This window comes from Neodiprion fabricii, chromosome 2 (assembly GCF_021155785.1).
Source record: "Neodiprion fabricii isolate iyNeoFabr1 chromosome 2, iyNeoFabr1.1, whole genome shotgun sequence".
NCBI classification, from domain to species: domain Eukaryota; kingdom Metazoa; phylum Arthropoda; class Insecta; order Hymenoptera; family Diprionidae; genus Neodiprion; species Neodiprion fabricii.
In genome coordinates, this window is record NC_060240.1 from 10,485,307 (window position 1) to 10,609,847 (window position 124,541).

The 124,541-nt window shown below is 38.2% G+C and overlaps 4 protein-coding genes and 6 long non-coding RNA genes across 15 annotated transcripts; 4 read left to right on the plus strand and 6 right to left on the minus strand.

The window, feature by feature from the left end:
* Positions 1-3,336: 3,336 nt before the first annotated feature.
* LOC124176696 lies at positions 3,337-5,014 on the minus strand. Its single transcript, XM_046558287.1, has 2 exons — positions 4,444-5,014; positions 3,337-3,790 (listed from the first exon to the last, which is right to left on the minus strand). The coding sequence occupies exons 1-2, from the start codon at positions 4,986-4,988 to the stop codon at positions 3,718-3,720; spliced, it is 618 nt and encodes a 205-aa protein (XP_046414243.1). The 5' UTR covers positions 4,989-5,014; the 3' UTR covers positions 3,337-3,717.
* Positions 5,015-19,099: 14,085 nt separating this feature from the next.
* On the minus strand, positions 19,100-23,197 carry LOC124176698. Its single transcript, XR_006869441.1, has 3 exons — positions 23,185-23,197; positions 19,649-19,829; positions 19,100-19,284 (listed from the first exon to the last, which is right to left on the minus strand). It is a non-coding gene; the product is annotated as an uncharacterized LOC124176698 (long non-coding RNA).
* A 1,943-nt stretch (positions 23,198-25,140) lies between these two features.
* LOC124176697 lies at positions 25,141-26,345 on the minus strand. Its single transcript, XM_046558289.1, has 2 exons — positions 25,701-26,345; positions 25,141-25,320 (listed from the first exon to the last, which is right to left on the minus strand). The coding sequence occupies exons 1-2, from the start codon at positions 26,288-26,290 to the stop codon at positions 25,317-25,319; spliced, it is 594 nt and encodes a 197-aa protein (XP_046414245.1). The 5' UTR covers positions 26,291-26,345; the 3' UTR covers positions 25,141-25,316.
* On the plus strand, positions 26,335-33,530 carry LOC124176702. The gene is made up of 3 exons (XR_006869445.1): positions 26,335-26,669; positions 32,924-32,935; positions 33,517-33,530. It is a non-coding gene; the product is annotated as an uncharacterized LOC124176702 (long non-coding RNA).
* LOC124176701 lies at positions 26,677-27,425 on the minus strand. Its single transcript, XR_006869444.1, has 3 exons — positions 27,348-27,425; positions 26,945-27,244; positions 26,677-26,859 (listed from the first exon to the last, which is right to left on the minus strand). It is a non-coding gene; the product is annotated as an uncharacterized LOC124176701 (long non-coding RNA).
* A 25,667-nt stretch (positions 33,531-59,197) lies between the features above and the next one.
* On the plus strand, positions 59,198-61,132 carry LOC124176693. The gene is made up of 5 exons (XM_046558283.1): positions 59,198-59,593; positions 59,657-59,808; positions 59,895-60,071; positions 60,449-60,637; positions 60,725-61,132. Exons 2-5 carry the CDS (start codon positions 59,785-59,787, stop codon positions 61,103-61,105), a joined length of 771 nt encoding a protein of 256 aa, XP_046414239.1. The 5' UTR covers positions 59,198-59,593; positions 59,657-59,784; the 3' UTR covers positions 61,106-61,132.
* LOC124176694 lies at positions 60,745-90,070 on the minus strand. 5 transcript variants are annotated; one of them, XR_006869439.1, is made up of 6 exons: positions 62,887-63,618; positions 62,577-62,799; positions 62,285-62,482; positions 62,100-62,209; positions 61,245-62,015; positions 60,745-60,865 (listed from the first exon to the last, which is right to left on the minus strand). XR_006869439.1 is itself a non-coding variant. In XM_046558286.1 (5 exons), coding segments are annotated over exons 1-5 (603 nt in total). In that variant the 5' UTR covers positions 89,843-90,070; the 3' UTR covers positions 60,745-62,014. The 5 variants fall into 5 exon arrangements, 3 of the variants coding, with proteins under 3 accessions (XP_046414242.1, XP_046414241.1, XP_046414240.1); XR_006869440.1 differs by having other exon boundaries at positions 60,745-60,890; XM_046558286.1 differs by lacking the exon at positions 62,887-63,618 and adding an exon at positions 89,772-90,070 and having other exon boundaries at positions 60,745-62,015.
* LOC124176699 lies at positions 69,361-71,684 on the plus strand. The gene is made up of 2 exons (XR_006869442.1): positions 69,361-69,483; positions 70,171-71,684. It is a non-coding gene; the product is annotated as an uncharacterized LOC124176699 (long non-coding RNA).
* A 4,311-nt stretch (positions 90,071-94,381) lies between the features above and the next one.
* LOC124175759 lies at positions 94,382-105,016 on the minus strand. The gene is made up of 3 exons (XR_006869230.1): positions 104,863-105,016; positions 95,626-95,697; positions 94,382-95,522 (listed from the first exon to the last, which is right to left on the minus strand). It is a non-coding gene; the product is annotated as an uncharacterized LOC124175759 (long non-coding RNA).
* Positions 105,017-111,141: 6,125 nt separating this feature from the next.
* LOC124175874 lies at positions 111,142-116,105 on the plus strand. Of its 2 annotated transcripts, XR_006869259.1 has the most exons (4): positions 111,142-111,522; positions 111,680-111,751; positions 114,269-114,381; positions 115,901-116,105. It is a non-coding gene; the product is annotated as an uncharacterized LOC124175874 (long non-coding RNA). The 2 variants fall into 2 exon arrangements; XR_006869260.1 differs by lacking the exons at positions 114,269-114,381; positions 115,901-116,105 and adding an exon at positions 113,164-113,436.
* Positions 116,106-124,541: the final 8,436 nt, after the last annotated feature.

Below are 124,541 nucleotides of genomic sequence, written 5' to 3' on the forward strand. Positions count from 1 at the left end.
ATTAGCGTGAAAGTTTTTTTGTCACTTTGTTGAGTTCTGACTTTTGATTAATAACGGTCTTCGAGTCGTGAATATTTTTTAAGAACAGATCGATTCGCTGTTTTAATTCTGCTTTGTTTGAAGTTCTCCGCATGAGAGCTGAAAATGCAAGACTATCTTTCTGACCTGAAATTCAGACTTTTACAGCCGTATTCCTCCCACACAGAATCCTTGAAAAACTTCTAGAAGCTACCGAAATGATGTGTCTTCGATTGTGTGGGTAACATCAGATGTGTACGGTTCGGTTTCTTTCTTACTCCTCGTTAATCTGACGACACTCGATAAAATCGGCTTTGCGTTCATCGTCATCTGGTTCGAGGTCCGATAATATTGCAATCACTTCGTTTTGCCATTTTTGAAAAGTCAGGATTACCGTTTTGTCCTGAAAATATATCCTGTGTAGTCTGTGCGGTTGCACACGAGCTCTCCGGACACGCTCAACGAGCCACCGAAGATCTTGTAGCGAAAACTCTGACGTCGCGTTGCAAAGGGGGGGGTAAGGTTAATTCGGTGAAAAAAAAGCATGTTTTTAAGATTTTTTTTTGGCAATACAGATAGTGTTAATTTATTCAGGCAATCCATACATGATAATGTATCATTTGAACAATATTTCCCTAAATTTTCATTGCAAAATATCAAAAATTGAGCGATTGACGGTGAATCTCCGGAGGCGCCTCGAGAAAAAGTTATTTTGCGGTGCCCATCATAACTCGCAACCAAATCATCTGAAACGAAAAAATCAAAATGCATTTGTTAAAGGAGATGTTTGTCGAGGTATTCACGAGAGGATTTTTTTTTTTTTTCGATTTTTCGATTTTTCGTAGCACTTGGAAGCCAAAAACCAGATTTTCGCTAAAAAAAACGTCTAATTTGTTGTTGTAAGATTGATAATTATTGAAAAAAAAAGCTCTCGACAATACCTGGTGAATAATGTGAAAAAACACTGTGCAAAATTTCAAAACGATTGGTCCAGTAGATTTTTAGTTATGGTGGGCACGGACTCCAAAAATGACAAGTCTCAGAAAAACGCTTTAAAGTTTTGCGTACTGAAAAATTCAACATAAAATTCGATAATTTTTTTATACTCACACAGAGTCGTCGATGCCAGGTCCGTAGAGCAAAAGGCTTCCATCAAGATGGTCTAGAGCATCTTTTTGCATTTGTCTACGCAAAACTCTTTCTTCTTTACTGTCACGCGCTGCTTGCTCCTCTGCTTTACTAATTCCCAACTCGTCAGCTTGTCGTGCCCATTCGTGAGAACTTGGCCCTTCGGGATGTGCATCTCTTGCATAAAGGCCAGCAAGGCAAAAAAACCTTCATTGAAAGTACATGCAGCTACATGAGCTGCAATTTCAACGATTGTAGCGGTGCCACTGACAGACTTTGGAGAGATTTTCCAAATGAGCTGGTTGAGACTCTCATTATTATTTTGCGTAAAACCTCCAAGACATCGCTGCAACAGTTCGTCCTTGCTCAAGTCGTGAGAAATGGGCCTGATGGCTTCCAGAATGTCAGTAGGAAGAGCTGTGTAGCTGTGTTTGAATGATCCTAGAGCATCTGCAGCTGCAGCTCTCTGCCATTCGCACCAGGAGTCTTCGCCGCTCGGGCATTTCTCGTGCTGAGGGTTCTCGTCGGTTGAACTGTAGTGATGATAAGTTGCCCAGATAGCGTTCTTCATATTTTTTACGGAATCAGAGTGACGTCTGATAGCCAACCCGTATAATTTTGGCCGTAAGCTTCCCTTTGCCAGACAGACTCTTTCTTTTGATTTTCTTTCCGCCCTTAGTTTCGGTATCTACAACGGTCTTTTTGACTATTTCACGTAGACGAGTGCCCATTCTTTTTTGAACATGTCCTACACATTCTTTTTTTGCTATTGAAAAACCATCACCATAAGGTTTAGAATTCACTAACCCGGAGTAAGCTTTGGAGTCACCGTCGCCGATATAGTTGCGATATCGTACACCATTCTTTACCGAGCGTTGAAACATTGTTTTTATCGCTTCGACCTCCATATTTCCAGCTGCACCAGTATGATTTGCCCGACAGTTTCCAGTATCTACATGAGCTTCATGCCACTCTTCGTATTCGGCAGAGTTTAATTTGTGTTCCCAAGTTTTACATTCGTGGCAGTATGAACTTTTGACGTGAATGTCAAGAACTTTACCTGTAAAGTGACCGATTAGCGAGGTGACGCCGAATAAAGATGAGTAGCCTCTTTTTTTCCATGTTCCGTCGCCTGAGACACTGAGTTCGTCGGCATCTTCAGTTTTTTTTTCTTCGGCTGTTGCTGCTCTTTCTTCTTTTGTAGCAGATAAAAAAAATCGATTCGCTACTTCTCTTATAGTCGAGCACATTTTGTTCACGTAATTATTGTACGCCGGTCTTGATAAAAATGAACTGGACAAATCCATCAAGTCGCAGAACTTTTCACAGCCAACTAATCCAAGGCCTAATATCCTCATCACGAAGGCAAACCGATAATTCACTTCGTAAATACCAGAGTTTATTCGTGCACTAGACGGAACGTTTGTAATTGGTTTACAACTTTCGCACGACACTATGATGTGAAATCCAAGACCTTCTTTCTTAGTGGAATGAAAATTTATTTTTCCATCACACTTCACACACTTCACTAGCATAGCAATTGTTGCAAAGACCAATAAAAAATCAATTACCCTATAATGTCTTTCAAGATCCTCCGTAATTTGATTTTCAACGGTCATTTTTATTTTTTTAGCTGACGCGCTTCTTGTCGTAATGTCTTCGCTTTTCCGTTTGTGGGGAGGTAAAATTTTTTTGGGTCGATGTAATCTCGAACTAGCTGATTGTCTATCAGATCTTCGAATTTTTTTTGGCATTTTTGTAATAATTTAAAAACAAAAATTGATGAAAGCGGAGCTGAAATTATGCGAAAATAAGAACGCGTGGATACGTCTGCTCGATAGGATATTTCCTGCTGACTGAATTTTGTACGCCACACTGACAAAGTATACAGACCAGGTATAAACACGTTTGTCCTTGCTTTGAAATTTCGATAGATGGAACTGGGAGGTAAGGTACTACATAGAGAGCGAAATATCCGCCGGGTAACAATAGCGCGCTCGGGTCGGTTCGGGTATAGGTACAAAAATCCGGCAGGTATAAAAATACTCATAACTTCGTCAATTTTGCTCCAATTGACTTGAAATTTTGACACAATATTCTTCAGATATTACGGATTCAATTTCAAAAATAAAAAAAAATGCAAGAAAAAAAAAATTAAATACCTTATCCCCCCCCTTATCGAAGGATTTAAAAAAATATCCATTTTCCACAAAATGGCGGACAGTCAAAGTTAATGGTTCGATTTTAACGAAAAAAATCGAACGATTAATTTATTTTACTGAAAAGCTCATACACCTGCTGTGTTGTAATTGACGACTTCGTGACAGCCTAACTTGTACTATAATAGGAAACATATTGGTTCAGAATTGCTTTATTGCGCAAAGTGAATGAAGTGAAAATATTAATGTATCCATTTATTCGAATTAATTTGCCATTTGTTCAGCTTGCGAGGCCAGGTGTAACAATATATAATTATATAAACTGCTTTAACACTAAACTTGAAGATATTTCTACTGTGAACAATGTCATGACGACCACTGGCACAAACATATTCACAATCAGTGCTGTAAATCACTGTGACATTTCTCGGACGCGTGGGTGTGAGCGGCTCGCCCGGAACATCTGTTCCCCATCTCGGAAGTAAATTGCAGCTCCCAAAATAACATTCAAGCTTGAGATGCGATTTTCAATGTGTGACCCGCCTTTACCCAAAAGCTTGATCGAAGGCTCCAAGACGCCCGACAACCAGTAATTCACATGCTGAAAGCAGAAGTGATGGAAGTGGCCGGCTGCACATGCGTTGTCTGGAGACGGTTCAAACTTTGCAGCGGTCTCAGGGTCGACATCCAAATGGCAGGGACAGGAGGCGTATCGTTGGTCGTTACATTTGTTCAAATGAACGTACGTCTCCACGAAACTGACGAGCTTCTCCACGTCCACGAAGGTTTCCGTGCCTGGAGTTAACAATCTACCAAACACCGGCAACAAAGTGTTTACGTTGATGCGAATCCGCTCTTCATCTATCCCGGTGCGTTCGAAATTGTACTCTACTTCCAGATGCTTGCCATTTATAAATTCAATGCGCAACCGGTGGGTAGACTTCTTCCGCAATTTATGCGGAGTCGATGCGTTTTCGTCATGGTTAGGCCCCAAGCCTCGTATGGAGCTTGCAGAATCTTCGGACTCCATGAAGTTACCGAGGTAGATTATTAGGTCGACAGGTAACTCCTAGATGCAGCATCGGGTGAGAACAGGAATTTCGACGTTGCAGTGTCAACCTGACGCATTGGGAAGTAAATTGCAGCTCCCAAAATAACATTCAAGCTTGAGATGCGATTTCTAATGTGTGACCCGCCTTTACCCAAAAGCTTGATCGAAGGCTCCAAGACGCCCGACAACCAGTAATTCACATGCTGAAAGCAGAAGTGATGGAAGTGGCCGGCTGCACATGCGTTGTCTGGAGACGGTTCAAACTTTGCAGCGGTCTCAGGGTCGACATCCAAATGGCAGGGACAGGAGGCGTATCGTTGGTCGTTACATTTGTTCAAATGAACGTACGTCTCCACGAAACTGACGAGCTTCTCCACGTCCACGAAGGTTTCCGTGCCTGGAGTTAACAATCTACCAAACACCGGCAACAAAGTGTTTACGTTGATGCGAATCCGCTCTTCATCTATCCCGGTGCGTTCGAAATTGTACTCTACTTCCAGATGCTTGCCATTTATAAATTCAATGCGCAACCGGTGGGTAGACTTCTTCCGCAATTTATGCGGAGTCGATGCGTTTTCGTCATGGTTAGGCCCCAAGCCTCGTATGGAGCTTGCAGAATCTTCGGACTCCATGAAGTTACCGAGGTAGATTATTAGGTCGACAGGTAACTCCTAGATGCAGCATCGGGTGAGAACAGGAATTTCGACGTTGCAGTGTCAACCTGACGCATTGGGAAGTAAATTGCAGCTCCCAAAATAACATTCAAGCTTGAGATGCGATTTCTAATGTGTGACCCGCCTTTACCCAAAAGCTTGATCGAAGGCTCCAAGACGCCCGACAACCAGTAATTCACATGCTGAAAGCAGAAGTGATGGAAGTGGCCGGCTGCACATGCGTTGTCTGGAGACGGTTCAAACTTTGCAGCGGTCTCAGGGTCGACATCCAAATGGCAGGGACAGGAGGCGTATCGTTGGTCGTTACATTTGTTCAAATGAACGTACGTCTCCACGAAACTGATGAGCTTCTCCACGTCCACGAAGGTTTCCGTGCCTGGAGTTAACAATCTACCAAACACCGGCAACAAAGTGTTTACGTTGATGCGAATCCGCTCTTCATCTATCCCGGTGCGTTCGAAATTGTACTCTACTTCCAGATGCTTGCCATTTATAAATTCAATGCGCAACCGGTGGGTAGACTTCTTCCGCAATTTATGCGGAGTCGATGCGTTTTCGTCATGGTTAGGCCCCAAGCCTCGTATGGAGCTTGCAGAATCTTCGGACTCCATGAAGTTACCGAGGTAGATTATTAGGTCGACAGGTAACTCCTAGATGCAGCATCGGGTGAGAACAGGAATTTCGACGTTGCAGTGTCAACCTGACGCATTGGGAAGTAAATTGCAGCTCCCAAAATAACATTCAAGCTTGAGATGCGATTTCTAATGTGTGACCCGCCTTTACCCAAAAGCTTGATCGAAGGCTCCAAGACGCCCGACAACCAGTAATTCACATGCTGAAAGCAGAAGTGATGGAAGTGGCCGGCTGCACATGCGTTGTCTGGAGACGGTTCAAACTTTGCAGCGGTCTCAGGGTCGACATCCAAATGGCAGGGACAGGAGGCGTATCGTTGGTCGTTACATTTGTTCAAATGAACGTACGTCTCCACGAAACTGACGAGCTTCTCCACGTCCACGAAGGTTTCCGTGCCTGGAGTTAACAATCTACCAAACACCGGCAACAAAGTGTTTACGTTGATGCGAATCCGCTCTTCATCTATCCCGGTGCGTTCGAAATTGTACTCTACTTCCAGATGCTTGCCATTTATAAATTCAATGCGCAACCGGTGGGTAGACTTCTTCCGCAATTTATGCGGAGTCGATGCGTTTTCGTCATGGTTAGGCCCCAAGCCTCGTATGGAGCTTGCAGAATCTTCGGACTCCATGAAGTTACCGAGGTAGATTATTAGGTCGACAGGTAACTCCTAGATGCAGCATCGGGTGAGAACAGGAATTTCGACGTTGCAGTGTCAACCTGACGCATTGGGAAGTAAATTGCAGCTCCCAAAATAACATTCAAGCTTGAGATGCGATTTCTAATGTGTGACCCGCCTTTACCCAAAAGCTTGATCGAAGGCTCCAAGACGCCCGACAACCAGTAATTCACATGCTGAAAGCAGAAGTGATGGAAGTGGCCGGCTGCACATGCGTTGTCTGGAGACGGTTCAAACTTTGCAGCGGTCTCAGGGTCGACATCCAAATGGCAGGGACAGGAGGCGTATCGTTGGTCGTTACATTTGTTCAAATGAACGTACGTCTCCACGAAACTGATGAGCTTCTCCACGTCCACGAAGGTTTCCGTGCCTGGAGTTAACAATCTACCAAACACCGGCAACAAAGTGTTTACGTTGATGCGAATCCGCTCTTCATCTATCCCGGTGCGTTCGAAATTGTACTCTACTTCCAGATGCTTGCCATTTATAAATTCAATGCGCAACCGGTGGGTAGACTTCTTCCGCAATTTATGCGGAGTCGATGCGTTTTCGTCATGGTTAGGCCCCAAGCCTCGTATGGAGCTTGCAGAATCTTCGGACTCCATGAAGTTACCGAGGTAGATTATTAGGTCGACAGGTAACTCCTAGATGCAGCATCGGGTGAGAACAGGAATTTCGACGTTGCAGTGTCAACCTGACGCATTGGGAAGTAAATTGCAGCTCCCAAAATAACATTCAAGCTTGAGATGCGATTTCTAATGTGTGACCCGCCTTTACCCAAAAGCTTGATCGAAGGCTCCAAGACGCCCGACAACCAGTAATTCACATGCTGAAAGCAGAAGTGATGGAAGTGGCCGGCTGCACATGCGTTGTCTGGAGACGGTTCAAACTTTGCAGCGGTCTCAGGGTCGACATCCAAATGGCAGGGACAGGAGGCGTATCGTTGGTCGTTACATTTGTTCAAATGAACGTACGTCTCCACGAAACTGACGAGCTTCTCCACGTCCACGAAGGTTTCCGTGCCTGGAGTTAACAATCTACCAAACACCGGCAACAAAGTGTTTACGTTGATGCGAATCCGCTCTTCATCTATCCCGGTGCGTTCGAAATTGTACTCTACTTCCAGATGCTTGCCATTTATAAATTCAATGCGCAACCGGTGGGTAGACTTCTTCCGCAATTTATGCGGAGTCGATGCGTTTTCGTCATGGTTAGGCCCCAAGCCTCGTATGGAGCTTGCAGAATCTTCGGACTCCATGAAGTTACCGAGGTAGATTATTAGGTCGACAGGTAACTCCTAGATGCAGCATCGGGTGAGAACAGGAATTTCGACGTTGCAGTGTCAACCTGACGCATTGGGAAGTAAATTGCAGCTCCCAAAATAACATTCAAGCTTGAGATGCGATTTCTAATGTGTGACCCGCCTTTACCCAAAAGCTTGATCGAAGGCTCCAAGACGCCCGACAACCAGTAATTCACATGCTGAAAGCAGAAGTGATGGAAGTGGCCGGCTGCACATGCGTTGTCTGGAGACGGTTCAAACTTTGCAGCGGTCTCAGGGTCGACATCCAAATGGCAGGGACAGGAGGCGTATCGTTGGTCGTTACACTTGTTCAAATGAACGTACGTCTCCACGAAAGTGACGAGCTTCTCCACGTCCACGAAGGTTTCCGTGCCTGGAGTTAACAATCTACCAAACACCGGCAACAAAGTGTTTACGTTGATGCGAATCCGCTCTTCATCTATCCCGGTGCGTTCGAAATTGTACTCTACTTCCAGATGCTTGCCATTCATAAATTCAATGCGCAACCGGTGGGTAGACTTCTTCCGCAATTTATGCGGAGTCGATGCGTTTTCGTCATGGTTAGGCCCCAAGCCTCGTATGGAGCTTGCAGAATCTTCGGACTCCATGAAGTTACCGAGGTAGATTATTAGGTCGACAGGTAACACTTCCTTTTTCAGAAAATACGGCAGCTCCCATGGGCCCGCTGATTTTACGTGTTCTTTTGGATTCACTACGATTTTAGTCTCAGGAGTGAGAATCTCTGCTATCGGCTGTAGCTTTGATTCAGAAGATCGGGAAGACAGGAGACGCGCTCATATACTCCATAACCAGCGCGATGCTGACGCGTACAAGGAAAACGTGTAGTGATTTCAGTAAATGTCAGGAACGTTTCAAGATAAAGTAATGTGTGTAGCAGAGGTCTGAGAGCAGGTGAGCCTGGCTCAGGTATGGTAGATTGTTGACGTTGACACTAGCCTTAGGATCGACTTCACGTTACTAGAAGTCAAAGTTTTGCGCCACGGGGTTCGTTAGCTCTACAGCATTCGTCTTCCTATCTTTCTGCAACACCTGAGTGTCTCATTTTGCAGAGATTCATGCCTAGACCTTATCCAGAAGCGTACCAGGAGGCTGTCGACCGTCGTTGGTGGTAAAAAAATTCAACTGCATTCTGAGCTGAATGCATCTCAATGCATCAGGTTGACATTGCAATGTTGAAATTCCTATTCTCACCTGATGCCTCATTCAGGAATTATGCGCCGTACGTTATTGTGTTCCAGACTGTATATGGATACAGAAAAATCGCGAAAGAAACGAGCACTCACCTTTGCTAAATGCAAGGTGGAACCATCCTCCAAGAGAGTAAAGAATGTTGATGGTCAACCTGCTCCTGCTGCTGGTTACCCTACACTCCAAAACCCTGATGACATTATGTCTGAAGTCCATGATTTAGACGCGTTGCGAGCTGGTATGACATCAATTTGCAAAAGCGTAACGCGGTAAAGGGCGGAACAGAAGTAATGGTAGTTGATTTGCCGTATTTGAAGACGAGCAAACTTCGAGGTAAGATAACGGACGATGAAACCAATAGCCCTGGTGGATACAGGAAGAATAATACCCTTCGGAGATCCAATAATTTGAATACTTGACATGGCACTAATTATATCTTCAAAACCTATAAGTAATTGACCGTAAATGGCCTTTTTGTAATATCCCTCATCGTCAGCTCTGCTGAAGTTTCCCAATTGTTCGCGGATGCGATAAACAGCATATGCATATGAGATAGGATTAGCTTGGACCAAATCAGTACAACGTACATTTTCAACTCTGTTAGAAACGAGTTGTGTCTGGAGTCCATTGGCATCGTAATCTATCTCTCCTACGTGAACGTACTTTGGATATTTTCTGCCTATGAGCTCTGTTGAATCCATCAGGACATTCAAGTCCTCATGCAGATTATGTAAATCATAATCTGGTGGCATAATCTCGTTAGGATTACGCAGTAATGGAAATTGCTCATCTATAGCAGGTGCGCCTTCAACCACTCTTTTGCGAGGTGGACAGTTCCAAATCGCGTTAGGAAGAGGGTTGTGGTCATAGAAGTATTGTCTTATGGGCTGTGGAGTCAACGGGCTTATAAGCGTCAACAGACTCTGATGTAGTAAGTTCTATGAGATTTGCTTCTAATGCGAGCACCTTTACATGCATGCTGAAGAGTTTCTCAACTACCACTGCAGCCACTCTTGGAACAAATGGGGATGTAGTATGCTACACTATCATCGAATTGGAATATTTCATCTGAAACTGATCACATTTTTTGAGTAAAGTTGTTTCATCCATGCCGAGCAAATTTTTTGGAGTCAGAAAGTCGAACGTTTTATAAACTGCATTCGTACCATTAAAACGCGCCTCTAATTGAGTAATTATTATGTCGACTACATTGTTGAAAATAGTAATTTTAAAGATTTCTTCCCGGTTGTGAAACCGGTGGTCAGAAGCCAATTCACAAAATGCTTTTTAGTTTCTCTTTGTCGCTTTTCTGGTAAAGTAGAAACAATATCGTATTTTTTCGGCGTTTCACTGGCCTTGCATTTAAACCGTTGTATCTTCGTTATTTCTGCTCCGTTTCATCTCAAATCTTCACACAATATTCTTGAACGGTTCTCCATTCAGAAAATCAAATAAAAAAAATGCAAAAAACGTTTACTCAGCTTTGGGAAAATAAAATAATAGAAATCATAGTTCAGAACAATCAAATACTAACACAATGTGAATACTTTGATAGTCGGACAGAATTCCGAGTATATAGTTTTCCACAATAACATCGTTATAGTTCAAAACTTGGGCGATAAGGTGATATGCGTAAAAATAATAGAGGAAGGTCTGCACAAAGTAAGGTAGTATATTATAACAGGGGGTACTATAACTCCAGGACTCGACGACGATAAAAGTGATCCGTTCAATTAATTAACTCATTTTGTGAAGAGTGACCTTCCTAATCGTTTTTATCGATAACAGCAAATTTTTATTAAAATTCTGTGTCAAAAAAGAAAATCTTCCATATCATTTAGTGATGGATGAAAGAGTCTCGCGGTATAACAAATCAATTTCTATAAGGATAATGGTTAAAAATATAATCTCTTAATTTTATTCCATCATATAACTGGTGTAGAGGCCAACAGTTGAAATTCGATTATTAAAAGACAGGGACGTTATAATTATAACCAAGTTAAGATAATACTCAAAGATGCTGTTATATTCACCATAGAAATACTAGGATTGAAATACACTAACTCAAAAGCAATAAACTTACATTATTGTTACAACATTATATCATCATTTAATGATTCAGAAACACGTTGAGTAAACTAGCGTATATTTTGTAGAAACTAAAATCAATTACGTGCGTGTACAACATACCTGATCCATTGTTCGTGTTCAATTCATTCAGAAATTGGATGTTGTGTCAGATGTTTAGTACGACAGATAAGTCTATGCAAATTGGTCATTTATTTTTATTACATTACAATTATGAATGGGAAAATGTCAAGAATGTTGATTATCTATTGCAACGCAATAATTTTAAAACTTATACAAATAGTTCAGTTCAAAGACGGGGTGACGATTCTGGGTGGGTGGGTGCAACTCAACTGCCGAAGAAGAACTTGGCCAAAGTGGCTCGAAAATGCCAACTAAACAAAGTGCATCATGAAAGTTCCGTCAAATGTCTCTTTATACAGTGATTTTACGTGCTGCCACATTCGCTTATCACATGTCTAAAATCATAACAATAAAATGATCGAGGTTTGACACTTATCACGACCCATCAACTTCTTATGCAACACGAAGTTACAAAGTACCTCAAGTTCACACACCAAATTGTATTCCAAGCTGGAATAAGTTGCGATTTCAAGAGTAGCAGTTGCATCGACGAGTGAGAGAAAAATACATTCTGGATTGTGTACTACTTTCCACGCGAAGAAGGAAGATCTACCCAAATTGATAGCAACTACGAACCACACGACGAGTTATTTGATGTCTCCTCTGTATTTACGGAGAAAGGACAACGGCTGAGTGATTACAACCTGATCAACACTGAGTTGCCGAAGTTACCGATCTTCGTTGAGCCCAAGGAAAATGCATTCTCTCTCACGAATGTTATTTCAACCGCGAACTAGAAGACGCAGACGATAACTTCGTATTGTGATACTTTAAACACAGAAAGGTTAACCCGAACATAAAGTCGCGAGGAATATACTGACAATGGTTCTAGACGATTCAGTTGAAGCCCACAAATTTGATTCTCATCTGATGAAAGAGCCAGGTTACGACGAAGTGCCATTCGGAAAAGTAATCCATGTTATTAAATGTGGTAAAGTAAAAAATGAAGAAATATGTAACCAAGGAGTTGTCATGTCGAAGAAAAACGTCAAGAAGTTATCGTATCGGAGATGCGTGTTACTGAAAACTGGAATACGAATAAAGTGTATAACTCTGTGACACGATCAACATATCAACCGAATGAAAAAGAGCATAAATTGCTACCTCAATTGATCTTTGCGGAAAAATCGGCAACTATATAACTTTCAAAATTCCTCACGTGAAATTAACAATTGCTCTAAGAGATCTAGCAACAATTGAAATTTGGCCTGGGCCAAATAGTTCTAGGAGTGGATTGGGGGAGGGACTTCCGCTCCTTCCACTTCTTAGACCTGTCAGTCTGACGAGGTCGTTGTTTTGGTCCTGAAGAACTTGCTTGGTTCTTGGGTCCCCATGCGGGGTCCCAGTCTTCAGACCACTCGGATGGAGCAGGGGATTGTTCATATTTAGATATATTATATGCTTGCATCCTGCGTTGATCCCGAGTCATAGGGGGTGCTCCGCCCTGTACTGATTGAAAACTTGGAGCACATGATTCTATGGAGAACATGACATCATTTTCGACATCAAGTTCCTCTTCGATGCGATGATACGCACCTAATTGTAAACATTGAAGAACGGTTGCGGATGCACCTTGCGCATCTCAGTAAGCTGTATGAGATCATCCAATCAATCTACATCCGAAACTTCTTTCACTCAACGAAGCTCGATGGCGACATTGGGAAGAGTCTGCACAACCAATGGAAACACCACCACCACTCACCGCCCAGAATATATTTTGGAACGATCAACAAGCAAACCCATTATTATAGTCCACATTAAAAATATATATAGAAATCGATCGTTCATGTTTAGTTCTAACGCTGATGTTTAAGATGTGTCTACTCTAAATGTAGTACCTAGGGAAAATCAGAAGCTAATTTTTTACCATAGTATTAGCATAAACAACTATCGTAGAATGGAAAAATAAATTAGCAATATACTCGCTATTCTTCCACGAGTAGAGAGATGTAACACAATCGGAATTCCAATGTTTTTTACTTTTTATTACTTTCAGATATTGTAGAGACCAATCACATTCAAATCAATTACGAGAATTTTGTAATAACACAAGAGTTCGGACACATTGTCAGACCATACTAATCTAACTATGTATGTGGTAGCTTTTTGCCGAGAACCAAATTGACGTGGATGTGATTGGATCATCTCACAATATCTTGACGTTAGATATTACGTCATATGTATAGGTATACACAGTATTCATACGTTAATATATGATTTAGCAAAAACAAAACAAAAAAATGATTTAGCAGTCGAGGTTTCAATTATACGAATGTAGGAAGTTGACTTGTTACGAAGCCTCGAAAACGCGACCTGGAAGACTTCTTGAGAGTATCAAGTGGATTTTGTTTTGTATAGTGAAAACACCTTGGCTCACACAGGCAAGTCTCGACGGTGAAGCAATAGATCGCGTAATAGAAAAGCATTAGTAATTAAGTTCAAGTCAGAATTTTATTTTAGATTAGGATCAATATGCATAATATACCAATCGCATTTTGATACTTCATGATTCAATATAAGTGGCCGCTCAACTTCCAGGACCTCATTGCTAGTTATTCCGCATGGGGCATCTAGCATAAAAAATCGCTCCTAGAAGATAATAAAAATGACAATACGTCATGGATATAAGAATATTTTGCTAAGCCTCTTAGGATGCTATCGAGAACAACTTATGACTATGTATTTTTTGTATCCAATTACCGGGTGTTACGCTTATTGCAGGAATAATTCTCAGAGGTGTAGGAAAGTCACATCTTGTTAAGGCGTCAAAATTTCGTTTCAGGATAATTTTAACCTATGTAACCCAATGAATTTTACGCGTGGCATTACATTATTATTATTATTAATAATTTCGTAGCAAAGCATAGTACGTGAGTACTTGAATTAAGAAACGAACAATATATTTTCTCCGTAATTGGGAATATATATATATCTTTCTCATTTCATTACGAAGGCATTTTGGTAGGCTATATCGAGTATGCAAGTCCGAAGCTCGGAGCGAAGTTTAATAAAAATTTGCTGTTTTTACCAAGTACGCTTATCGTGATCATAACCATACATTGTTATTGTCGAATAGCTCAAGGCGTTTTCACTTGATATAATATCTATGGTTGTTCGGGTCGATGTTTTCTTAAATTAAATAATACTTCTTCGAGCAAAGAATCATTTAGGGGGGATCCAGAATTGGACGGTTCGAAAATCGATGTTGTGGGGAATTTTTTAAAGGTAAAAAAAGCAAGTCTAGCGAAATTTTTAGATTATTTTATTACATGTCTGAACATGGGAAAACAATTTTTTTTTATGAAAAATATCCACAGGCAACCGATTTCATGCACATTCGTGCCACTGCTGTTTCCAATCGGCGGGACAGATGGAGCTCGTCATTTTCATCAGAAACAAAAAAACCAAAAAGCATTTTAATTGTAACATATTTTTCTTCTATATGAACTAAGAAAAATTAAAAAAATTATGAAATTCGAATGGTTTCTCGGGTTTGAAACAGAAAATGTGCTTCTTGTGAAAAAAAAATCATTTCAACTTGCTAAAAAAGTTGTTAAGAATTTTGTTTTCGACAATGTTTTTAGTTTAAATAGAAAAGAAATCAATACTGAAGCTAACAAGCTTTGGTTTGTTATGATTGGTCGTCTAGTTTTTTGGCAATCGCGCCCGCCAATTTAGAAAAATCGTAAAAACGAAAACTCGAGAAAACGGGCTTTAAAGTTTTCGGTCAAGAAAAATGTTATTTTTCGGCTACTTACGGTTATAATATGCTAATCAGCTATCCCTGCGCCATAAAGTAAACCTTCTTCTTCCTCAAAAAACTCGTTTTGATGGAGTTGCTTGAGTCTACGGGCCGTGCGAACTTCCTTGCTGGAAAAGGACGTACGCCGATTTTCCCTCTCGATTCGTTGTGCGTCGATGTTATCCGCAAACATCTTGCAAATTTAGCCAATTTTTAAATCTGGCAGCTGCATAATATTTAAAATTGCAGAATATCCTTCGTTGAACATTCCTGCAGCCATATATGCAGCAATTTCAACGATTTTTTCGCCAGTATTGAGATGTTTCGGGTTTATCCAAGGCCTCAGAGAGAATGTGGTGACATTTTACAATAATTATATAAAAATGTTGCTATGTCTGCTGTAAAAATCTACAAAAAGAGCAAACCGAAGTAGACAAAGATGATGTTTCTGCAGCCGGCATTTATACACTTGACACATCTTTAACCTGAAAGAAAGTTTTCACCTATGTAAATCACGGATACAGAGAACCCCCACAACCGCTACATCCTCAACGCCCACTCCCCATCACCATCACTCTCAGCATCCTCCCCATCCGCTGATGATGATGATTCGAGGAGATACTCTCGCGTCATATTATGTGCAGTCGCAGAATCGATAATAACTGTATATTCATCATTGTCGCTCTCCCCATCGTGAAAATGCTGTTCCTGATCGATAGTCAACGAATCATCGTCGTTGTCGATCCCCCCCTCCTCGTCCTCCTCCCCGTGCAACCGTTTGAATGTCGATGACGTCGGTGGTGAAGGAGGTGGGGAGTTTAACGATCCTCTTTTTAATCCATTCACATTTTGAATATGATTCTAAAATTTCTCCCTAATTTTTATTGATACCACCTGGAGGTGTGAAATGTTCCGCAGAAAAAGTGCGAATCTTTACAATCCTCATAGAGCTCTACAGTATAGTCTAAAGCTATCTCCAGGATGTAACCGATCGTTGAATCGTCCGGGTGGGTTGATATATCGATGTGATTATGCTCCCACTCGAACGAGCCGATTGGTAAATGCACGCTCATAGCTGCACCGTACAGGTTATTCACGTCAAAATACATGAGATACGATTCCGCTTTGTTTGGATCAAAATCTTTTCCCATAAATCTATTATTGGCCCGAGCGTGTCGATTGGAACATTGCGCTACGCCGCCTCGAATGGCTCTTTCAATAAATAACACCATTTCAGGGTTGTCTAAAAGTTGCAAATTTACATTAGTATGCTTAAGCATCGCGTCAAAAGCAAGTCCTGGTGCAGTGTAGTAGTGCAACGGATCTAAATCGTATGTTTTGAAGCAGCTGGCTCGGAATTTTGAAAAATGTCGGCAAGCAAGAGAACATCAGACTTTAAATATAAATCTGAATAGTCCCCCAATGACTCCAAATGGAATTCCCCCCAAACATTTTTAGCGTATTCGTAATCGGCGTCTGAAATATTTGCATCACAGAGGTGTGAGTAGAAATGCTTCTTTGCAGGTTATAATCGCGATTCATCGAGTTTCCCACAACAATCGACGTATTCATAGGGATAAACGTCTTTCCGGGTCATCAAACCAAACTGTGTGGGATTATTATAAAATTTACGCGTTGTGTGTTTATCTGCATCATCCAAATATGACGAAAGTTTATCGATGCTGCTAGTCATAAAAATCGAAACGAATCGATGAATCTCAAGTGCATCATTGTCCCATCAACACGTTTCGTGAAGGATATATATTTTTCTTTATTTATGGGTAGCAGTGTAGTTTTACCAGGAAAAGTTGACGCTAGGGATTTTAATAAAAAGTGCGAATCGTAACCGGACAAATTGTGAAAAACTATTGGAATTGTGAATCGTGTTGATGTTTATAACGGCCAGGAATATGGATATTTTCACATACGTTAATTCTAAATTAATCAAACTCAATACCCACTTCCCGTACATTCACCTCCACTCACTCGTCATCACCATCACCGCCATTCCAAACACCCTCCTCCTCCTCCTCATTCTCCGCATCAGTCGACGATGATGATAATTCTAGATGATGCTCGGCAGCCAAATTATGTTCAAACTCGCGATCATCATCACGAAGACTATCGTCAATACATCGCTCGGAGTCGATAATTAGCGTATCAGCATCACTATCAGTCAATCCTCCTCATCATAAGCCGCCCCTCTGCACACCCGCTTATATGTCGGCGATCGTGGCGGTGAATGGGGTGGGGAGTCTGACGGTCCTCTTTTCCATCGCTTCATATTTTTTCGATATGATTCTAAAATTTTTCCAGAATTTTTATGGATATGATGATAGGAAATACAGAAAAGTTAAAACAAATCGAAAACTTTGTTAACTAATTCGCGCAGGCGAGTGCCCATGCGCTTCTGGACATGACCGACGCATTCTTTTTTGTTTATAACAAAATCATCACTTTTCCAATCGCATTTACGATCGAACTAATTTGATCGGGTAACACAATTACGGCTTTTGCTGCTTGTAGCCACTCTTCATTGAAGGTATTATGTTTGTAATCATCCTCATTGTTTTGGATGGTTGAGATGCCGCGCTGAACGAATTGCACTTTGGCTTCTAATACTGCCAAAGACACACGGTACAGTTGGTAAATCGATCCTCTTATCGGAACGTTATTGAATTCGAATAGGCACGAGAAAATGTGTAGTGTGCCCATTCCGATGGCTCGAGTCGTTATTGTTAATGTAATAGCTTTCGACGTATTGTATGCCTCTAGCCTATCCATAGCGCTCATATCGTCTTTGACTCCCGGGTAAAGCTTCTTCTTCAATTCATCGCTCAATAAATTTGAAGTTTCAGTATTCTTTTGACCGATCACCAAGACTCTATAATAGATTACATACGAGGTCGAGAATTCTTATTCATCATTCACTTGAAATTGTTGGAATTTGTTCCATTCTGACCGTCTCTTGATGTTCTTCCATATTTATGAAGAATTTGTAAGATGTTTCAAATTTTAACCTAACTTTTGAATAAGATGTTAAATCACTCTAGTTAGATTGGTAAGATAAGCGAGTGTACGCTTTAACAGCGCATTGAAGATGTCATTTTTTCAAAATTGATTCGCGATGAAAAATCTGTAAAAGGAACAAACAGAAATAGAAAAGTTGATGCTGCTGCACTCATCATTTATATACGAGGGGGGACCCAAAAAAAACGGGAATTTCGTTATTACATCTTTATTTATTAATATTTTTACACCAAGTTTTGATCACCTTCAAAGTATTCTCCTTCGACCGCAACGCACTTCTGCAAACGATGCTTCCATTGTTCAAAACACTTTTTAAATTCATTTATCGGGATGTTCTTCAGGCCTTCCAGCGATTTTTGTTTGACTTCCTCCACAGTGATAAAACGCTTTCCTCTCATGTCCTTTTTAAGTCTGGGGAATAAAAAGAAATCACAGGGGGCCAGATTCGGTGAGTAGGGGGGGTGAACGATTGGTGTCATGCCGTTTTTGGTCAAAAACTGCTTTACGGAGAGAGCGGTGTGGGCCGGCGCGTTGTCATGATGGAAGAACCATTCGCCTGCGCGCCAAAGATCTGCCCTTTTCCTACGGATGCTTTCCCTTAATCTTTTCAATACTGCCAAATAAAACTTCTGGTTAACAGTTTCACCCGGGGGAACGAACTCCGCGTGCACAACACCTCTGCAATCGAAGAAACAAATGAGCATTGTCTTGATATTCGACTTCACTTGGCGCGCCTTTTTGCAGCGAGGAGAGCCAGGTGACTTCCACTGGCTTGATTGCTGCTTTGTTTCGGGGTCATATCCATAACACCACGATTCATCACCAGTAATCACCTTGGAAAAAAAATCAGGGTCTTCTTTGAGCTGATTTTGAAGCTCCAAACATGATTGAACTCGACGCTCCTTTTGCTCACCTGTGAGAAGGCGAGGGACAAATTTGGCTGCAACTCTATTCATCTGCAAATCTTCGGATAAAATCCTCTGAATTGAACTCCATGATATTCCACTCATGTCACAGAGTTGATCAATGGTTCGGCGACGGTCTTCACGTACGAGAGCATTGATTTTGTCGACATTTTTGTCACTTCTTGACGTTACGGGGCGTCCTGAACGGGGTTGGTCTTCAACTGACATTTCACCATTTTTAAAACGTGAAAACCACTCGTAGACTCTAGTTTTACTTAGGGCAGCATCCCCATAAGCAGACTTAAGGGGTTATACGCAGTTGCGAGGCTCAAAAATAAGGTTTTTTTACGATTTTTTTGTGGACACAGCTTTTATTTACTAAGTACAAGTAATAGTAATTCTGAAAGAGCACACTTTGAAGAATATAATTTTGTATTACTCGTGTCAAAATATTGATGTGCACCGCCTCTGCAGATGATGTCCTGAACGACCTCCAAAAAAAGGCGCTCGGCGGTGAGCACGATTTTGTCGGTTTGGATTATCTGAAATAAAAAAAAAAGGTGAATTCTTTTAAAGGATAGATAAATGCAGGTATTGAACGAAGGAATAAACAAAATTTTCATTTTTAACAAAATGGCGGCTATTTGAAAAAAATTTTTAGTTTTCGATGAAAATGTTCGCTTTAAATTGTCCAAAAAAAATAGTAAAAAATTTTGTACATCTTATTCCTTCGTTCAATACCTGAAGAATGTATCTAAAAAGATTGTGTCAAAATTTCAGCCCGATTAGTTGAGCCATCTCTGAGAAATCTTGCTCACCGACTCTGAAATGACAGTTTTGAGATAAACGCGTTTAAAGTTTCAGAAGTAGTTTACACATAGGTAAATTTTTTTTTTTTAAACTTACATGGTATCATCGATTCCAGGGCCATAAGAGGGACCTTGTGCAGGATTCCTAGCTTCCAGTAAGTCCAGCTGGTGTTGTCGTCGAGCCATTCTTTCTTCGCGCGTGCTCCCTAGCGCTCTCGCGTTGGAGATCATCACACGCTCTGCGTCCTCTTTCTCAGCATAATTATGAGCTGAGGTGCCTAATGAAAGCCCTAATGCACTCATCATGTGTAACAATGATGTTGTACCTTCATTATATGTTGCAGCTGCAATGTAAGCCGCTATTTCAACAACTTTAGAGCCACATGGAATAATTTTCGGACTTATTTTCCAGATTAACTGATTGTAACTTTCATTGTTATTTTGTGTGAATCCACCTACACACCTTTCCAATAAATTTTCGTTGCTAAGGTTTTCATAAATTGGATATATAGCTTTGGCAACATCAGCTGGTAAAGCTGGATAATCATGGGTGTAAGAAGATAATGTATCTGTTGCTAGGGCTTGCTGCCAAGTACACCATGAACCTTCTCCACCTGGGCACATTTCGTGTTGAAGATTCTCATCGGTCGAACAATAGTGATAATAAGTTCCCCAAATTGCATTATACATACTGTTCACAGAATCACAATTTCTTCTTATTGCCAAACCGTAATAAACTGTCAGCTTATCTATTAGCTTAGCTGTGAGCTTACCTTTCCCAGAAAGTACTTTTTTATTAATTGTTTTTCCGTCTTTTTCTATTGATTCAGTCTTGTTTTTCACTAGGTCGCGGAGTCGTGAGCCCATCCTCTTTTGAACATGCCCGATACATTCTTTTTTAACAATTTCATAGTCATTATAAGGAGCAGCTTTCAGTAACCCAGAATATGTTTTTGAATCGCCATCACCTATATAGTTTTTATAACGAACTTGGAATTTTTCGATTGAACGCTTGAACATTTCAATAACAGAATCGACTTCCATTTTACCTGAAGAGCCATTGTGATTCGCAGCACAAGTTTTTTTATGTTCATCGTGCCACTCAGTATACTCTTCAGTACCTTTTTTAGGTTGCCAAACCTCACACTGCTTACAGTAAGAACTTTTCACTACTATATCAATGATTTTTCCAGTGTAATATCCAATCAGTGATGTCACTCCATATAAAGAAGAATACCCTCGCTTCTTCCAGGTTCCGTCACCCGAAACTGTTAGTTCTCTATCACTTTGGTCACCTTGGTCATTTTGGTCACCTTGGTTTCCAGCAGTCGCTTCTTTTTCCTCAGTACAGGCTTTTTCAAACAGTTTTTCAGCTGCTATTTTCACACAAGAATGAATGTTCTCAATAATCAAGTCATAAGTGTCTTGTGTTAAAAAAGCAGGCATATCCATCAAGCCACAAAATTTAGCTGCGCCTTTTAATCCTAGTCCCAGAATTCTCATCACAAATATAAATCTTCTGTTTATTTCGTAAGAATGCTTGACAAAAGGGCTGGAGTTTATCACACGATTCTCACAGTTATCACACAGTACAACGATTTTAAAACCAAGTCCACGGGTAGAAGCAGTTTCAAATTTTATGTTTCCCTTACAAGACTTACATTGCACATATTCACTTATCGCAGCAAATACTGTAATGAAGTTTAGAATTCTATATTCAATCGAAGGATCACGTGAAACTAAAATCTCTTTCTGCATTTTAAATTTTTTCGCAGACGCACTAAAACTACTTTCATCCGTTTCAGTAGTCTTTGGATTAAAAGTCTGTGTTCTCTTTTTTCTTCTAGATAATTGGACATTTTCGGTACTTCTGCGAGATCTCGAACATTTACGAGGCATTTTTTTAATGTTTAAATAAAATTCACTAGTAAGTTTATACTGAACGCACGACTTTACCACTTAGCAGTACAATTTAGACTGACGAAACACTTTTTTTAGGTTATAATATAACTGCACGTGACCTTCAAGTCTTTAGTATATCTGACTATTATACTCGTATTCTACAAGAAAACAATAGAATAAAGGGTCTCAGGTAGCGCGCCTCATGCATGCAGCTGCTCGTCCAGTTCTTACTGACCCTACTTTCTAACGCTCTGACGTGGCCTTACAAATTCAGGTAAATCTCCGAAAATATTTATCGGATTGACTTCAAATTATCAGAGAATATACTCAAATATATGTACATTCCGAAAAGGAAAAAAAAAAACGATTTTTTGAAAATTCTAACTGCGTATAACCCCTTAAACCTTCTCCTAATTCCAAAAGTCCACAAAATAAATTTATTCCGTTTAGTCCTACGCCGAGTAAACGAAATATAAAAACAAGCCGGCGATTAATTTCGTAACCATTCCCGAACACCGGGCTCGAATCAATAGACTTATCTTCACATTTGTTACATCTAAGAAGCAGTTTGAAACCAAAACCTTTTTGATCATATTTGCCAAATGTCACATTGCCGTTACACACTTTACACTTTACAAATTGTTATAGAACAATTTAGGATAGTTCATAGAACAAATAGGATAGTTCATGTAGAACATCCTGCGTTGTTGGACAGGTGTGTCCTCACGCGCTAGAGCTTCAACTGTATTACGTAAGTTGGATAATACCACTTGTTCGCTTTGTGGAACAAATCTTCCATCGTGGAAGTTATCTCTAGCCAATTTTGGAACGTATGTAGTGTCGTATACGCTTACTTTTCCTATAGAGCTGCAAACACTGTGAAAAATTGAAGGATGCTGTAGCTTGTATTCGCCCTCTCGGGTACAGCAAAACTGGTATCATTCGAGTCCTTTAGTTTTTTTGCTGACGCACTCGTATTAAGTTTTGGTTGACCTGTAGCACCAAAACCCTTTCGTTTTTTCGGCTTACTTCCCGGACGCCTCCAACTTGATGTTTGATGTTTAATTTTCTGATCCATGATGCACAGAAAAAATATTGAAACCACTTTCACAGAGATGCTGCTCTTTCGAGTTTACAAACACGACTGCTGTTGCTACTCCGATTTTAAACTGAGAGCAACGCTTCTAGATCTTTTCACAGAACGAAAATGTGAACTGTAGCTTAGGATTATATATCTTATATATCTTATATACACGGAAGTAGTATTAGTACAATAATAGTACGTCCGTGATCTCATACAATAGCAGGTATACGCTTGTATTGTTTGAGCGCGCGGAGCATAGGTATTAGAGGGGTCGAGCGCGCTAAGGTACCTGAGTTCAAGGTACGTTAAAGTAATGTTACAGTGCTCCGATTGCTTTCAAATTTTTAGACTATATTCTTAAATATATTTACTTTCAAAATCTGCAAAAAAAAAATTTCGATTTTTCAAAAATTGTTAGAGGAACTCCCCCCTTAAATTACCAAAGGTTTTGGTGTCTCCATCTCCGACGTAGTTCTTGATTTTCGCACCGTATTTTTCTTCGGAGCGGTGGAACATCTCGATCACAGCACCAACTTCCATATTCCCGGAAGGTCCTGTATGGTTTGCTTGGCAATTTCCTTCTTCTACATGCGTTTGGTGCCATTCTTTGAATTCTTCTGTTTTTAATTTTGAGTTCCAGAGTTTACAAAGTTGACAGTGTAAACTGCTAACAAAAATATCAATTACTTTGCCTGTCCAGTAACCGATCAAACTTGTAACACCAAACAATGAAGAATAGCCTTGCTTCATCCAAGTACCGTCCCCAGAAGCTGTTAAATCTTCAGAATTGGTGTTTTGTAAAGTTTCTTTCTTTTCTTTTGTAGCAGCAGCCAACAAAAATTGTTCACCAGTAGATTTGACGGATGCACATATTTTTTTCATACTGTCAAGATAACAGGTTTTGCTGAGAAAGTTGCTCGTGATATCCATCAATCCGCAGAACTTTTGACATCCGTCATAACCCAAGCCTAGTATGCGCATAATAAAAACAAGTCGAGTGTTTACTTCGTAAGTCCGACGAATTCTTTCGCTTGATGGAACGTAACGCGGTTCACATTTTGCACACTTCACTTGAATTTGGAATCCAAGACCTTCTTTATCACAGCACTTGAAATCAATTTTTCCATCACATTTTACACATTTGACTAATGTCGAAATTGTTGCAAAAACAAGGAGAAAATCAATAATCCGATAATGCTTCTCAGTATCTTCCGGCACTTTCCTGATTGTATTGACATTGATTTTTTTGGACGATGTACTTCTCGTACTCAAATCATCATTTTTTTTCTTGAAAGGATTTTGTACCTTTTTTGTTTTGTTTAATTGTCTCTTAGTATTTTCACGATCCAATCGAGAAACTTTAGACAATCTAGGCATGTTGATTAAAATTCACTTTGCACGATCACTGAAAACAAAATAGCAGCACGGCAACTGCTTGGTTGAGCGTGCAACAACGGACTGATGCTTCCTTCTCTCTTTCGAATACATGTACGTAAACTGTATATTCTATGCTACAGATGTTTCTTTTGAATGTAACAGAAACTTCTAGAATCATAACAACAGAGCGGAAAGGATTTTTTCCATCCTCTTTTTCGACCGTTTCCACTTTCTTTTTCACACAATTTCGGAGTCGCGTTCCCATTCTCTTCTGTACGTGTCCAATACATTCCTTCTTCACGACTTCTTGATCACCGCATGGGGCAGCTTTCAAAATCCCGGAGTACGTTTTAAAATCACCGTCTCCAATGTAATTTCTGTACTGCACTCCGAATTTTTCCACTGAACGCTTGAATAGGTCGATCACTGCATCAACTTCCATTTTTCCAGAAGAACCTGAATGATTACAACTGCAATCATCTTGATGGTTTTCATACCATTGTTGATATTCTTCACTATCAAGTTTGCTTTTCCAAGTTTCGCATTGTTTGCAATAGGCACTTTTCACGAGGATATCAATTACTTTCCCAGAATAATATCCGATCAATGATGTCACTCCATACAAGGAAGTATATCCTCGCTTTTTCCAAGTTCCATCGCCGGACACGGTAAGCTTTGCAGATTTTTCGTCACCTTGGTGTTCAGCAGTCAAGTCTTTTTCTTCATGGCAAGCATGCTGAAAAAGTTTGTCGGTTGCTGTTTTCACACAGGAATGTATATTCTTCATAATTAAATCGTAGGTGGGCTGTGTTAGGAAAGCGGGCATGTCCATTAATCCACAAAATTTTGCAGCAACTTTTAACCCTAATCCAAGAACTCTCATGACAAATAAAAAACGCCGATTTATCTCATAAGAATGCTCGATAAAAGGACTAGAATTTATGCTACGAGATGGACACTGATCGCACGACAAAACAATTTTAAACCCGAGTCCTCGTTCAGAAGCAGTTTCAAATTTCGCATTTCCGTTACAGGTTTTGCACTGCACAAATTCGGAGATGGCCGCGAAAACAGTAATAAAATTCAAAATTCGGTACTCAACGGACGGATCACGCGGCACCAAGATTTCCTCCTGCATTCTCATTTTTTTTGCAGAGGCACTGCAGGGGGGGGGGGGGTAGGGTTTTGAAGGCAGAAAAAAGCAGGTTTTTACAGATTTTTTTTTGGGCGTACGGTGAAAGTAAATTTATTTCTGATTATTGTACATTAAAGAGTAGTAATTGAACTATATTCTGTGAAATATTGGTTGAAAAATATTGAAAATTGACCGAATGGCAGCAATTCTTCGCAGGCGCCTCAGAAAAAATACATTTTGCGGTGCACGTCATACCTCAGCACTGGATCATCTGAAATGAAATAACCAAAGTTTTTCCTTTAATTTTTATGTCCCTCTAGGTATCTCTGTCGAGTTTTTCCATTTTTTTTTAATTTTTGAACTTTTTACAAGACTTGAAAGTGAAAATACCGATTTTTGGCCTAAATTCATGACTATTGTTGTTAATAATAAAAAAATAAAATCAAAAACGAAAAAATCTCAACAGGGTTACCTCATAAATTATGTAAGGAAATACTGTAAAAAATTTGAGAACGATCGGTTGAATAGATTTTGAGATACAGAGGGCACCGACTCAAAAAACATCGATTTGAGAAAAACGCGTTTAAAGTTTTTCGTAGCGAAAAGACCCTGATAAAACTTAGTAAGCTATTTATTTTTTATTTTACTCACATAGAATCATCAATGCCGGGACCATAGAGTATAGAACTTTCGTCAAGAATGTCCAAAGCATCTTTTTGATCAAGTCTGCGGCGAATTCTATCATTTTTAGCGGTTTTAGCTGCTCGCTCATCTGCTCTGTTCATTCGAATATTGTCGGTTAGAAGCGCCCATCCATGACAACTTGGACCAGTACTGATTCGCATCTCTTCTAGGAAGGTTAAATAAGCTTCACAGCCTTCATTGAAAACACAAGCAGCCACTGAAGATGCAAATTCGACGATAATTGCTGAACCACTCTCAACTTTCGGCGCAATCTTCCAAATAAGCTGGTTCAAACTCTCATTATTATTTTGTGTGAATCCGCCAATACATCGCTCTAGGAGAGCATCTTTGCTTAAATCTTCATAAATTGGCTTGATTCCTTGTAAAACATCAGTTGGTAGAGCAGAATATGAGTGTTTGAAATTATTCAGCTTGTTTGAAGCTGCAGCTTTCTGCCATTCACACCATGAGCCTTCTCCGCTAGGACAGTTTTCGTGTTGTGGTTTTGCATCGGTTGAGGCATAATGATAGTAAGTAGCCCAAATGGCTTTTTTCATTTCTTCTACAGAATTAGAATTGAAACGAATTGCACGACGAATTGTACTGGGTGAGCTTATCAATCATTTTTGCAGTCAGTTTCCCTTTACCTGAGAGAGTTTTTTTGTTGATTTTTTTCCAGTTTTGGTTTCACTATCAGTCACAGTTTTTTTGACTAAATTACGCAAACGAGTTCCCATCCTTTTTTGGACGTGTCCAACACATTCTTTTTTATTGATTAGAAAATTTTCACCATAAGGTTTAGCATTGATAACACCACTATATGTTTTCGAGTCACCATCTCCAATATAGTTGCGAATCTTCACGTTATTCTCTTGCGATCTTTTGAACATTATGACAATTGCGTCGACTTCCATGTTACCGGATGCTCCTTTGTCTGTATCAACCATTTCGTGAGTAAAAATTTTTTTGAAAGTCTCACTAATTGACAACGTTTCCGTACTGCGATGAGGCCCACTCCGCTGGCGTACAACATTATGAGCTGCGGTCTGATGCTGAGTTGGTGGAGTTTTGTTCCACACTGTCTTATCTTTCGCAATAAAACTTCCAGATGGTTCTTGAGCTCGTCCTAAAATAATAATAACAACATAAATTAATTATTTAAGAAAAAAAATTAGTATTCCAATCATTGTTAAAAACGAATATTTTATTACCTTCAGGCTCAGCAGTTTCTACTTCATTGTCGTCATCCTCACTCTCGCTATTCTCATCCTCACTCTCGCTATTCCTCAACCTCTTCTTCTACTGCTGAATTCCCTTCAGCGATTTCTCCTGTATCTTCAGAATCTTCTGATTCGTCATGCCCTGAATTAGCTTTTTGATTTAAAATTTGACGTCTAGCTATATTTGCTGGAATCCAGTCTTCGTCATCACTGTCAGAAACCCCGCTCGAATCACTGTCATGTTCTCCAAGTAGTTTTTTCAAATATTCATTTCTTTCGGTTGCACTTAATCTAATAAATTAAATATTATATGATATAAGTCGTAAATAATTTTATTACACAAAATTGTAATTAAAATATTTACAAATGTTAAGTATATGTAACGTTTATTTACCTAGCATATTCAGCTCTCGATAGTTGTTCAACAACTTTATTTTTCACTGTGAAGAGAACACCATAAATAAAACACGTCTGATCTCACCAAAAATCTGTTGCGTACTAAAAAATGCTCGAATCTAGTGCGCGATAGAAAACGAAGAAATAACCTTGAGTTTTTCTCTCTCTCCAACGGCATCTGCTCGGCTCCGAACAATAAAAACCGGCCGACTACCTGGAGTGCCCCAAATACGTTTCAGATGTCATTCACAACTCTACGTTGTTATTATTTTTTTTTTTTTTTTGTTTACATTGTCACTTACTATTAATATTTCAAGAAAAAAATATTTTGGAAAAAAATTTTTTAATAAAATAAACAAAATTTTTAATACTCAGAATTGTGGGTACCCGGGTACCCGGTTGCTAAAAGACGTCGGTAAAGTTGGTTACTAACATAAGGGTTAAAAAATCTTCGCCATAAGGTTTCGCATTAACAACGCCGCTGCACGTCTTTGAGTCACCGTCTCCGATGTAGTTACGAAATTTCACTCCAAGATTTTCCACCGATCGTTGGAACATTTCTATAACTGCTGATACCTCCATGTTTCCAGCGGGTCCGTCGTGGTTGGCTTTGCAATTGCCACTATCAACATGCTCTTCGTACCACGCTTCGTATTCGGCAGAATCCAATTTGTTTGTCCAAGTCTTACAATCGTGGCAGTAACTGCTTTTCACAAGAATGTCTAATACCTTTCCGGTATAATATCCAATTAGCGAAGTAACGCCAAACAACGAAGAGAACCCTCTTTTTTTCCATGTGCCATCGCCAGACACGGTCAATTCTGACGGTTTTTCTGCATCATTCGCTTCACACATTGCTTCTTTCTCTTCTCGTACAGCCGATGCGAAGAACTTCTTGGCAACATTTTTTATCGATTCACAATTTTTGTCAATATATGAATGATAGGTTGGTTTCGATAAGAAAGTACTAGCCAAATCCATTAGTCGGCAAAACTTATTGCATCCGGATAAACCTAAGCCTAACACTCGCATTACGAAAGCGAATCGATAATTGACATCGTACGCACCAGCATTAATGCTTTCACTAGATGGAATGTAATTCGACTGTTTACACTTTCCACATGTGACCTTGATTTTGAAACCAAGACCCTCTCTTTTGCACGTTGGGAATGTAATTTTTCCATCACACTTCACACATTTGACCAAAGTAGCAATAGTCGAAAAAACAAGAACAAAATCTACGATTCTGTAATGTTTTTGGACATCTTCTTCTACTTCTACTACAGGATTATTTTTAATTTTTTTCGCTGACGCGCTATTAGCTTCCACTTCGTCGCTTCCACGCTTTTGTGGATGCAGTTTTTTTTTAGGTCGGTATAACCTCTCATTAGTGTTCCTACGATCTTCTCTGCTAATTTTTCGGGGCATTTTTCGATGTACGAACACGAACGATAACAAAGTCAAACTTTCGAGGTATGAACACGAAGATTTTTCGAGGTACGAACACGAACGAAAACGAAGTAACACTTTCGATGTACGAATTGAAGGAAAACAGAGTCAAAATTTTAGCGTCACTTGTTACTGCTCAGCACGGCATACAGTGTTTAACTCATGTATATACCATGCCTCGAATATTCTTGACTCTACCTGAACAGACCCGTTTGGTTTTGTTTGGGCCGGGTGAGCGCGTCGCGCAGCTGTCGGTCAGGTATAAAACCTCATCCCGGAGCAACGGACGCTTACTCATAACTTCGTTAATTTTGCTTCAATCGACTTGAAATTTTAACACAATATTCTTGACATATTGTGCAATCAATTAGAGAAATAAAAAAAATACAAAAAAAAAAATTTAATACCTTACCCCCCCCTTAACGCAACTGCGAAAGCGCATTGGAAGCACGTCCAGTAGTCCAGTACTCGTGCTTGATCACGTTCGCATTGCTTATCGCATTGCTTGAATAGATCCAGGCCACCATGCGTTGTTCTACGGCATACGGATGACTAGGATCTGTTGCAGACGTTTGAATTGTTACCAAGCTACTTATCGCGTGAATGCAACTGAACCTACCTACAGTACTATCACAACATCGATAAGGAGTAGCCATGTCGAGATGTTAACGGTATAATTGAGTAACACTCTTACGTGTAGTATTGAAGTCATACTGACGGGTATTTCTCAATTCCTTTGAAAACTCTTACAAGTGAAGGAACATACACTTCGGTCTTCTCTTTCTGTATATGATAGTATGCATCAGCCGTTGCATTTCGCTAGAATGTACGGGATCAACGTAAAGATTGAGGAAACCATCAAGGTCTGTGATGTGTATATACTTACACATTCTGCCATGACGAGTCGTTATCGCCAGCAATGGAAGCATTAAGGGGTTAGGGGTAGTCAGAGGACTGAAAAAACGATGATTTTCGATCATTTTTTTTGTTAGTTAATTGCTTTATTTTACAAAAATGAAAACATAGCTTTATTACATCATGTTTCGACTTGACTTCACCAAAATTTCAAAAAAAAAATTGATAATTTTAAAAGTTCACCACCGCTCTCTTCCATTGAATGTCTTGGGGCACCTCGATGAATGTTGAAGCTCCCGCGGCGAGAGGCTGGTAGCGATTGATATTTACAGCGATGTTGAGGATCTCAATCATACTCCAACCGGAATCACGTTGCTCGAAATCTTCCACCTTTGATAGCAGATCACCCCGTGCACGTGTAAACCAACCATTTATATCGCTCGATGGGAGAAGAATCGCCACGTTGGAGGTGTTGAAACTCTTAACTTCGGTGGAGATCTCTTCGTGCTTGACATTTTCGAATTTGCACGATAATATGAGGTTAACCTTCACATTTCCCTCCTCGCGCAGCATCAGCTCCAACTTCTCGGCGACGACGCGTTGCACATCGTTGAGAAAGGCGTCCAAATTTTTATGACGGAGATTTGTGACAACCCCCGTTCTGATTCGGCTGGCAAAAGCACTATCCACGTCGTCCCATTGTACACCCGCAGGAGTACCGATATTTCCACCCGTCACCACCACGCACTGCTGCAACTGCTTGATCTTCGTCACCCAAGATTGCAGGAGTGCGATCATATGTTGGATCCGTATTTTCGCACCAACGGTTGTTCCTCGTTGCATGGAAATATCGCGCAGAACTTGGATATTTGCAATTCTAATATCAGTCCAATGATTGATGACAGCGTCATTATCTTCTCCGGGTGGTTGCTCTCTCAGCAAATTGTACGTCCCCTCCATCTGCTCTGCAAGTCCCATATACGCTTCGACTGCCATGACTTTGACGTTGATATAAGCTGAACTTTGTATAACTTTTTTGACTCGCACGTATCGTGTAAGACTGTAAAATCATTATCGTTATCCTGTTCGCTAACATTATCATCATCATCATCATCGCTATTTTCGACATCTATAATTATTACGATAGTTTCATTCGCCCATTTTTCTACAATTATTTCCATACATATATCAGCGTAATTTATATAATGTTGGCTGTTTGGTCTCACTCGAGCAGCTCGCGCATCCTCAACGAGATCCCGAAGCTCCTCCAACGAGAACTCACGTGTTGCTTCGGAAAAGCCTATAATTATCTCTTCCTCAGCCTCCTCATCCTCGCCCCAATCAACGATCGACTACTCATCGTCATCATCACTTGAATGAGACGACATTTTTCTCTTTCTAAAATTGATTCGCATTGACAAAAATCTGTAAAAAAGAGCAAGCCGAAATAGAAAAGTTGATGCCACTGCACTCATCATTTATATGCATGATAAATCTCCAGTTCAAAAAAGTTTCCACCTATTCAAAATGAGTGATACGGAGAAGGTGTGGAAGATACTAGAATTTTATTTTAATGTAGTGCTACACACCAATCCTCGTCCGAATAATAACCATCATCGTCAGCTCTATCGATGTCTTCCAGCATTTGACGGATTTGATCAATCTCGTTCAGAAGTAAACCGAATCTGATGCGTACGTCTTCGCAACCGTCAAAATCATTATCAAACTCAATGCCCACTTCCCGTACATTCGCCTCCACCCACTCGTCATCACCATCACCACCATTCCAAACACCCTCCACCTCCGTCTCCCCCTCATCCTCCTCCTCATCCTCCTCATCCTCCGCATCAGTCGGTGATGGTGATGATTCTAGATGATGATGATACTCGCCAGCCAAATTTTGCTCAAACTCGCGATCATCATCACGAAGACTATCGTCAATACATCGCTCGGAGTCGATAATTAGCGTATCGGCATCACTATCAGTCAATCCTCCTCGTCATAAGCCGCCCCTCTGCACACCCGCTTATAAGTTGGCGATCGTGGTGGTGAATTGGGTGGGGAGCCTGATGGTCCTCTTTTCGATCAGTTCATATTTTTTTAATACGATTCTAAAATTTTTCCAGAATTTTTATGGATACGATGATAGGGAATACAGTAAAGTTAAAACAAATCGAAAAAACTTTGTTAACATACTAATCAAATGCGATAATCGTTACGGAATTCAAATCAACATTCACAGTATCGTAAGAGGATTGGCGTAGCACCATATACATATATATGTGTATTCTATAAAGTACCCACAAAAAATATAAACTCGTTGAAGTCTTGAGATTTTTCAAATGAACACCGATTTTTTTTTCTTTCTCACAGCTCACTTTATCAAAAACGCCTGTTTTCACACGAAAGATTTTCAAAATTACTAGAGAAGTTTCAAACCGCTGTTCGAATTTATACTAAAGGAGTCGCACCCACCTTCCACCGAGCAAAAACCAGCCGGTCAATCGTTCGTAGAGCATGCACCACGTGACATACAGACACAACAGTGACGCGGGGGAGGCGGTATAAGCTAGGAGAAAATTTTCTCAAGAGCTCGCCAGCTTTTCGTTTGCCGATTTTTTTCTCGTTGCATACCCCACCCTAATATGGTTGGGGATGTGCAGGCTCGGAATCGCTGTTTTTCGCGATTTTTTTTTTAAAGAAAAAATAATCTAATCGGTCTGGTTTTTTTTTGTATATCAATTGGGTATTGCAGAATACAAAACAATTTTTTAAAGATCGATTTATTTATTAATTAATATCCATAAAAATGATGAAACAATTGTTGCAGAAAATGCACTTGGATGTGGTGTCCACGTTGGACGTCACAATTTTGATCTGAAACAAAAAACACAAAAAGATTATTGATCGGTATATAATTGGCTTTCGTGCTATGGAGGCTTTTTTTTTTTTGCAAAAATGGCGCCGGTTTGAACAAAAAGTATCGATTTTAGCATTTTTTTTGGCAGTTTTTTTTACAAAAAAATAGGAAGATGTCAAAAAAAAAGAAGCTTCCATAGCACGTAATTTGAGCACTTCTTACAATTAATCGCTGTCCTGCGAACTGTCATCATCGTCCGATGTATCGCTCGTGTAATTTGAAAAAATTTAACTTAATTCTGGAACTGAAGGTGGAATCAATAGTTCAACCGCGTATGAAGATAACGATCTTAGTTTCTTCGGAGGAAGTTTTCGCAAACTAGATATTATTGGATCTGACGTTACTAAAAGTTTGCAAAAAATGTCTTCCATGGTTTTGATGCGGTTACATTTTCGTGAAAAATCTTCTCGGAATCTTTTAATATACTTGTTACATGATTCCTGAGCTTCTTGAGACATTTGTCCGATAGAAAGTAACGAAGATTCCACGATTCCGTAACCGTGAATAAGAATTTTGTGTACTGTTGTTGGCATGAAGTACCACGAATACAGTTCGACAAATTTTCGTGCAGTATCTTCAGTGTATTTGCGAAATTTGGGATATATTGATTTCGAAAACACAAGAAATTACCTGCAATACAACATGGAATCGCTTTATCAATTCTTCATTAATTCCCGTTATCGAAGCGGAAATCTCAGAATTTTCGAAAAAACTCCTAGCTGTATTTCCGTCATTAGAACTTCCATAGTCTGGTTTTGGTTGATCAACAAGAAGCCCTAATCTTTCACGAAAACCTTCTTGTATATTTTTTTTTCTTCTATCAACATTTTCTTTATCCTCTTTGCGCCCTTGCCACTTTTTTATTTCTAATTTGTAAGCGACATGTAAGCAACATTCAAAAAACCGTATCCAAGCATGCAGCGACGATATTCCGAATTTCAAGTGATCTTCATTAATCGGTCGTTGCAACATCTTATCAATATCATTATATTCTTTGGACGTAGCACCACAAAGGTAACAACGCATACTTGATGATGTATTTGTGATAGAATCACGAACTTTGCCATCTATCATCGTCAACACAAGTTTGAAATTGACGTTAATTTTTTTGCCGCCAATTACAGTTTGAATGGGCACGAGGTTTCTCTCTTGCGCTTCGATACAAGCAACTTCTGCCCTAGTTTCGTGAAAGAATTCAATTTTAATTGGCCGACAAAATCTTGGCGATGAAGGACGTGGATTTTTCCCAATAACCACGTGTGGATTGACTTTATCAAAGATTTGCAAGGGAACAAGTGAAATAAAGAAAATGTTGGCATCCGTTTATTGCCGTCTCCATCGATAAACTTTTGTTTGTAAGTACTTTGACCAGAAGTGCCATCGCATCCCCACTTGCATATCAATTCTAAATTAGCAAGTTTGTTCTCAGGAAGTAGTCTAGTCGAGAAGTGAGTTCTCTGCGAAAATTAGTTACAGGTCTCGTAAAAATATGAGCGATAGCTCATTCGATCCGGAATCACAACCAGAAAAATGAGTTTTTTGGATTTTTTCTGCCGATCAAAATTACGATTGTTATTAACAAAAAACTAAAAAAAAAAAACGCCCTTTCGTTTTTTGGCTATAACTCAAAAATTATAAGTGATAGCGAGATTTAAAAAAAAGATCCTAAAAGAGGAGGAAATTTCCGATGAAAAACTCCGTACTCCCGGAATCCTAGCTCCATTATTTATAATTTTAATTTAACGCTCCCGCAATAGCAAATAATAGTTTCTTCACCAGGTAAACTGTAAATAACTATATTATCTCCATATCTATCTTGAAGGTGGTTTAACAATGTCTTTTCCGTAGGCTTGTAGTCCATAACTTGTAGTAATTGGGCAAGGGTAAACTGACAGTCAATACTAGTTTCGATAACTTTATAAACCGAGTTCAAAGAATCTTGTAATTTTTCGTTACTACCTGTAGAGCTACTTTGTAGTTTATACCAGAAATTATCATAACAATTTTTATGATAACGAGCTCCGAGATCAACTAGCGATTCGACTTGTGAGACACGATTTTTTATTTTTTCACCAAAATCATCATTCCGCTGCTTGGCACCTTCTATTAGTTTTGCTTTTAATTCATCAGATTTTACCAAAAACTTGACTTCTTTTTTTTATCCTGCCACGGGTTTTCACAAAATAAACAAGACTTTTTGAAGTCAAACTCGATAGTACCACGTTTAGACTCTTCTTTCGTTCGCTCTCGATAGGTTGAAGGTCCTCCTGTATTTGTTTTCGCAGAGTAAGTGTAACCGTCCCGGCATTTTTTATGAACATTTAATTCTGTTTTATTTGTTAACAATGCATGCTTATTATCTTTCAATACTTTACTGTATTCAGATAATTTTTCAATTGCTTTAAGTTTAATTTGTTGTGTTTCATTTTTTTGTTTATTCAATAAAACATTTTTTTGAAAAAAAAATTTTACATCGATCAATTGTTCAATTTTCTCAAACGTTAATTATTGTAATTGATTCTTCTATACATATATAATTGGAACAGGGGTGTAAGAAGGAGACGCTGTACACGTTGTCCTGGTACGGTGTACAAGTTGGGCGAGAGTCGACGCATCTTTGAACTCGATTTGCCCGTACTGGCCGCCCAGATATTGCAAGAGCAGCCGCTCCTCCTCCATCGTCTGCATCAATTTCTGGTACTGAGTCTCGTCCTCGTTGAGCATTCGCACAATCCGTGCCGGTAAGAATATGCTGAATTCGTCGTTCAGATCTGTGACGATACGCTGTCCAAACCTCGTTTGAACTCGTCGAATATTGGTGACTTTGTAGATTTTGAAAATTTCTAGCTCGGTCAATTTCTTTGTCGGTAGGAATTCGGTCATGCTTGCCACTTTGTTCAGTTTTGTGAAATCCATTTTTTTTAATGTTCAACAGTTACGTGTTTTTTTTGATAAATTTAGATTTGCCAACTTTTTTGTCACTTTGTTTAGTTCTGACTTCTGATTCACAATGGTTTTCAAGTCGTGAATATTTTTTAAGAACAGATCGATTCGCTGTTTTAGTTCTGCTTTACTTGGAGTTCTCTTCATGAGCGCTGAAGGTGTAAGACTGTCTTTCGGACCTGAATTTCAACCTTTTATATCCGTATTCCTCCCACTAGGCACACAGAATCCTTGAGAAACTTCTAGAAGCTACCGAAATGATGCGTCATCGATTGTACGTCAGAACCTTCCAGAATTCAACGTCGCACCGCAATCCGTTGTCCGCAGGCCGCTCGCCGTCAAGTCGAAACTCGTCGGACGATTTCGAGAATTGTTTGTCTCAAATTCAACGTCGCCGTGAGAATCTTCTCGAACCTTCCGGAAGCTCTCGAAACCTGACACACGCCAGGATTTTCGGTCGAACGTTCGAGGATCCACGGAGACCGCTCGAACGCCTGAGGATTCACGGAGTGCGCTCGGTAATGCGGTTATCGATCCCCGCTCGATGAGCACGATTTTCCTCACATATATAGGCGGACTGGTCGGCTTGGTCGGTAAAGAAGGTGTCTTTTCCGTAGGCTTGTAGTCCGTAACTTGTAGTAATTGGGCAAGGGTAAACTGACAGTCAATACTAGTTTCGATAACTTTATAAACCAAGTTCAAAGAATCTTGTAATTTTTCGTTACTACCTGTAGAGCTACTTTGTAGTTTATACCAGAAATTATCATAACAATTTTTATGATAACGAGCTCCGAGATCAACTAGCGATTCGACTTGTGAGACACGATTTTTTATTTTTTCACCAAAATCATCATTCCGCTGCTTGGCACCTTCTATTAGTTTTGCTTTTAATTCATCAGATTTTACCAATAACTTGACTTCTTTTTTTTTATTCTGCCACGGGTTTTCACAAAATAAACAAGACTTTTTGAAGTCAAACTCGATAGTACCACGTTTAGAAGAGCGATAGGTTGAAGGTCCTCCTGTATTTGTTTTCGCATAGTAAGTGTAACCGTCCCGGCATTTTTTATGAACATTTAATTCTGTTTTATTTGTTAACAATGCATGCTTATTATCTTTCAATTCTTTACTGTATTCAGATAATTTTTCAATTGCTTTACGTTTAATTTGTTGTGTTTCCAATGTGGACAACAACTTTCCACAAATAAAACAATTTTGAGATGTATCCATTTCAATCGAAAATAATTTCACAATATAACTCACAGAAAGCAAAGTAAAACATAACACACAGCTAGACTGTCGACTGTATACTGAATAACGATCTTACATTCCAGTGATTTCTAGGTAAGGGTCGAAAGAACCGGCCCGTTTACAATCATGACTGCGACTTCCTTGTGTACAAACTTCATGTTATGACCGATAAAACATTGCACGTCTAGGATCATCGTTATGTTGAGGAGTGGGAATGTTGCGCTCGATTATATACTGACGGATGGTATGTGGAAGACTGACTATTCCATCTCCAGCACACCCGCTTTTATCCCCTCGTGGATGAATTTTGTGGAAGTAGAGGGGGATCGCATAGTTCATTTAAGGCACATAACTGCATGAAAATTCGAACTTGTTGAATTCTCCACCAAGGTATTTCATTTGCAGACGATTTTCCCTGGCCATGCTACACATTTCAGTCAGCTGACTGGAATCTTCTTGTAGAACTCTTACGATTCTCGGTGGTAAGAAGACGTTGTATTCTCCATCGATCGTCGCCAGAACACGTACCCCGAATTTTGTTTTGACCAGTCGTAACCCGATGACGTCATACACTCCCCCAATTTCGAGTTCCGACATCTTCTTGGTTGGCAGATTCTCCAGGCGGCTGACGTGGTTAACTTTTGCTAGATCCATCGCGTTTCGAGGTTATTTCACAAGCGAGAACAGTTCACAATGAGAATACGATGAGAACAGAGTGACGATCACGATAGACGTACGTACCACCCACCCCCACTACAATTTTCCATTGGACAAGTTTCGACACGCATATTGTGCGAGGAATTTTTATGGGCCCACTCCCACTGCCCCAGATTGATTTAAGTGCCGTAACCGCGAAAATGATCAACGGGGGGGGGGGGGGGGGGGGGAGCACCGCCATCTTTGGATTAGAACCGGCGTATATACACCCCCCGCGGCGAGAAGCTGGTAGCGATTGATATTTACAGCGATGTTGAGGATCTCAATCATACTCCAGCCGGAATCACGTTGCTCGAAATCTTCCACCTTTGATAGCAGATCACCCCGTGCACGTGTAAACCAACCATTTATATCTCTCGATGGGAGAAGAATCGCCACGGTGGAGGTGTTGAAACTCTTAACTTCGGTGGAGATCTCTTCGTGCTGGACATTTTCGAATTTGCACGATAATATGAGGTTAACCTTCACATTTCCCTCCTCGCGCAGTATCAGCTCCAACTTCTCGGTGTCGACGCGTTGCACATCGTTCAGAAAGGCGTCCAAATTTTTATGACGGAGATCTGTGACAACCCCCGTTCTGATTCGGCTGGCAAAAGCACTATCCACGTCGTCCCATTGTACACCCGCAGGAGTACAGATATTTCCACCCTTCACCACTACGCACTGCTGCAACTGCTTGATCTTCGTCACCCAAGATTGCAGGAGTGCGATCATATGTTGGATCCGTATTTTCGCACCAACGGTTGTTCCTCGTTGCATGGAAATATCGCGCAGAACTTGGATACTTGCAATTCCAATATCAGTCCAATGATTGATGACAGCGTCATTATCTTCTCCGGGTGGTTGCTCTCTCAGCAAATTGTACGTCCCCTCCATCTGCTCTGCAAGTCCCATATGCGCTTCGACTGCCATGACTTTGACGTTGATATAAGCTGAACTTTGTATAACTTTTTTGACTCGCACGTATCGTGTAGGACTGTAAAATCATTATCGTTATCCTGTTCGCTAACATTATCATCATCATCATCATCATCGCTATGTTCGACATCTATAATTATTACGATAGTTTCATTCGCCCATTTTTCTACAATTATTTCCATACATGTATCACCGCAATTTATATAATGTTGGCTGTTTGGTCTCACTCGAGCAGCTCGCGCATCCTCAACGAGATCCCGAAGCTCCTCCAACGAGAACTCACGTGTTGCTTCGGAAAAGCCTATAATTATCTCTTCCTCAGCCTCCTCATCCTCGCCCCAATCAACGATCGACCACTCATCGTCATCATCACTTGAATGAGACGACATTTTTTTCTTTCTAAAATTTTGGTGATGACAGAACTAAACAAAGTGACAAAAAAGTTCGCAAATCTAAATTTATCAAGAAAAACACGTAACTGTTGAACATTAAAAAAAATGGATTTCACAAAACTGAACAAAGTGGCAAGCATGACCGAATTCCTACCGACAAAGAAATTGACCGAGCTAGAAATTTTCAAAATCTACAAAGTCACCAATATTCGACGAGTTCAAACGAGGTTTGGACAGCGTATCGTCACAGATCTGAACGACGAATTCAGCATATTCTTACCGGCACGGATTGTGCGAATGCTCAACGAGGACGAGACTCAGTACCAGAAATTGATGCAGACGATGGAGGAGGAGCGGCTGCTCTTGCAATATCTGGGCGGCCAGTACGGGCAAATCGAGTTCAAAGATGCGTCGGCTCTCGCCCAACTTGTACACCGTACCAGGACAACGTGTACAGCGTCTCCTTCTTACACCCCTGTTCCAATTATATATGTATAGAAGAATCAATTACAATAATTAACGTTTGAGAAAATTGAACAATTGATCGATGTAAAATTTTTTTTTACAAGTACGTGGAAAATATTATTTTTCGCCTGGGGCAAACTATTAGCGTGAAAGTTTACGAATCGCCATCAACATTCCCGACCTATATAATTGTGGCGAACATCCCCAGCTTTACTTAAAATTAGTACCCATAAAAGAGACCGGGTCAGCGTAGAGCGATCATTCTAGAGCAAGCTTCGCAACTCTATCTTTGTCAAGTGTGTGTGATCGAAAGAAGAAGAAACATGGATTCCGAAAAGTGTTTGAAATTAATACAAATTATGGAAACGGCGTTCAAGATTTTATCTGAAAAATCGTCACCGGCAGAAATTGCAAAATGGATTCGATTCGGAACCCAAAATACCAGGCTTTTGAATAAAATCTTACGCAACAACGCCTCAACGATCGGGGAGAAGACAAGAATTTTGACTACAATTGGAATTCTGAAATCGTTGACAGTCAAATTTCAACAATTTCAAAAAGTGGGTGACGGATTACGAAGCCGACGAAGAAGCGATCGAGTACGGTGGGAAGATTTGGAGACAGCTTTCGAGAGTCGAATTCGAACGGGAGCCATTATCAATCTGCGGCATAAAGATTTGAACAGGTTTTTGGAAGATGCGAAACACCTCGTCGTTGCAAGACTGAAGAAAATGCTACGAAAAGTGGGAAGTTTAAAAGCAAACTGTGTCTTGTGTTGTAAATTCAATATAACGAAAAACGCTGAACATGTTGAGGAAATGAAATATTTTAACACCAGAAACCAAATCATCCTCCAGCCAGCTGACATACACGGGTGGTTCGAAGAGAACGTAAAGCAAAAAGTGTTGGCCAAGGTGGAAGATTATTGGTCGAAATCGGAGGTACATAGTGCTCCGGACACAATGGTAAATCCTTATGAGTTTCATGCAGTTACGCAGGATATTGCAAATCTACCTCCAGCACGTAACCAAACTCCGCATCGTCCGAGATGGTAAGAACGTCGCATTGTCCGAAGTCTGATACCCATTCGAAGGAACTGTATGGCAGAGCAAAGCTCATAGCAGCACCGTACAAATTATTAACGTCAAAGTACATGAGATAAGTTTCTTCGACCTCAGGATCGAATTCCTCTCCCATGTACCTGTTGTTGGCCTTTGCGTATCTGTTCGAACACTGTGATACACCACCACGAATATTTTTTTCGATAAACATAACCATGCAAAATGATGTGTTACATTCTTTTTTTTAGCACGGTTGTTGATGCAACTTTTGTCTCGAGCTTGATGGCTCCGGTTCTGGTGACTTTTGAACAGCAGTAGTCGATTCTTGAGAGCTCAAAGGACAACCGGGTTTAGCTACAGCAGCTGCTTCATTCACAGCCGCTGTACACGATGATTCTTCTTGATGCAGAGATTGAGAGCGTTCTGAAGAAGTGCCTGCTCCTATTACTGTAGGACTGAGCTGAAATGTGGATACGAAGTGATTTCGCTGGGATTGTTGTTGGCTGGAAAGACGGCTGCGGTGACCGACCAGAGAAAGCAATACGCGTCTCCGTTGCGGATGTTGACGACAGCCTTCTTATCTTGAATATCTTTGGGTAGTGGTGTGTATGTGAACACACCGCCTCGCAGTGGCACGTACTTGTTGATATTTACAGTCAAATTGATTATTTCGGTCAGCGACCAACCAGAGTCTCTCTCTTGAAAATCTTCCACCTTGGCCAACACTTTTTGCTTTACGTTCTCTTCGAACCACCCGTGTATGTCAGCTGGCTGGAGGATGATTTGGTTTCTGGTGTTAAAATATTTCATTTCCTCAACATGTTCAGCGTTTTTCGTTATATTGAATTTACAACACAAGACACAGTTTGCTTTTAAACTTCCCACTTTTCGTAGCATTTTCTTCAGTCTTGCAACGACGAGGTGTTTCGCATCTTCCAAAAACCTGTTCAAATCTTTATGCCGCAGATTGATAATGGCTCCCGTTCGAATTCGACTCTCGAAAGCTGTCTCCAAATCTTCCCACCATACTCGATCGCTTCTTCGTCGGCTTCGTAATCCGTCACCCACTTTTTGAAATTGTTGAAATTTGACTGTCAACGATTTCAGAATTCCAATTGTAGTCAAAATTCTTGTCTTCTCCCCGATCGTTGAGGCGTTGTTGCGTAAGATTTTATTCAAAAGCCTGGTATTTTGGGTTCCGAATCGAATCCATTTTGCAATTTCTGCCGGTGACGATTTTTCAGATAAAATCTTGAACGCCGTTTCCATAATTTGTATTAATTTCAAACACTTTTCGGAATCCATGTTTCTTCTTCTTTCGATCACACACACTTGACAAAGATAGAGTTGCGAAGCTTGCTCTAGAATGATCGCTCTACGCTGACCCGGTCTCTTTTATGGGTACTAATTTTAAGTAAAGCTGGGGATGTTCGCCACAATTATATAGGTCGGGAATGTTGATGGCGATTCGTAAACTTTCACGCTAATAGTTTGCCCCAGGCGAAAAATAATATTTTCCACGTACTTGTAAAAAAAAATTTTACATCGATCAATTGTTCAATTTTCTCAAACGTTAATTATTGTAATTGATTCTTCTATACATATATAATTGGAACAGGGGTGTAAGAAGGAGACGCTGTACACGTTGTCCTGGTACGGTGTACAAGTTAGGCGAGAGTCGACGCATCTTTGAACTCGATTTGCCCGTACTGGCCGCCCAGATATTGCAAGAGCAGCCGCTCCTCCTCCATCGTCTGCATCAATTTCTGGTACTGAGTCTCGTCCTCGTTGAGCATTCGCACAATCCGTGCCGGTAAGAATATGCTGAATTCGTCGTTCAGATCTGTGACGATACGCTGTCCAAACCTCGTTTGAACTCGTCGAATATTGGTGACTTTGTAGATTTTGAAAATTTCTAGCTCGGTCAATTTCTTTGTCGGTAGGAATTCGGTCATGCTTGCCACTTTGTTCAGTTTTGTGAAATCCATTTTTTTTAATGTTCAACAGTTACGTGTTTTTCTTGATAAATTTAGATTTGCGAACTTTTTTGTCCACTTTGTTTAGTTCTGACTTCTGATTCACAATGGTTTTCAAGTCGTGAATATTTTTTAAGAACAGATCGATTCGCTGTTTTAGTTCTGCTTTACTTGGAGTTCTCTTCATGAGCGCTGAAGGTGTAAGACTGTCTTTCGGACCTGAATTTCAACCTTTTATATCCGTATTCCTCCCACCAGGCACACAGAATCCTTGAGAAACTTCTAGAAGCTACCGAAATGATGCGTCATCGATTGTACGTCAGAACCTTCCAGAATTCAACGTCGCACCGCAATCCGTTGTCCGCAGGCCGCTCGCCGTCAAGTCGAAACTCGTCGGACGATTCCGAGAATTGTTTGTCTCAAATTCATTTCTAATATTCAATTCCAAATCTAGTAAACCTTTATGAGTGGCACTATCACCATCGCCAATATAGCGAGAATATTTTACGCCATACTTACTAATGGAACGACCAAACATGTCTTTTACGCTATCTACTTCCATTTTTGAGGCAGATCCCTTATGATTAACATCACATTCTTCTCCGTGTAACGATGACCATTCTTCGGAAGCTTCAGGATCGCTCTCTTTTCGTTTTTCCCAAAAAACACAACTCTGGCAGTAAGTAGACTTCACACATGAGTCAAGAATTTCTTTGCTGTATTTTCCTGCCAGCGTAACTACTCCAAAACGGGAAGTATGACCACGTTTTTTCCAGGTACCGTCCCCGCTAACAGTCAAATTTGTCTCTGATTTTTCTTCTTTTGATGTAAGGTCTTTTTCTTTATTTACAGCTTGTTGCATACTTAGTTTACAAACGGTTTCGGCTGCAGTCCATAAATTTGTAAAACATCCATCAAAAGTTTGATGGTAAAATTTGCTTCCTAGATTGCCTAACTATGACGAAGACGCATCGACTCCGCATAAATTGCGAAAGAAGTCTACCCACCGGTTGCGCATTGAATTTATAAACGGCAAGCATGTGGAAGTGAAGTACAATTTCGAACGCACCGGGATAGATGAAGAGCGGATTCGCATCAACGTAAACACTTTGTTGCCGGTGTTTGGTAGATTGTTACCTCCAGGCACGGAAACCTTCGTGGACTTGGAGAAGCTCGTCACTTTCGTGGAGACGTACGTTCATTTGAACAAGTGTAACGACCAACGATACGCCTCCTGTCCCTGCCATTTGGATGTCGACCCTGAGATCGCTGCAAAGTTTGAACCGTCTCCAGACAACGCATGTGCAGCCGGCCACTTCCATCACTTCTGCTTCCAGCATGTGAATTACTGGTTGTCGGACGTCTTAAGGCTGACGCCGACTAGACCGCGGCGGACGGCGGCGGACGGCGGCGAAATTTTCGCTCATACGGTTATCCATATAGGTGTTCACACTAGACGGCGGCGGACCGCGGCAATTTTTCGCGAGTTCCAGGTTGGGAATATTTCGGCGGTGCGCCGCGCATCGCCGCGCATCGCCGTCGTCTAGTGTGAACACCCGACCGATGCCGAAATTCATCCCAAGTATAAAAATAGGGAAACCTGCGTTACTTTGATGTAAATGGTTATGGTTTACAAGGATTCTTTTCATTCTCTCCGCTGTTCTTGCGAAAAATAAATGTATTCATTTTTACATCTTAAATAAATCCTACGGATATTATATAAATGTTACGCAAGTAACTACTTCATTTTTAAAGAAATTTAAGTAAACGTGAGTTTTAGAACAACAAGTTATGATCAACGGATTATTTTATGTAAAAAATTTATTTTTTTCTCATTGTTCGGGTATGATGCTGATTTCATGAAGACTGTTTTTTATTTTGCGTATTAATTTTTATGCATAAGAAATGAGAGAGTATATTTTGAGCTAAAATTTATTTCATTTTCACTATACATGTATTATATGTATAATAGGGTGTTTCAAAATAAAAAAATTTACGATTTTCCAACGAGCCACACCCGAAATAGTTTAGGTAGAAACAAAAATTCTGGCGATAGATGAGCATTGTCGGTTGATTTTTAATCCTTTTTTCCTTTTTATCGAATTTATGATGGACAATTGTTAGTAATTTTTTTTCGTGTTAAACACTTCTTCATCTGAGCTATCCATAATGAGTAATCAAGAAGTAGTGGCAAATATGCATGATTATTTATTGTGTGCCCATGACGACTGAGACAAATCGTGGTCATCAGATAATTGATAAATATCTCTTTTTCGTAGAAACAGTATCGGCGGGTGGTCACGCGACTATAGTGGGCGCATCTCACGGTAACTGCGCCGCGGTCCGCCGCGGTGCAGTGGGTGTCAGCCTTAACTTTTGAAATGTCCTACCATTTCCGAACACCTCCAACCATCCTATTTACCTATATTACTAGATTAGCTATTATATGAAAAGAGAAGAATCATTCACTTCGAAATGGGATTCTATTCGACGCGCGCTCGATGTATTCCATAACATTAGTATTCATAATTATTTCAACAACTTTTCATTTGCTCGCTCGATCTTGAATTTTCGTAGGCATATAACCAAAACGCTGTTCTAGCTAGTCGAGAGTGAAGTATCTACGTTGGGTAGAGAAGCAAAATTGTTTTTCGAAAAGTATTCGGATGGATAAAAATTCAGAGTAACTGTAATACATCACGGATGCGCTAATTTTGAACGAGATGAAATGGATGCTTCGTATATGAGATAGTATTTAACGCTGCGTAGTGATTTAAAGACCTAAAAAGGTGATAGGAAGAGAAAGAACGAAGCTTCTTAACACTTCGAGTGTATTTTAACACACATTTGAAAGATACGAGCAAAATTTTTCATCATCCAACTGTCGCAGAACGGCAGCGTTATCGGCTGACCCGTTAAGTAAAGGATATATCTTCAGTCAACGGCTGACCATCGAAGGGCCTGGCCGCTTGAGTCTGGAATCGGCAGGACAGATAAGGTGTGTATTTCTTGTATGAAATGTGAACACTAGAGTCATTATACATCATATCATATCATCATACATCATACATCATCATACCTAGTATTACAGTTCGAAACCAAAGTTTGAATTTTCGGATGTTCGGAAAGTGACGTCACCAATCTAAAATCGGCTAGCCGAGTTCCTCAGTCTGGTAACAACCGCGCAGTAGAGCGGACGGTTGAGAGTCGCGCTCCGCAAACTTCGAGTACCGGGTTCTCAACCTCCCGGATCCCGCGCTTCGGGTCCGCTACGCGGTGAAACTCGAGTTCCAGGACAAGCGCTCTGTAGTACTGACTGTCCAGGTCCTGGATCTGATAACTTTTAACCTTCCGGACTAATTTTCAAGTTTACAAGTTTGATTATTGAAAACGTCATGTTTTGTACTATCGAACCAATATGTATGCTTCTAACATTTTAATCCGAAAAAAAACCGAACGACCAGGATCAACAAATTGCAATAGGTGAGTAGTTGGCATACTATAAATGGGAATACATGACACTAACGTCGTTTAATTACAGCTAAAATTGCTGTGTATCGTGTTTCGAATCTGTTAGAACTGATTTTTTTTTTATGTGTTCTTATACTGAAAATATTTGTTACTATTCATGGGATAACCGAGGTGGTTATCGGTGGTTGTTGGATATGGTTGGCGGTGGTTGGAGATGGTCGGAGGTGGACGAGGATTCTTGCTCGGTGAGTTTAACATGTTTATACTATTTAATGGCAATTGTAATTATATTGTATTTGAAATTTTTCAAACTTGTCACGTTTACAATAAATTATTTTGATTCATTTTTCGCGCAAGCACAAATTCAGTAGCTACAAATGCGCTGATAAAATTTATTATATTATTAATTAATTATACTTATCCTTATAAGATATTTTTGATGTGTTCTTATACTGAAAACATTTATTACTATTCAAGGTATAACTGAGGTGGTTGGCGGCGGTTGTTGGATGTGGTGGGCGGTGGTTGGAGGTGGTCAGAAGTGGACGAGGAGGAGAACCAGGAAGACGAGGAGAACAACGTGAACGAGGCGGACGAGGAGAACAACGTGAACGAGGCGGACGAGGATTTTTGCTCGGTGAGTTTAACATTTTCATAAAATTTAATGGCAATTGTGATATATTTCATCTAAAATTTCTTAAACTTGTCATGTTTACAGTGAATTATTTCGATTCATTTTTCGCGCTAGCACAGATTCAGTAGCTATAAATGCGCTGATAAAATTTATTGTATTAATTAATTATACTTATCCTTACATCCTTACACAATGTGTTTGATGTGTTCTTATACTGAAAATATTTATTTCTATTCAAGGTATAACCCGAGGTGGTTAGCAGTAGTCGTTGGAGGTGGTTGGCGGTGGTCGAGCTGGACAAGGAGGAGGACGAGGAAGACGAGGAGAACAAGGTGGACAAGGAGGACGAGGATTTGTGCTCGGTGAGTAGAACAGTTTTATAATATTCAATGGCAATTGTAATTATATTTTATCTAAAGTTTTGGAAACTTGTCACGTTTACAATAAATTATTTCAATTCATTTTTCGCGCAAGCACAAATTCAGCAGCTATAAATGCGCTGATAAAATTTATTATATTATTAATTAATTGATTACTTATGTTAATTATGTTTCAGTTCTGTGCCCCACCTAGTGATCCGCTAGTACATATCCTCCGACGTGACATCGCTCTGCTACGTATGAAGAAGAAAAGATTTATTAAGATGCAAATTGCTCCTCTCTTCTTGCCATTGTGCTTTCAGCCATTCTTGTGCTGTGTGTTTAAAATTTAGGACAGTATGTAATATAGAATAACAGGTACAGCTACGAATATAGCACTACAATAAATCTTATAGAAATGAGCTCTCATTGAGATTTCTCTGTATTTATAACTCGACGCGAGAAGGCAAAAATCAATGTAATGCCATCTGTAAGGTAATTGGACTCGTATTTGCACTACGAGAACTCGTTGGATATTTTGCGGTGAAATTTGAGAAATTATTGTACAAGAAATTAAATAACTATAAAAATGGATAAAAAATATTAACTCTAATAGTGAATGTAGCTAATACAGCTTTAACCGTATATTGATTATGTTAATGATCTATTGTGACAAGATCGGAATTAGATAAGCTCTCTAAATACTCTTTTCTAGACTATTAATTTATATCATGTATATGTAAATGTATATTTCTTCAGTTTATACAATCACTGCACTAGGATTACCCTTGCCATGTTTTATGGTGCGCTTGTGTAATTTGTATATTATTAACCTTACGTTTTACTCTATTTGCGACAAGTTGTGAGTGTTTCTAATTTCTTGGCAATTATTTATGTACGTGTATGTGTATATACGTATATGTATACTTATGCATGCGTATATACATATATACACATATATAAAACTAGATTTTTACAATAAACACAGAGGTTTTAGTATATTCACATACGGATTTCTGTGTATAGGTATACTTGAACTAAAATATCCTTATCTCTAATACGGAGTTCTTCGTAATTCGCATTTGTTCTTGTAACCCAATGTCCTACATACGATGGCAAAAATCGAGATCCAACTTAACTGAGTCTCAAAGCCCTGTCGACATAAAAGCAGCTATTTGATAGAAATTATAGTTTGTAGTTTACACAGCCCATTGCATGATATTTCATTTTAAATACATATGTTTCAATGTATTTAGGAATAATTTATCAAATATATAGAGGTCATGTGCAAATAATAAATGAATTGATTCGACCGCAGTTTGATGTATTCATTAGAGCTTTAACAATAAATTTAAGCTTTGTTACTTCTTTTATTTTATTATGGATAATCAAAAACATTTCCGACTATTCGTGCTGTGGAAGCATGGGGATTAAACCAAATGTAGCAAAAGATTAGAAACAGTGTATGTAGAGTACGGGTATTTTTCTAATAATGCAAACACGTGCCGCTAGCTTAGTTTTGACATATCTAGATTACCACGCCTTGCGAATTAGCTTTCCAGACAGAGATGAATAAGCGACTTTAAGGACTGCATTCTCGTTGTTGAATACTCTATGCCTCATGGGAAAAGAAAATCTGTAACGACGAAATTGATGCACCGGATCATCGTCGACTTCAACTTTTGAAATGTCCTACCATTTCCGAACACCTCCAATCATCCTATTTACCTATATTACTAGATTAGCTATGATACGAAAAGAGGAGACGTATTCATTCTGAAATGGGATTCTATTCGACACGCGCTCGATGTATCCTATAACATTAATATTCAAAATTATTCCAACAACTTTTCATTTGCTCTCTCGATCTTGAATTTTCATAGGCATAGAATCAAAACGCTGTTTTAGCTGGTCGCAAGTGAAGTATCTGCGTTGGGTGGAGGAGCGGAATTGTGTTTCAACAAGTATTCGGATGGAAAAAAAATTCAGAGTACTTATTTTGAACGAGATGAAATGGATGCTTCGTATATGAGACAGTATTTAACGCTGCGTAGTGATTTAAAGACCTAAAAAGGTGATAGGAAGAGAAAGAACGAAGCTTCTTGACACTTCGAGTGTTTTTTAACACACATTTGAAAGATACGAGCAGAATTTTTCATCGCCAACTGTCGCAGAACGGCAGCGTTATTAGCCGACCCGTTCACTGAAGAATATATCTTCAGTCAACGGCTGACCATCGGAGGGCCTGGCCGCTTGAGTCTGGAATCGGCAGGACAGATCAGGTGTGTATTTCTTGTATGAAATGTGAACACTAGAATCATCATACATCATACATCATACATCGTACATCATACATCGTACATCATACATCACCATACATAGTATCAAAGTTCGAAACCATAGTTTGGATGTCGGATGTTCAGAAAGTGACGTCACCAATTCAAAATCAGCTAGCAGAATTCCTCAGTCTGGAAACAACCGCGCAGTAGAGCGGACGGATAGGAGTCGCGCTCCGCAAATTTCGAGTACCGGGTTCTCAACCTCCCGGATCCCGCGCTTCGGGTCCGCTACGCGGTGAAACTTGACTTCCAGGATATGCGCTCCGTGGTTCCTGGTTCACGTTTACAATAAATTATTTCAATTCGTTTTTCGCGCAAGCTGAAATTCAGTAGCTGTCGGTCCGCTAATAAAATTTCTCGACTTCCAGGATATGCGCTCCGTGGTTCCTGGTTCACGTTTACAATAAATTATCTCAATTCGTTTTTCGCGCAAGCTGAAATTCAGTAGCTGTCGGTGCGCTAATAAAATTTCTCGACTTCCAGGATAAGCGCTCCGTGGTTCCTGGTTCACGTTTACAATAAATTATCTCAATTCGTTTTTCGCGCAAGCTGAAATTCAGTAGCTGTCGGTGCGCTAATAAAATTTCTCGACTTCCAGGATGTGCGCTCCGTGGTTCCTGGTTCACGTTTACAATAAATTATCTCAATTCGTTTTTCGCGCAAGCTGAAATTCAGTAGCTGTCGGTGCGCTAATAAAATTTCTCGACTTCCAGGATGAGCGCTCCGTGGTTCCTGGTTCACGTTTACAATAAATTATCTCAATTCGTTTTTCGCGCAAGCTGAAATTCAGTAGCTGTCGGTGCGCTAATAAAATTTCTCGACTTCCAGGATGTGCGCTCCGTGGTTCCTGGTTCACGTTTACAATAAATTATTTCAATTCGTTTTTCGCGCAACCCCAAATTCGGTAGCTGTCAGTACGCTGATAAAATTTCTGTAACTTTACAATCTTCTCATAATCTTTCTGGTAGATAATATCGATAAAAAAATTATATCAAACCTCACACATTATTTTTGATTTGTTCTCATGCTGAAAATATTTATTAGTATTCGAGGTATAACTCGCGGTGGTTGGCGGTGGTCGGAGGTGGACGAGGAGGAGGACAAGGAGGACGAGGATTTGTGCTGGGTGAGTAAAACACTTTTATAATATTTGATGGCAATTGTAATTATATTTCATCTGAAATATTACAAACTTGTCACGTTTACAATAAATTATTTCAATTCATTTTTCGTGCAAACACATATTCAGTAGCTATGAATAATCTTATACAATTTATTACATTATTAATGAATTGATTAATTACAATAATCCTTACACAATATTTTTGATATGTTCCTATACTAAAAATATTCATTACTATTCCAGGTATTACCCCAGGTGGTCGGAGCCGGACGAGGAGGAGGACCAGGTGGACGAGGGAGAGGACGAGGTGGACGAGGAGCAGGCGGGGTGGGTCGTGGGAGAGGACCTCTCCTCTCCTCAGAGGAGGGGGGGGGGGGCAGGGAAGGGCGAGGTGGGTGGGGAGGGGGAAGGGACGGGAAGGGAAGGGCAGGGAAGGGATGGGAAGGGAAGGGAAGGGGCGGGGCGAGGAGGGTGAGGGGGACGGGGAGGGCGGGTGGGCGGGAGGGAGGGAGGGAGGGAGGGAGGGAGGGCGGGCGGGCGGGCGGGCGGGCGGGCGGGCGGGAGGGTGGGCGGGAGGGAGAGAGTGGAGGACGGATGTCGATGCAAGCCCGTTAGAGTTAATAGAGCAGTACCGCCCCCCTACACGCCCGCCCGCCCTCCCGCCCTCCCTCCCTCCCCCCTCCCGCCCTCCCACCCTCCCACCCCCACCCCGCCCCACCCCTTCCCTTCCCTTCCCCTCCCGTCCCTTCCCGTCCCTTCCCCCTCCCCACCCACCTCTTCCCCTTCCCTGCCGCTCCCCCTCCCCTCCTCTGAGGAGAGGAGAGGTCCTCTCCCACGACCCACCCCGCCTGCTCCTCGTCCACCTCGTCCTCCTCCTGGTCCACCTGGTCCTCCTCCTCGTCCAGCTCCGACCACCTGGGGTAGTACCTGGAATAGTAATAAATATTGTTAGTATAGGAACATATCGAAAATATTGTGTGAGGATTAATGTAATCAATCAATTAATTAATAATGTAATAAATTGTATCAGATTATTCATAGCTACTGAATATGTGCTTGCACGAAAGATGAATTGAAATAATCTATTGTAAAGTGACAAGTTTGTGATATTTCAGATGAAATATAAATACAATTGCCATCAAATATTATAAGAATATTAATTAATTGATGATTAATATAATAAATTGTATAAGATTATTCATAGCTACTGAATATGTGCTTGCACGAAAAATGAATTGAAATAATTTATTGTAAACGTGACAAGTTTGTAATATTTCAGATGAAATATAATTACAATTGCCATCAAATATTATAAAAGTGTTTTACTCACCCAGCACAAATCCTCGCCCTCCTCGTCCTCCTCCTCGTCCACCTCCGACCACCTTCAACCACCTCAGGTTATTCCTTGAATAGTAATAAATATTTTCAGTATAAGAACACATCGAAAATTTTGTGTAAGGATTAATATAATTGAGTTATTGATTAAATAATTAAGTGAAAATATAATGAATTGTATAAGATTATTCATAGCTACTAGATATGTGCTAGCACGAAAAATGAATTGAAATAATTTATTGTGAACGTGACAAGTTTGTAATATTCCAGATGAAATATAATTACAATTGCCATTAAATATTATAGGAATATTAATCAATTAATTATGAATATAATAAATTGTATAAGCTTATTCATAGCTACTGAAATTGTGCTTGCGCAAAAAATAAATCGAAATAATTCGATGTAAACATGAGAAGTTTGAAAAATTTCAGATAAAATATAATTACAATTGCCATGAAATATTATAAAAGTGTTTTACTCACCAAGCACAAATCCTCGTCCCCCTCCTCCTGAATCACCGAGATTACCCGCAACCACCCCTAACTACCTCCAACGAAAACCGCCAACCACCTCGAGTTATACCTCGAATACTAATGAATATTTTCAGCGTGAGAACAAATCAAAAAAGCTTGCGCGAAAAACGAATTGAAATAATTTATTGTAAACGTGAACCAGGAACCACGGAGCGCTTATCCCGGAAGTCGAGAAATTTTATTAGCGGACCGACAGCTACTGAATTTCAGCTTGCGCGAAAAACGAATTGAAATAATTTATTGTAAACGTGAACCAGGAACCACGGAGCGCTTATCCTGGAAGTCGAGAAATTTTATTAGCGGACCGACAGCTACTGAATTTCAGCTTGCGCGAAAAACGAATTGAGATAATTTATTGTAAACGTGAACCAGGAACCACGGAGCGCTTATCCTGGAAGTCGAGAAATTTTATTAGCGCACCGACAGCTACTGAATTTCAGCTTGCGCGAAAAACGAATTGAAATAATTTATTGTCAACGTGAACCAGGAACCACGGAGCGCTTATCCTGGAAGTCGAGAAATTTTATTAGCGGACCGACAGCTACTGAATTTCAGCTTGCGCGAAAAACGAATTGAAATAATTTATTGTAAACGTGAACCAGGAACCACGGAGCGCTCATCCTGGAAGTCGAGAAATTTTATTAGCGCACCGACAGCTACTGAATTTCAGCTTGCGCGAAAAACGAATTGAGATAATTTATTGTAAACGTGAACCAGGAACCACGGAGCGCACATCCTGGAAGTCGAGAAATTTTATTAGCGCACCGACAGCTACTGAATTTCAGCTTGCGCGAAAAACGAATTGAGATAATTTATTGTAAACGTGAACCAGGAACCACGGAGCGCTTATCCTGGAAGTCGAGAAATTTTATTAGCGCACCGACAGCTACTGAATTTCAGCTTGCGCGAAAAACGAATTGAGATAATTTATTGTAAACGTGAACCAGGAACCACGGAGCGCATATCCTGGAAGTCGAGAAATTTTATTAGCGGACCGACAGCTACTGAATTTCAGCTTGCGCGAAAAACGAATTGAAATAATTTATTGTAAACGTGAACCAGGAACCACGGAGCGCATATCCTGGAAGTCAAGTTTCACCGCGTAGCGGACCCGAAGCGCGGGATCCGGGAGGTTGAGAACCCGGTACTCGAAATTTGCGGAGCGCGACTCCTATCCGTCCGCTCTACTGCGCGGTTGTTTCCAGACTGAGGAATTCTGCTAGCTGATTTTGAATTGGTGACGTCACTTTCTGAACATCCGACATCCAAACTATGGTTTCGAACTTTGATACTATGTATGGTGATGTATGATGTACGATGTATGATGTACGATGTATGATGTATGATGTATGATGATTCTAGTGTTCACATTTCATACAAGAAATACACACCTGATCTGTCCTGCCGATTCCAGACTCAAGCGGCCAGGCCCTCCGATGGTCAGCCGTTGACTGAAGATATATTCTTCAGTGAACGGGTCGGCTAATAACGCTGCCGTTCTGCGACAGTTGGCGATGAAAAATTCTGCTCGTATCTTTCAAATGTGTGTTAAAAAACACTCGAAGTGTCAAGAAGCTTCGTTCTTTCTCTTCCTATCACCTTTTTAGGTCTTTAAATCACTACGCAGCGTTAAATACTGTCTCATATACGAAGCATCCATTTCATCTCGTTCAAAATAAGTACTCTGAATTTTTTTTCCATCCGAATACTTGTTGAAACACAATTCCGCTCCTCCACCCAACGCAGATACTTCACTTGCGACCAGCTAAAACAGCGTTTTGATTCTATGCCTATGAAAATTCAAGATCGAGAGAGCAAATGAAAAGTTGTTGGAATAATTTTGAATATTAATGTTATAGGATACATCGAGCGCGTGTCGAATAGAATCCCATTTCAGAATGAATACGTCTCCTCTTTTCGTATCATAGCTAATCTAGTAATATAGGTAAATAGGATGATTGGAGGTGTTCGGAAATGGTAGGACATTTCAAAAGTTGAAGTCGACGATGATCCGGTGCATCAATTTCGTCGTTACAGATTTTCTTTTCCCATGAGGCATAGAGTATTCAACAACGAGAATGCAGTCCTTAAAGTCGCTTATTCATCTCTGTCTGGAAAGCTAATTCGCAAGGCGTGGTAATCTAGATATGTCAAAACTAAGCTAGCGGCACGTGTTTGCATTATTAGAAAAATACCCGTACTCTACATACACTGTTTCTAATCTTTTGCTACATTTGGTTTAATCCCCATGCTTCCACAGCACGAATAGTCGGAAATGTTTTTGATTATCCATAATAAAATAAAAGAAGTAACAAAGCTTAAATTTATTGTTAAAGCTCTAATGAATACATCAAACTGCGGTCGAATCAATTCATTTATTATTTGCACATGACCTCTATATATTTGATAAATTATTCCTAAATACATTGAAACATATGTATTTAAAATGAAATATCATGCAATGGGCTGTGTAAACTACAAACTATAATTTCTATCAAATAGCTGCTTTTATGTCGACAGGGCTTTGAGACTCAGTTAAGTTGGATCTCGATTTTTGCCATCGTATGTAGGACATTGGGTTACAAGAACAAATGCGAATTACGAAGAACTCCGTATTAGAGATAAGGATATTTTAGTTCAAGTATACCTATACACAGAAATCCGTATGTGAATATACTAAAACCTCTGTGTTTATTGTAAAAATCTAGTTTTATATATGTGTATATATGTATATACGCATGCATAAGTATACATATACGTATATACACATACACGTACATAAATAATTGCCAAGAAATTAGAAACACTCACAACTTGTCGCAAATAGAGTAAAACGTAAGGTTAATAATATACAAATTACACAAGCGCACCATAAAACATGGCAAGGGTAATCCTAGTGCAGTGATTGTATAAACTGAAGAAATATACATTTACATATACATGATATAAATTAATAGTCTAGAAAAGAGTATTTAGAGAGCTTATCTAATTCCGATCTTGTCACAATAGATCATTAACATAATCAATATACGGTTAAAGCTGTATTAGCTACATTCACTATTAGAGTTAATATTTTTTATCCATTTTTATAGTTATTTAATTTCTTGTACAATAATTTCTCAAATTTCACCGCAAAATATCCAACGAGTTCTCGTAGTGCAAATACGAGTCCAATTACCTTACAGATGGCATTACATTGATTTTTGCCTTCTCGCGTCGAGTTATAAATACAGAGAAATCTCAATGAGAGCTCATTTCTATAAGATTTATTGTAGTGCTATATTCGTAGCTGTACCTGTTATTCTATATTACATACTGTCCTAAATTTTAAACACACAGCACAAGAATGGCTGAAAGCACAATGGCAAGAAGAGAGGAGCAATTTGCATCTTAATAAATCTTTTCTTCTTCATACGTAGCAGAGCGATGTCACGTCGGAGGATATGTACTAGCGGATCACTAGGTGGGGCACAGAACTGAAACATAATTAACATAAGTAATCAATTAATTAATAATATAATAAATTTTATCAGCGCATTTATAGCTGCTGAATTTGTGCTTGCGCGAAAAATGAATTGAAATAATTTATTGTAAACGTGACAAGTTTCCAAAACTTTAGATAAAATATAATTACAATTGCCATTGAATATTATAAAACTGTTCTACTCACCGAGCACAAATCCTCGTCCTCCTTGTCCACCTTGTTCTCCTCGTCTTCCTCGTCCTCCTCCTTGTCCAGCTCGACCACCGCCAACCACCTCCAACGACTACTGCTAACCACCTCGGGTTATACCTTGAATAGAAATAAATATTTTCAGTATAAGAACACATCAAACACATTGTGTAAGGATGTAAGGATAAGTATAATTAATTAATACAATAAATTTTATCAGCGCATTTATAGCTACTGAATCTGTGCTAGCGCGAAAAATGAATCGAAATAATTCACTGTAAACATGACAAGTTTAAGAAATTTTAGATGAAATATATCACAATTGCCATTAAATTTTATGAAAATGTTAAACTCACCGAGCAAAAATCCTCGTCCGCCTCGTTCACGTTGTTCTCCTCGTCCGCCTCGTTCACGTTGTTCTCCTCGTCTTCCTGGTTCTCCTCCTCGTCCACTTCTGACCACCTCCAACCACCGCCCACCACATCCAACAACCGCCGCCAACCACCTCAGTTATACCTTGAATAGTAATAAATGTTTTCAGTATAAGAACACATCAAAAATATCTTATAAGGATAAGTATAATTAATTAATAATATAATAAATTTTATCAGCGCATTTGTAGCTACTGAATTTGTGCTTGCGCGAAAAATGAATCAAAATAATTTATTGTAAACGTGACAAGTTTGAAAAATTTCAAATACAATATAATTACAATTGCCATTAAATAGTATAAACATGTTAAACTCACCGAGCAAGAATCCTCGTCCGCCTCGTTCACATTGTTCTCCTCGTCTTCCTGGTTCTCCTCCTCGTCCACCTCCGACCATCTCCAACCACCGCCAACCATATCCAACAACCACCGATAACCACCTCGGTTATCCCATGAATAGTAACAAATATTTTCAGTATAAGAACACATAAAAAAAAAATCAGTTCTAACAGATTCGAAACACGATACACAGCAATTTTAGCTGTAATTAAACGACGTTAGTGTCATGTATTCCCATTTATAGTATGCCAACTACTCACCTATTGCAATTTGTTGATCCTGGTCGTTCGGTTTTTTTTCGGATTAAAATGTTAGAAGCATACATATTGGTTCGATAGTACAAAACATGACGTTTTCAATAATCAAACTTGTAAACTTGAAAATTAGTCCGGAAGGTTAAAAGTTATCAGATCCAGGACCTGGACAGTCAGTACTACAGAGCGCTTGTCCTGGAACTCGAGTTTCACCGCGTAGCGGACCCGAAGCGCGGGATCCGGGAGGTTGAGAACCCGGTACTCGAAGTTTGCGGAGCGCGACTCTCAACCGTCCGCTCTACTGCGCGGTTGTTACCAGACTGAGGAACTCGGCTAGCCGATTTTAGATTGGTGACGTCACTTTCCGAACATCCGAAAATTCAAACTTTGGTTTCGAACTGTAATACTAGGTATGATGATGTATGATGTATGATGATATGATATGATGTATAATGACTCTAGTGTTCACATTTCATACAAGAAATACACACCTTATCTGTCCTGCCGATTCCAGACTCAAGCGGCCAGGCCCTTCGATGGTCAGCCGTTGACTGAAGATATATCCTTTACTTAACGGGTCAGCCGATAACGCTGCCGTTCTGCGACAGTTGGATGATGAAAAATTTTGCTCGTATCTTTCAAATGTGTGTTAAAATACACTCGAAGTGTTAAGAAGCTTCGTTCTTTCTCTTCCTATCACCTTTTTAGGTCTTTAAATCACTACGCAGCGTTAAATACTATCTCATATACGAAGCATCCATTTCATCTCGTTCAAAATTAGCGCATCCGTGATGTATTACAGTTACTCTGAATTTTTATCCATCCGAATACTTTTCGAAAAACAATTTTGCTTCTCTACCCAACGTAGATACTTCACTCTCGACTAGCTAGAACAGCGTTTTGGTTATATGCCTACGAAAATTCAAGATCGAGCGAGCAAATGAAAAGTTGTTGAAATAATTATGAATACTAATGTTATGGAATACATCGAGCGCGCGTCGAATAGAATCCCATTTCGAAGTGAATGATTCTTCTCTTTTCATATAATAGCTAATCTAGTAATATAGGTAAATAGGATGGTTGGAGGTGTTCGGAAATGGTAGGACATTTCAAAAGTTAAGGCTGACACCCACTGCACCGCGGCGGACCGCGGCGCAGTTACCGTGAGATGCGCCCACTATAGTCGCGTGACCACCCGCCGATACTGTTTCTACGAAAAAGAGATATTTATCAATTATCTGATGACCACGATTTGTCTCAGTCGTCATGGGCACACAATAAATAATCATGCATATTTGCCACTACTTCTTGATTACTCATTATGGATAGCTCAGATGAAGAAGTGTTTAACACGAAAAAAAATTACTAACAATTGTCCATCATAAATTCGATAAAAAGGAAAAAAGGATTAAAAATCAACCGACAATGCTCATCTATCGCCAGAATTTTTGTTTCTACCTAAACTATTTCGGGTGTGGCTCGTTGGAAAATCGTAAATTTTTTTATTTTGAAACACCCTATTATACATATAATACATGTATAGTGAAAATGAAATAAATTTTAGCTCAAAATATACTCTCTCATTTCTTATGCATAAAAATTAATACGCAAAATAAAAAACAGTCTTCATGAAATCAGCATCATACCCGAACAATGAGAAAAAAATAAATTTTTTACATAAAATAATCCGTTGATCATAACTTGTTGTTCTAAAACTCACGTTTACTTAAATTTCTTTAAAAATGAAGTAGTTACTTGCGTAACATTTATATAATATCCGTAGGATTTATTTAAGATGTAAAAATGAATACATTTATTTTTCGCAAGAACAGCGGAGAGAATGAAAAGAATCCTTGTAAACCATAACCATTTACATCAAAGTAACGCAGGTTTCCCTATTTTTATACTTGGGATGAATTTCGGCATCGGTCGGGTGTTCACACTAGACGACGGCGATGCGCGGCGATGCGCGGCGCACCGCCGAAATATTCCCAACCTGGAACTCGCGAAAAATTGCCGCGGTCCGCCGCCGTCTAGTGTGAACACCTATATGGATAACCGTATGAGCGAAAATTTCGCCGCCGTCCGCCGCCGTCCGCCGCGGTCTAGTCGGCGTCAGCCTTTAGAGCCTTCGATCAAGCTTTTGGGTAAAGGCGGGTCACACATTGGAAATCGCATTTCAAGCTTGAATGTTATTTTGGGAGCTGCAATTTACTTCAGAGATGGGGAACAGATGTTCCGGGCGGGCCGCTTACACCTACGCCTTATATACTGAACAATGTGCCTTAAAGTCAGCCTGTAACTGACTAAAGTCAAATTGTTCAGCTGCATGCTTCTTAACAAAATCTTCAGGGGTAATCCCAGAAATTTCATACGTTTTCTCAATTAGATGTGCTGCTAGCTTTTGCGGCTTTGTGGACTTGGGAAGACATACCCCCGATGATTTGAAAAATAAAACGGCAGATCGTGCCTTAGTTTTTAAATTTGTACCTTTCAGAGGTAGATGGGTTCAATCCTTGGGTTGCTTCCTTTCAAAGAATGCGTGTAAAAGCGAACCACTACATAAGCTCATTTTAGAATGTATCGTGCTTATGGAAAATAGTCCTATATGTATTGATGCTGTTGTTATGGATGGTGCATCATGGAACCGAGGCGTTTGGGAAATTTTTGGTGTAGACGAAAACAACATCAGCTGTGAACATCCTTGCGATAGCTTGAGGCGATTACGAATGATATCAGATTTCAATCATTTACTCAAATTCTTTCGAACTTCTACGTTAGATGATAGACTTCAAGAGTTCAAGGTATAATTGATAAATAATATTTTTGTTTAGTTGCTGTTATTATTACTATTGTAAATTTTTCAGACACCTTACGGAACTGTTGAAAAACGGCATTGGGAAGCTCTCTTAGAAGAGAAAAATTATCGGCAACCAAACATGAAAATTGCTTACAAGCTAACACCAGCGCACTTGAAACAAACGGCTTTCAAGCGATGAATGTTCCTCTAGCAACTGAAGTATGTATATTTCAAAATCTTTACTAATATCTACTGATAAAATAATCCTCTTTTCTTTGATTACTTTATTATAAATTATCTTACAGGTGTTTGGTCATGAGGTGTCTGTTGCGATGGGACACTACCAACCAATGTGCAATAAATTAAAAGATTCGACTCCAACGCAAAAGTTTATTGATCTCATTTTCAACTTAGTCCAAGCTATGTCATCGCATATACCAGGAGATGCTTTGTACGCTAAAGATGATTGTCGTAACAAACAGGTAAGAATCATTATAAAATGAATCAAAATAATAAAATATTGTAAGTTTGTAGGTTTAATTGGAAAATAATCAATTGAGAAAGCTTTGGCTCATATTACGATAATTGGTGGCATACAAAGACTCTCAGGTATTCAATGCAAAACGTAAACTTGTTATATTACAAGTAGTTTGCAAAAATTTATCTCATCAAAATTTTTATAGATGAAGAACGTTTCAAAAGAAATTTAAAATACTGTGTCTGTATGCATTCATGAACTCAAGAAATTGTAAATCTGCAAATTTTTCTATTGTTTCATAATTTTTTTGTTATTGTTTTATCAATGATTTATTACACGGTCTTAATGCTTCTATACTTATTTTGTATTAACGTATTTCAGGCAATACTGAAATTCCTCCAATTTTATGAAGATTGGGAAAAGTTTGAGAAGAAAATACCTGTTTCGAGGAGTACTTCAGTAGGGTTAAAAGTTACCTTACGGGCAACACTAGAAATTTTGGACATGCTCAAAGACGTTTGTGATTCTAAATATTTGATGACAGCAACTTTATCCCAAGACCCTTTGGAGGTAGTTATACAAATCAACATTGTTTTACCATTACTTATTATTATTATTATTATTTCCTAATGGATATTTATCTACTTTCAATTTCAGAGATTTTTTTCTGTCATGAGATATTCTTGTGGAGGAAATGATCATCCCGATCCAAAAATGTTTGCCCAAGTATATCGCTTAGCATCTTATTTTTCCCTCATACGTCCACTAAGAGGGTGTAATGTTTCGGGCACGGATCTTCTAAAAAGTCCAAAAGTAATCGCATCTGCGATAAAACATTTTAAGGAATACGATTTAGATGCTATATTTAAAGAAAATACAGGTTGCAAGCATTCTGATTGGTGTTCAGAAAGTGAGATTGGAATAGAGGACGTGCAATATTGCGTTGATCGCCGACATGATACTTGCAAAACAGATTCATTTATGCCAGTAATTGAATCAATGGAAGAATGGCTAAAAAATTCATGGTCAACTGATTGATTAATATTATGTTGTATTTTTTATTTATATTTATACTTAAATAAACATATAAATAACAATCGAAAAACGTGCGATATTTTCTTTTTAATAAAAATTACGTAATATAGGGGGGGAGGGGAGGGGCTGTGAAAAATCTTACGATTCTTTGCGACTTTCTGAATCTTTCTCGGACGACCGTAGCACGGTTGTTGATGCAACTTTTGTCTCGAGCTTGATGGCTCCGGTTCTGGTGACTTTTGAACAGCAGAAGTCGATTCTTGAGAGCTCAAAGGACAACCGGGCTTAGCTACAGCAGCTGCTTCATTCACAGCCGCTGTACACGATGATTCTTCTTGATGCAGAGATTGAGAGCGTTCTGAAGAAGTGCCTGCTTCTATTACCGTAGGTGCAGGCCATGGATTTCTTTCCTTTGGAGGAAGTGGTTCTGGGGTTGAGTCAGTATGTTCCACAGGTTTATACTGTCAATTTTGTACTTTTAGAGAAAGAGGTTTCAGGGCCACGGGTTCCGTAACTCTTTCGTTTTCTTCCATGGCGTCCAACGCTGCATCCAATGAATTTCCTGTCGTTTGAAAACTAAGTTTCGAGGCAGGGCCTGTACCTCCTATCGCTGCGGAAGATGAACTTCTCGTACGAAGGAGAAGAGGTTTCCGGACAGGTTCCGTAACTTCCAGAGCTGCAAACGACGAATCCTGGTCCGTTGGAGGAACAGGATTTGAGGCAAGTTCTGTAACTTCCGGAGCCGGGGCAAATGATGGTTCTCGCTTGCTCGGAGATTTACGGGTATCGGGTAGATTAGCTTCAACTTCCAATGGTGAAAGTGGCACTAGCCCCGCTGTCGGCCATTCGTTCAGCATGATGCTACCCAACTCGGTGTTCTCGAACCCTTCCAGAATGTCGAGCAACTCCTGATCTGCTTATCAAACAAGAAATGTTTTACTTCTACATAAAAAAAAGTTTGGTATGTTACATGGAATATTGAAATGGAAACACTGACCAGTATAATTGTTCTCGATGTCGCTTCTGGTGCTCTGCATCCCCGAGGGAATACTTCCGTCTTTTGGTCCTTTTTTTTAAATCCTTTTGAAGCCCGCTCTCCGGGAGTACCTGTAATAATTAAAGAAATAAAATTGAATGCTTATGCTACAGTTTTACTGTTGAGCTTGAAAAAGTACAACGAACATTTACCAACTCTTTCTCTGCGGTATGTAGAATTTCTTTTCTGACGTCGTGATCGTCGCTATATTTCAAGAGAGCTAAAATTCTTTTCTCCCGAACGTTCAATTTCTGAAGACGCAAATGAGACCTCTCATTGGAAGTTCCAACTTGATGGATATTCTTTATTTTACGCACCGCTGCGTTCCTCTGGTCGTACCACACCTGTAATATTTTATAGAAGGTGACCATCGGAAATTGTAAAGTGGTCAAGGTACAAGTTTCATTTCAAGAAGAATAAATTTGCTGATAAACTCACGTTTTTCCATTTCTTGGTATCTTTGGGTGAACCGTTTTTCCACAACGCGTTCAATTCTTCTGCCAACTGCTCCCACGAAGCTGAGGGATCGTGCGAACTGCCCGGCGTTCGAAATTTCCTCAGGGCAATGTGAGGATTCCGTTCGAGGTAGGCGATCATATGATCCAGTTGATACGGAGTCGCAGGAGATTGCGCCTTTACCGGGCTCCGTCCAGATTCATTCCTGTGAAAAAAAATTCAGAATAAAATTCAAACAGAGTTAAAAAGTTGTTTGATGTAAGGGAATGCATCTTCCGAAGTGATTCTCTACTTTGCCCGACGAGTGCCAGCAGGGCCCAGCGATGTACATGTGATAGGCCGAGCGTCAGAGTCATGGCTCATTAGGGTTTTCGGTTCAGCGTTCGCCACAATCTTTTCCGAATCGACACGATGCTGGTGGATCAACTCCATGTTTGACGAAGAGCGAACATTCATTTCATTCGTTGCACGGTTTTGCGTCGTGGACACGTTGTGTACGTTGGAATGCTACAAAGTAACTGGCCGTTTCGAACCATCAGTGTTATGTTGTTCCTAATTTTGGCAAGCCAATGAACACTCAGTTTATGTGCGTAACGTGGCCGTGAACCAATTGTAGGTGACCTCAAGGAATAAACATGTTTACTTACATGAAAGAATTCCAGGAAATATGATGCAGCGCTGCTGACAATTGGATTAATTTGTCACTCGTACCGCTCGTGCTATGTCTCATTCTTATGTATTAATATTATTTAGATATTACAGAAACCCGTACATATTTCACTACCAAAAGGGAGCTTCGTAGACATGGAATAAAATACCGTAGACAACCAAAGTCAATATTACAAGAGTATACATCATTTCTTCAAACTCATATCCATATCAACGGTCCGTCGACCAAGTTGTCGTGTGCGCTCTTCGGAACGTCTTGTAAGCTCCAACGAAAATAATGTTAATTTATCTATTGTGAGCCGACCAATCGAACCAGGCTAGGGGAGAACAACACGGGCCAAGGAGTGCGAATGAAATTTATGTGTGAATGAAATTTATGTGTGAATGAATGTTTAATCGGGTATTTATATTTTTCCATATTTTTATTAAGCCTTTTTCACAATAAAACATCGCTCATGAAAACAACATTGGCGTATCATTATTTGTTACCAAACCCGCACTTCAGATGTCCAAATAAATATGGTTTTTGGAACGGTCGCTAATTTCATCATTCCCACTTGAAAGTATGCTATTTCAGGTTAATGAAGCGATTTTTTTTCAACATTTTTTTTTTATATTGATAATTACACGACTTGAAAATATTTGGCATGGTCTTACACACAAGGATTGAAAATACATTGCAGAATTTTTTTTTTTTTCAATTTTTCAATTATTTCTCACTCTCCAAAGTGAGTGGGGTGGATTACACCCCCAATGACTTATACGTCACAATTTGGAGGTGTGACTATTAAGGGTTAAAATTGTAATGATACGTAATAATGAATTTACCGGCGAAGAAATAATTATCGGATTTAGCAACGGGACGTCAGAGTTTTCGCTACAAGATCTTCGGTGGTTCGTTGAGCGTGTCCGGAGAGCTCGTGTGCAACCGCACAGACTACACAGGATATATTTTCAGGACAAAACGGTAATCCTGACTTTTCAAAAATGGCAAAACGACGTGATTGCAATATTATCGGACATCGAACTAGATGACGATGAACGCGAAGCCGATTGGATCGAGTGTCGTCATATCAACGAGGAGTAAGAAAGAAATCGAACCGTACACATCTAATGTTACCCACACAATCGAATACACATCATTTCGGTAGCTTCTAAAAGTTTTTCAAGGATTCTGTGTGCCTGGTGGGAGGGATACGGCTATAAAAGTCTGAATTTCAGATCAGAAATATAGTCTTGCATCTTCAGCTCTCATGAGGAGAACTTCAAACAAAGCAGAATTAAAACAGCGAATCGATCTGTTCTTAAAAAATATTCACGACTTGAAAACCGTTATTAACCAGAAGTCAGAACTCAACAAAGTGATAAAAATGTTCGTAAATCTAAATTTATCAAGAAACACATAACTACTAATACTTTCCAAAAAAAAAAAAAAAAAAAATGGATTTCACAAAACTCAACATAGTTGCAAGCATGAACGAATTTCTGCCGACGAAGAAATTGACGGGGCTTTTCAAAATCTATAAAGTCACCAACATTCGACGAGTCCAAACAAAGTTTGGGCAGCGTGTCGTCACAGACCTGAACAACGAATTCGGCGTATTCTTACCGTCACAATTCAATATTTCTTCGTTCTCAGACCGTCACTTGGAAAGAAAATTGATGGAAACTTTTAACCGTAAGATACTAATAATTTACGCTGAAAAAAAAAATTTCTTGCTCCATTCTCCACCACTGTTTTAACTTACACGGATTTATTTAAAACGATGGCAGTAAAAGAAACTATCCGTTCGGTTGCAACACAACTTTGTGAAGAAATTCTTAACTCAACCAGAAGAGAATTGCCTGAAAATTGTACAGCTGAAGATTTGATATTGGGAGAGTGCGATTACGTGCCAGAACTTCTTAATTGTTTTTTGGAATCTTTCATTTGTGGTGATGTTTCTCATCTATCTCGAAAAGCACGTGAAAATAGAAAAAAAAAAAGAACTTTCTATTTTTTCTATTGGGCAAGATCTGATTTATGCAGTTTTTGGTCACAAAATTAAAACTTCGAAGCAAATTACCCTAGGTCTGGCTGTGAAGAGTTTATGCAACAGTAAGAAAGTTGTTAACATACTTTCAAAATATGGGCACTGTTGCTCCTACACAACTTTAGAAGAGCTAGAGACTGAGCTGACATTTTCAACGGTGAATAGTGATCACGTATGTCCTGAAGATATTCAACGTCGCCCGGACTTGAATACTGGTGTCGCATTCGACAATTTCGACCGCTTCGTAGAAACCCTCAACGGCAAAGATACTTTGCATGATACGGTGGGAATAATTTATCAGGATATTGTGCAGAATCCGGATCCGGTGTCATTGGAATCTTTTAGCCCTTCTGCGAATGAAAATTCAACAATCGATGAGATTGTGCACGGTAGTTTTCCAGAATTTTCCATTACTACGCCAAAAACTAAAAAACGAAAACGCAGGGCTTTTGAAGAAGTTACTTTTGAAATGCATCCATTTACTAAAAAATTAAAAATTACCACCTGGAGTCAGCTAGACATCTCAGAGCTTAATAAAATTCCAGACAATTTAAATATGTCGAAACAGCTGGACGTTACGTGGATGTTATTACATGAGTATAAAATATCGAATGTTTCAATGTGGGGAGGATTTCACAGCAAGATTTTGATTGACGATTCACGAGTTCAAAAAGTTTCATATCTTACTCCTATTAATGAATCTCCTACCAACAATTCAACTGTTTTGAAAACTCTAGAATTGAGCCAGGACATTGCAAATGAGTGTCAAGCTCCCTACATCCAGATCACCTATGATCTAGCTATTGCTCGCATTAGTTATTGTATTCAAGCACAAGAATCTCCAAGATTTGACAATATTTTTATTCATTTAGGGGCCTTTCATATTGAATTGGCTTTTTTTAAGGCAGTTGGCACTTTTATTGAAGATTGTGGACTGAGCAATATCATGACTGAATGTGAATTGATCGCTAATGGTTCAGTGCCAGGTTTTATTAGCGGAAAAAATTATAACAGATGTAAACGGTTGCATTCTCTCATGGCGTTGGCATTGCAACAATTACATTTCGAAGCATTTTTGGAAAACAAACAATTGACAGTTGACGAATCAGTGTTCGAATATCTCACCTCATTTTTGGCTCATGAAGATGTCTCTCCTCAAGTTCAGCATGCAGAAACGCAACGTCTCATTCAATCTTATGAAGAATACACAGAAGACACATTAGACGGCAAGCACGGAAGAACGGCGCAATTTTACGTAATGTACATCGATTTTATAAATCTTTACCACTTATTCATTAAAAGTATTAGAGTTGGAGATTTAGAATTGTAGGGGAGACCTAGGAGGGTTGTGACAAGGACGATTTCTCCCAACCTATAGGTATATATATAGTATATATATATAGGTATATATACCTATAGGTAGGAAGAAAGAGGCTTTTCAAGCAAACCCAGAAGGCGAAGCTCCGTCTATGGGTTATACCATTCCGACTATTTTTACAAAAGAGGAGGAGAATATATTAAGCGACTATTTGCTGACATGTGCAGCATCTAATTATGGGCTGACAACGAAAGAAACTAGAGTCATTGCATATAAGTTAGCCAAAAAATATAACAAAAAAGTTCCAGAGTCATGGGACAAAAATGAAAAAGCAGGAGATGTGTGGCTCAAGCTATTTATGCAACGAAATCCTAATTTATCTTTACGACTGCCTCAAGCCACTAGCATCGCTCGTGCTACGAGTTTTAAGGACGGTACAATGTAATGCAAACAACAGTGCACTTGAAAGCTACTTTTTTATGGATGATATTGCAAGGAAGATTCACGTGCTAAGTGATATAGGACACATCATTAAGACGACAAGAAATAATATGTGTGGTGACATTGATTCGTGGTTAAAGAAGCAACCAGAGGGACGAAGAAATAAGTTATTATATCCCGGTAATTGCATCAAATGGGACGGGAAAACTGGTTACTGGCGACACATTATAGAACTTTATCTTTTTAATCCTAAGCTTTCAGACAAATTAACCTTAACCGAAGAACACGTATTTCCAACCGGAAAAACCAAAATGAGGGTAAAATTTGCTGCTCAAATTTTTAGCTGTACAGTTGCCAATGGTCTTCGGCAAATGGCAAATCATAAATTGAATGAGGGCTTAATCAATGTTATGGAGCATGTTAAAATTTGGGAAACAGCTAGTATTTTGGAAGACATTGATTTAATGTTCGACATGACTAATGGCAGTAATAAACCTACTGACCCAAAAGCTAATACAACAAGAAAACAAGTTACCACTTCATCACCTCATGACGAACAATGGAGACGATACCAAAATATAGCCGCCAGAAAATTTTGGTTTGAATACAGCACCGGTAAAAAAGTCAATACGCCGACTCCAGATGCTCTAGCTGTTACTCTTCGCTCGATGCAAGGTTTATGGGAAGATTTGCAGTCAGAAGGATTTAATCAACTAAATTTACGGTATTTAAATCAAGACGGACTTGAAAACTTCTTCGGACTCATGCGGCAGGAATGTGGCGACTGTCACCACCCGACTTGTTTGCACTTGGAAGCTGCCTTTAAAACTGCTTTGGTTACGAGATTTGCTGGTACTTATCGCCCAGGTTTTAATTGTGAAGCTGAAGAAAAATCATCGATGATTATAAATCTGGGAGATCTACTTTCACAAGATACAAATAAATTTCATGTGGCTTATCATGAAGTTGAAAACCGTTGTATTCAAGCCCCGGAGATATCTAATGATAACGCAATGTTCGCAATAGAATATTATGAAGATAAAAACCAAGCAGCTTCATCGACGAGCAACGACTGCAATGACAGCTTTCCACCTACATTACATCTTACTGATAATACGGATTGTTGCGAATACTATTTCCCAGAATTAGAAAATCTTGACGAAAAATTGGAAAGTGATAACTTTGTCCCTCTGAATAATTGTGTGGCAGCAGATATTATCGGACAAAGATTGTTGAAAAAATTAAAAATTACTGATTGTTCAGTTTGTAAAGTATTATTCATTGATAATGCTGAGCAATCTGGTCTGAGCAGAGCTTTTAAAAATTACGTTTTTAATCCAAAAGTTGCTTCTCTTGCTTTGCGAATACTTCTTCCGTTTTCTTCAACATATATGTGTGAGACAGGTTTTTCAGCTTTGGTTTTAATTAAAACTAAGCAGCGAAATCGTCTTGCCGTCGACAGCGATCTGACAATAACTTTGGCAAAAACTGTACCTAGAATCGACAAGCTAGTACAGAACGTGCAAGCTCAAGTATCTCACTAGTAATAATATTAATATTCATTTGAAAATACATAAAAGTTGTAATTGATAAATAAATCATATTAAAATAAAGTGCGTTTGTTTTATTGCCACGAAAAATATTGTGGGGGGGGGGGGGCATGAAAACGTTATTTATATTACGGGGGGGCTTGACACAAAAAAGGTTGGGAAACCCTGTTCTAATGGTTGAAAGTAATGACTGCCACGAAAATGATATGGCTCGCGAGTTGACATCAAGATTCTACTTTGCTTGGATTAAAGATCTTTCACGATTGGTGAGCAAACAATAGTCTGATCATAATGGTCAGCTGTTTTTATGTGACAGATGTTTGTGTCACTTCAGCGTGAAACACGCCTACGACAACCATCCCAGGCAGCACACTTGCTTCATTCACGTAGCTGCCTGATCACAATGAAAAAGTCAATGATACATCTGGTTTTTTACATAACTGATATGTCATATGTGCCCTACAAGGTACGTTGACCTCACTGTAACGTAACTGCTACGTGAAAATTTCATGTAAAATCCACAGAACAGATGTTACGTAACATTTAGGTCTCTAAGCATTCGTCTTTGTGTGGTCCAAAGAATTGATATATCTGTTACGTAATGACGTGTACATAAATAAAATATATCGCCGTTAACATTACCGATATGTATCAACGGATCTATTCTAGTGTGTTTCAAAGTATTTGTATCCTCGTTACATAATTCGTTTTATGTAACGATTATAGACCATTGCGAACGTATTTCATATGTTCATAAGATACTACATTGCGTATTCTTCGAAGAGTTTTCTCAAATGCAGTGGCTCAGAATTGTTCCTGGTTGGGCCTACGTGATAATTTTTCAGTCCAAAATTTGGCTATAATAAAGATCACCAAAGGTATTAATTATCAACAATCAAGTAATAATCAATTCATATGATAAGAATCTTAAGATTGAACCTCAGGCAATTTTTTTTGCCACTCATGTACACACATACAATTGAATTTTACGGACAGCATTCTTAGTTATTAGAACTTACATCAAAGTGAAGTACTCATAATCTTGTTGTAATGTTGCTGTGCATGAAGTAGCACTGGATAGCTAGTGAGTGCCGAAAATTATCACAGAGATGAAACGATATTACAAGTGTGTCAATAGCGGCCAATTGCACATTGCACTAGTTTTCAGATTTTTATGTCTCTATAAACAAATTTTTCTTTACATTCAGCAAGGTTAGAGATTGTGTTACGTTATTTCATTTCAATGCGATCTGGGAAGTAATTTCTGCACAAAAAATTCGGTAGAGAATTTAGTTCGCTAAATTACGTATATTGGGATAGTGGCAAGGGGCGAGAAAAAAATCGCATGATGTTGAGTCTTGATTATGTATGTAAGTACAATATATGCTAGCAATAGTTATTGCTATTGCAATTAATCTTTGCGATACCACTAAAGTCTTCTTCACTTTGTAATGCCATTGCAGAAAAATTTCACCGCGAAGTGGATTTATCCAATGTAATTCATCTGATTCAGACTCGGAATGTTCCTTTCCCTTATAAAAATTAGATCTATTTTTATTTCCTAGATGCAGTAATGGTGAATTATAACATGACGGACAAAGAATTTGAAGAAACTTGCAGTGAGTGGTTCCGTCAAGGAAAACAAAGATTTATCAGAGAAGAGAAGGCGAAGGCCAAAGCACGAGCATAGAGGAAGCACGAGCAATCGCACAAGTTCATACTGTAAATTAACCACAGTTCAACGAATTGGAGTCAATCTTATATTTAATTTCAATTTATTCTTGTTTTACAACTTACATCTGTACTGGCTCAAGTTAATTCATGATACTCACCTACAAACTGCAATTCATATAGATTTTTAAGTTCATTTGATAGCTTTCATACCTTCATATATCTTAATCTTAAATAGTTTGAAGCTAATTTCATACCTCGAATGTTTACGGTGCAGTAGTTTCACATCAAAACCACAATTGTATCATGTTTACCATGTACTTTGTGGTTTTGTAGTAAAACTCCATACTAACAGTATAAATATTGTCCCACTTTCCGGTGATGTGAGCAACATATTCGACATGGAGTTGGATAGAAAAATTATAAACAAACTACACGGAAAAATGATATAACGGTAGTTACCTTGCGAAGCCACTATATATAGCCTATACGTTCATTTTGAATTTACGTATTTTTGAAAGGATTCCAATTCTTGTTTTATCGCGAAATATAATACCATATAATACAGCCACAAGTTACATTACAGGCACATCAGTGTTGACTTGATTCCACATAGGTTATCTATGTACCTAAGTAATTTTTTGTTTAGTTCCGTATACGTTTCATAACGTAAAAGTCAGATACTGGTTGTAGTATTACTCTTTTTAAATGTTCATTATCATATGATATGTAAAGTACAAAATACCCTGGTGGGAATTTCTACGAATTTCTAGGGAAATTGGAACAGTTTTCATTGAAAATTATTGTTTTTTTTTTTTTTGTAGTTTATCAACAAATTGTAGATCCCGTGGTTCATTTGAAAAATTGTAGATTTTTGTAGTGATTCAGAAAACCTCGTTTTTGTCAATCAAATTGGAAAGAACTATAATTTTTTTTATAAAAACCTAAACTTTAATTTTCCTTGAAATTCGGACTGATTAAATTTTCAGTTACGTTCTTATGGCAATTTTTTTATTTACTTTTTCCTATGGGCCGTTCGAGTCCTCAGCGCTTATTATAGATTGTGATTGATATCTACTATAGTACCTAAATATTGTTACTTATGTGATACTACGGGTGAAATTGTGAGGTTCTTATGATCTCCAAGAACCATGTTAAGTAGTGTGTACTTATTTCTCGCTGTAACACGTTGAATTTTGATATTCTATTACCTGTATTATATTAAGCAAAATACGTATAACGGTATTGTATACCCGTTTCCCTATTGTCACTTGTATGACACTACATCTTGATTTTCTAGATTCTAGTACCTTTGTTATTTTGTTATATTACTCATTTCTAGCTGGTTACTTTTATGACACATGGTATTTCGATATTCTGGGTGGTAATAAATAATCTTTTCCATATATATCCTCGTATTTATGTGCTTTTTTTAAGCAGCGTGCACGTGCGCATAAAATGAATCGCCGGATGTTACACGGAGTAACAGATACGTATTAAGTACGTTTATTCAATGGCTCTGATTTGGATGTATTACGCAGCAGTTATGAATCTGAACTGTCACTACTATATACAACTGCGCTGGATGCAAAAAATAAGAACATAAATGATACATAACGGACTTGCAAGGGCATGAATCTCATCCATATCTATAATATATCTTTGATACGTATCTCTGTTCTGTACCTGTTACGTAGCTGCCATAATGGTTTGTGGCGGACATAATAGAGTACATGTACGGTACATGTAGAGCACATGTGATGTAGCTGTGATTTCGGAAGGAACAAGATTCAAGTATTTGTTACGTTACTGGTATATGAATGTGCTGCCTGGGTACTAATACTTTCCAAAAAAAAAAAAAAAATGGATTTCACAAAACTCAACATAGTTGCAAGCATGAACGAATTTCTGCCGACGAAGAAATTGACGGGGCTTTTCAAAATCTATAAAGTCACCAACATTCGACGAGTCCAAACAAAGTTTGGGCAGCGTGTCGTCACAGACCTGAACAACGAATTCGGCGTATTCTTACCGTCACGGATTGTGCGACTGCTGAACGTGATCAAGAACCAATTACAAAAACTTAACAAAAAACTTGCGAAGAAGTTTCCAATTATTCTACGTTTCAAAACCTCTAAGAAAATTGTATAAATTTTTTCACAAAGCTTTACTTTTCTGCCGTACCCCACATTAACTGTGTATATATGTACAGGCATCGAACTCGAGCTTCTCACCGACATAGACATGGTTATGTTTGTCGAAAAAGGTATTCGTGGTGGTGTGTCACAGTGCTCGAACAGATGCGCGAAGGCTAACAGCAGGTACATGGGGGAGGCATTAGATCCTGAATCGTTCTTGTCAAACTGACTGTATCTACGATTTTCATTATAATTATATTAAACGGAAATTTGGCAACCGAGCAAAATTAATGTATACCGATACCGACAGTTTGATTTACAACTTTACTGTCCCCGACACATACGAACATGCGACGGAGGACTTGCATAAATTCGATACGTCTGATTATCCGCTTGATAACGCTTATGGAATGCCTCCAGCGAACAAAAAAGTTCTCGGCTTAATGAAAGACGAGAATAACGGGAAAAAAATGTTGGAATTTGTAGGATTAAGGGGGTCGTCTAGTGTGTCAGGTCAAAAAAAGCGATTTTTTTTTTTTTGTATAAAACACATCCAAAACATGTGTAGAAGATGTGAGTAAAAGCATTTTTCGAAATTCAAAGCCGAAAGGGGTCGTCTAGTGTGTTATTTCAAAAAATATCATTTTTTTTCATAAATCACGGGTAAAAACATTTTTCGAAATTCAAACCCATACAGCTACAGCCGTACACCGGAGTAGGAGTACGGAGCGTGTGGAGCCCGCTCCGCGTAGTCTTCCTCGCTCGATAAACTTTCGAAAAATAATTAAAAATGAATAAAAAGGGAAGTCACTCTGAACCAGTTCATAGAGATCGGACAAGAAAACGGAAATTCAGTGGAAATCGGTACACAGGAAAAGATCAAACGTCATTTGCATCTACGTCATTTGAATCTACGTCAGCGAAGAAACTTACGAGCAAATAAAAATTTTGAAGTGACCGTTACTCCATCCTTGGTTTACTGCATTTTGGAGTTTACCTGCGTTTTCTCAGCCATTTCTTCGTCTGTCATTTGCAAGAATTGCAATAGTGAAGTGAAATTTAACCCTTTCGCGGCGAACAGCGCCATATGGCGCTCAGCTATAGATGCTCATTCTCAGCGAACAGCGCCGTTCGGCGCTCAGGCAAATTTACCCGCGGCGGACGAACAGCGCCAGATGGCGCCCATCCGAAGCCGCTCTTTTTGTACGAAGGCGCTGTTCATTTGTTATCAATAACTGCCATTAATGCGTTGTTTTTGACGTGCTAGCAGCATACGCTTCTTGTGCAAAGGTTTTTTTTACATAGTCAAATGTAATTATCCACAAATTTTGCCCTAATCATGGACAAATGGATGACAAATGTGAGCTACGATGATATGGAACTTGGGGATGATATGGAGTTTTCATCGGATTCTGACCTGTCTGAAATGTTTGGAGAAGCTGGATACAAAGGTAGAATTCCAAATGAATGTAATAAAAAGCGCCGCCTACTGTCAAGTAGTTCGGAATCTGATTCTGAAAACATTGAGGAATTACCAGACATCGATCCGCGGCAATTTCTTTGGAGCGCACAAAATTTGGCTGCAAAAGTTTTCGATTTTGATGAAAACCTACCAGGAATTAAAGCAAATATTGACGATAAATCGTCAATATTAGAAATCTTTCAGCTTTTCATTTCGGAAAATATGGTTGAACATATTGTAAGAGAAAGCAATGCTTATTATACCACGAAAACTATAAGCAGTAAGCACTCACGATTGTTGGCATGGAAAAATACAACAGTTACCGAAATGTATAGATTCTTTGCTCTGTCGATGTTAATGTCAAGAGTAAAAAAAGTATCAATAGAAGAATATTGGTCAACCGACGAGTTATTACGAACGGAAAGTTTTCCAAGAATAATGACAAAAGACAGGTATAAATCTCTATTACAAATGCTACATTTTCATGATAACAATGAAACAACAAATCAAGACGTGCTAATAAAAATTCGGAGCATCATCGACAAACTGCGAAATTCTTTTTCACGAGCATTTTACCCGTACAAGTATTTATGCATCGACGAAAGTTTGCTGCTTTTCAAAGGACGATGTTTCTTCAAGCAGTATATACCTTCGAAACGAAGCAGATTTGGCATCAAGTCGTTTGTTATTTGTGACTGTCATACTGGATATATTCAAGATTTTATTGTCTATTGTGGAGCGCGCACGGATATAACTAACAATAATTTAGCAGAAATTGGAAAATCAGGAAATATTATCATGACGTTGATGGAACCGTATCTAAATAAGGGTCATGTTTTGGTTACCGATAACTGGTATTCAAGCCCGGCATTATTTTCTCTCTTACATCACAATAGGACACATGCATTTGGAACCGTGAAGAAAAATAGACGTGGAATGCCTAATATATCCAATAAATTATGCAAAGGCGAAGTTGCATTTAAATCTACGGATAAACTATTAGCACTAAAATGGATGGACAAAAGGGAAGTGCTAATGTTATCAAGTTATCATTCTGCTGAATTTATAGAAACATAAAGAAATGATGTTAAAACGGGAAGACCAATTCTAAAACCAACTGTCGTAGTGGACTATAATCGCGTTATGGAAGCAGTCGATAAAACGGATATGATTTTGAATTCCATTAATACTATTCGTAAAACTCTAAAATGGTATAAGAAATTATTTTTCCACATGGTGGACCTTTCGATTTACAATACTTTCATACTTTACAAAATTACGTCCAAAAAGAATATAACATTTGCGAAATTTCATTTACGTCTCATTCGAGAAATTCTACTTAAATATTCAAATACAAATATATGTAACAATAAGTCTGGAGGCCAAACTGCGTCCAAAGATGATATGTTACGTTTGATTTCAACACATTTTCCATCCAAATATATCAATCCCACAGGAAAGCGGCGGAACGGTCGGCGGAAATGTGTGGTTTGCAGAAAACACAAAAAGCGTACCGAAACACAATTTGAATGTAAAGAATGTAAAGTTGGTTTATGTATTGAACCCTGCTTTAAATTGTACCACACAAAGGAACATTATTAAAAATTGTTTGTAAATTATATAAGATTATAAAGTTTAAATGGTATAAATAACCTTAGCCCATTAAATTGTTTTAAGTTATTAATATTATTGTTTGATCGGCGTGCCGGCCAGCCGCGTTAGAGAAATTCTCAGCACAATCAGCTCCACACACCGCGTTTGGAACGACTCGCGTATTTTGTCGGCGCGGTCAATCTGGCATCGGCTGCTTAGAGCGCAACTCTTACCAGAGCATTCCGCCGCGAAAGGGTTAAACAGTGTGGTGTTCGAGGCTTGGGTTTTAAGATTTCCATGGAGTGTGAATGTGACGAAACAAAACAAATCAACTCATGCCCCATGATCAATAATGCATACGAAATCAATCGTCGCATAGTTTTCGTAATGCGTTTATTAGGACTAGGCTTAGAAGGTTTGAAAATGTTTTGTGGACTGATGGATATGGGACAACGTTTGGCTCGAAATACTTATTATTGAATATTGAATAATATATATACAGCTGCTTCGACCGTTTATGAAAATGCGTTGTCTTTGGCGGTTACTGAGGAGAAAGAGCTCAATAAAGAAGCCCGTAACCCCGAAGATCAATTCACAGTCTCGGGAGATGGAACGTGGAAAAAACGCGGTTTTTCATCTCTATTCGGCGTCTCAACACTAATTGCAAAATATACCGGTAAAGTAGTGGATGCGTGTGTGTTGAGTAGCTTTTGTCAAGGATGTATTTCATGGAAAAATAAAAAATAAGATGATCCACAAGGATACGAAGAATGGTTCGCTTCCCATGAAGAAAACTGTACGATAAATCATACCGGGAGTTCTGGAAAAATGGAAATAGATGCCATCGTGAAAATGTTTACACGTTCAATCGATAAACATAGCGCCAAATATTTAACGTATGTAGGTGATGGAGACACGTGGAGACACGTATGATGGTCGTGGAGACACGAGTTCAAAAAGTTTCATATCTTACTCCTATTAATGAATCTCCCACCAACAATTCAACTGTTTTGAAAACTCTAGAATTGAGCCAGGACATTGCAAATGAGTGTCAAGCTCCCTACATCCAGATCACCTATGATCTAGCTATTGCTCGCATTAGTTATTGTATTCAAGCACAAGAATCTCCAAGATTTGACAATATTTTTATTCATTTAGGGGCCTTTCATATTGAATTGGCTTTTTTTAAGGCAGTTGGCACTTTTATTGAAGATAACACATCTGTCTCAGACAGAACCCTCGTCGTCTAGTACAGGCTCCGGATGGGTAGAACCCTTACCACTACGAACGCCAAGAGCGAACTTTTCATCTCAGGTGAATGAACCTCTCTTCGCTGCTAGTATTATGGGATCTGCTTTGTTCAAAGTGCCAAAGCTTGAAGACGCAGGAAAACAGATCGCTGTCGCGGAACGAGTACATGCGGTAATAAAGGAAAAGGCAAGAGACGATCCACTACTAGAAATAGCGGTGAATATCGCCGAAGCGTCAAATGCAATGCCAGACTTCTGTTTCATATTACCAAACATAGACTCAAATTCAACGATAGAGACTGAAAAAGAAGAACCCGCTCAGACTTTAAATCTTGAGGTGTGGAATCAACACGGATACCTAGCTACTATCTTCGGTCCTGATGAAGTTCACGTTCCAGAAATGGAAGTGAAGGAATCATTTCCGGAAGGATTGTACACAGGAACCGCAGAGGACACCCACAGGACGTACAAGTATAGGGATTCTTCAACGACGTTCGGTCTTAGTCTTAGTCTGACTGAGCAATATCATGACTGAATGTGAATTGATCGCTAATGGTTCAGTGCCAGGTTTTATTAGCGGAAAAAATTATAACAGATGTAAACGGTTGCATTCTCTCATGGCGTTGGCATTGCAACAATTACATTTCGAAGCATTTTTGGAAAACAAACAATTGACAGTTGACGAATCAGTGTTCGAATATCTCACCTCATTTTTGGCTCATGAAGATGTCTCTCCTCAAGTTCAGCATGCAGAAACGCAACGTCTCATTCAATCTTATGAAGAATACACAGAAGACACATTAGACGGCAAGCACGTAAGAACGGCGCAATTTTACGCAATGTACATCAATTTTATAAATCTTTACCACTTATTCATTAAAAGTATTAGAATTGGAGATTTAGAATTGTAGGGGAGACCTAGGAGGGTTGTGACAAGGACGATTTCTCCCAACCTATTATAGGTAGGAAGAAAGAGGCTTTTCAAGCAAACCCAGAAGGCGAAGCTCCGTCTATGGGTTATACCATTCCGACTATTTTTACAAAAGAGGAGGAGAATATATTAAGCGACTATTTGCTAACATGTGCAGCATCTAATTATGGGCTGACAACGAAAGAAACTAAAGTCATTGCATATAAGTTAGCCAAAAAATATAACAAAAAAGTTCCAGAGTCATGGGACAAAAATGAAAAAGCAGGAGATGTGTGGCTCAAGCTATTTATGCAACGAAATCCTAATTTATCTTTACGACTGCCTCAAGCCACTAGCATCGCTCGTGCTACGAGTTAATCAACTAAATTTACGGTATTTAAATCAAGACGGACTTGAAAACTTCTTCGGACTCATGCGGCAGGAATGTGGCGACTGTCACCACCCGACTTGTTTGCACTTGGAAGCTGCCTTTAAAACTGCTTTTGTTACGAGATTTGCTGGTACTTATCGCCCAGGTTTTAATTGTGAAGCTGAAGAAAAATCATCGATGATTATAAATCTGGGAGATCTACTTTCACAAGATACAAATAAATTTCATGTGGCTTATCATGAAGTTGAAAACCGTTGTATTCAAGCCCCGGAGATATCTAATGATAACGCAATGTTCGCAATAGAATATTATGAAGATAAAAACCAAGCAGCTTCATCGACGAGCAACGACTGCAATGACAGCTTTCCACCTACATTACATCTTACTGATAATACGGATTGTTGCGAATACTATTTCCCAGAATTAGAAAATCTTGACGAAAAATTGGAAAGTGATAACTTTGTCCCTCTGAATAATTGTGTGGCAGCAGATATTATCGGACAAAGATTGTTGAAAAAATTAAAAATTACTGATTGTTCAGTTTGTAAAGTATTATTCATTGATAATGCTGAGCAATCTGGTCTGAGTAGAGCTTTTAAAAATTACGTTTTTAATCCAAAAGTTGCTTCTCTTGCTTTGCGAATACTTCTTCCGTTTTCTTCAACATATATGTGTGAAACAGGTTTTTCAGCTTTGGTTTTAATTAAAACTAAGCAGCGAAATCGTCTTGCCGTCGACAGCGATCTGACAATAACTTTGGCAAAAACTGTACCTAGAATCGACAAGCTAGTACAGAACGTGCAAGCTCAAGTATCTCACTAGTAATAATATTAATATTCATTTGAAAATACATAAAAGTTGTAATTGATAAATAAATCATATTAAAATAAAGTGCGTTTGTTTTATTGCCACGAAAAATATTATGGGGGGGGGGGGCATGAAACCGTTATTTATATTACGGGGGGGCTTGACACAAAAAAGGTTGGGAAACCCTGTTCTAATGGTTGAAAGTAATGACTGCCACGAAAATGATATGGCTCGCGAGTTGACATCAAGATTCTACTTTGCTTGGATTAAAGATCTTTCACGATTGGTGAGCAAACAATAGTCTGATCATAATGGTCAGCTGTTTTTATGTGACAGATGTTTGTGTCACTTCAGCGTGAAACACGCCTACGACAACCATAGAGAATATTGCATTATGTCAAATAAAGTACGCATGGAATTTCCCAAGTCTAAAGATTTAACATTTTCAAATTTTCAAAACAAAGGTACCGTCCCGTTTGTCGTTTACGCCGATCTCGAATGTATATTAGAGTCTATACCGGTTGATGAATTCCAAAATCACGTTTCAAACCGTAAAACACATGAATTTCAAAAGCATATGCCGCACCCCGTGTGGAAATTACCCGGGTTGGCCCTGTTACAAGAAGGTTTCTGGTCGGGTACTAGTCGGGCAATTACTTTGTCAAACTGCTTATCTAGGCGCTGGCCGGTTGCTGACCGGGAGCTAGTTGAGCAATTTTTTATTCAAGAACCTTACCGGGGTCTGGGCAGGAGCTAGACGGTCAAAATTATGTTATATAATTTCGCAAGCATCAGCCGCGCTTCAATAACTTTAAACTTTCCGACAACAATTTTAAGTTGGTGCGACTGATTAGAGTTGACAACAATGCATGTGGGACTCACAATGACGCAGTCAGCTAAATGCTTGTTTGGCAAGCGAAGCTTGTGACACATAACCTCAAAGTCGTTTTACCCTACCTGAGCTGTGTGTCTTATCGATAGCGTCGTTTTCGAATTTGTTTTGATCATCATGGATCATAAGAGGACACTTGTACTACAACAAAACCGGATCCGTTCTAAGAAACGGAGGTTAATTAGCAAAAAACGAAGACCAAATGTTGAACCAAACGTTGATATTTTTAGTTCGGATGAGTTTGAGGCAGAAATTCAAGTTGATTCATCGCATATTCCTGAAGGTACGTTAAGTTGATTGTCATTTGTAATTCCTTTTGTCTAATACATGGTAATGTCAGTTTTATTATCTTCAGTCGTAGGTATTTATATTTGTTGACATTAAGGCGAGTTGCCGTATATTAAAGATACTGAAAACCGAATGAATAGGTATTAGTTCTAATCATATGTAAACTATTGTTTTCTTACACCAATAATAATAGAAACTATACATTTTACGTTTTCTAATTGAAATTGTATATTTTCAGAAATTCGACAGGTTGTAGACCACTCTGATGAGGTTATGGGTGAAAGCTCCCCTATACAGTCAGCGATAACAATTTAAGTGATGAAAGATGAATGAAAGATACTGCATTTTTCGATTGCTTGCTAGGTAAGTAAGGATTTTAAGAAATGAGAACAATTGCAGAAGTAAGTAATGAAACTGAAAAGCTTCTTTCTTTCGCAGGTGTTTTTGCTTCGACACACCGGGACAAAGGTGGCAAATTCATTTCGGAATCTACTTTTTCCAGCGTCTTAGGAAATGTCCTTGGGAACGCTAAGGATTGGGATGGGAAACGGAATAGAAAGAATCGAGAGTCTGTTTCGGATGAGGTGGGTTCCGACCAAGCGAGTAGTGGTGTGGATGAAATCAGAAACTAAGAGTAACTTCACTATGAAAGTCGAAGTGTAACAAGAAATATATTATTATTATAGTAACCGTACTAATATTCTTACTAAACTTCAATAATAAGGATATTTTTGAACAATCTAAGGAAAAAAAACTAAGTTTGTGATACTACTTTGATATTACTGGTTAATGTTCCTATCGATGATAACAGAAATAATTTAAGGAATAAACTAAGTTTGTGATACTACTTTAAAACTGCAGGTTAGTGTTCCTATCAATAATAAGAAATAATCTAAAAATGTGAAAGATATTCTAAAATTTGAATACCATGTAAATTATTCCATCCAAATCACTTACGATCTTGCAATTGCTAAAGTAGCTTTACAAATTCAAGCTACCGGAAAACCAACATTTGATAATTCGTTTACAAATTTGGGGCCTTTCCACATCATGTCTCATCTTAAAGCTGTAGGAAAAGTTATAACAGATTCTGGCTTATCCAATGTAATGGTGGAAGCAACAACTTGTAATATCAATTCAAAACACCTGTGTTTGAATTAACGAAACATGGTTTCAACCATAATAGCCATATTTGTTTAAGATAAAAAAAATATCTTGTATACTATTATCTTCGTTACCAGCTTCCGACTTAAGTGCTTGAAACAGTGAATCAAAATCATCAAACCAACCGATGCAGCGTATGAAATGTACTAGATTACGTGGCTTTGGAAATATTCCATACAAGTTAATGAAGCTGAAGCTAGCAGCCAGAGTCAGCAGCCAAACGTGATAAACTATTTGGAAATAGAAAAATGCAGTTCAGTTTTCTCCTCATAATTGTATAAAAGTATTGGGGGTTCGAGGTATCTCACAAAATTTTGATTCTCGAACATCATTAGCTTATTTGAATGAACATTAGAACTTTTGGCTGCAAATTCTGGTTCCGAGCTTCAGCCTTGTTTCAAGTTGTACAATATTCTTATTATATCTGAACGCTACGTGTCTTTGCTTCACCTGCGGAAAATATCTTTCTGACTGACGTAGGAGGAAGTTCGATAGTATCGATCAACAATCGGTATTCTATTCGGAAGTATCAGCGAGCAGACCGATACTGCTAGCTAAATTTTTCCGTGTATATGAGTCATTTTGAAAAAGTACATTCAAGAAGTTGTTTTTGGTATGTATTCTTCATTCATCGACCTATCAGGAATGAATAGTTTATTCGTGAACCGTTTTAATTCTAAACTTAAATTGAAATGAAAAATTATTATGATTTCGACAGTACCGGATACTTTGTTGTCTGACAATATCGGATATAGATCAGGGTGTTATTTGTTTGTTTCGTACGTGCATAACAATGTCAGATCAAGATGGTGATGATACGGGGAGACAGAGAGGGGTTTGGAAATCAGATAACATGTATCGGGCAAAAAATGAAAATACCTTGGAAGGTAGGTACTACTGGACTTCCTCCTACTAAACTTTCGGCGTTGTGATGAGAATATAATAATATTATTGTACTGTATTTTATCCGATAAATCCCTCGAAGTTTCGCAAACTATTTGATTCACCATGGATCGATTTTTTCATGTTAACATTTGATAAACACTTGTGAATATCACTACGATAAATAAATAAGGGAGTTTCGTGACTTTCGTTGATCTAATTTTTAGTAGATAGTATATATATTATATATACATAGTGGATATAGTATGTGAAAGTTGGCGTCTGCCGCCATGTGTTTTCCCTACCCTTACCTATTTGTATAGATACTAAATAACTTTTTCGGAGAATCACCACCTTTTATAACGTTCATTTACTAGTGCCTAAATATTCAACAATAGTAGGTTATTGAAAACTACGGGTTTACGTTCGGATGTTATTACATGTCGCATCTTACGCAAAATTGGTGAGCCTAACGCTCGATCGTTTTTATTCCCACGATAATTCATGATACAAGAGTTGTCGAGAAAACTATCATTTGATTTTTTCTGGGTGCTACAGTTGAAGCGGCTACATTTTCAGCAATCGAAGTTGGGGGGTCGATATTTGTCTTTGATGTTAACGTTCGTTCTTATTCTGGGATGTAACACTGGAGTTGCTTGTTGTCGATTCCATGACACGTATTCAGCGCATTGGGCGAAGCTGACGATGTCGTTGGTTGTGCGGACTCTTTAGGATTTTCATGTCTAGCTTCCTTCTACTGACCAAGGTGCAACAGTGGACAGATCGGAGAGAAGCGTCCTTTAACTCGTAAGCCTATGTCGTCGTACCGACGAAAGATTTGATTCTGAGAAAGATCTGACACACTCCGAGGAATCCCGCGCTCCAACTTCTGAAAGGTGATGTCGATTGATGTTCCACGGTTTTCTTCAGGAAACAAGATTCATTCGCTGCGGCGTTCTGAGCTCATGGATGAATGAATTCCACTTGTTCCTAGATCGCTTAGGTTGACGTATGATGACGGTCCAATGGTAGGTGATTATTCCGTAGACGTCAATTTGGATGTGATTTATGATATTCTATGTTATGGTGATGTTGAAGTACTTCCGATAGTCGGGACCCTCAGCTTTCAATTACATGTAGTGTGACAAAATTATATGAGTCTGATGATTGACCGAAAATTATCTTATCTTGAGATTAAAATACGCTTCTTTCTTTACCAATGTCTTCGTACAACGATTTTATTTATATTGATACGTTTTCTGATTCTTAATCTTGTTACAGTTTTATATTCAATGAATAGTTTTCTGACTTATATTTCGTTAAATTTGACCCAACAGGTTCCGTAGATTTGTTGTATTAACGATAATGAATAACTTCTGAATAATGGCGGCGATGTACGCCTCATTTCACCATGCCTCGTGTTCAAGGTTCATGTTCAAAGATTTCAGATCTTATCTTATAAGACTTATCAGAAAAATTCTTACTATTAATTACACTTTATTATTTTGAACAAGTTGTTATTTCGTAACTAAATTAATCGTTTTCGATATTTGTATGAATTATTTAGTATTGCAAATTTCTTAATTTCTAAATGTACATGTTTTGCTCTTCGTTGTTGGTCTTGCTGTACACTGATGAATCATACTCCTTAACACTATGATCCTTATACATTGTCTGCTACTCATAAACAAGTTTTTTTTTTTTGATACTTTGTTCAATAATCAATCAGCTTACATTCTAATATAACTTTCCTTTCAAAAATTAGTATCATTGTAATAACTTTTGGTTGAACGAAACATACCGATGCTTTCGTCTGACACTCGCAGTTCATGAGGTAAAATTCTCCAAGCATCACGCAGACTTTCACCATGAAAGATACACGCATTTCATGATGCGGGTTCTTTTCCCGGGTGATGCCATATAATCTGACCCGTTTGTTACAGATGATGTGTAAATTTGTCAAGCTTAACTCGAAAGGTTGTCAGCGAATTCTTCGAGGTTTGTTACTCAGGTTTTCATTTTGGTACTGAAACGTCATGATGTAAAGGAGTCATCCACGTTCCTTGTGAATTGCTTTCGGCGAGGACAAATTTAATGTTTACCTAGGTGAACATATCTTCAAGTTGGCGGTCGAAACAAGTTTCTTTTAAGCAAATGCATTCTTCTCGGACTCTTCGACGATCTTTAACTTCGGATGTTCGTTGCGATTCAGGTTGACACGACGCAGTTATTGCGATTTTGACTTCGCGAATGCAATGGTGACGTCTTGCTGTGCCGCAACGTTATACGTGAAACTCTTCCTTTACCCCACAGCTGCATTTGATTTCAGTAGTCCTTGATGTAGGATATCGTACAGAACATCATATCTATCCATGTGCAATATCCGAGAACATTGCTTTTTCTTCGTTGTCGATTTAGTTACTGCAGTAGAAGTTGCAAACAATTTCAGATCCGATTACAGTTTTCTTTCGAATATTGGTTGAGTTTTTCCCAATTCCAAAAACCGACTTTCATCTGCCTTTGGTAAATTATCGCATTATCGCAGGTATCATATTTATTGTCAATTTGGATTCTTCGGAAAGTTTCGACGCAACCAGATTGTTTTACTCATAGTTTTATTTGGTTTCATGGAGGTTATAACACCATTCAGTTCAAATCAATGATATTTTGACAAATGCAAATTTGGTTCTTCACACTTGAGTCATCAGGATTTATTGATCTTCCCTCAAAATCCTCAAAGATCGATAGTTTATAGTCTCTAACTGTGTGAATTACGATGTTCAACATTAGTGTTTTATAGTTGAGCGTGAATTGGGTAGAAGAGCTTGCACAGTATATTTTCGTAAAAACGTGAAGGTCGTTCTGATGACGGCGAAGATTTGTAGTACGTGTTTTCTTTACAAAGAATTCGATGATAGATTCAAATAAAATTTATCTCCTTCCTTCTGATTCTTTAAATCTTTGAAATTACATTTATCGACATATAGATTAGTTATGATGTACATACACGCACTTGTTATTGATTATGTTCTCCCTAATCTGACGCTTCACTTATTATGTAAACTTATTATCTTAAAATGGATGCATTCTAATTCCAGTACTTGTACGCTAAATAAAAAAAACCAGGATAAAGTGGGGCAAGTGAAAATCCATTTAAAAAAATATATATGTTTTTACACATTTGGTATTGCTTCTCCACTTTGCCCCAAAAAACGATTTCTTTTTTCTTTTGGGTACTTTAAAAGTCAAATATTTTCCTTAATCAGTAATGAAAAAATACATAAAAACATCATTTGAATGATAATGTTCATTCTTAAAGTTTCCCACTCTATCCCGGCCTATCTTATTTCCTGAAGTTTTATTAAACCTAATCGTAATAATTACGCTCGCCTTATAACGGCGAATTAAGTATTGGCGTTCAATGGCTATGTTGTATGAAATATTTCACAAACCTGTCTTCACTGCTTTCATGCTTTTGAAAATCAGTCAGCAACATTATATATATGTATATATTGTATAACAGGTTTCTCGTTTATACTATTGATCTTATTAATAATAATATTCTGCACTTAAAAATAACAGTTCCATGTAAAGTCAGGCTCAACAAAATAAGCTACTCAATTTACAGTCAACTTATCTTCGTACCCTCATCGAAACCCTACATTTTTCCGCGTCCTTCTATGAGGTACTGTTTTATTTTTGTACATCTTTTCTCCGTTAATTTCTCATACACATTGTCGTTTGAATTTTTGATTACCGCGATGGTTATTGAAGCAATTCATTTACCCGGAATTCTGTATGGCTATTATGGCATCTTCGTAACGGCTTTTGCATGCAATATGTCCATTTCGACGCGAGGGTAAATTGTTGTTCTGATTCACGTATTTTTGAAATTCTTTCACCAAATTAATACTCTTACCTGCATTTTACAAAGATGTTCCAGCGTATACTAGTTATTTCTAAAAATACAGTGGGATAGGTCTTCTTTTTCTAATCACCATCAAGCTGAGCACTTGCAAAATCAAAATACTGATCAAACTTGTACATAAAATTTCAAAACCTCATTCAATTGATTTGCGAAAATCCTATCACAAAATCTCTGAAATATTTCTATCACCAGTCAGCCTTAATATTTGATTTTCAACAACAATTTTCAATGAAATTCCAACTTACGTCATACGAAAATAGAATTTACAGTCTGGAATACAATAACGTACGGTGCATAATTCCTGGATGCAGCATCAGGTGAGAGTAAGAATTTCAAACACCTCAAAAACATGCAATTTTCAATTTGTTTGATCAAAATTAGGTTCATATTTTTAGAAAATATGTTTTTGATGAAAAAAAAAATCCTGATGATTACAGATAAAAATTGCGACGTCAGGGATGTACGCCAGCCAAATGCTCGGATGGCAATCGGCCATGGACTGCACGCGTTAACTCCACTATTTCCGGCGGAAATCGTTTGAAAAAATTTTGAAGTGTACTTGAAAACATAAATAAAATATCCTCCAAGTTTAAACAATTTGAGAAAAATCAGTTAGTCGAGAACCATCGCGAAGGCACTACACTCCTCCGGTTCTCTATCGTAGTTCCCTCAGACGTACTTCAGTCTGCTGTAGAATAATCAGTCAGAGTTCAGTCAAATAATATTAGGCACTTTAACCGTAACCGATACGTGTAGATTGCATTTCCGAATAAATTATTTGTTTGTTTGAATGTGATTTAATATTCACGATAAGAAAATAATACGCCCCCGGGACACTTATCCTAGGGTACGAACAACGTAAGTAAAGGTAAAGAGCGAACTGGCATTGTGACTAAAATAATCAACGGAAAAATACGGTTCATTCATCGAACTTTTATGGAATATACTGTAGCCGATTGTTCGATTCAAAATCTCTAAGGAACGGAAGATAACAGCTCGTATTTGCAATTACGAGTGTTCATTATCCATCAAGTTCTGCTTCAATCGAAGTGTAACGTGTCTTTTTCAATGTTCTATGGTCTGAATGTAATGGTCGGTGAGCTCGAAATACAAAGCTCTTTTCCGGGAAACAAAGTTTGGCATCTTCCGAAGCGACCACCAGAATGACAGTACATTATGTAACAAGTGAATAAAGTCGGAGATTATTCCCGCGGGTAGGTTTCACTTAAAGTCATCACCTACGGCAACATTCGACTTTCATTCCTGTATTGCTTACAGGATTTTATTTTCGACTCAACTTGAACCACATCAATGACTCGAAAATAGGGACCCGCAGTATTGCGGTGAAAAACAGCATGGAATTTTTCATAAGTGACGAATTCATAGACGTTTTATTTTTTACGCGAGAAGGATGTTAAGACAAGAAAACATATGGCTTTCAATAGGACACAAATTTCATGTTAAGCCTGACTTCAGACTAGCCAAAAGACTTGAAATTTATGCCAAACGTAATGAATACGACATAAATTACGTTTTTATATCTACCATAGAAGTAGATCATGAATCGCCTTTCCATTACTTCCTGTTATGGAGAGCAGCAAAAGAAACCTTAACGTACGGAACGATGCCTCTATATAGGTGGTATCATTTCTTCTCGAGCATTTTAAACATTCTAAAGAACTAGAATATATATGCGAAATAGTAGAAACCGTCGAAAAGAATTTCAAAAGCCCGCCTGTTATCATAACCAGACGTGATCATTCGCTACTCAAAAAAGTTAATCTGTATTATAACATGTCTAATATATTAGAATGTTTATTAAATATCTTTGAACTTCGTATTTCACAGACCCAAACTTCAGTGAAACTTAATGGCGTTATTTTCCAATTTTCAGATCTGTGTGATGAACTAGCGATAGTTATCCCAATTGATCCAAAGAATAGAATTAAAGCTATAAGAGGATATATTAATTTTGTGGTTCGACGCTCAGGTACGATGGATGAGAAAGTAGTCTATAAACACGAAGACTCTAGTCTTTACTTACAAAACTTTACGAAACTTTACAGTTACTTGCGGGTGAAATTAAGAACGGAGATTAAAAATAAAAAAATTCGTTCTCTCTGCAGAATCCCTCCGACCTAGAAAGGAAATACGTGTGTCATATGTTTTATTAAATAGAGAGAATGTGTCATTGAATATTGCACAATCATGAAATATCAATATCTACTCGCACAGGTAAATCCTTTAATCAAATTTCAAGGAATGTAATAAATTTCAACTTTATTCGTCGAAATGTTACGAATTTGTTGAATGCTTTGAAAATTTTTCATTAAAAATCATTATAAATTTTTTTATTCCTGCGTAAGTGTGATCATTTTATCGGTTTGAAAGGTAGAATATTATTGAAAGTCAACATTATGCCCGGACAGATGATCCAAAAGGATAGGCACTGGATACCCAAAGGTAGTGGTATTATTTATAGAGGCATAAAAAATCAGAGCCGTACAATTGTTTATCCGTACCTAAATTACGACGCGTGAGATGAAGAGAAGTATGATGAAGACGATTATAACAGCCGTACGGAAGCAGGAAAAAAGTAATTTCTTATCAAAAACAAGCCTAGAAAGCAAAAAGGTATCTGCTTGTTACAGTGCTCAATCTGTACAAAAAAATTTTGGCCGATAACTTCAAAATTAGTTATCAAAGAAGAAAGTACTACAAGATGTACAGTCTGGAGCACAATATCGTACGGTGTCCTTACCAGTTTAATCAATCAGAACGATTGATCTAACTATTCTAACTATATATATATATTTTCTGAACGAGTAAGCCAAAATAATATTAATAATGGCTTTAAATGAGAATGGTCGCGCTACTTTAAGGTTGGCGAAAATGATTTTCGAATCTGGTGATTATTCAACTAAGACCTTATTACAAGATTTTCTAATGAATAACTATGGTTTTGACCTTCAAGCTGTGTATCAAATGTTCTATAAAGTAATAACTATGGTTTTGACCTTCAACTATACTAGAATTTTTTTACAAACAGACTCGACGTTACAGTGTTCATGTATGTGGCAAGGTCGCAATAATCACGTGCGCGTAGGAAACCACTTTGTTTGAAACAATTTTTTTTACAGAATCTCATTATTGCCATGACTTTATTCCGCAGAGAAACCATTCGTATCAGCAAGGATTGTTACAATGAAACCAACAAAGTATAACTATCATTGTATATGTAGGAATTCACTATCGTTGTACCGTTCAAATAAAAGAAAAAAAATAAAACAGTTTTATTACATAAGTAATAAATAAAGATTTCAGTTATTATTCGATGTATGGAATCAAAATATATTCATTTAAATATAAACGAAAATTTTTTTTTTATTTCTGTTGACCTGTTATTGATACTAATCGTATGATCTTACACCGCTAGGAATCCGATGCGAATTTGTAATTATTCATTTACTCCATCTCTCTTTATCATGTATCAAGCCTTGCCAAATTAGCATGCGTAAGTCGCTGATGTAATAGTCAGAACTTTTTCACCGTGCATGTGGAGTGTGGACAAACTTTTTGAACGACTGTACACTGTACGATAAAGAGAGAGAGAGAGAGAGAGAGAGACGGAGAGAGAGAAAGAGAGCGATGATCACATTTCTCGCCTCTCTTTCGTTGCACGGATGGCAATTGCATTCATATACGATACCGGGGATCGTTTCATTTGTGTTCTTTCTTCTTACTCCAGTGACTCGTCCCTATTCTTTTCTTAACCTCTACTCTTACATACCTTTTCATATGCGTGTACGTCATCGAGTACGTATGCGCGTTCCGTCCCTCTTTCTGTCTCCCGAAGTACATAGGTATGCGTGTAACTTTCACCGCTTTCAATTTTTTTTATTTCACTCACAAACCGCTCTCGGGCCTTTTGTTTTACAGATCTAATCGCGCAGAATATTATTATTTTCGTTAGAATTACCGTTGTTCTCCAAGTCGGTCGTCAATGTTTCAAGCGAAAATGCTTCAATTCAGAATACGAGATTCTATCCTTACCCACGCGTACAGTACAAATCAGCCATTTCGCTTCGTCTCCGCTTCTCGCCCCTTATTTCGCTTCTATCGCTTCGACGCTCTTGATTACTGCGCATGCGTCGGATCTTCGACGCTACCACTATGGGTACAATGACGTGACATCGACGAAATAAGCGGTGGTACCTTTCGTTGTTTCTCTTTCTCCGTGGCCGTGATCATATATTTATATATATATATATATATATATATATATATATATATATATATATATATATATATATATATTATATTATATTACGCCTGTTTATTTTTCGTACTAAATTGACGGTCAATTTAAATCAAATGAGTAGATGAGAAATACGCAGAAACGTTAGCGTTCCGTTGACTGAAGACTATAAAGACAGTAGTTACCCCTGGGTAAATTTTTGTGCATCAGTTTTCGGCGGGCAAGTGGGCCCAGGTGGGCCTGGGAGCGTAGCAGGTTTCTGGTCTATCGACTCTACCTAACGGGCTTGTACCGACATTAGTAGCAGCCAAACTAGTGCCGGTATGGAAACTTAAGATTAAGACGGTACGAACTGAGTACGTAAAACTACGTAGCGATTGTAAATGTTAGTACCATATCTTTATCGACACAGTCATTATTTTATTCCAATAATACGGATATGCGTTTTCAATGTGACATAATTTTCCTAAAACAACTTGCCCTCATTTCTCTGTTTTCGACCAAAATGTCTTGTAGAATTAAATACAAGGAATTAATTTAAGACATGAAAAATTGTCGTAATTATCGAAATAATTATATTTGTTACAATCATTATATAAAAACAACAGTTTCGATTCCTGGCTCCGTCGTTAATTTAATTTTTAATTAATTCGAATTTACATTCTCTAGCATTTTTCGTCTCCTTAAAATAGATATGACGTATTTTCATATCACTTCATAGACGGCCGGGACCGTCTTACGTGGCTTTTAACAAGTAGTGTCATACACTTGTAAACATGTCACACGCGTACAAAGATCTATAATTGTACTTTTTGAGACGAATTTCATAATATATACTTATTATTAGTTTCTGTTCATTCAAAGCACAAATATGTTAAATCTCCTAAATGACTAATCCTACCAGTTTGTTCTATCTTTGAATTTGGCAACGAAATATTTTTCTTCGAATAAACATACCGTAAACCATGAGCGAGATATCTTCGCCGGTTATTCTTAAAGAATCGCGAATCAGAGTAGTCAATATAAATTTTATCGATGCAACGTATGACCCGTGCGGTTTTTAGAGGAAATTGGGAACCGCTAACGAGAATTCTCTTCTCCATGCCTATATGTTCTAAATGTTTATGGTCTGAGATTACTAAGCTATTGGTCAGCTGCTAGGTGGCTGACTTCGAATCAGCCAATGAACGTTAAAGTTTTCCCCCCGTCATAAACGTCGTTTTGATACTCAAAACGAGACACTGCAAGTTCTGTAACCGTCAACACTTTAGTTCGACCTAAATCGCTGCCAAGTTCGTTGTTAATCTGTCATCAATAGATCTTCCGACGTCGGGGTCGAATCTGAAAAACCGGGTTGTCGAGTCAGTTGAAACTCAGTGTTGAGTGTTGACTTTTGGCAAGCTTCGTCGCAACGGTTTTGTTGGTCGGAAATCAAATTCGTCATCGTTTGCCAATTAGAATTTTTCGCTGCGAAGTGAGCATCGGTAAAATGAAATCAAAATTCATAGCATATTCGATTTCGTGAATATATTTTATAACATTCAACACGCTTTTGAAATCTATAAAAATATTTCAATCAGACTTTATTATCTACCGTATAAATATTCGCCCGAATATACCTTCGCGTAATGTGTGTTTCGAGATATTTCTACAAAGTCAAAGTGCGATATAACTTGTCGGTAAGTCGTATGGTATCGTACTGATAAATATTTCTTGTTGAAAACTCTTTTTTAATTAGAACAATCAAGCATTATTTTCTAGTCATTTTTTTATTTATAGAAAATCCAATTTTTTTGTTTTCAAAGATAATCGGATTTGGCCGACGGGTATCGATTCAGAATCGTTTGTATCATTTTTTTTTCGTTGAACAGTGAGAAGAATTATTGAGGAATTCAAACTTCGTGGATATAAACGGTCCTGATAAATACTTTATTAGTTTAGCTAACGTTTCGGTCGAAACGTGATCGACCATCTTGAGAGCCTGAAAATATACAATTTAAAATTGTTTATGCAAAGAAACTTAGATAATAAATAAAAAATATACAATATTTCAATAACTGTCATTTATTCCTAACAGCTATGGGTGTGATTATTAGAAAAGTTGTTAAAATTGAAGATTATGCGCGTTCGGGTACTTATATTTACTTGGTTTTACTACTTCGTGTCTAATGCAAATAACTTTTTAACACCGCATGTTAAAGATTACGATGCAAGAAAATATACAAAATCAAAATTTACAACAACGTGGCTTCAAGTACCACACGAGGTCTTATAAAGTTTCATGTCTTTTGAAGGATTAGGAGAACTAAACAACGTCTCACAATATGTCCACTGACGGATTATACGTATTTGCATGAAAATGAAGTACGTAGCATTTTTGATATTCGTATAAAAGAAGTGGTTAAAAAAGATTTTAGTCTCACGTTTTTAGGTGAAAGTTTTAATGACTAATATTATTCTTGGATATGAAGGTCAGACATCAAAACACTTTTTTATTGTGTTTACGTTTCAGCCCTGATGGGGGCCCTCCTCAGAACAAATTTATTTAAACCATCTGTCCCGAACAGAAATAATAAAATAATATACAACTCAATTGTAACAAAATAACATGAATAGTTTAGATAATAAGCCAGGATGTTTATGCACTATAAGTGAGAGGAATTACCTGGTGTGGTTTTCACAAAAACCAAAACACACCGCGATCGCGATACGTAACTCTAAACGTAAACACAACAAAAAAGTGTTTTGATGTCCGACCTTCATATCCAAGAATAATATTAGTCAACAAGTCACTAAGGTCAAGAAAAAATCGTCTTCATCATACCAATGAAAGTTTTAATATTACAGAGTTTCCAGAAGCGTTTTAAATGTATAAAGTATCATTACAATAATTATAATCAATGAATCCTTCTGAGTCGTGATCTGCTGTTTTGAATATATATTAGTGGACTGTGCTTACGAATTCGATTACTTGCCTTTTCAGTGTCCCGAAGTATCGTCGCTGAATGGAAATGGACGGAGTGCCACGAAAGTGTGCCATGATATTTTCATTCCTGCCCGATGGGAGCTGCAGTTGCAGGTAAACCAATGAAGCCTGAAAAAGGTAGGAAACACCTCGCTATAATTGATTGTTATCGATCATTTTGAGAACTCGGAGCAGCATGACTATAAGCTAAGTTCTGTATCGGTTAAAAAAACAACACAGTGCGCTTATATCAATCATAATTATACGCTATATACACTGAGAGAAGATTCTTGTTACAGTGAACAGGATTCATTTGCTATTAACAAATCGCTATATTTGAATACGGGGAAATAAATATTTAGTTATACATAAAAAATCGCTCGTTTATACATTATATACTTAATTTTTTTTTTTTTTTTAAATAAAGTTTTTTTTTAATAGTTAATGAATCATCTGTTTCTTTAGAAACAATGTCCTGTTACATAAAACAATCTGACACAATGTTCAACTACTTGGATATTGGTAACGAATGAATATTTATTAATTGTTAATAATTTCATTGAAAACCTTTTTAGTTACATAAAACTAACGGACACAATGTCCAATTATTCGGAGAATGCAACGAAATCAAAATTTATCAACACTTAATACGTCATCCTTTTCTGTTCAAACAATATGCAGTTACCCCAAGTAAATGAATGCCCTCGAAACAAGCGGAACATAATTTGCGTCACACTAGACTTTAACTTATTTCAATACGTACCTAAGTGAACTGCAACTAAATATTTGAGTAGCAAGTAATGGATATTAGTTTGCAATGAATAAATGAAATTCTGTAAATTTCACAAAAATTAACATTTATAGTTAATGACCTTACAATTCTCAGCGGTACAACATTGAAAACAGCTTGGAGGATAAATGTGACTTGAATTCGTCGAGACGCCGTCGCGTTTCGTGACATAAGGCTATTCGGCTGTGGATAATAACTCTGCAATACGATCGTTTCTTATGAAGTCAGAAGTAAATATGTTTAGAATTTGTCAGGGCTGGCCGGGCACGAGCGTCTCGTCGATTCCTCCGGGCATACGATACCTTGCCCGGGGTAAATAAATATACACAGTCCAAGATAAGAACGTAAGAACTAGAAACAAAAAGATTGCGTCATTGGCTAAAATGTATTAAAATAAATACTAGAATGCACGTATTTTAGAAATTAAAACAGCAGCTTATGAAGAATTCCTTCGGTGGCCTCTCTGTCTGTTTCCTTGTCTGCCTTTCTATATTTCCATCCGTCTTTCGGTCGAGCGTGCAAGTGGCTTGTGAACTTCCATCCGGGTGTCTGTACCGCAAGATGAGACGACGGTAGTGGAAGCGTGAAACTGCTTGGAGACAGGGTTCATCGTCACCTTGTGCGGTCACCGAAGGGTGGCGATTTCCGAACCCGTCGTGTGATTCGGCGTTATACCCTTTACCTTGAAAATTTCAACCTCCTCGCCATTCGGACCTTGGACGACGAATGCGTAGAACTTCGGTCCTCCCGAGACGCAAGCTCGCATAAAACTCCCGCGGCTCTAAGACTCCAACTCGTCCATCAGGTCGCCAAGAAAGTGACCCGTCGGTGGTTGCGGATATAAATCACTGAATCACTGTCTTAGTAGAGAACGCGACGATCGAGCTTCTCGAAGTTCGAGTAGAGCTTCAGCCGAGCTTGGACAGTGGGAATCGCGACGTCTTCCAGTGCTGACGTTTCAACGCTCCATTGCACGTGTGGCAAACCGGACTCCTCGACTTCAGGGTTGGCCAAGATTTCGAGCAGCTGCTGTCGCGTCTTGACCACCTCTGTTTTTCACTAGATTTTTTCGCATGGCCGAACATGTCCTAGCTAGAATGAGTTCAGACATGATTTAGGCGTTGACCGCGTACCGGGAATACGCCTCTGGAATACGATCGCGATCCAGTCGTACACCCTCTAACGGTTCGTACTCGTCAATTAAGGTACCGTTTTCGAACCGGCTCGTTCTCGCATTCGGCAGGCCAGTCGCTTGCCTTTTGCTTAATTTTGAGGAACGTGTCGATGTGGTTGGCGAAATGCTCACCTTGGCGAGTAACCTGATCCAACGATCTTACCTTATATCGGCTTGTCAGCCTTCGCTTGTGCTTTTGATCTTGTTACCCTTCTCGACGGATATCCATGTCCCCTTGTAGGCGTTGCCTGTTGCATCCGTTTTCATCTCGTAGACTCGGGAGTGTTTTCCGGTCTCCAGTTGCTCCCTCGTCTCCTCGTTCTCCCTCAGGCTTCGATCAAACACGCATTTCTACTGCAAGAAGAAATTGTGCGTCAGATTAAATCAGAACACTTGACCTCCTTTTTTATTTTTTTATATTTTTGTTCGTTATTTTGTTTTGAAACTTTTTTCATACCTCGAATTTCGATCACTGCTATTCGACTCGGTCGCGACAGCACTTTTCTTGACGCTTGTGATAAATCGATTTCTGCAACGGTTACAATAAACTCTGTCGGTATAGGTTTGGAGATGGTAGACGCGTTTTGCGACCTTGAAATAAAACGTCCTGTGCGATCCCATTTTCTATTCCTTAGCTGTCCTCCGGGACATAACATGATCAACATGCTGTAAGGGTGTACGCCGGAAAAGTGGGGACCAGCCTGCCGACCGTCGTCATAAGACCCAAGCATTGCGTGTATTGCACGATCCATACTGTATACAACCACCACCCCTCTCATATTTCGTCTTTTCAATCTCTACGTATTTTCCTCGACAGTTCGCAACTGTTTTCACCACCCTCAGAAAAGGAAACGAGATGTAACTCTAGTGCAATCTTGGCTGGCAGAGATTGTGGACTCATTTTGCGACATCGAAACGAAACACCCTGTGAGATACCCTTTTTTATTCCTTCGCTGAACTCGGAGACATAATAATCAACATCTCGTAAGGCTGCGTGACGGAACGCGGAAACCAATCTACTGGTTGTATCGAGACTCGACTGTTACTCACTGTTACTTTGTCAGTCAGCTAAAAAAAACACGACGCAGATACTCGCTGTCTTCTTGACGTTACTCGTACCCTTACAATGCTTACGTATTTCACGCCTCTTGGAAAATTGCCTCTGTCTTTACTCCCCTTGTGGAAACGGAAACGAGTTATAAACAATGGCGCGAGCTTTAACACAGCCTGGGAGAAATCGCTTGAATCATCCGAGGCATCGGAATCCCGTTAATTTTCTTCAGTCACATCACAGGGTTCATTTCGTAGAGCGGCCGAGTTACACCCTTTACATTTAAGTCGGATGCGAAAGAGTGCCAGTCTTGTGACAACTACGAAAGTAATCCTTGGACAGATTAATTTGATAACGTTAAAGGCAATTAATTTGATTAACTCACAATATAGATTTAACACGATGACAAGGTTTATTCAATGTTAATTGAATCGAAATTATAATGATTATTATTATCATAATGAAAAACGATGCTTTTCAAATAAGACAAGCAAGGAATTACTTCAGAGTTAGTTTTTTTATTTTGAGGCTAAGAGATTTTATCAGCAATTCTGCTTGAAGGTTCACGAAGAAGTGTTCTCGTTTTGGAACTGCTTCGATTAAAGGGTTTTTAAGTACTGCTCTTGTTGGATGACGTTTTAGAACTACCTTTGATTCTGCTCTTATTCTTTAGCGTGCGGTTTTCTAACGCGGTTACCCTTCGCACTTATAAAAGTTACCAAGTTAACTAAAGAGACGAATAACAAGATCAAAGAGTGCAATTTTGAAAATGGCCAATGGGTATTCATGAGAGAGAGAATCGACAAGTTATTTCCCAACTCGGACAAGACTGCTCAAGCCGTGTGTCACAGCATTCAAGAACGGTAATTCGACTTCGTAAAGCGGCATAGGTTCCCTCATGATGATGCAGTTCTAATGCCTGCGCCGAACAAGAGACAGAGATGTCGAAATAACTAGACACATATAATGCGTTCTTCAAATTTGTTATCTTGTCTCACACTGGCGGCGAGAGGCATAGTTTTTGGTGTTTTTTTTTTCATCCTTTTGATTTGTTTCAACTGTGGTTTTTCGTTAGCCAAAAACTATGCAATTTTTCCTGCCAATTTTAATCGAGCTTCATATTTTGCACATTCACTTCCTGCTACCATTAGTTAGCTAATACGAATAGACGGATGAGTAAAGGGTCAACTTGGCTAAAAAATTACATCTAAAATTCAATCTATCTGAATTCTTAGGAATTTGGCTACTGTCAGTGCACACTGCCATATTACCTTCGGCTTAAGGTTACATGGCAGAAACATGTGAAAAAAAATGCTTTGCCCTGGAACTAATTACGAATGCAAAGGATTTGGTAAATATTTTTACGCGATCAAACGCCGATATATTGGTGATCGGAATTTGCAAGATTTCGTTAACTTGAGATTATATAACGCGTCTCGATAGCACGATTGAACGAAATGATGTGTTAATTCGAATATCGCCGCACTCCACTGCGAGTAAGGTAAAGACCGTCCTTGACGTTGGAGAGAAGTTTTGGAGATTAAATGAAAGCACATGGGCTATAAAGAAAGCCAAGTGAGAGAAAGTGAAAACTCTCAATATAATTTGTAGGAGGGGTTCGACAAATTGAATAATAAACTTTAATTGTCGTTTCTTTGTTTTCAGGTAAGAGTTACTGTAGATAGTGTAAACAAGACATTAAAATAATTGAATAAAGGCTTTGTTTTCAAAGCAACGCAACATCGCATTATTCATGGGTTGATTGCCATAACCCCATAAAAAATTAGCGCTTATATAAATATAATGAATGTAATATTCAGGGATCGCGAGGATGTGACGGGAGAAAGATTGAATATATATACCGGAACTTTGGTAGCTGGGGAACGTAACAATTATGAAAGTACTGTGTACTGCACGGCTAACTACGCGGATGTCCTTTCCACAAATCCTTCCAATAACGTACGGTTAAACGTTAACGATAAAAAAAAAAAAAAAAAACAAGTATGAATGAGAAATGTTTTTGTAAGATACGTGTGTCTATAACGATAGTATAGAATGTGAGAAGGCAGGCAATGAAGGTAGTCGGTCCTGAACCGTAACAGAGTGTAGTCGTCTTTATTTACCTTTTTCTCGCATACAATAGTTTTGTTCAATTGAAGATGGAAAAACCACCACGTAAGCAATCGATTTTGTGAAAAATTTGTGACAGACAAAATGCATTTATTCGATATTTTATAGAATTCAACTCTTGAACGTTGATAGCGTATTCAATTATGGAAAGGCAAACGTAACAATCATAGTTAGGTTTAATGAAACAAAACCAAGTTTTTAGAATTACGATAGAAATAAACTAATTGAAATACACCTAGTAATGGAAGATAATAGGTATAAATTATATTGTATTTCATAAAATACGTCAGCATCTTTATCTCTGTATATTTTTGTAGGGAGTCGAATCAGTAACGTATGTACGAATGTACAACACACTATTATTTAATAGTTTATGTGATTTTAACGTGTTAAGAACCAAAGAAAATCTTCCGCTAGACATATGACGTCGTAAAGAAAATAGGCAGAATAAGTGATTATCGAACGATGTTCGAACGATTGAATATGATACCGAATCTTTGACCATGAAGCTCTGGTGCCCATCACTGATCATCATCATGTTCGAACAGATCTTCACGTTTCTGCGATTAAAACACACAAAACAAAAAAAAAAACAAGTATGAAAGAGAAATGTTTTTGTAAGATATGTGATGTACGAATGTGTACGAATGTGTGTATCTATAACGATAGTATAGAATGTGAGAAGGCAGGCGATAAAGGCAGTCGGTCCTGAACCGTAACAGAGTGTAGTCGTCTTTATTTACCTTTTTCTCGCATACAATAGTTTTGTTCAATTGAAGATGGAAAAACCACCACGTAAGCAATCGATTTTGTGAAAAATTTGTGACAGACAAAATGCATTTATTCGATATTTTATAGAATTCAACTCTTGAACGCTGATAGTGTATTCAATTATGGAAAGGCAAACGTAACAATCATAATGAGGTTTAATGAAACAGAACCAAGTTTTTAGAATTACGATAGAAATAAACTAATTGAAATACACCTAGTAATGGAAGATAATAGGTATAAATTATATTGTATTTCATAAAATACGTCAGCATCTTTATCTCTGTATATTTTTGTAGGGAGTCGAATCAGTAACGTATGTACGAATGTACAACACACTATTATTTAATAGTTTATGTGATTTTAACGTGTTAAGAACCAAAGAAAATCTTCCGCTAGGCATATGACGTCGTAAAGAAAATAGGCAGAATAAGTGATTATCGAACGATGTTCGAACGATTGAATGTGATACCGAATCTTTGACCATGAAGCTCTGGTGCCCATCACTGATCATCATCATGACCGAACAGATCTTCACGTTTCTGCGATTAAAACACACAAAAAAAAAAAACAAGTATGAATGAGAAATGTTTTTGTAAAATATGTGTGTATCTATAACGATAGTACAGAATGTGAGAAGGCAGGCAATGAAGGCAGTCGGTCCTGAACCGTAACAGAGTGTAGTCGTCTTTATTTACCTTTTTCTCGCATACAATAGTTTTGTTCAATTGAAGATGGAAAAACCACCACGTAAGCAATCGATTTTGTGAAAAATTTGTGACAGACAAAACGCATTTATTCGATATTTCATAGAATTCAACTCTTGAACGCTGATAGTGTATTCAATTATGGAAAGGCAAACGTAACAATCATAGTTAGGTTTAATGAAACAAAACCAAGTTCTTAGAATTACGATAGAAATAAACTAATTGAAATACACCTAGTAATGGAAGATAATAGGTATAAATTATATTGTATTTCATAAAATACGTCAGCATCTTTATCTCTGTATATTTTTGTAGGGAGTCGAATCAGTAACGTATGTACGAATGTACAACACACTATTATTTAATAGTTTATGTGATTTTAACGTGTTAAGAACCAAAGAAAATCTTCCGCTAGACATATGACGTCGTAAAGAAAATAGGCAGAATAAGTCATTGTCGAACGATGTTCGAACGATTGAATGTGATACCGAATCTTTGACCATGAAGCTCTGGTGCCCATCACTGATCATCATCATGACCGAACAGATCTTCACGTTTCTGCGATTAAAACAGACAAAACAAAAAAAAAAACCTTAATCAAAATTTCGCCACTGTACCGATATTTAACAACAAAATTCACAAAACTGGAGGTGCGGATCGTCGACCTTTAAATATTTCGAAGGAAATGCAACGTGTTCCTGATGAATAAATTCATCATTATGTTATCCTGTGCAAGTCATCAGATACACCACTTCGGTATCCAGTTTAATTGTCGGTGCAGAAATCATCATTATCAACCCAATTGCACATTGGAACCATCGAACGTGCAGAATATGCTCTCGCTGTATTGAGTGAAGGACAAGTGATATATTCCAAGGATTTGAAATTAGCAAGGACATTGAGCAAACTTATATTTACAAGATTGTGAATATACGCAACGTTATCCAAGATAAATGACAAATGAACATCGTGCAACGAAGGTTTAAATTTGAATTCCAATGCGTACTTGAGGAAGAACACAAGCAACCTATTCCAACGTTCAACTTGAATATATTTCGTACATCAACTCGAAATTCGTTCGTTTCGAAAGACGAAAGTGACAACTTCGTATTCCAACGTTCTGACGCTACTATCCAAACAAGTCCTGAGCAACTTGATGAATTCATCGATAACTCCTTTTGTTTAACCTGACAAATTCAAATACCGTACCGTTTAGAAAAAGAAACGTTATGTTCGTATTTTAATCTTCGTCGGACTTCGGAGAAATAATCCTCGTGATCAAATACACACCTGCGAAGGTTGAAATAAGCAAATAAATAAACAAATAAATAAAATGTTACCAGTATCTTTCGATGCAGATGAGAAACGTCAACGCGTTCGTGTCAACCCAAAGCCGTGTGGCTTTGAAACCTGGAGTACAAAGACACTGTGATTCTTTTTTACCACCAACATACCGCCTCGATGAAGAACGATATTAAATTATACTCAAATATCCATCTCGGCAGAGTGACCAGCAGCCTTCGAAACCTCAACATCGCCAACATCGATATATTACGAGACCAAACAATCTACAAATTCATCTAAGAACTTGAAACACATCTGGGATCACATCATTTTTCCTGCGGCAAGACCTGAGATATAAAATCACATGGCAAGATAAATTGATGGCAAGAAATAATAAAAAAAACAAACTCATCGTTGTACCAAGTATTCACCATCTTGGATTATCCACCTTCGAAGGCTGACGTCATACAACGTAGCGGGATGAGTTCTTTGCGTATTACTAAGATTTTGCTCCAATTTAATCTGAAATAATTTCGCGTTATATAAACTCTCCATGGAATTGAAGTTGACAGTCTTCAACATGTTTGGTCAAACAACCGCGTGAACTCTTCAGTGACGAGATGTTTGTTTTTTGTTCTTCTTCGTTACACACGTCGGCGTATTTTAAATGTTAGTATGAATATTGTACGAATGAATGAATGATTTCATGCGTATTTTCTCGACAAAATACCAAAATTGAACTGTTTAATAATGCCACTGAGGCTTTGGTACAACTTAAATACACACTCCATACAGTAACATGTTTTTATGTAGCTGTTAACCACATCTAGACTAATTTGCTCCTTATGTAACTTAGAATTTTTTATAAGTTTATCCACAGTTTGTTTTCCCTAAATATCACAAATCAATTAAGTCAAACTTGTGTAGGAGAATCTTGTGATGAAACTGAAGTTAAAAAACATCGTCTACGTGTTGAAATCCATTAATAATGTGTATTATTCATCAAAACCTCGATTATACGAAGTGTCACGAGATCCTCTTACGCTGTCTCATCGTGAGTTACGCAAATCACGATATGTTATTATAGATGTGAAAATATTTAGTGAATCCTCGGAAACGCAAAGGTGACAGAAATATTAGAAATAATAATTAATTTTTTACAATACTCTCTAGATCACCGATCCATCGAAACAAAAGAGAACTGTATTGAAAATTGATAACTATATTTAGTAACAGCCATGTTAGATTTTTTTTGACAGCTGATGCATGGACAGTAAGAAAACATTGATTAGCCAAGTTTTTGTCCTCAGCGGTAATTAAGGGAGAAATCAGGAATAGTTTTACGTGAATAAAATAGTTTTTATATAAGATTAGATAAGCTCAGGAAGTGAAAAATGAAACAAAACCTGAAAGTTGATAGAAAAAACTGAATTATTTGGATGAATCTATTAAACGATCTACCCACAAGAGAGGGTTCAATCAATAATACAAAACACAGGCGTAGGATGAATTTCAAATTGAATATTTATCAATATTTTTTTCTTGAAAAAAAATCAATCTATTCATCAAACATCGATGTGATATTTCCCTATATTTTTACGAACTTCTTTTTCTATAACAGTATTTCAATTAGTTACATAAACACTATTAGTCGAAAGCTAATCTCGAAGCTTACATTTTACAAATTGAAACACTTTTGTTCCAACCAAAATACTCTGTGGAAAATTGACGTTGTTATAACTGATCAAAATTGAGTAAGGTGAACTACTATAGAACAAGTTGTGTGGTTGATTCTGAACTTCAACGGCGGATAGCGTTAGATTGATAACGGATTAAAAAAATGAAAGTTTCCGTAGAAGTTCAGACAGCATTTTTATAATGCTTGTACAAAGCTTTCACTCACTTTGTAGCTGTATTTCTATAGAACAAATAATGCATTTTGTCTTTATAATCTAAATTGTTGTTCTGATCAATTTTTGTTTCACCGAATACTATGCTTTTAGGACAAAAATTATTTCTCACGTCATATTTGGTTTACATGTTCAGTAGAATCAGATGGAGCTTAAAAAATGTCGAAAATCAAGAATTAAATGATAAGATATGATATGAAAATATTTTTTCATCATTTTGAATTTTTCTTATCAGTTGGACACATTTTACTATTTCTTCATGAGAATACTCAACTATTAGTGCAGTGCAGCTTCGGGCTATGCAAAGTTATTGGTATGAAAATAATAATTGCATGGGTGAATGATACTGCGAACACGCAAATAAATTCTTCAACCGGTCTTGATTTAGCCGTCTGATGAAAAAATGTTGCTGAATGCCGTAGTTTTCTACTAAATCATCAAAAAGCTGAAGCACGGTCCCAAAAATCTAGCTTTCCCAAAGTTAACCGCAATATTTTTCAAGAACTCGTCATGTCCTGAATCCTTTGACATGGCATAATTTAGTTTCCTTGAAACTGTTTTTTTTTATTCAGAAGGGAAGAATTTAGTAAATCAAATGTTTCGTCCAAGTCTATTAGCAATTGGTACATTGTATTATCAGTGACAAACTTTTCAGGAAACATTATCATGTAGACTAAATGTGTCGTGTACATGGATTCCAAGAATACGTGTACCGCAAGAAAAACCCTCATTTTCGAATGATTATTCAGGGTGAAATGACGTTCTAAAATTTTTCGAATTTAACTTAGTGGATTTTCTTTACTCAATCTGAATACTGTTCTGATTTCGTCCCTGGATGCAACACCATCTTTGTACTGCAACGGTTTTTCTTTCCAGTTGTTTCGGAAATATTTCACAAGATGTGAGCATGAGGTTATCCTTGTTATAACTTTTACTTTCTCTAAAAGATCCAATTTGGTCATTCTCCCAGCAACATCGGCAATGCCGGGACATTGCCGTGAACCAATCCGAAGAGCTCGCAAAATAATTTAATCGGTAGTAAATAAGCGTCTTGCGTTTCCAACCATTAGTAGAGAATGCGTTTGTCCTAGTCCGTTCCGACATATTACCGCCTTGTGAATATCAAATGGTTTGAACTTCTTTTGAATAGATTTAAAGTTTACGTATATGATGTCTGAGGAAGTCGACGATACGTATGAATCTCCACACGTGGAAGACGGTAAAGCTCTTCTTGTGAAATTATGAGTTTATCATTATTACTTTTTCGGGTTTTTGCCTGAACGCGTATGTTAACGGCTTGTGGTCCTTGAATATCGTAAATGTATGTCAATTACAGGTATGCCGAAAAAGGGTGAAAGGAACCTTGTTATTTCCGTCGTGATGCCGTTCGTTCGCTTTTAATCGACAGAACCGACCTTGCGGTTCTTAGTTCAGAACGGGGGAACCTTAGATTTAGTTCTCGTAAGACATTTTGAAAAAAGAATCGCGCACTAACCACTCGAAGCAAAAAATACCACTTCTACTTGGTACTCGTATCGCACACTTCAAGATCACGTCGTGGTCACTAATTGTGGATGTTGTAGTTAGGTTGAATAATCGGTTGAATTGTTGTTCGCAGTTAAATTTTATTTATCTTTATTACAGAGCTTAACTCGAGCTTTGCGTCGCTCCGAGGTGTTATCGTCCACTGCTCTAATTGCTTTTAAAAATTCGTCCACGCTCGTTACGGGTTTTTCCACTTTTTATTTTATTTTTACCCCTCGCCAAATAACTCACAATTCAAGTTCCGCGCTGCTTAAATCGTACACCACACAAACATAACACAAATGACGATTTGAACTTACCAGTGCGGTCGTCGAATTCTGCCGCCATCAATTGACGAACACGCGAAATCTTTAAAAACTCCACTGACGTGAAGCAGCGCGAGTGATCGTGCCCCGCAGACCGACAAGCGTTGCCGCAATTGCCGAAGCAATTCCGCAGTGTCATGCGGAATAGCAACTCTCGCCGGAAAACGTGGCACTCGTCAACGAGAAACGCGTTGCTTCTTCTCGCGGGGTCCGCTAATTTTACAACCACGTAACGTAAATTGCTATTCATCGTGTTGGAAATTTCAATTCGTGTAATAGATACGGGGACGCTACAGGTCTACTCTCTGATAGAGTGATTTTCGAACTGAAAAGATTTCCGGTTGCTCAGCTATTCATAACGTTGCCGATCCAGGCTTTGATAGGGCCGAATGGTATTACAATACGTAATTCCTGACGCTTCGTCAGTTAAGTATACGAAATTTTAATATGGCTCACCAGTGTAAACAAATGAGACTGACGGTTAGTACACCCCTGAGTCACGCTTTGGTCCTCTCTTTCCTAGGCCAACAGGCCGGTGTCGGTTCGGAATGTTTGCTTCACTTCGTTTCCAGACACCGGTTTCAGAATGGCCACTCTGCCAAAAATGTTCGGTGCATTGGACAATAACTTGCTCCGGTGTTGTTTTGGATCGATTACATTAGCGCGAGCTGGTATAATACTCCGATTTTGCGTAACAATGTTCAGGTTGTATATTAACTCAAAATGCATGGTTTCACCATGGTATATTTTTATTTGAACCAGTACTTACGTAAAAAATAGTTTCTTACTTAGATCAAAGTTATTATATAGAGGTAATAATCATTTCAACTTTAACATTATCATTCCCTGCATTGCCGTTATTGCTTCCTTAACAAATCAGTCGAATCGTTACATTTTGGCATAATAACGCTTGTTTACGTACAGCCTTAGCACAGTGTCTGAAGTTAAAATATATCTATAAAGGTATATGCGTAATATATTTATTAAACGTATGAATTTTATTACAGGCAGGAATATATCAAGATGGCCGCTGTGGTGTTATTTATCTGCATGTGTGGTTTATGAACTGGGTTATCTGCTGGCTCCGATCAACCGTGTATGAGCGGTTGCCTAGCTCAAGAAGTATAGGGGCACATCGTGTCTATGCAATTGCCTGACTCGAGGATTGTAGGCGCGCGATCTCTGATGCATTCCTCCAACTCTTATGAATATAATGATTAATATACGATTATATATGAACAATAGTAGATTTGCACGTATGTATGTGCGTAAGATATTCATACATGGTAGTGATATAGTACGTTACTTTGGAAGGAAGAGCGCAACGGTTGTTCTAACGAAAGTTTTAATGTTTTTAGGTGGACGCCTCACCCTGGGACGTCACAGAGGTCATTAATTATTGATTTTTGATTAGTTCAAGTTTTGAAAATGAGCTCTCACTACGACAGTTCATAAACATCGTACAGTTTCCAAAGCTTTGTACCTTACGCATGGTGGGAGAAATACGGCTATAAAAGCCAAAAAAATTTTATACCAGAACGATAGTCTTGTTCAGATCCTCTGCTGATGAAGAGATCCTCGAAACGAATAATACTACGAGAGAGAATCGAAATGTTCTTGGAAAATATCGAAGATTACAAAAAATTATTCATCAAAAATCGCAGCTCAACTAAGTCATCAAAAAGTAGGGACGCTTGAATTTTAATAAAGAATATGGTCAAAAAGTTCCAAAGCTGTTCAAAAATGAAATTTCATCAAACCGAACAAAATTGGCAAGCTGGATGAATTTTTTCCTAAGAGGAAACTGTCAAACTTCAACTTCTTCGAAAATTATCTAGCAGCGAGTATCAGGATGGTGCAGACTCGATTCGAACGACGGGTAACTGTAGATGTGTATGGTATGTGCAGCGTTTTCATGGTTGCACGGTTGACGAAATTGCTGATGAAGTATCTGGGCGGCCAGTACAACTAAGTAGAAGTTCACGCTGCAACGACTCTTGAATAAGTTTCAGATGATCGAAAAAACTTACCCGTCAAGTTTGTTCTAATTATGTATATGTGAGAATCAATTGTAACAGGTTAGCCTTTAAAAAATTTTGCGAATCGTGGTAATTTTGAAAATACTGTTTTTATTCAAAAGAATTCTACGTATTTTTATTAATATATTATATATATATATATATATATATATATATTATTACTACTATTCTCCAATTTTTAGTTCTTACAGTGATCTGAAACACACACGTAAAACAAATAATGTAATCTTAGAATTTTAATAAAACTAAAATAACATAAATTTTTATAGTATTTTCATTGTAAAATAAAGAGAAATCAAATAATTTTTATGAAAAATTACAAACTCTTGAATTACCTGAAACTGAACATGTAAATTTCATAATGTTAAATTGATAAAATAATAAAAAAATTAGGTTTTGTGTGCATGCAATCGTGTGACTTCACCTCACACTTTCCGGCACCACCAGTACCCGTTTTCCCCTCCTGGTAGAGTTGTGTTATAACACCAGCTTGATAAACGATTATGTCATCTTCGTTGTCGCAGTCTGTAATTACCAGTTGGTTGGCGTGTATGGGAAATTCAAAGGGAAGTTGGATCAGCCATTCTCTAAGTATGTGGATATTGTGTCGAATGCGTACGTATTCCATGTCTGAAAAAAACATTTAACACTCAGCACCTCAGCAGTCTCGATCACCCGCGGGATCACCTCTCACTCAACCTCGTCTCATCCGAAATGTTCTTCTGTCAAGTCCGGATTTGGAGCGGGTGAATATTACCTAGCCGTTAAGGTGTAATAGACTTCTCGCTCGGTCCAAATCCCTTTTCCTGCTCGATGTTTTCAAGATCTACGACTACACATGGCTTTGCGCATCTACAAAGAAGATGGAATTATAGGGTGAAGTTTCTTTACCAGCTCCCTTACGATTGGCAGGTTGACGCCTGTACCTTTGTGGATGTAGAAAAGGATAGGGATGACACTGAATTTTGAAAATTTATGTAGAATAATGATCTGAAGATTTAATAAATAAAGATATTCATGGTAAAATAATATTTTCGGATCACTTCAATTCCCGTATAATATTACAAATTTAAATGCGTGAAGATTGTACAGTGGTTGATTATCAAGATCTTATAAGTATTGATTATAGATAAAAATATTCCTAGTTATTTAACTGATCATCGTTGTATCGAATTGACGCATGATTTTTGTTCAATAAACGCAAAAACCGAGTTGAATAAATTACATTGGAATATAACGACGATGCATTATAATTTTCAAAAATACGCAAATTCGAGATGAGATAAAAATATAGGGAAAACTATAGACGTATAAACGGTGTAAAGTATAGACTTAGTAACAGGTTTTTGACGGTACATATACATGTATCAGCGATCGAATATATCGTCGACCCACATAGAAACTTTTTTATGAATAAATTGGATTTCAGTTTTTTTTTTTTTTTTTATTAAAATAACGCACACAAAGTCAAACCGAATTTTCTCTTACTACGATCTCATCAGGTAATGTCGTTGTCAAGGTTACATCGAGACCATATGTCCAGTGGCGGGATTCCGTAACTCTCTAGCAACGATTATCGCTATCTTTAACGCCTCCCATCGACAATTGTCGCTAGTAGTGATTCTGTACGACGCAGTTAACGATATTTGTCACTAGTTCGAATCGTTAGGTTACGATAATTGTTGCTCGGCTAGCGATGGATATGAAAATCTCGCTAAGGCGTAACGATAATCAGTGACACAGTGGACGATAGTTTGGTGCAACACGTACGTGTCAATGTATTGCGCGCGAATTTTTCTCTACCCTTTAAAATAGTACTTAGATTTAAAAAGGATTGAAAACTTCATCATGCAAGTGAATATGAAGATTCGCTTCAACAAGCAATAATTTTTTTCAGCACAATAATACAATCATTTTAACGTTCTCTATAAAACGGTATTCATTATCCAAGTAATTGTATAAAATTCAAAAACATACTTTCAAGGTTACGTTGACTCAATCCTCAATATCTTTCTAAATATACAAGTCCATTGATAAGATATCCTAATGATTGGTTAAATAATAAATAGTATTTAATCAAATCTCTCGATGGCTTTTTAATATAAAAAATAACAAGTTCATTTTTTATTCGCCGTAGAATGGATTTAATAATAATATTTAATCAACTTTTTGGATGCTGAGAAATAGACTTATGAAGAGGGCTCAGTCAAAGTAACCTAAAAAAATATTTCTGAATTTTATACAATTACTTGGATAGAGTGATTCTAGTCAATAATAGATGACAAACGGAGGACACAAGGCCTTTTCTCTCATCGTCTCATCTATTCAAAATCTTGAACCTTCGCAAGCAGATCGTTCCTTGCGTGTGTGAACCAGCCGTCTATATCGCTCGAGGGGAGGATCGCTGTGTTGGAGGTGTCGAAGCTTTTAACTTCTTCCCCAATCCCGTCGTGCTTTGCATTGTCAAATTTGCACGATAATGTGAGGTTAACCTTCACATTTAACTCCTCGCGCAGTACCAGCCTCAATCGCTCAACGATGACCCGCTGCGCGTCGTCCAGAAAGGCTTCCAAATTCTTATGCCGGAGATTTGTGATAACTCCCGTTCGGATCCGGATTTGCTTCAACTTTTCCGTATTCCCTTTCACCGTATCCATAAGAATTCTAGAAAAATTTCAGAATCATATTAGAAAAATATAAACGGTTGGAAAAGAGGACCGTCGGACTCCCCACCCCCTTCACCAACGGGCCATCAATATACAAACAGTTGTGCAGAGTGGAGGATTATTTTGATTATGAGGAGGATGATGAGGATGAGATGGATAGCGACGCTGATACACTGATTATCGATCATGAACGGTGTATTCACGATAGTGATGGTGATGATGATGACGATTATGATGTAGGTGTTATCAATCGCGAATTTGGCTCGTGAACATCTCCTCGAATCATCATCATCGTCGAGGCGGAGGAGGATGCTCGGAATGGTGGTGATGGTGGCTTGGTGGTAGTGAATGTTCAGGAAGTGGACGGTGAGCTCGAGGAAGGTTTTGTCGACTACGAAGCCACATTAATTTCAGAGCAAATTAATATGCCATTACAGATAATACAATGCAAGCTTTTTCCACTTGTATTTCTAATACATTTCCAATAAATGACATATTTGAAATAGTAGATTTATGATGATTCTCCGTATACTTTTATTTCCTATATTTATTCTTTCGCCTTTCAAACGTTGAGTCTTAAAAAAAATAACTGTGGCGCTTTCAAAAGAATATCGTCGTCTCCAAGACCGATTGAAAATATAACTATCCAAATACCGGTTGAGAATGACGGGGTAATTGAAAATGTGGAATCCGATGTGAAAGAGTTTACTTAGAATAATGCAATTTGTTACATAGCGAGGTAACTGTGTAAAAAGTATCTTTTGCATCATGTGTGTGAAAAGTGCGAACAGATATTGATAATTCAAGACGACGATAGATATAAAGACCATAAACTGTTCACAATTGTGAAACAATATGCGTTTACGAATGGATTATTGCACGCTAGAGAGGACGTGTTTAACATACTTAATGCTTGGGAAAAACAGTACGGAGTAGTGATAAATTCCATGATCCACGTTCGAAACGTAACGAAGCCTTTATCATCAATTACCATTAGACCGGTTTTTTCTGATACCGAATGCTGTACCAAAGAAGCAACGAAATCTTTAAAAAGAAAAAAAAATTTCCTCGGAATAAGATGCCACTGACAGAGTTGATTTGTTAGGAGAAATATAAATAGTAGTGAGAACCACCCTAAAAATTTTAAACTAAAAAGATATCCTGATCAATCTGCTGTACAAAATTAATTTTCCCGGTACAAGTTCAGAAGTTTTACACAGTAAATATATCTAGGATATAAAACTTTCTTATAACGCTTATTTTGACTGCTTGTTAACCAGCTTGGATGTAAGAATTGAAAAAATGTGATTTAGAATAAAACAAATTATTTTGTTATAAAATATTGCTTTAATTTATTATCCAGTCAACACTCTTTCCTAGCCTTCTGCCCCACAGTTTCACCCTAGATTTGAATCACGCGGCGAGTGGTTGTAAAGAAGAATTGGAAGTACTGTACTTGAGTTCCTACTCGACCGTGGCGCTGAACGCTGCATGCGCAAAAATAAATTACGGCTTTGCGGTAGCGTTCCCGCTATCATATCCTCCTTTGTCCTCCTTGGCCCCACGCGTTGAGCTTCTAATCGGCACGGTTAGCAGAGGCTGAAAGACTGTACGTACCCCGTCCAGTGTATGGCAGAGATGGTAGAGATCATTGGTTTCTACTGCGCGCCGCCATCTTCCTCCGAACCACGCAAGTACCATTGAATTTTATACTAACTGGACGCGCACAGGGCGAATGGTGTGGGACAAATTGAAGGCAGCCATTTAAACTTCGACTTTTACAGGCCCAATCAGATTTGGTTTATTTGATCGCAGTTAGCTGCAGTCAGCGTTGCATACATAACGATAAGTGATTTAAGTGATTGTTAACGTGATTGATAAAATTGAAAAATGAGGTGTTGTGAACCCGAGCGTAGGCAAAAAAGTGAAACTGGAATCTCATTTCATAAGTAAGTAATTATCAGTACTCATTATAATTTTTAAATGTATAAATACGAATTACAGAAGCGAAAGATTTGTAGGTTAGAATAGCTCGTGTCAGGAGTATTTTATTCTATTTATTTGGAATAATTTGTTTGTGCTCAGGTTATTTTTAATTTCTTTCAGATTTCTGAATGGGGACTATGATCGAGCAAAGGCATGGTTTGAAGCGATTTCAACATTTTTAGTTTAATTTAGGTAACGAATCAATCTTATTGGAATTATACTATCTGCCGAAAGCGTCAGGGCAATTTTTGATAGGCTTGTTATTAATTCAGATAGACATTCTGAATATCTTCCAGCATATAAGTTTTCTCAGGATCACTTGGAGCACTTGTTGAAACAATTCTCTGATTTCGGCAAACGAAACAAACTTTCGCGGCTGTCGTTATTTTTGAACGTTTAAAAATAACATTTTGTTTCTGTTCTTTTTACACATCACGCAACATAGCTATTTTTGACATCTGGTTCGTAACTCAAATTTCAATTTTATAAAATATTATATTTTGAAATTGTACATTATGTATTTTATGTGACACAATTAAACGTCAAGTGTTTTTCTGATTTATAAGAGTTTAACTGTACTCCGAAAGATATCTGAATGCGCGTTGCAGTTAGTATTGAATTCAGTGGTAGGTACTGGTTATCGTTCATTTCGGGCATACCCAATTTTCCCTTTCACTCACTTTATATAGTATGCAGCCTAACATACTTCCTAACTACGAATAGAAATCAGTAGCCAGAGAAACAGTAAAGTGTGCATATCGTTTTAGTTCCATCGTTGCACTTCCCTGAGATGTACGTCGGTCTGTTGTAAATTCTAGAAGTAATCAGTCAAGATCAACTCTTCTTACACTCGGCATTTTAAGTGCAACCCTGTTCATGTATTATATATTGCATTTCGCAATAAATTTTTTGTCTGTGTTTCAAATGTGACTTGCTGAACACGACGAGAAACAATACGCCCCTAGGACACTGATCCTAGGTTACAACGTATAATGTGAATATAGAAAGTGTATACGACGTATAATGTAATATGTATGATACTGTACTATTACCATTTTATGTAACCTGAATTAGAATGAATAAATTACTGAAGGCTCAGTAGATCTACGTACTTCAATATAATAAGACGTGTTTAAAGTCAGTGAGTTGAAGCGTAAATCCTGATCAGGTACAAAATTTTAAATCGAACGTAGTACAGTAAGAATAAGAATTGACTCACGATTTTTTATCCATTTTTAAACTTCTTTATCGTCTTATATACATACCTCACTAAAAACCTAGCTGGAACATATTTCATTTCACTGACAATTTTCTCCTCACAATCTGTGCAAACGGGCAGATCCCTCCATTCTATAAGATAAACTATTTCCTTTGTTCAGGATCATTTTTAATCACATTCGCCGGTGTTTAAAGAAATAGGTTGAGTTTGCTAGTCCTGCGACGCGTAGGGTACCTTTTGTACCGTAAAAGAAAGACGAGTTTAATTGTTAAGGGATAAATAAAAGGGACGAAAAACAGAAGTTCCAAAATTACATAAAGTCCCCAGTTTCTATTGGTGTTTCCTGTCTTTGTGTATTTATTTCATTTTATCTCGTATATTTTAGAACAACCTAAAATCGTTGCAGCGCCAAGCGCCATCTTTCTCGACTAGGAAGAATTCCCAGGACTACGTGTCATCGCAAGGGAAAACACCCCTGCAAGACGCAAAAAAACATCACTTCTTCTCTAAAGTTCGAACCGAGTAGTCGAAACTTCCTATACAGAGTATTCTGTCTGAACGGTCAAGTCAATTTTTTAGCGTGAAACGTCACATCAAAGCTTTGTTCTTCACTTGTGAATTAAATAAGTTAGAATATTCTCGCATTGTGTGAACTACCTTATAATACTAACTTTCAAAATGTCATAAATTAAATGAAACAATAGTATCTTTAACCCTTTCGCTGAAGTACTGATGCTTGGAAAACTAGCTTCACCTTCAGAATTATCCACCTTACCTTTGCCAGTAGATACCCAAAGCTATTCTTGCACGTAGCAGATCAAGGCACAGGCCAATGTAGGTATTTTCGATTAAATCGAGAAGCCGCAATATAGACTCAATTCCGCGGTCTCCGAGATGAGGTAGAAATACTCTATCCTCTCAACGGAAGGTCGTACTCACCGCTTCCGGACTCAATTCAGCCTGAAGAGCCTTTCTTCAGGTTGGTCGACTCGTAACGGAGGCCCGGGTCCGTCAAATAATTGCAGGGCTCCGATACGTTGTTTCAGTTCCTCTTTATTTGATTCGAGACGACGAGACGTGACAACAAGTCCTCGCAAAGTTATAGAAAACCGGGTGTTGTCCTCACATGGACAAATGAAAGAAATCTTAAAGACAAGGTTAACAATCTTCGAATTACCGGAATATTTTGAGCGCAAAATGAAAGCTACATCGGAAGAGTCATCCATCATAACAGTTACGTTTATTTATTACATTAGGTCAAAATTTAGATGTAAGCGATGGTGTATACAATACCCATTACCACGCCATTCAACATCCCGAAAACATTATTGACAGTGTTTAACCAACAATCATCACATCCCAGTGGGTTGGGGTTATTATGTATTTTATGAACACGCCATGTGCGATAGCTTTGTCTATTACGGAAAAGGACTTTAAGGTACGTACCTTAGAAATGTTCCTAAGTAGTAATGGTTCCATTCGGTATACAGGCAAGGTCCAGTTCCTGTATCACAGCAAGGAAAACGAACCTGCCGATGTCTGAGTACATCGCGGACTTTGGACCGGTGGTTCAACAATTCAGACCCGAGTGTATAACCGTGACGTATGACCAGGTAGTCTGTAATTATGTTAAGAACGTAGTTAATAAACTTGTAACATAAGGAATGCCCATGTGAGCAATGTATAAAGTGAGAGTTGCAATGGTTACATAATAACTGATGCATCTAACAAACCAAATCACCCATCAGATGGCACCCTCATAAATTTTGTATAGAGCTTATGCAGAGCGCGTGAACGGTGTACACGTAAGGATCACTGAAGGCATTAGCCACGTATTTGTTAAGTAGAATGAAAGATCACCAAATAATTATGCCCATTCGAAGAAGGTGCATGTATAGAAGAGAAAGAAGATTATTCATATTCGAAACTTCACTTAAAGAAGCTTTTAAAAAGAAGACGCATCTAGCTGTCGCAAAGACCGACATTTTTTCATGTATAAATTCGAAATTTACTTACGTCGAAAAGCACACGAGGACACAACCCAACTGTATCGCGACACGGCGCCTGGCGTTGGTGAATTATTTTCTGTATTCTACCACTTTTCGCAGTAGCATTTGTATCACGCATTGCTCCACCAGCACCCTATTTGGCTATCGTCAATTGCCCTTCTTTCTCCCGAAAACTATTCTTCAAAACTCCACTGTAGATGCCAAGAAGCAGGATCTCTATAGAACTAAGAAAAAGAGGCAGAACAGACAGAAGGTTTAGATTTGTGTTAGTATTGAATTAATAGAAGAAATTTCATTGGTTCACCCAGAGACGATAATTCAGTTGCCGTCGTCAAAGCAATCGTGCGTAAACAGTGTCCCACGATTTCTAAATGGCGTGCTATTAGAAAAGAGACAACTTTGCAATTTATAACTCATCTAGTTCCCGCCGGGTACGCAGAGCTGCCTATAGAGCCGGAGATAATTCAAATCGGCTAAAAGTAAGCGACAGCTTTCGTTTCAAAAGCTCATCTCGAAGTCAAATCTTCAGCACCACTGATCACCAACAACAGAATGCATAAAACCTTTCGTGGGCTACGAAAAAAATCGGTCAATGAGCTTCCAATATCGCCAAAGTATGGCTTGAATAATTCTTTTAGAAAGGAAAGAAGGAAACTACTACGAGTTTGAGCCGATCATTAAACTCGTTAGCAACTAGTCTGGAGGCGTGCGTCTGACACTTAATCATGATCATCACCGAACAACGAATTATGGTACACGTCTAATAAAAAATTCTTTCGATCGTATCTTAAAAATAAGTCTGTTTTAGCCGATATCAATGCCGTTCTGTTTTATGTCTAACGGACGATACGATGTATGAAAATATAGTAATATTATTGTTGTAGTGTATTTTATTTGATGGATCTCGTAAGGCTTAGCAAACTATTCTATTCGACATAAATCAATTTTTCATCTAGATATTCGATCAATAATTGTGAAATTGACTACTTTCAATAATTATACATAGATGAGAGAATGTCAAGATAATACAAGGGAGTCTCGTGAGTTTTACGGTAACTTAGCTTTCGATCGATATTACGTATATTCTAAACTAAACTCTGTTTTGTTTTACAGTACAACGCAACCAAACAAGATCGAACAAGTGATTTTTTGGATGCGGTGAAAATAGAAATAAAAATGGAAATGGAAATGAAAATGGGCATCTCTGCTCCGTTCTGTTTCTATGTATCGAATGTCTCTACGTTCCACTGGTTCAGTTAGTCTCAATTGTTAGAAACACGTAAGCTTGCACACTAAATCTAATTAAGTATATCAATGGCTGCAGACCATTCCTTAGATTTGAGAAATTAGGGTACAAGAAATTTGGCGTCTGCCGCCATGTGTTTTCCATACCCTTACCTATCTGTACAGATACTAAATAACTTTTTCGGAGAATCACCACCTTTTATAACGTTCATTTACTAGTACCTAAATATTCAACAATAGTAGGTTATTGGAAACTACGGGTTTACGTTCGGGTGTTATTACATCTCGCATCTTCCCGCCGGGTACGCAGAGCTGCCTACAGAGCCGGAGATAATTCAAATCGGCTAAAAGTAAGCGGCAACTTTCGTTTCAACAGCTCATCTCGAAGTCAAATCTTCAGCACCACTGAACAACGGAAACAGAATGCATAAAACCTTTCGTGGGCTATGAAAAAAATTTGACAATGAGCTTCCAATTTCGCCAAAGTATGGTGTGAAAAATTCTTTCACAAAGGAAAGAAGGAAACAGCCATCGAGTTACGGTTCGACTATCAGTTTGAGCCGATGATTAAACTCGTTAGTAACTAGTCTGGAGGCGTGCGTCTGACAACTTAATGATAGTCATCACTGAACAACGAGTTATGGTACGTGGCGGATGTCCGCCCCAGTAAAAATTCACCATCAACGTCCATTTTTACACATGATGTAATGTTCTAATCTTGATTTGAAATATAGTACGTGTGGATTTTCGTAGCCCGAGAAGATATATGAGTGAGAAATTCGTCGGGGAAGGTCAATTCTAACTTCCATTATCTTCGTCAATATTCTATCACAACAAAACAAACATATTGAAAAAAAGGAGAACCTACAGGTAACCTGTAAAATAAAAAAATATATTTAATTTCTTGTTTTCTACTCTTAAATTACAGACACCCATTCTGGAACGATTCAACGCAGTGTGTCGCCATCAAGACCGCAAGGTGTCATGAGTGTTGATTCCTGAAACATGAAAAATAGTTTGAAAAATGTTTGGGATGATTTTAACCCCAGGGATTTTCAATCCACAAAACGGTAACAAATTGCTGCAGAAGTGCTCCCACAAGACGTGGTGTCGATTCGCACAAACCGGAAAAAGGTTTACAGCCGCCGATTAACCTTCGCCACCACGTCTTGCATTAAATCTGCAAGAAATGATTAGTGAATAACTGATTCGATTACCAGATATCAGAAGAAGATATCAGTCACAGAGAACAAATGGCAGAAATTGCACGCTGAGTAGATACAAATAAAAACTGACAAGAAAAAAAAAAATGATGCCACTTCAAAAGTTTAAAATTCAACTTTACTGTGTACTGGACACATTTATTCGGTATATGGGATGGTGAGTGCAAAGTTTAGCTGCCGTAGCTTCTGATTTTGGTATCCTAACAGGACTTTCGTCAGATGAAATTTGTATTCAAGAACTAAAAAAATCCGCAGCTGATCTGACATTAAAATACAAGGATTATTTAAATGCCAGCGAGTTATGTATAGAAATTGGGAGCAACAAATACCAAATAAAATCATTAGTACCTGATTTAAAAAAAAGCAGATTATATTGTACTTTTCAATTGGGATGAAGAATGTGAACTAACGTCCAGTTATCTCTTCGCTTGGTATCGACGCTAACTGCGACCTCTGCCGGCTGTGAAATTTCTCAACAAATTAAAATTGTTGAAACATTATTTACGACCGCAGATTGGTCAAGAAAGTTCGAGTAATCTCGCTTTTCCCTTGACTAAGTGTAAAATTACAAAAAATGTTGTTGTAGACCATACGATTGACTTGGCCTCAGAAAAAGCCAGAAAAGTAAACTTTTAATATATTTTTAAATTTCGGTGGTTCCGTATCAACTTCATGCCTAAATTTTTGAGGATATATCTAACTTAGATTATACTTCAAAGTTATTGTACTTTTTCTCTTTCTAAAAAATAAGTTTTGGGGGGAGTAAAATTGAAATATTCACCTGGGCGGAGCCGTGACCTTAGTCACGACACTGACGACACCGGCCTAATCCAAATTTATTCTATTTATTTATTTTCTAGTGTATTATAACAGAAAAAGAGAGAGATAGAGAGGGAGTTTTGATGTAGTAAGTATTGCCCCATTTATATAAATTTAATCAGCGAAATTGGAATCTAACTGAATTTGTCAAAGTATTTTTTGAGGATATACGTTCAATCACTAAATTTACAATTAACAACGTAACTTACGAGTCGATTGTTCGTTGTAATAAATTTTTCAAGAATTTATTCAAATTGAACAGTTAACCATTTTCATTTTGTTTATTTACTGAATCTGATTTTATCATATAATCTTCCTGAATTAAATAGATAAAGGTCGAACCAGCCTCCGTTATCCCAGCAACCGTATGATCCTGTATGGAATTAGGAAAAGAAGATGCCAAATTACCAACTAGTTCGACGGAAAGGTTTAAATAATAATTGTTCAATTTTCGTCACCAGCCTAATAACAATAAAACACCATTGGTCACGTAAAATGGTGATAAAATTTAGTAAAAGGATTACCGACTCGAAGAAACGTCTTTGATACAAAACCATACGCAGCAGAACAACAATTTGCCTTATCAAATCAAAGCGCTTGTATTTGAATCAAAAAAATATGGTTTCAACCATAATAGCCACATTTGTCGAAGATGAAAAAAAATACTACAACTTGTAATATCAATTCAAAACACCTGTGTTTGAATAAACGAAACATGGTTTCAACCATAATAGCCATATTTGTTTAAGATAAAAAAAATATTTTGTATACTATTATCTTCGTTACCAGCTTCCGACTTAAACCTTTGAAACAGCACATCAAAATAATCAAACCAATCGATGCAGTGGAGGAATTGTACTAGATTACGTTAGGTTAGAAATATTTTATTCAAGTTGTAGAATTTTCTTATTAGGTATACCAACTCGGCTGAGAATTAGACTGTTTTGGGTCGTGCCAAACATCACTTGTCAACGTGATTGAATAATTCTTTTTCTACAAACACTTTCACTTAACTACACGTCTAATAAAAAGTTCTTTCGATCGTATCTTAAAAATAAGTCTGTTTTAGCCGATATCAATGCCGTTCTGTTTTATGTCTAACGGACGATACGATGTATGAAAATATAGTAATATTATTGTTGTAGTGTATTTTATTTGATGGATCTCGTAAGGCTTAGCAAACTATTCTATTCGACATAAATAAATTTTTAGTGTAGATATTCGATCAATAATTGTGAAATTGACTACTTTCAATAATTATACATAGATGAGTGAATGTCAAGATAGTACAAGGGAGTCTCGTGAGTTTTACGGTAACTTAGCTTTCGATCGATATTACGTATATTCTAAACTAAACTCTGTTTTATTTTACAGTACAACGCAACCAAACAAGATCGAACAAGTGATTTTTTGGATGCGGTGAAAATAGAAATAAAAATGGAAATGGAAATGAAAATGGGCATCTCTGCTCCGTTCTGTTTCTACGTATCGAATGTCTCTACGTTCCACTGGTTCAGTTAGTCTCAATTGTTAGAAACACCTAAGCTTGCACACTAAATCTAATTAAGTATATCAATGGCTGCAGAACATCCCGTAGATTTGTGAAATTAGGGTACAAGAAAGTTGGCGTCGATATATGAAAATATAGTAATATTATTGTTGTAGTGTATTTTATTTGATGGATGTCGTAAGGCTTAGCAAACTATTCTTTTCGACATAAATAAATTTTTAGTGTAGATATTCGATCAATAATTGTGAAATTGACTACTTTCAATAATTATATATAGATGAGAGAATGTCAAGATAATACAAGGGAGTCTCGTGAGTTTTACGGTAACTTAGCTTTTGATCGATATTACGTATATTCTAAACTAAACTCTGTTTTGTTTTACTATACAACGCAACCTATCAAGATCGAACAAGTGATTTTTTGGAGGCAGTGAAAATGGAAATAAAAATGGAAATGGCAATGAAAATGGGCATCTCTGCTCCGTTCTGTTTCTATGTATCGAATGTCTCTACGTTCCACTGGTTCAGTTAGTCTCAATTGTTAGAAACACGTAAGCTTACACACTAAACCTAATTAAGTATATCAATGGCTGCAGAACATCCCGTAGATTTGTGAAATTAGGGTACAAGAAAGTTGGCGTCTGCCACCATGTGTTTTCCATACCCTTACCTATCTGTACAGATACTAAATAACTTTTTCGGAGAATCACCACCTTTTATAACGTTCATTTACTAGTGCCTAAATATTCAACAATAGTAGGTTATTGGAAACTACGGGTTTACGTTCGGGTGTTATTACATCTCGCATCTTACGCAAAATTGGTTAGCCTAACGCTCGATCGTTTTTATTCCCACGATAATTCATGATACAAGAGTTGTCGAGAAAACTATCATTTCATATTTTCTGGGTGCTACAGTTGAAGCGGCTACATTTTCAGCAATCGAAGTTGGGGGGTCGATATTTGTCTTTGATGTTAACGTTCGTTCTTATTCTGGGATGTAACACTGGAGTTGCTTGTCGTCGATTCCATGACATGTATTCAGCGCATTGGGCGAAGCTGACGATGTCGTTGGTTGTGCGGACTCTTCGGGATTTTCATGTCTAGCTTTCTTCTACTGACCAAGGTGCAACAGTGGACAGATCGGAGAGAAGCGTCCTTTAACTCGTAAGCCTATGTCGTCGTGCCGACGAAAGATTTGATTCTGAGAAAGATCTGACACACTCCGAGGAATCCCACGCTCCAACTTCTGAAAGGTGATGTCAATTGATGTTCCACGGTTTTCTTCAGGAAACAAGAATTCATTTGCTGCGGCGTTCTGAGCTCATGGATGAATGAATTCCACTTGTTGCTAGATCTCTTAGATTGACGTATGTTGACGTTGAGGATGTTGAAGTTTCAATAGATTTGTAATATTCTCTGCTATGATGATGTGTTGCCGATATAGAGGGCTTAGATGTGAACCTTAGTTTTCAGCAACACGAAGCATCTGGTTGAATGAAACATACCGACGTTTCCGGTACGCGCCCGCAGTTTATCAGGCAAAATTCTCCGGGTATCATGCAAATTTTCACTGGAACAGTTGTACGCAATTCATGACGTGGATTACTTTTCCGTCCTGTGTTGCCATATAATCTGACCCGTTTGTAACAGATGATGTGTAAATTTGTCAAGCTTAACTCGAAAGGTTGTCAGCGAATTCTTCGAAGTTTTTTACTCAGGTTTTCATTTTGGTACTGAAACGTCATGATGTGAAGGAGTCATCCACGTTCCTTGTGAGTTGCTTTCGGCGAGGACAAATTTAATGTTTACCTAGGTGAACATATCTTCAAGTTGGCGATCGAAACAAGTTTCTTGTAAGCAAATGCATTCTTCTCGGACTCTTCGACGATCTTTAACTTCGGATGTTCGGTGCGATTCAGGTTGACACGACGCAGTTATTGCGATTTTGACTTCGCGAATGCAATGGTGACGTCTTTCTGTACCGCAAAGTTATACGTGAAACTCTTCCTTTACCCCACAACTGCATTTGATTTCAGTAGTCCTTGATGTAGGATATCGTACAGAACATCATATCTATCCATGTGCTATATCCGAGAACATAGTTTATTCTTCGTTGTCGATTTAGTTACCGCAGTAGAAGTTGAAAAAAATTTCCGATCGAATTCCATTGTTGTTCAGAACGTAGGTTTAGTTCTGTGTACTTTCTCAAACCGATTTTTACCTATCTCGGCAATTGTATTATCGCAGGTACCATATTCGCTGTCAAATTGTATTCCTCGGCAAGTTTCGACGCAGTCAGATTGTTTTGGATACAGGGGATTCCGTGGAAGTCGAAACACCATTTCATCGAAATGAATAATATTTTAAGGAATGAAAAATTTGTTTTCCGCACTTTCATTCGTCAGAAATTATTGCTTTCCCTCGAAATTTACAAAAATTGATGACTCACATATTCAGTTCTCTGAATTACAATTTTGAAAACGACGATTTATAGTTGCGCGAGAATTGGGTAAAAGAGTTCGCACGGAACTTTTCAGTCAAAACTTAACTACAGTTTTGGTGATGGCGAGCATTTGTCGTCAATTTTGTAGCTGGTAGGTAGATTCCTTAGCAAGAATTCTTCGATAATGTACTCGAAGAAAATTATTAGTCTCCTCTACTCTGATTCTTTACCTCTTTGATGTAATATCTATTGAAATATAGATTAGTTATGGTGTACATGTATGTATTATCGATTATGCTCTTCCTAAATTCAGTTATTCTGAATAGACCAGTTCTGATTCCATTATTTGTTAGATAAATACGGGAGCTCAGATTGAAGTGGGTCGGGCAACAAAATAGGGTTGAACAATGAATTTTTCCCGCATTTTATAAAATTACTCCACTTTGCTACAAAGAATAAATAATTTTTTCATTTGGCAATTTTGAAACTGAAATATTCTCGGTAATTGTCAGTAAAAAAAAAAAAAAAATATTATTCGAACAACCATGAACAATATTTTTACTTTAAATTTCCCACGTTCGCCGGTTCATGGTTGAATTCACTTTTGGCATTGAGTAGTTGTATTTTATAAAATATTCAATGAATCTCTTTTACTTTGGTTAATGCTTTTATGAATTGATGAGTTACGTTATACCTTGATTCTTGTATACAGCACAATTTTATCACAGATTCCTCGTTTATACTACAGATCTTATTAGAATATTCTGCACTTATAATAAAATATAATAACATTAAAATTCCATTTTGTCGTTTCGATTGTTTGATTATCGTGATGCTTGTCGAAGAAATGTATATCCTCGGAATTCGGTATGGCTATTATGGCATTGTTGCAATGACATGTGCATAAAACATATCGATTTCGTTTTGGGGGTAAATTGTTGTTCCGAATCACGTGTATTAGCATTTTTTATTCACCATTCAATACCTTTGAAGTATTTCGAGATTGTTTTACATAATAATGAGTACCGTGTGAAAAATTTTTATGACCAAGGAATTTTGGTATACGCCAAATAATGTCAGTTTATAATTCGGAACGAATTTATATAATACGACGTTGCATTCTTCATTTGCGTTTTGATACTGGGTTATACAAATCTGTTCAAGAATTCTCATAAAGAGACGATGAATACATCAAAAGTTGTTTCATAAATATTTATATGATTTATATTTTAAGAAGATATTTAAAAGTATTACAACTCGAATATTTTAGATGATTATTCCCATTATACTTCTTCCAGGGAAACATCCAGCCGTACATTATTCTGCTACGAAATTGATTTTTAATTTTTTTTGATCTTCTTGGTGTACGTTATAATTTTAGGCCTAACAAGACGATCCTGGAATTTCAAAGAGGGTCATTCAACGCTACTCAAATAGTAGCAAGATCGATCGGCAAAGAAATAACATTTCTAAAAAAAGGTGATGAAAAATGTGCAAATCAAACGACACCAACGATTCACAAATTTAAATTCTTGTACTGTAAGATGTTGAACTTCTGCAAACAAGCCATTAGTTTGAATACTTTCGGTGTTTTGCACATTCCAGTATTATGCATATATTTTCTGTCGTCGGAACGGGAGTTTAGTTGGGGAAATGCACCGCTGCTGATCGGGTCGATAAGTAGCTGATGATCGCCATTTTTTTTTTCATCGTTAAAATGGGCCAATCACTCTGATTTTTCCTTAACGTCAAATCGGAGCACTCGTGAAGAACAGAAAATAAATTATTTAACGTCTTTTTGCACCGATTTTGTAAGGTTGAAAAATTGCTTGGAAACACAAGGAGTCCTCAATATTATCTAAAGCAAAATTCGCCAAAAGATTATTAATCAGCATGAAAGCCGCTATCTTACTACGCGGTTTTTTTTTTCTTGTTTTTATCAAAACTGACAAAATAGCGGCGGCCTTAAAGAAAAGTATGGAATTTTGCCTGTTTTTTCGACAAGTTTTCGCTCTGGAATCTGAAGATTTCAAAAAAAAAGAGAGAAAAAGACAAGCAATAACAGCAAGATAAAAAAAAAATGGCGTGAAGAAAGTTGTGTCCAAATTTGAGAGGGACAGTTTGAAACTCTTACTTTGAGAATTTAGGTACGCCGTTTTGAAAAAGCACGCTTCGAGAAAACCGTTGAAAAAAGAAGTGTAAACTGACCGTGTCAGGGGATGGAAATTGGTGAAAACCGGGGCATTGAATGACCGCGAAGAAGAGTCCAGTGCCAAACTTCACGGATCGGCACGAAAAATAGAAGTCGATATGATCGTGGAAATTTTTTAGCGTTCGGAGAATTTGTAAGGAGTTAAATATATGAATTACATCGGCGACGGTGACTCCAAGACGTATGAAGCTGTTGCGTAATATAAGCCTTAACGAGGTGATGGCTGTGTGGTAGTAAAAAAAGAATGATGATGAAGAATGAAAATTTATAGATGAACTCACTGTCTACTACGGAAAAGCTG

Bases quoted from the DNA above. Each gene is read 5' to 3' on its own strand.
- LOC124176696 (XM_046558287.1), bottom strand. From the start codon at position 4,988: ATGGAGTCCGAAGATTCTGCAAGCTCCATACGAGGCTTGGGGCCTAAC. The intron at 3,791-4,443 runs TTACTTCCCAAT...GGGAGCTGCAAT, and splicing joins GTTATTTTGGGAGCTGCAAT to TTACTTCCGAGATGGGGAAC.
- LOC124176697 (XM_046558289.1), bottom strand. From the start codon at position 26,290: ATGAAAAAAGCCATTTGGGCTACTTACTATCATTATGCCTCAACCGAT.
- LOC124176693 (XM_046558283.1), top strand. From the start codon at position 59,785: ATGAATGTTCCTCTAGCAACTGAA. The intron at 60,072-60,448 runs GTAAGAATCATT...AACGTATTTCAG, and splicing joins ATGATTGTCGTAACAAACAG to GCAATACTGAAATTCCTCCA. The intron at 60,638-60,724 runs GTAGTTATACAA...TTTCAATTTCAG, and splicing joins TATCCCAAGACCCTTTGGAG to AGATTTTTTTCTGTCATGAG.
- LOC124176694 (XM_046558284.1), bottom strand. From the start codon at position 63,050: ATGAATGTTCGCTCTTCGTCAAACATGGAGTTGATCCACCAGCATCGT. The intron at 62,483-62,576 runs GTGAGTTTATCA...AAAATATTACAG, and splicing joins ATACCAAGAAATGGAAAAAC to GTGTGGTACGACCAGAGGAA. The intron at 62,210-62,284 runs GTTCGTTGTACT...TAATTATTACAG, and splicing joins CAGAGAAAGAGTTGGTAAAT to GTACTCCCGGAGAGCGGGCT.